The following is a 141536-nucleotide window of genomic DNA, read 5'->3' as shown; positions in this document are numbered from 1 at the left end:
CTTTCCAAGCCACCCTCTCACCCACCTCTGAATGACCACTGCCTTTTGCTCAAACATCAACTGTGAAAGAAATATAAAAGGTTACATGGTGATGACAAGGTTCTTTTAAAAGTTGACAATGTGATCATTTCTAAACAACGTGTTAATTTTTCATTTTGGGTTTCTGTAAATTACCCATCACACCTCAGCAACATCTCTATCAGAACCAGGAACATCTGGGCTTTCTTTGAACAGAAACATTTCCATGTTATGTAATAGAGGCATCTATTCTTCCATTAAACCGCCATCTTTTATGGACATATCAGTATTCGACAATAAAATGACCTGTTGAGCTCCTGAATTCAAACTCAAAAGTTAACATATTGAGGGCTGCTGGAATTATTTTAATATAAACTAATTGTATTAATCCAACCAAATTGTAAAGGAGACTTTAATGTGGAATAATGCTTTTTAATGAAGCTTGTCGTTACCTTGTAGTACTGCTTTCTTGCTTTGTAGGCCCTCCACATGCTTTGTATAGTGATAGCTGCAGAGCGCTGCTGCAGGTAGCGTCTCCTCCTCACCCACATTCGCACATTGCGCTGAATTACAACAGCGGCTCTGATTTGTCGAATAAACTTGACGAAACTAATTTTTAAAAAAAAATCATTTCAGAAAAATGCTTTTAATATTTTGAGTGCTTCTTAACACTGAATCTTGCCATCAGTTACCATGTCCACTCACCTGCGTGCCTGGTGACCTCGTACATGTTTCTGAATGGTGACGGCACACTGTCTCATCCTCAGATACTTTTTGCGGGCCAGCCAGCAGCGGATAGTCTTCTGGATGCAAACACACGCCATACGCAGTTTGTCTGAGCGAAGCTTCTCCAAGTAAGCCACTTGACCAGCCCTGAAGAAGATTTTGTTTTTCCCAAACTGATATTTCTCCTGGTCCTAGGAACAAAATATAAAACACAGTGGGATATGTAATATGTCATATTTAAACAAACACAGAATTGACTGACAATTGTTATTGACAGGAGAAGAATTTAATCATTTTATACCTTTATAAGTTTTCCCAGGAGATTTTTGCAAGCCTGTTTTTTATCCGGGAGTGCATCCTTTTGCTTCATGAGGACACAGTAACGACTGAAGAATTCCTGGTAGGTCCATCTGTAATGTTCATAACAATGTTATGAAGACAAATTGCACGCATAATGTCTATAAGCTTACGTATTACAAGAATTAAATTGTTTCTGCGACTGCACTCTATACCATAGGCTGATAGTTATATGCCTGGCGCTGATACGCTACCTAGATGGGAAACCTGCTGCTGAGATCCGGATTGTTTCCAGGATGCCACATGCCCGAAGCTGCTGCACAGCTCTCACAGGGTCTAAGCTTTACATAAGAAAAGATAGAGATGCTTATTAAAAACAAAAAAAAAAATAAAGACTACACAAGCTTTACATCTGCAGTTAAAGATGATTTTATGAAAAAGAAAATTAACTAAATCCTCACGTGAATGGAGCTTTATGGTCATTTGGTTTGATGCAGCGTACATAGTGAGGGGTTGTAGCATTCAGTGTGTCCATCAGGAAATGTAGAGATTGTCGAAACTGAATGAAAAACAGAAATATAACGAAAAGCAGAACTTCTTGGTAAGTAAACATTTAAAAATGTGTGCACTAAAAAATAAACTTAGACATCTAATTTCCAAATGCTTTGCTCAAGGAGCATTGTTATAGTTTCTTTAAAAAAAAAGCTACTAACACTGACTTACTCTAAAACCTTTAGTTTGAAAATCATTTTTCAAACCTTCTCCACTAGGATACAAGGAAAACAGATAAGTCTGTGACCAAATGTAATTTTGCTTCTCTGTCATTTATTTATTTATTTTATTATTATTTATATTTATTACTTTTGTGTTATTATTTTATTATTTTTTTATTATGTCATGCTCTCACCTGTAGTCCAACAGTCTTTCTGTTTTCCTTCTGGGTTGGCCCAGCTCTTCCACTGGTTAGCTTTTTAAAGGACCCTGTTCCCTTGTCATCATCCTCAAACAGCTTCAGCAGTAAATCAAACTGAAACAGTTTCAATGGCAGCAACAAAACACAATTTTGTAAATCAACAGCAGATGGCAGTGTTTTCTATCCAAAATTCAAATGTGACTCTGTTTCCTCCAATAGTTCTGTCTGAACAATTCAAGGGTGTGTGCCCACAAACTTGCCACATAAAAATTACTAGCAGTTATTTGGTTCTGGCTTCTTGGCTGGCAGGAGAGGTGTAAACACTGATTTCCAATGTCTTACTTTGGCCTTCACATGACAGACTTACTGGGATAATGCTAAGGAAAAAGTTTTACGAAGTTGAGGGCATTTTATTTCACCTTGCTCTTTTTCAGCACATTTATCTGCTCCTCATTGACTGTATCCTTATTTTTCTCCAGGAAGCCGACACACTGGTATTCCACCTAGACACAAAGGATCTGGTCACACAGTGTTCTTTGACTGCAAGAGCAAAGGTAGTGCAGAGACTGAGAAATACCAATTAGTACAGTTTCAATAAACAAATCTTCAGCTGTGGTAAACTATAACCCAAATTAAAAGTCTGTTGTAAACTACACAGGAGTAATTATCAGTCTGTGAAAGGGGGAACACGTGTGCATGTATTTGAACCCCTGAGCAGTCTCATCTTTTCCAAATGAAAAGTGATGAGACACCTGAAGACCTGGAAAAAAACCCAGATACAAACACAAAATATAAAAGTCTTCTTTTGTGGGGAGTGTAAACCACTAGTTCAACACAACCTCTGCACGAGCCACAGCATTGTGTTTCACCTTGTCAGCAAAGTGGTGGATGATGAAGGCTTTATTTGATAACCTGGGTTTATCAAAGTGAGTATTCTGCTTCAGAAGGGTGTTGTACAGCTTCTGAGCCCATGTGTCGTCACAACCTTTGGGCATCTGTGGAAAGAGGAAATGCTGACGCATCAGTTAGTCATGGCATTACTCATAACCTCCACACTTGGTGTGGTGGAGAGTCTAGAGAGTTGTGGGCAGATTTTCAGTAAGAAAAAAAAGAGCAGGATGCCTTTTTACCCTGCACTCCTCATCCAGAAGGTCCAGGACACCGAGCTTGGCCTCAATGAGATTAATGCAGGGTTGGTTATCGTAGAAGTCAATCAATGTCCAAGGAATCTCCTCTTTCATGTATTCATCTTGCTCCAGTTTGAAAACATGCTGGAAGAAGTAGCAGAGAATTTTTTTTTTACATGTACAGCATGTTCTGACAAAAAAGGGGAAAAAAACCACCTGAGCAGAAACAGAATCATACCAGGTTGAACTGTTGCTGCAGCTTCTCGTTGGCATAGTTAATGCAAAACTGTTCAAAGCTGTTGACATCAAACGTTTCAAACCTGAAGAAAAATGTACGTTTGAATAAAAACACCACAGATGGTTAATCTGTTGAGTATAAATAGAAAAACAATTAACTAACTTAACAAAACATACCCATAAATGTCAAGCACACCAATGAATGAGTATTGTTTCACTGCAGATTTTAAGGCATCGTTTATACAGTTTACGATCCAGTTGAAAAGCCTGGCATAGATGTGTTTGGCTAGGGCATCTCGGCTATGGACAGCATTCATCTTGGAAACAAGCTTAACAAAGGTTTCTGTGGTCGTCTTTAATTTCCTGTGACATAACCAATGGGACATTTCTGCACAAGGCACCCCCATCAGCTCACAGAAAGTTATCAAGTGGGCATCATCTGGCTGGAAATACATGAAATATAATCAATAATCATTATTCCAGACACATTGGTCCATATCAGTAATTAATAATAAAAGAAAAAAAACACATTCATATACAGACACATAGCCTATATATACACACATAATAATTATAAAAATGGCCGTAGAGAAAAATATTCATTCCAGTGCTTCCAAAGACAGGAGAAATACCTTGTGTCACTTAATTTTGGCTCAGTCATAACCATTACAATTACATTTTTTGACTCCCTTAATCGACACATAAATCTATACATGAAATTCCTCAGCACAGCATGAAAGGTAGGAACCTTATTTAGACAAGCATCTGACTTGCACTCGTCCATCTTGGAAGTAACAACAATATTCTAAAAGCATCATGAAAGGCCACCTGAAGCTTTTTCATTTTATCTTTGCTAGTATTACACCATAAATGAGCAGCATAAAATGGAGTACAATGCGCTCTAAAAAGGGCTATTTTCACATCCTCTGTACAAATATTAAACTTAAATATTAAACTTAAATAAAAAAAAAAACTAAAATAATGATCTCACTAGGCTCCATATCTATATAGCCTTGATACAACTTTCAGACAAAAAATGTTGACATGTAACAATTGTGAAGGACATTAGATCCAGGGTTTACAATCCAGTTGATAAGTGTTTACCAAGATGCTGCATCTGTCTGATGACTGATCTTTCACTTCCACATTACTGAGATGGAGTATTGCTGACAGAACTTGATAAATTTCCATTTGATCACTTTCACTGACTCCTATAATATTAACAACACAATAATATATTATATGATGTGTCATGCTGGGTAAATAAAAAAACAAATCATTCATATATTTTTGTAATATGTATATACTCTTACCTAAGAGTGTGAAAGCTCTCCTGGTGCTGCACAACTCTTTGGCATCATCCACTCCACTGATGGCAGGACTCTGACCCTGTTTAGTGCAGTGGAAGTCATCTGCACAGCCTTGAAGCAATAACAATACAGAATTATTATTATTATTATTATTATTATTATTATTATTATTATTATTATTATTATTATTATTAATAGCCTGTTACAACCACTCTGTAAATAATTTAAATAAGGTGAACCTACAAGTAAAAACAGACCTAGCTTGAAGGCTTTAAACTCTGGTAAATATGAAGAGGCACACAGCTGGTAGAATATATGGTAGTTTCTTTCTCCATGAGCCTTGAAAAAAACAAATGTATAACCAGAAAAACTCATGACAGCTTTACTCATATTGATAAATTAAGTTTTGAATGAAATGATTTAAAAAAATGCCTTAAAAAGAGGTGAAGATTTGTAAAAAGAAAAAAAAAAAGACAAGATATGTTCAATTTGGACAAACGTAATGTGATTTAAAACCAGTCAAGGTGTGAATGTAAAGATCTGCGCAGAAATTTACCTGAAACACAACTCTAGATTTTTCCAGTAGGTATGTTCTCATGTGAGCACCAATAATACAGTGTTCCTTGTCAAATCCAATCTCAATGTACTTTCCAAAGCGACTGCTGTTGTCATTCCTTGTTGTCTTAGCATTTCCAAAGGCCTAAATCAAATACATATGTAAGTTGTTGCAATAAATTTAATAATCTTTTCATAGCATTTCAAAACATTATCAAATATTACCTCCATGATGGGACTAGATGCAAGAACTCGCTCCTCCACATTGGCTTCTCCTGAGGAGCAGCTGACTGTGGCAAAGTAACGCATGGCATACTTAGCAGAAACTGTTTTGCCAGCTCCAGACTCACCACTTACGATGATAGATTGATTTCTTTGGTCTCTGTTTGTAAATGGGAGAACATACATGAGGTATTTGAGTGTCAGTGTAAATGGAAACAAATGGACAACTTGAAATTTGTTATGATGGACAAAACCTGGCCATCTGTTTGTATGCTTCTTCAGCCACTGCAAAGATATGGGGGTCCATATCCCCCATGTTTTGCCCACTGTAGGCATGGATGATGTCAGGCTCATAGATATGAAGGCTCTCATAAGGATTGATGGCAACCAGGACAATTCCTAAAATCCACAAAGAAGAAATTACTAAGTTGGACTTTTTGGTTATCTACCTCTGATCAGACCATATTCAAGTATCCTGAATGTTGGCTTTTATGGAGCATTATTGTCTCAAATTCACCTATTGACCTCTGGCTTAAACAAACACACAACTCTTATCTTGGCTTGTTAAGAAATAATAATTCAAATCTTTCTACACTAATGGTTTTACTTGTTTAGTTAATGGATATTATGAGAAACCGATTTTATTTACCCCCCACCTAAGCATTGCTTACTCCTCAAGTAAGTCAATAAATGTATTGAAAATTTTTACCATTGCGCAGTGCGAGGATGCTGAAAGAAAGCAAAACTAAAATGTTCTCACATCTGTACAATGTCATGTCTGAACTAGCTGCTGGACCACTCAAAGTCAGCATAAGTGGAAAAAATGCAGCCAAGTAAACTATCATTATCTACTTGGCTGGGTCTGTCTGCAGCAACAGTACCAACTTACAGGAACCCCTAAGGATCAACCCCAAACAGGTCAGATGCTTTGACTAACATCTGTCAGAATCAGCAAAATACAATACAAAGAAAAATAGACACATTTGCATTTAGACAGACACATAGATAGATAGATAGATAGATAGATAGATAGATAGATAGATAGATAGATAGATAGATAGATAGATAGATAGATAGATAGATAGATAGATAGATAGATAGATAGATAGACAGACAGATGATTGGTTTTTATCCTTCTTTGCTTATAATGTAAAGCACTTTGCACTACATTTTCATTGTGTGAAAAGTGCTTTATAAATAAAGATTGATTAATTGATAGTGTGTGTGTCTGTATGTGTGTGTGTGTGTGTGTGTGCGCATGCATGTATGTGTATACAGACAACACATTTGTATAGTGTTCTTTAAAAGGCAGTGCGTGCAATCCATCACAGCTATAATCTGCTTAACATACTGCGGATTATGTCAGCACATACAGTGAGCCAGGCTCCAAAGTCTACAGTGATAGCGATAGTGGGAGTCAAAGGAGATGAAGCTCATTACCACAATAGGTGTAAATCAACTTAGAGTCGATAAAGCGCACTTTAAGGTTGTGTAGTACTGCAGGCTCATGAAGGTAGCTGAGAGCTGTGAGGTCATTTTCCCCAACAAGGATATTAGGGTTTCTTAGAGGTGGCAGGTTGTTGGTTTTGGGGTCTATTTTGTATTCCACTGTCTGGGGGGGGAAAAAAAGCTTTAAGTATGTACAGTCAAAAGCTTTTGGAACAACATATGGATTTTAATAATATAAACAACAATAAGCTATATGAAAATAAATAGTCAAATACAAACATCTGTGTCAGTTTTACCTGAAATAAAGCTAAGATGTCCCTGGCCTGTGCAAGCTCACTCAAGATAAAACTTTGGCCTTATTTCCATAACTGACTTGCATGCCCAAACTCGACATAATAGCTGCAAGTAGCAGTAGTGTTCAAGCAAAAATGTTCAACTCTGGTGCTTTATTCGGAAATTAGAAAGGTTACTATTAGTTTTTCTAATTTGAAACCAACACATAAACCTTTAGTATTCAGTTTTGCAAAGTTGCAAATAAGAGCAAAGGGTGTTTCACTTACATGATGATGTATGCATTTCCAACAGCACAGTTGCCATCAACATTATTATGATAAGGAATTTTATGAGTCTGTTCACAGCGTTCTTGTTGGGAAACGAGTGCCTGGCTCTCTGTCAGAACATCTCACACCCATTTCCACCTCACTGCCTCCATCTCCCTGGGTGTGACTATGTGTTTATGTGCAGTATGTGGCATTTGGCTGCCTCACCGTGCCATCCTCCAGCTGCAAAGACAGCGTCAGGGCGCCTGCAGTGTAATCCTTGATGAGCTCTGCTGACTTCCACACCTCTGCTGCATCTGGAAGCCATACACGGGCATGCTGGAAGGAGGGAAAACAGGGTCATAGCTTTTCGACCAGTCTTTAAGAAAAGGGCAGCATGGATAACCTGTAGTCAGCAGAAGGCAGTGATGCGTGTAATGTAGATGGATATGGGTTAGATTATGAGGCAAGATTACAGAAAAGTCATTATTCAAAGTTATGAGGCCCAAACGTTGTTCAACAAACATGTGAAGCTCGCAAATAATCACTAGTATGAAGACATAGCGGCAGAGTTGCCTACTAATAAAATGAACTGACTATCACTGGCTAGGTAGAGAAACCCCGATGAGAAGAGGCTAATTTAATGCAGCACACTTACCTTGGAGTAAAGTTCAGAGGTTGCCATGTCTTTCCACCTGTTCAGTGAACCTTCTCTGCCATCAGGTGACACATTTTACTGACAGCCACCGAGGAAAGTCGACAACTTTTTCTGGTCTACCCTTCTTAGTTGCTGCGCTGACCGACTGGAGGACTGAGCTGCTTCCACAGTTGCCAGTCAGCTGCGCGTGCCACGACACGTTGCGCTCATGCGGGTCAAGTGTGCCCCCTAGCGGTCAAAAAGCTCCAAACAGCGTTATGGAGAATGAAAAGCTAGTTATTTAGTTATTTCGCCCACACTTTCACATAGATTTAAGATCCAGTTGTAAGGGGGCATATAGGCTATTTTGTTTCCATTGTGGTGAAATCTGAAATATCTCTGACTTGTGTCTGTCAGGAGCAAATTATCAGGATATACATGATGTATTGTTGATACTGGAGAAGAAAACCTTATCACTGTTTTCAAACAAAGCTGCATTTAAGTTCCGCAGGCCCGTGGGCAACATCTAATTTCTAAGACTGTTTTATTTATGAATTATTGACTTATCCTATCTAATCAAACATCTACACATCACTGGCATACTGCATTGCATCAACTAAAGCACCAAAACAGCTTCTACTTAAAATATTAACAACATAATTATATTTATTTTAAAAATGTATGTGGATATGCTTAGACACAGGCACTCACAATCCTGGACAGAAAATAATTCAGGTTACAGCATAATAACTGTACCTATGTTGAAGTCTCATAAACAGCCAAAACAAATGTGTGCTGCAAGGAATACCATGCTGCTTCTACAAAAATATAAAAGAAATATTGCTTCTGAAATACATCACAGCTACATCACTGTTGACAATTTGTGGTGTGGAAGTGTGGAAGACTGGCCTGATTATACATTTAACATTAGAATTTATCAATGCAATTATTAGTTGCAATTATGGGAAATAATGTTATCTTTCCATCTTATCAACCAGCATCCAGTTATTGTATACAATTTATATAATATTTTTCACATCCGATATGGCAGATTCCCTCAGAAGGACAGCAACAGATTGAGAAAAAAACGGCTCAGAAATAAAATGAATGAAATTAAATGAAATGAAAAATACTTTATTAATCCCCAAGTGGAAATTCAATATTGGAGTAGATAATTAACTTGAAGATGTCTTGTTTTGGAGGCTGATGGCTGCTGCAAGGAATGATCTTCTGCATCTTTCAGTCTTGCATCGGACCTGAAGAAGCCTCTCACTGAACACACTTTATTGTTTCTTCACTGTGTTGTGGAGAGGATGTGAAGAATCCTCCGTCATCTTCATCAGCTTGTGCAGCATTCTTCTTTGGACAATCAGCTCCAGCGGCTCCAGAGTTACTCCAAGCACAGAACCAGCTTTCTTGATCAGTTCGTTGATTCTCTTCAAGTCTCTGGTTCTGATGCTACTACCCCAGCAGATGGCTGCAAAGCTGACTGCACTCTCCACAACAGACTTATAGAAGATATGCAACATCTTGGTGCAGACGTTAAAAGACCTCACCTTCCTTAAGAAGTACAGTCTGCTCTGACCTTTCTTATAGATGTTTTCAGTGTTGCATTTCCAGTCCAGTTTGTTGTCCAGCTGAACTCCAAGATACTTGTATTTCTCCACCACCTCTCCCAAGATGGAAACAGTGTTTTGTTAGAAAATCAGATAGTAGACAGTCACTTTGACCCCCACTGGTTACCTGGCTGTTATTGCTAAAACATTTTCTATTTTCCTGTAACTTTCTTCAGCTGTACCCATTTTTTTTGTTTTATGTGTGTTTATAAATTTTATTGTGCAGAATTTAAAATCAGTTGAAGTCACCATGAGTTACCTTTGCCAGGCAACTGGAACATGAGGAAGTCCAGTATCAATGTTTTAGACCTAGCAGTTACTTAAACTTGTTTCTACTCACCTCTGGTTTTTGTTCAAGCCCCCAGTACATGTCTATTCTGGCACAACCAGGTTCTTCTCCTTGTACTTTATCAGAACTGGCATAATTGGGCTGATTTGGGGGATATGCAGTGGTGTAGTGGTCTCTCAAAAAGTGGGTATACAGTTCATTTTTCAGCTTTTTTGTTTAAGAGCAAAAAAAAAAAAAGTTGGCCAGAAAAATGCTGTTTCAGAAAAAGTGACATGTAAAACTACTCTATATAGTTTACCCCAAAATCCATCTGTATATTTGAACATTTGAACTTGAGAGGAAGCATTATGAAATTACTAAACCAATACTGGCACACAGACTACTGAGAGACAGGCTCATAGACATATATACATATCTTTATGTCTATCTTCAGGTTAAAGTTATTACAGCTGATAGTTAACTGCACCAATGTAGCACAGATAACCTTAGCTGAGCTGCTGGTATATATAACATATATACATAACATGTGTAGGGATATTTGTAAAAGCATTATCACAGAGGTTTCGAATAGGGTATATTCAATGCTGACTGAAAAACAAGTGTACCCGTATATACCCCGGACCACACCACTGAGGATATGGTACCTCACACAGAGCTGTCAACGCATTTTGCGCAAGACAAAAAGTTGTGATTATACAGTAAAAACTGATGGTACGACTAAAAGTTACTGAAGGAGAGCTTTAGAGTCTAATTACATTGTGCAAGTATGTACACAATGCAGGTAAGTATGCAATTCAATAAAGCATGACATTCAAAACTTGTTAAATCAGGCTTGTGTCACAACCTACTTTTCCCCCTAATCCTGTTCTCATAATTGCACATTTCTTCTGCAAAGACTTAAAATAGCAAATTACAGGTGCTAACTTTCCCTCAAAACTGTAACAAGTGCATTAGTAATAGTAACATTTATATTCTAACATACTCTGTAACATACATAACAGTGGTTGCACTTCGTATAAAGTAATTGTAAATAACACAACTAGTTTACATAGAATATAATCAATGTTTAAGCTTACACAGAATACGATGTGTGTTGCAGATGTTTAAACTCTTCCTCCATTCCAGCATTTTCAACCAAATAGAATAATTCGGGTTAAGCACAAATAAATATAAATCTAAAATTTTAAATCAAAACTAGGCCGTTAAATGCACAAACACAAGAACACATTCACTGGTAAGTTATTATGCAAAATCCATTTTATTTACAAAACAAATGGCACAGTGTGTTTGCACAGTAAATGCACATGCACACTTTAGACATGTTGTGGGAGTTTCTTCCCATAAAATCCTAGGAGATTCCAGTCAGAGAAAGACATTTCAGGCAAAACAAACAACCAAGATTCTCACTGAGGGAGCAAATATTGCTCAAGAGGAACAGCGGTTCATTACTTTAAGGCCATTTTAGAGGTCAGAATGAGGTGGAGACCAGCAGCAAGTCATTGCAAACCAATGTTACTAGTTTGAATTTAACACATGTGGCTACAAAGCATGTCTCATCTAGTCTTTAGTACTTTGAAAGCAAATAATTATATAGAATTACACAGAAGGTACACGATGTTGAGCAAAACAAAAGAAAAATTAAGATGACTGACATTACTTCAAAACACATACCTCCTTCATCTATAGTCATATATTTTCCCTCATTTAGCAATAACACAGATCAAGATTCCAATGCATTGATGAAAACAGGACCTTTGCACCAACTGTTTAACAATTTGTATGGGGGCATGTGCTTAAAAGGGGAAAACATGTGAAAACAAGATAGAACTAATGACTGCTAAATCCAGTTCAGAAACCATCAAGTATTATAAGTATTAACTTTTTATTATTTTTTAATTGAAAAATGTGTAGTCACTACTTTTTGGATTAATCTGAAAGTTTAGCTCCTGACAATTGCCAAGTGTTCTCAAATATTTGGCTTTATGCATGACTTGTTCTTTGAGAATACTTATAAAGATGAGGAAAAACAGCAGGTTGATATATAAAGTGGGCAATGGAATGGTAGCAAAAACAGGAAACATAAAACCATCAACCAGCCAGCTTGCTGGCAACAATGGAAGTCTTTCTCTGAGGCAGGTCCTGAGGTGTAGGAATGTGATCACCTGTGATCTCAGTCTTCTCTGTTGGGGCTGATGGCAACTGTTTATTCTTCATTTTTGCCTTGGCCATGTTGTAGTCTCCAGAATCAAAATACTTTTGCTGAATAAAGAAGAAGACATCCAGAGAAAATATGGTAAAAGTGGCGTTACTTAATTTATTAACTAGGGACTAGGCTACTGTTGTTTTGACCCATACGCACCCCCTTCTGAAGTCTTTTCCTGAGAAAGTCTGAGCCCACTGGCTTGGCTCCAAGGTTTGGATACCTGGACTTCAATTTGGCCTCCTCTGCTTTTTCAGGACTGACTACTTTGTCCTCCATTTCCTGTTAAGAAATCAGTAAAGATGCCAGCATGTTCAAACATGTAACCCGCTGGATAAATATTATATTTCTCATAGCATATATTTAACAGCTATCTTACAAGTTAATGTTCTAGCAGTGTGTATACCAATTATTTTCTTGACATGAAGGCGCGGCCATGAGGTAAACTAACCGTTTGCAGCAGTGATCTCGTCGTTAAAGTTAGCACGGCTAGCTACGGTAATCATGCTTAATCAATGTCAGTCTCGAAGTACTTAAAACATTCCAACTACCTTCAAAATTGTCACAACTCTATTCACAATCACTACAGAAAGTAAATTAGTTTAACAAATGTCCGTGAGGAAAAAATAAACATTAAGATGAGCTACTGGCTAACTAGCTCGCTGCTTGCCGCCTGCTAATTTTCATCGTTTGATGCGCGAGCTTCCCCGCGTTACAGTCAGTTAAACTGCAGTTGTAAACTGTCGTCTCTCTTTACCTGCCGCTCATCCGAGGACTTCGTTCCTTCCAGTTCCTCCGACATTATTTCTCGAAAGCCTGTTCCTTGAATCGATGGTGTCTATAGCAGCAGCTCGGTCCGGTTCAGAGATGAAATGTAGTAGTGGCAGCAATGAAGCGGGTGGAGGCAGCAACAAGCTTGTCCGCCCAGGCCGCAGAGTCGATGTCAGAGGCCAGGGCCGGTTCAAAAGTGCACTGGCCCCTTGCCCCAGAGTGTTCCAGGGGGCCCCTTCCCCACCATAACATTTTGAAAATTGTGAATGATACACTGTTAAACATTTCTAACATCTCTCACCCAATGGTACCAATAGCAAGACACTAGATACTGTGGTGTAACTATCTGGCTTTTATGTAAAATTTGTTTTATGTCCAAACTGCTGGTGTTTGCCCCCCATGGGTCCCAAGTGGGAGTGGGCCCCTGGGCCTGTGCCCATAATGTCCATTGGATAATCCAGCATTGCCAGAGGCCACACCATGTACATAATGTCTATGGGCTAAATAACTGTGATACATGCCAAACTGTGCTACAAATTTATGGTTTTAAAAGTGCACAAATAAAACGCATTTTAAGGCTTAAAACCTACATAAAATATACTTGGCGCACTGTAATTTAAAGTACAAAAACAAGACTCTAATCAAAACTGATGCATCAAGAGGAGTCCAATAAGATGATGTTCAAGTTTTGCATCCAGCCGGGCCAGGAGGGTTGCCGTTCTGCAGGCTTTGGATGTTTTCTGCTGCAGCACACCTTAATCAGACTAAGCACGTCACAAGATGTTCAGGGAAGGCATTTAATTTGAAACAGATGTGTTGGAGAAGAGGAACAACAAAAATTGCTTGACAGCACACATGGTATATGGCCATGTAAACTGTTTATGCAACATTTTTATTGTACAATACATCCAGGAGTCTCCTGTTTTTGTCATAAGAAAAATTTTTATGTTTCCTTACTACTACACACCTCACTTAGTTATATGGTCCACACAAACCTGTCCATAATCCACTGATTGAAGTCATGCATGCTGCATAAAAAAAAAATCTAAAATCTGCTCGATATATAATTTACACCTGTGCACAATGGAAAGGCAACAAACTTCCTTTCTTCAATGCTGTTTTAGCTTCCAACATGGTATTCACTGAAGTTCAGATAATTAACAAGTAAAAATCCATCTTTAAACGCAAAGGTGAAAAAGCAGCAAACTGTTTCCCATCCTTAAAATACAAACAGTCAAGACAAGCACATGGCAAAAATGTCCAAAATTGGAAATTTATTATTGGCAACCTTTAATATTTTTTTCTTTAATACATTTCACTTGGGAAGAAGATAAATGGGGGTATGGGATATTGTTAGGTTAATATGTACTGTCTTTTCACATAGTTGCAATATTTGTAATTTGGAAACGCTCAACTCCAAATGAAACCGCTATATAATATAAAGTAAACAAACAAAACATCTGGGTTTTAGTCATCCTCATCCCCCATTTCCACATCCTCTTGCAACCTCTGCATCATTTTGTCTTCCATCTGTTTGGCTTTTCCTGTGAAAAAAAAGAAACAATGTGTTGTGAATTAAAGTGTTGATGGTCGTTTTTTTTGTTTTTTTTTTTTTTTATCAGTTTAAAATGGAATTAACTTTTATTCAGAATTAAAGAGGAAATAAAACTCCCATGTAAACGCACGGAATGTGATGTATCAAATATAACCAAAGACTAGGGGTGGGAAAATCAAATCGAAAAATTGAAAATCAGGAATTTTTGCTTCACAATTTTAAATCTTTTATTTTTTTTCAAATAGATAACTTGTCTTCTTGGGCATTATAGCAGAAGAATAATGATCTGGCTACTGTGGGTTTTTTTTTCCAAATTGAAATCAAGAAAAATTATGAGCAAAAAAAAAAAAGTTTGACACATTTTTTTGGTTTTAATCTACATAAACTAGCAATATCGCAGAATTATGAGAATCGCAATTTAAATCGAAACGGCACTCAAAAAAACTGGAATCAAAAAGAATCAGGACAAAAGTTTATCGTCACAGCCCTACCAAAGACCCTCTGAAAGAATTGTCCTATTAGTGTGTAACCAGTTTCATAACGTGGGTTCTACTGGAAAAGGCCTTTTGTCAAAAACTGCCACCTGGGAATAATAAGCATGGATCTGTGGATCTCATAGGTAAAAAAAAAAATTTTTTTTTAAAGTATTAGTATTAGAAAATTACCCATAGAATCCTAGCAGCCTAGGCGATATCAGGTGAGGTATCACACAGGTTAAATGATAAACTGAAAAGTCTGACAATGCTTCACCTGCATGCGGTGCTTTGATAAGATGAATATTTTTCTTCACTTCGTTGATGGCTTCTTCTTTCTCCAACTCTTTTCCCTTCTTTAATCTATATAAAGGAGACAGAAAAGCAACACATTTTAAGCCTTAAAACCTTTTCCCCAACCTGTAAAATCAATGTACTTATCAATCAATTAAATTCAAAGGCAACAGCTGTAAGCCATAGAAGAGAATACAGACTAAAAATTGTTTAACTTTTTACCTGTTCATGATATATCTTGCCTGTCGTTTCTGTTTTATTTCCTCCACTCTTTTCATTGCTTCCACTGTAGAAACAGAAAACAGGAAAAAATGACTATGCTGAAAAAATATTACCTCATGTGTTTGAAAGGCATGAATGTACACATTTACCTGTCTTGTCCCACAGCTCCCGCTTATATTTAACAGGAATATTTCTGCGTTTCTCAAACTCTAAGGAGTTGTCCTGAAAGAGATGGCATTTGTAAATTAACAGCAACTGATTTTATTGATTCAGAAAAGAAATCAACCACAGAAAAGCAGCATACCACAGTCAACTCTTTTCCTGATGCCTTTCTAAAAGCTTTGGTCCATCTTGTCTTTCTTGGGTTTCGCTTCTTTTTGAAGTTCTTGTGGCATTTTGATCTGCAGAATCTGAATGCCTGAAGTTGTAATAAAAAAATTACAATTACAATTATGGATCACAGATCAGCATTTACAGAACTTGGTGTACCAACATGAATTTGCAACAGCGTGCCAGGCCAAGTGTCACCTTTAAGCACCCTTAAGATAGCTTCCTCCACCTTTACCTGTCATCGCACTTCCTCCACTTGCTTATTCCCTGACTTTGACAATATGCAGTGTCTCCCACTATTACTTGAGTACCCACAAACACACACTATCGTTTATGAAATACACACACAACAAAAAAAAAATTATATATATATATATATATATATATATATATATACATACACATACATGAAGAAGTGAATCTCTGTTTATACAAATTCTACACAAGTACTACAGAGGAAAAAAACTGCATGAAATTCAGAGACAAATAGCTGTTTAACTATTATAAATCGTCCGTACAGAATAAACATGCTGAATTCGCTCTTTTTTAAACTACTGTCACTACTGTTCAGAAATCTGAACATCGTAATTCTTCTCAGATTGAAATAACATTTTTAAGGAGAGGAGACAACACTGGATTTGGTAATATATTTGTATTAACCATAAATAAATATATCAAATAAATAAACAATCAAATTTTAACCTTTCAAAATGTAGAGTTCTGTTACTGCAAAGTGCACATCAGTCACAAAGATAAATGTCGAACATATAAAAGGATATAACGACTGACAATACAATTTTATTGAATTGTACCAGATAAAGTTCAATTTGGAACAAGTCTAATGATAATATTAAGCGTGTTTCCACCTCAAAATCCATTCCACATTTATAGACAACATATTAAACTAAAGTTCCAGAAGTAAAGTACATTTCAGGCAACAGAGGACGCACTTGCTCCACAGTGATAACAAGCGAGGCCGACTTCTCGGGACCTAATTTTAAAAGATTTTATCATATATTCTATTTAAAAATCACTCCAACGTTATTTTACAAGGCCCCATAATAGTACAAATCCGTTTTTCATATACTGTTGTTTAGCTCCTCGCTGTCTGAGTCCCACGTGAGCTACCAAGCACGTTTCACCACCAAGCTAACATTAACCAACCTGCTAACTGGTGACAATGGACAGGCTAAACACGAGTTTTAACAACATTTTTTAAAATATTAATGGACAGAAACAGTACTTCACCTTACAGTCGTTCCGTACAAACATCACCCCATGTCCGGGGTAGACCGGTCCCGAGCAGAAATAGCATTTTTCAATGCGCATTTTTGCAGCTGACACGCTGCGTGTTACTGCTAACGAAAACAAGACCGTACCGTCGCTTCCGCTCCCTTCTTCTTCGCTGAAAGCGAAATGTTGGAGGTCTGCTGCCCTCTGCTGGATTATCTGTGGCACATGTCGAGAGCCTGAGGAGTCTGTAAACGGCGGAGCGAAATCAGAAGATGTCATCTTTAATCCTACATTTCCACCGAAAGAAACAGAATGTCAGATACTATTTTCCATTTCATAATAGTTGTTTGACTTTTGGAAATTGTTTGACTTTTGGTATCTATAATTTTAATGCCAAAAACAATATTTTCCAGAAAGTACAAGTACAGATGACAAGAGCCCTGTCAAGGAAATCCCATATAATTGCACAGGGAATCCCACCAGATTTTCTAATATTTAATTTGTAACACATATTACACACAACATACACTATTCATAAAAAGTTAGGGATATTCAGCTTTTGGGTGAAATTTCACAACAAGCCTGAAATGCATTCAAACCTGTACAGGTGAACTTAATGTGATCTTCTCTAAGCTTTTAAATGCACATGTCCAACTGTTAAATGTTTCAATAAATTTTGCACAAGTTGCTGTTCTCTAACAAGGAGCTTAACGGCAAAAATCACAGCAGGTGTGTGATCCTTGAATTGACCAATAAATGTCCTGGTTCAATTAGAGCTGGTGTTTAAACAGTTGTCCTCATCATGCTGTTCACATTTTGACATCATGAGACCAAGACGACACCTAACAATGGAACAACAGTCCCTTGCCATTGCGATGCTTCAAACAGGACGTTCTCAGACAGAAGTGGCCACTGAGCTTGGAGTGTCACAGAGTGTCATCAGCAGGTTACAACAGAGATATGGAGAGACTGGAAGAGTCACAGAAAGGCCTAGAAGTGGACGTCCTTTGGCCACATCCCGTGCTGATGACCGCTACATTGTGAACACTGCCCTGAGAAACCGGATGATGAATGCCACTCAACTCCAGGCACGTTTAAGAGAGGTGAGAGGCACCCAAGTGTCACGTCAGACCATTCGAAACCGTTTACATCAGCGTGGTCTGCGTGCTAGACGACCTGCACGGGTACCTGACCACACCACCAGGCACAGGCATCATCGTCTTGCATGGGCCAGGGAGCATTTACGCTGGACCAGGAACCAGTGGGCCTCAGTGCTGTTCTCTGATGAAAGTCGATTCACACTGAGCAGAAATGATGGCCGGCAACGATGTTGGAGACGTCAGGGAGAGCGCTATGCATCAGCCACTGTTGTCACCAGGCGAGCTTTTGGTGGTGGCGGTGTTACAGTGTGGGCAGGGGTGTCCACTTGGTACAGAACTGCCCTACACTTTGTGAATGGTACAGTGACAAGCCCATACTACCTGAATAACATCATTAATCCAGTGATTGTGCCCCTACATGAACAGCACAGGCCTAATTTCATCTTCATGGACGACAATGCTCCTGCTCATCGAGGCCGCATCATCAGGGAACGGCTGTTGGAGACTGGTGTACCTCAAATGGCCTGCACTCTCTCCAGACCTGAATCCCATTGAAAACCTGTGGGATCAGCTGAGCCGTCGTGTAGAGGCTCGAAACCCTGCACCCCAGAACCTCAATGACCTGAGGGCTGCCCTTCAAGAAGAGTGGGATGCCATGCCTCAGCAGGCAATAAGTTGCCTTGTGAACAGCATGAGACGTCGTTGTCAAGCTGTAATTGATGCTCAAGGGCACATGACGAGATATTGAGACGTTCATTTTTTTTGTTGTGGTGTAACTACCATTGTTGTTACCTTTTGTGTTGAATGAATTTTTGAGATGAGGAAATCAGTAGTGTATCCTTCTACTTAAATGTCTTACTTTTATGATATTATATCACTGTAGCATGAACATATTGCATTTTCCATACATTTCACCTGAAAGCCAAATATCCCTAACTTTTTGTGAGTAGTGTATGTTTTGTTAACATGACCTGAAAACTTCTTGGGAATATAAACGTCTTGGGCAAAACGACTAATTGTTCTGTGACTCTGTCAGTTTGTTAGGACAAAACTGTTCTTTTCAAGTCTGGACAATAAATTCCTGGACTGCTTGAGCAACCCAAGAGAGAGTGGGAGACTCTGCCTGACTCACTAAAATGTATAAAAGCAGCTAAGAATGATAAATTGAAATTCTTTCTGTTTTCCATGATATCTTGGTATACAAATCTGAAGAATCTTAATAAATAGTTGTGCATGAAATTTTTTTTCTTTTAGCTATGAAGGCCATTTAAATACACATGTAGGACTGAGTACTTTCTTTATTGTCCTGATTAGCTGAGTTATTTGGTTTCCTTTTGTTTGTGATCAGTGCTTTAAATAAACTGATCTTTACTGATGTTTGACATTTTCTGTAAAAGACACAGTAACCATGAGTTGACTGTTTTGTTTATACTGAGAGGTCACGCATCTGCTTGAACCAGCAGCAAACGCTATGTTTGCTAAACCTTCCAATTGTAATCCTCAGTTAACAAACATTTACCAGGTAAATACTTATGGGAAACTATAGTGCCCTGCAGTCAACACATAAAAGATGCCATTGTAACTAAAATTACTCCTCTTACAGGTTGGGATATTACCACAGATAGTAAACCTTTTTTATGAGGGTTGTGTGTCTTAAAGTGAAGTACTTTAAGCAATTGTTGAGAATTGTAAAAGAAGGATAAACATCCATAATATTGAGGCGGAGTACTTGCTTCTCATAGATTTAGTATAGTGCCTAATGATATTTCTCAATGCTGCAGTTTATTGTCCATGTTAATTTAACTTCATATTTGTAAGTACATCTTCTCAGCAAGTACATGCCAGCTAACATCAGCTTATGGCAGATATACAAACACTGCTTTATAGATAAACCTTCATCAAGTTCTTTGTAGTTTGTCTTTACTTTTCAAGTGTATGAAGTGTAGTTAAACACAGTGCATCACAACATGAGTTATATTTTTCCCAGAAACAATTTTATTTAGTATTTTGTGATCATTTTGAGAGTATCAAAAAAAGTCAGTTGCAACATTTCATCACATAAAATATTTTGTTGCACACTTTGGATTAAAAGATGAATTCTGACATTAAAAAGCTGAAATATCAAAACTTAAATAACAGTTAAGTCTACTTTCTAAATCTAAATCTGAAACCTGAGTCAGCAAACTTACTTGTGGCTTTCATCTATTATAATCATCATTGCACTGACAACTGAAAACCTGACACATTTTGGTAAAATGCCACATTACAATTAAAAGAAATGTTTTTGTTTACGACAGTGCGTTAAAAATGAGCATCTAAACCAGAATTTCATGTGTTCACTCAGGTGAAAATTTAAAATGGTAAAAAATAAAAATAAAAACAGCAAAACAATTTCTGACATCTCAGGCTTAAAATATAACAACTATGTAACAATGCCTTTCTAGTAACCAAACGCTCAGAAAATCAAATCAATTTGAAATGCAAATAGTGTATATCGTGTAAATGAAAACCAAAGAAAATTGCTAAATAACATAGACTTCAAGTTTCTTTGGTTAGGATAATTTGTCTAACAAAGGCATAAAAGTTGATTATGTTGCTCTTCACACAGAGGGTTTTGATGATGATCGTCAAAGTCCTTCACTGTCACTCCTGGACAGTAAATATGACGGAGAGAAGAGGATTCTTTATCCTTACATCAATATACATGAATGTGACCGATGACACCCTCAGTAAAGAATAAATATTATCATCTGTCACTAGCAAGATACAATGGATATTTGGTTTTGTGTGAATACTTTCCATTGCATCATTCCAAGTTTTTACACAACAAAAACAAGTCATACCCATCTGAGGAAGCAAACAACTCTTTGGATAATAGCATCGGTGTTACCTCTGCATTTAGCAATGGTCTAGAAGGCAAATGAAGCACAAGGCTTGTGCTAAAGCTTTCACCAGAATAAAGCACTAATACCTTTTACACTGCGAAAACAAGCATTATAAGAGAAATTTACATCTTGGGCAAGAACATTTGTCAAAAAGACCCTCAATGCACATCCACTATATTTTTGGTTGGCTTAAATTTTCTATGGTATTATCAAAGCTCTTTGGGTGCAGATTTTTTTTTTCTGTCTTTGGATCTAATCATCTATGGTATGCAAAGCCCTTTCTACATTAAGGCCATCTTAAAGCTTTGAGTTCAGTGCACTGAAAATGCCAAACAGCACTGTTTGATAAAGCTAAAAACAGTTTGACATGTAATGCACTAGTAATCTTCACATCAGTGACAAACAATGGCAAACAAAAGCTCTTTCAACCATGAAAATAAAAACTACGACATAATTCCCTAAAAGAGGAAACGAAACATGGCAATGAAGCATTTTCACTCTGTCCCCTGAGTCTGAGATAATACTGCAAAACTTGGTAAACATTGTAAAAAAAAAAATAAAGGAGGAGGTAGTAATGTATATAAAGAGCAGAATACTGAGGTAGATATTCCGTTAAAAAAAAAAAGAGTTCCCGTAGACCCTCCACTCCAGTGGAAAAGTAATTAAATATAATGAAAATATATCACAGTACATTTCTGACATTCTTTGTTAACATTCATCATGGGTGAGCTTTGGTAAGAACATACACCAAACACACAAAAAGGTAGAAAGTTGTTAAAAAATGGAAACAAACTGTTATAATGGACATTCATACAGAATCCTGAGGTAAGGTCGAAGCAATGCACATTTCCTCCACTACAGCAGCTGGCCTCCTGATCCCTCGTCTGTTAGAAAATACTTAGGAGACTCTTCTCAGGAAGCGAATGAGGCAGAAGTGGCAGAGCGTCGGCTGCTGAAGAGCAGATACAGGCCAGGTGATGTCAACAACTGGCTGCTTGGGAAGGAACCAAGGCAGGCTGAGAGGGTTTGGAGGTTTTGCAGGGCCAGGAAGCATCAGGGGCAGAGTGATGGAAGGTATGGCTCAGCAGCTCATCATTTTCTACCTTAAAAAGCTGCTTCGGCTTGGAGGCAGTGGTACTCTTTTCTGACCCCAAAGATTCTGTTGTGGAGCTACGGGTGGATGATGGATTGCTCACCTCTTCATTGCTTTCTTCGTTGGAGTAGTGTCCAGAGTCTCCAGTCTCTTGACTACCTTCACTGGTGTGAGAGCTCTCCGCGTGATATGGTCCATAGATGATCTCCCGGGATGAAGGGGACAGAGGAGCAGAGCCGAGATGCTCGTCATATCTCAGAACAGTTTTGCCAGTTTCATACAAGCGTGCTGATGCCTCGGCCTAAAGAGACAGAAGATAAAAATAAGTACAAAAAGTTTCTTTTAAAAAAAGGAACGTTTTTGAAAAAATGTACTTTGAAAAAAGAGCTGAATCATTGGAATGATGTCACATCACTTACATCATTTTCAGGTGGATTTCTGATCTCTCTCCTGAAAAGCAGCCACCTCTTGTTTTGAATCTTGCTGCTGACTGGTCCAGTGCTATTTATGACTATACCAGATCCATCCTGGAACAAATATATACAAAGGTGTTTCATGGTCGGCGTAATATAAAACTTGCAACTCTGTGACCTGCAGTGATCAGAAGCTTGTTCACCTTGTCTTGTTTGTCTCACCTTAGGATCGATGAAGCGGTGATTTATCATAGGTATAAGAGCCTCCACATTCTCTGAGTGACATTCACGGGGCAGTGCTAAACCAGCTTGTGGACCTTCAGATGTTCCAACAGCAATGACTTTGGGACTGGAAGATTTTCTATTTGTCATGCAAAGATTGAAAAAAGGAAGAAAAAAGTGAATATTTTGTAATATGATTATACCATTATTTTACCACTGTATAAAATAATTATCATCACTACCTTGGTCTGCCCTTGCTGATCAAGATCAAGGCACACATGGCGATACAGGTCAAGGCAATGCTCACACCAACCATGATCCCTGTCATAGACTTCTGGTCTATGTGGTACAGACCATCAGAGAACGCTGGAAATGTTTCAAGTGAGAAATTAAACTTGAGGTGCAATGTAAGGTAATGAGAAGCGACAGAACTAAAATAGGGATGTTTAAAAAAAGCTCAGCACCTAAAAAATTGTCATAGATACTGAGTACTTTGCAATAATTCTCAGAACTACACCATATTATACAGTGCAAGATGACAATTAACCTGCCAATACAAGTAACCTTATCACTGAGGACAGTCATAAGAAATATATTATACAAATTTAGCCCATTTAATGTAGCATATAAGTTGGCAGTATCAATGAGTTAACAAAACTGTCATACGCAAGTTTTTGTTTGTTTGTTTTTACTGTCAGTTCTGTGAGGGTTTGATGAAGTATTTGGAATCTCTGAAAATCATTACTGTCAATACCTAACTAAGCTGAACACAATAAAAAAACAATTATGAACTAAAATGAATGCAAGAGAAGAGGATATTTAAAGGTTAACTAAACCTTAAGAGTCACATTCCAATAGCAGTTTATAGCCTGATATGTAGCACAATGAATCAAACTTTTTTATTTAAGGCTAACAACTAAACGATCCACAACTATAAAGTTGGGGGGAAAAAACCCCGCTAAGAACGTTAAGTGAAAAAAAGCATGATCATCAACAAGTTCCAGTGTTTTATATTGCAAACCTGTTCTATCAGGGATGTAGTCAGAGTGTCTGGGGTTCTTGCTGCGATGAATGTGCCCACGCTTCAGTACCAGCTCCACAATGTCAGAGAAAGGTCCATCACCTATCCTGTTGGAAGCGCATAGCTTCACCAGATAGACATTCCCAGGCTCCAGCTTCTCTAATAAAGCCATTGTATGACTTCCTAGAATCACACAGTATGGAAAAGCAGTTAAGAAATGTTAATGTTACACTTACTGTTCTGTATATAAGTGCATACAGTCTGTGTATTAACTTAAGAGGCAAGCAGCAGAGTTCAAGTGATGCAAACTATATAATAATTAGTTGTGATGATCTCTTTATGACTGGTTTAGAGATTAGTAATTGGCACTAATCAATGTGAAACAATTTAAGAGATTATTAAGTGTTCGTAGAGAATGCAATACTCCTTTACCTGAAACAGCATCTAAATAATCTTACCAGTACTTTTGAGAAAAAAAGTAACTATGTGGAATATTTTGGAAACCTCACAATTGTCATGAATTTATGTTTCTCCTTTGAAGACAATAAAATCACTAATTTATCACATAATGTGAATAAATACACTACTCACCCTCCCTCTGTATTTTTTGCCAGTGTCCAGCCATCCAAGCTTTCTGTGAAGTATAAAGGATGGTATAGTGTGTAACCACCACATTGGGCTCAGTGGGCTCTCTCCAGGACACCAGAGCAGTGTCCTCCTCAATCAAAGTGACTCGAACTCCTGCAGGTGGTTGGCGGGGTGCTGTACACAGAGCATTCATGGTTAAAATGAACAATCCTTACCGAAAGGTTGAATGAAAAACACAAATATCCGAGTCTACACACTACAGGAAATAGTAGGATGCAAGGATGACAGCACCATCATGGCAATATGATGCTGCATTTACATCCAATTTATGTATTACCTGCTGGGAGTGTCTGATGGTAAACAAAAGTACTCCATGGACTCGACATCTGGTCCACATGGAGACGCACCACAAATTCATAACGAGTGTTTGGAACCAAATTCTGAACCAGAACACTCTGTTTGGTACTGTGAAGACAAAAACATTGATGTCTTACGGGAATTAGGAAGGCAAATACTGTAAAAACATTTACAATATTAATATAAAGTGATGTAAGACCATGAGGGAAGTGCATATCTAACCAATCAAAAGGGATTTTTTAATTTTATTTTTTCAACCAGAGTAAAAGTACGAGCTTTGAGAGAAGTTCTTACGTTTGTAGGTAGCGTATTGCAGAAACATTATGAGTGCCCACGGGTGTACAGCGGACCGTAAAACTAACAGCCTTTCCAGGTGGGAAAGCTGGATGACTCCAACGCAGGGACACTGCAGACGAATTGGCGCTCAAGACAGCTACTTGATGTGGAGGTGGAGGGGCTGCTGCCAGCTGGTCTCGTGCCGCTGAATGAAGCAAACAGAACTCAGTTTTAAAAAAGTATTTAGAGTCAACAGCTGTATTACATGTTAAGCTGTGAAGATGACCAAAATCAACTCAAATAAAATTAATGTACTCACAAACACATCCTGGGGTGCTTATTGTTTGGTCCGTTTGATAGCCATCTCCAACTTTACTGACAGCCAGAATCTTGACATGGTATTTTCTTCTTGGATCTGGAATACAAATAACTAGTTTTAATTTGTCCGCCTGTTTTGCTTAAAAAGAAACTTAAGATTGCTAAGCTACCATTTCAGTGACTGAATAAACCAAATATTGTCCAATGAGGGCAACCTAAAAATACATAATGGTGGTTAACAGAGCAAAAATAAAAGATGTGAGAACAACTGGCTACATGTGGGAGAGTCTGTAGGTCATAAGTGGCCATCCCCCATGCAAGGACAATGCATGACCCCTTCTGTTACCTCAACCTCTCATTTATCATGTGGTTTTCTATGGAAGGAGCATGAGAAATATCAATTGGTCCTAAGCCCAAGTGAATATAGTGACATAATCAATAAGAACTATGAAGTCTTTTCTCCCTATCATCATCATAGACACCAATCAAAATAATATTACTTTCAAATGCAACATAAACATATAGTGCATATTTTCAGATAAATAACAGAAGTGAATAAGGAAATAACAATGTGCATATATAAATAAGACCCACAAGACTGCATGAAGTACTACCATGTAAAATTAGCAACTGGATAGATCAGTGAAGTCTGGAGCTGGGAACATTTCATTTGAAAATGTGTTTCAACTTGAAAAAGTACCATTGCCTCAGGCCCTAAATCATGATGCTTTAAGAAGGCTGAAAGGTCAGCCTTTGGGTATTGACCAATGACGGCAGAGTGTCCAGGTCTGTTTGGGGGCTGGGCAAGGGGCAGTGTTCAGCTGCTGGGATCCTAGGCCCATGGGACTTGAGGGGGGGTTGGCTGGGGTCACCAAGGCCAGGCCAACATAGAACAGAAGGAATCTTGGTGCAGGGCTGTGGGATAGGAGGTGGGCCCCTTTTGTTCCTCCTTTCACATTTTTTTCCACTGCGACTGTCCTTGTGTTAAAGCTTTAAACTTGGTGCAACAACGCAGAGGAACAAGATCGGTGATATTGTGAAATAAGATGAAAAAGACAGTACGCTGTGTGACTGTTAACAGAACAAAAGCTTACCATTTACATGCATTTATAACTAGAGATGCATCTACATTATAAAACAGTTACTGAGCACCTTCTCAACAAACTAAATAGAATGTTGTTATAGCAGAACTCATACTGTGTTTCAGGACGAAATTATTTTATACAACACAGTTTTTCTTAGTGTGGATTTTGTTGATATTGCATATGGATAGCTGTAGGTAATTTACATGGAAATCACAGATGACCAGTGGGGGCAGGGTCCTAAATCCAAGACTGCTGTCTCACGGGTAGAGGTCAATGGCATGGTCCAACTCTGGCCCATCCCAGGGGTTTTTGTTTGTGTGCACCAGTGTCCAGCTGAAGGGGGTGTTGTCTAAGGTCTTACAGGGCAGGTCTGGTCCAGAACAAAACACAATGACCATGCATAATTAAGCAGGCGTGAGGATGGGAAACGGTGGTGGGAGGGACATCTGGTGACTGACCTCTAAACCTGGGAGTCTGATCTCACACAATACCGCAGCAAGACTAGAGAAGATTGCTGGTTAGACAAGAGGGGTCAGCCCATATTGATCAGGACAGAGGGTGGAAATGCAAATGCAGCATCCAACTGCCCACTGAATTAAATTAGGTAATGCAGAAAAGATCCATCTGAGTGAGAACATCGGTCATTCTCTGTCATTAAGGTCTAAATGATATAAATCCACTAATAATCTATACATATCCCAATGCATTTTTCTCACAACTGTTTGTCATTACTCACCAAGGCCACTAATCGTGTAGGTATAGGTTTGAGTCTGCAGCAGGATGCTAGGCTGCTCTGGTTGACCTTCCTCATGGTAACACAGCCGGAAACCCTGAGCAGCCACAGAATCAGGGATGGTTTGCCAGCGTGCCATAATGGAGGTGCAGTTGAGAGGTTCAAGTTGAAGAATTGGTGCTAAAGGCACTAAAGGAGAAGAGAGAGCAGGCAACGAATTTATACATGATCAAGCATCGGGTGAGTACTGCTTAACAGAAACATGACACTAAATGGGACAAAAGGATGGAAAGATAAACTGAAATTTATTCAGTATGACAGGTTTTAAATAAAAAACCAAATTGTAATAATCAGCTATCTATATCTTTTTTTTTAATGGAAGATGCATAGTCCTCTTATTGGGGTGTTTTTGCAGCTAGACCTAAATATATAAATAATAAATATGACTTTTAGGACATAACATTCCGTTTTGGGGGACAAAAACTTTCCCGGACACAGCAGGCCATTAAAATAGGCTATTCTTTCCCCCACATAGAAGCCTGAGGCCCTCTCTTTATGATCCGTGACTGAGGCCACTCTAACATCACTGACAGCGAGGGGCAAAGGTTTCTGGGTAACCAACACAAAGACTGTGGGACAATGCTGGAAGAGCAAACTCTTGTCATACGCCAGCCACACCACATGAACTCTCCTTGTATTCCAAAAGCAGAAAAGCAGCAATATCACAAAAGTAATAGAAAACCAGTTTTAGCACCAGCTTAGAATTTCATCTGAAAGTGGAAAGCTGCTTTTAAGCACAAGCATTAACTTCACCACTTATTCAGGTGAACAAAACTGCTCTATAATATCATTTAATGAGACTGCATAGAAAATAATATGAAATGACCAGTTTTCCAAATTCATGGCAACATTTCTTTCCCACTCTGGCAGGTTTACCTTTGTTGCTGGAGATTTTAGGTGTACGGTGAGAGCTCCACGCTGATGGCTCACACCAACCAACACGTGTGGCTGCAGCCATGCGGAGCAGGTAGATGGTGTCAGGCTGCAGACCTTCAAGGAGATATTCAGTACCGTTGTGTGGTATCTCCACAGATATGACAGTGTTGTCCACAGCTGTGCGATAGGAGAGCCTGTAGGCTGACAGCCGTCCACGGCTAATTTTAGCTGGCAGTGGCTGCCAGCTTACCTGGATGTCTGTTGCACTATGGCTGGTGAGACTTAACTCTGGGGTACGCAGAGGCACTGCAGAAAAATACAGAAACTGTTTATTGAACGAAATAGTGGCAAATCACTTTACAATGCAAATATTGCTAATAAATTAGCTTTTTTGTTAACAAAAACATTTCCATGGACCAGCATATTGCTTGAACACACGTGCCTTGCCTAAAAGCCAGACTTGTTCATCAAGAATGTTGGAATATGCTTACCATCTTCCAGGGTATGTTGACTAACTTGGTCTGACATACGGCTTGCTCCCATTGGCATATAAGCCACAACATAGAAGCTGTAGTTTCGAGCAGGCTCGAGGTCATCAATGATATAGCTGGTTGTGTCATTGCCAATAACAACTTGGTATTCTTCATTATTTAGACCTGACATGTAACAAATCATAAAGCCGGTTAGCAAAACAGTTCAGATTGTCCAATAAAGAAGCGAACCTCATAAAAGGGGTTCAGCATACATAACAAAAACAGTCAGTGTTTTGAAAGAATGTTTGCAGACTCAATATTTCTGTCAAATGGTGACATGCAAGGCACAAACTCATCAAATGCATAAAATCCAGATAATTGAAAGAAATCCCATTAAACATGAAAATAAATTAGAATAGACTTTAAAGAGTTGTTGTGAAACAACTTTAAAGAGTTGTTTCACAATAAATCTAACGGTTTAGATTAAATATCTACAAATAAAACGGGTTTGCAAGATATCGTCCTTTTAAATGCAAGCAGAATGAGCTGGGGAAAGGACAATGGCCTGACTAAGCCTGTTGTTATTCAAGTGACGTTGCCATTCTGAATCCTACTTGACCTCTGCAACAACAGATGGCGTTCAACTAAGTAAAGTCGATCACACGTACATAGAGATGTGAATTATTAAAAACGAAGGTAATCTTGCTTCTTTTTGCACCTTGCCAGTTCGGAGATTGACCTATGTTCAAACTCAAAGATCCAAGTTGAAAACATCTGTATCTTAAACTTACCTTCAGCCTTCATATAATGGATGGAATAGGCAATGACTTTGTCTGCATTGAAGAGAGGTCTCTCCCAGGCTAGTAAGATGGCTGAGCTTGAGATGGTCTCTGCATGGATATTCCTCGGTGCACTGGGCCTGTCCTCTGACATGACCACTATAAGACGAGCCAAGGAAAGTACAGAACCCTGTTCATTCTCTGCCATGCACTGATAAATGGCATCGTCTTCGGGGATAATCTGAGTGATCACCAGTTTACTAGGAAACAAAAGAAAAAAACAGAAAAAACAAACAAAGGAGCTATGAGATGTTGTCTCATTTCATATTTTGCCATTATATATAGGTATGCTTAATTTTCACCACCACTTGTGTACCTGTTGTACATCTTAACCCTTCCATTTAGGTGAACCTCTTCTCCGTTCTTCAGCCAGCGGATGCGTGGCGGAGGCACCCCTTCTGCTTGGCACATAAATCGGGCTGTGCCTGCTCTCGGACGTGTCTGGCTCTCTGGCCTTTCAACAATGTTTGGAGGCACTGCAAACAGTTGTTTATGAGCAAAGTAATGAAAACTGTCCAACCTACCAAGTATGTAACACATCTACTACAAATACATATAAACTAGTTCTGCTCTCAGGGTTAAACAAAACAGGGATAAGATATGATCTGAAGAACCATGTAGTGTTTCTACTAAAAGGTTTACTATACCTAGAACTGTCAGGTTGGCTGAAGCAGTAGTGTGGTTGCGAGTTCCAGGTGTGGTAGCCCTGCAGAGGTAGACTCCACTGTGCTTGGAGCTGACATCAGTAATAACTAGGTTACCATTACCTAGCACTTTGGCATTATAAACATCAATGGGTTTACTGTCAGCACGGCTCCAGGAGATGATGGGTGAGGGATTGCCTGTGGCCACACACTCCAGTACCACAGTTTGGTGACTTGAAACGGTTGTGTTCTGAGGTCCAGCAATGATTCTGGGTCTCTGACGCGGTTTAGGGCCTGCAACTTAACAAGACACCAGAAATGTCAAGGATAAATGTGGTGTTTTAGGAGGAAGCTGGAATTTGGGATCATTCCTAAATTCAAGCACAATTACTTTACCTCTGTTAACAGCAAGTGTTGCCTCATTACTCTTTAAACGGCTGCCGATGTTGGTTGCCACACATCGATAGTGTCCAGCGTCTTCCAGTTGTACATTGTGAATCTGAAGCACTCCATTGGGCAAAACCGTTATTCTAGGCCCATAAAAAGGTCTAATTAGTTGTGAAATAGCAAATTTCTTTAAGTGCCTTCAGAATTGCAAATTACAACATGTTACCAGTAGAAGTGGATCACAAGGGGATTATTATGTCTATAATAACTCTTCAGTGCCTGCAGTTACCTGTCTGTCTGTAGTGGCAATGTGCTTTGGTTGAACTCCCAGGTGATGGTGGCTGGAGGGCTGGAAGTGACTGAACATGAGAATCGAGCCACGGACCCTTCAGACACCACCACAGGTAAAGGATGCAAGACAAACTCTGAGATCGCTGTGAAAAGAATAAACAGATGTGTCAACAGCAAATAGTTGATAGAAAAACAATTAACTTAAACACTCATAATGAAAGTGTGTAATGTTTACTTTATGTATGCAAAAGCCTGACTTTGATCAATTTAACTGATCATATAAAAGAATTGATCTCAGTAAGACACCAGCTGCTTTTGCAGATGAGCAATCACGTCTCATTCTGGCCAGCTGGGCCAATCAATGGATCAATGGAAGAATGACAGTGAATGATGCATTATTATAGATAAAACCTAATCAATGTACTTTGAATAAAAAGAACTGCTAGCAACATAATGTACAATGTTTAAAGACAAGGAAATAAAATCAATTGAGAATAACTTCTCATTTACAATGATGACCTGGCAAGAGGCTCCATATTAGAAAGTTACTAAAGTATACATTTAGTCAGATTAAAATGACTGAAACAAACTGTGCTCTATATGACAGTCATACTTTATATGTTCAAAAGTATTTTAATAATCAGCTAAACTAAGCAACCCCAGACTGCATGTAAGCAGACCACACTTAATATGATATGATCAATGGCTTTCATTCATTAAGGTGATAAGTCCCCCTTGCCCCCCTCACAGTCAATACCATGTTAAAGAAAATCAATGCTGTTCATCTCCCACTGAAACTCTACATTTAAACACAGAGCCACAGGAGAGAAAACTTAACAGATCAGGTCTTTAATTTAAGATCTGATGTTGTTGTTATTGTAAAAATAATATAGTGATCCTGGTTTTGAGGTGAACCAAAGTCAAAAATTTGAACCCTGTATGGATGTATTTGTGAATTACTGTTCATTTGATGCATGATTAGCTTTAAACTTTGAATTTAACACCAATATTTTGGGTCAAAAAGTGATTATTTATTTGTATTTTTGTTTTGTCAATAAGTCTGACAACAGTATCCTATTCTGTCTCAGCACAGCATAGCTGACCTGTGCCCACAATGAAAAAAAATCATAATAACTGGTAGTATGTTAAACATCAGTTTGTTGCTGAGTGGCTTGGATCGGAAATGCAGGTGGTGGGTGTGGCCTTTCTGTTAATATGGTCCCGTCTGTTGTAAAGAACAAATCAATGTCTAGGTCAAGCAGCACAAAGGTTTCTCTAGAAAGGTCATAGTTCATTTCAACCTAGTGTCCAGTCCATTTTATCCCAAACTGGAACCAAATTGAAGAGTTCGTCAATAACCCAGAAAAGAGAATTTGGTCCTTTCTTTTTGCTGATGTTATTAACATTCTACATTAAATAGGATAGTGGTGACAGATCATATTTGTAAGACATACAGCTAGACACATTTGAGCAATGTAAAATATATATGATAGTTATCACAGAGATGTTCAAATCTTGGAAGTGCAGAATAATGTAGTGTAGAGGTAACCATGCACCCACGAAAACTCTTCCTAAATGTTAAAAGTTTTTTTCAAAAGCACCAACACTCTTCATTATGGAGAGTCAGACCTGTTCATTCACATGAAAAACTAGCCCTTCTTTAACAAAAGCTCTCTGCTTGACAGGGCAACAGAGGGCCTGATCTAGTGAAAGGGACTGTGGGTTGGGAGAAAGAACAGCAGGGCTCCCCAGCCAGTGCAGGCCTGTGACATCACAAAGCCTTTCTCCTGTTGACCCCCGACCCCAGAGACCTCTGGACAGAAGGGGAACATAGAAGAGTCCCATCCTCCACTCCCTGCCTACAGCTGACCAAAAAAACCTTTAACCCTTTCCCTGCCTAAGAGTGAATATCAGAATTAAATTTAGATGTATTTATATGGTCAACATCCAGAAAAATGTTCAGTTTTTGGTTGCTATTAAGGAATAATAAACACTGAGGACAAGAACACTTTCACATTTATACAATTTTAGTTTTTCTGTATGCATATCTATATTCACACTTTCTTTTCTTGTATAAAGGTAGCGTAGTTGTGAAATATTGTATATTTGGTTGTTTTTATTGACATTCCACTCTTATGAGTCAATGTCAAAATCAGTGCACTGCAGTGGGTTGTGAATGGCCACACTGGTTTCCATGACACCAGCCATGGGATATCCCCCCTAAGACTTTTGAAAAGTGTCCATGGTAGACCAGGCTCATTGAATAGACACAGCTGTCTTGTCCACTGATATGTGGACAAACAAATGCCCTGAAATGAAGCCTTTTCTTCTGGGGCAGTCAGGGGCACTCCAAACAAAGGCTAAAAGGCAAATGGCCTTTTAGAGTTTCCTCTGTGTAGCAGACCATTCAGCTGTAGTCTGCAACAAAAATGCAGTTCCAGAAACATTTCTGAGAGACGGAGGGCTCATTTCTAACTTTATGCCAATATTTACAGATTGTCTTCGTAAGTGTTCAGGTGGAGGCTTTCCTCAAAACAGAGAGAGCCTAATGTCCACAAGCTTGGAACTGCCTATTTATGGAGTATTTATGAGCTTTTGGATAGACTCCCCATCTATCTTTACTATCTCTTAAAATGATCCTATAACTGGCTTGACATCTTTAAACTCAAGTATGAACAACTTACAATGACTAGCGAAGGTTTCAGGAGTTTTTCCAGTTAAAAAAAAAGGGAAAAAATATGTGGAGTACATCTGCTTCGCATCTCCAGGTTTATTATCCATGAACTGATGTACTGTTGCTTTAACATCAACAACACCACAAAGTCAATATCACCAGCAATTGTTACCAATCTTAGCTCAAACTGTGTGGAAAAGAAGCTTGTATTAGTATCAGACAATTTATTTTATGTGGCGCTCCAAACTTACTTGCGATAGTCAGACGTGATCTTTGGCTTAGGATAGCCCCATATCTGTTTTGGGACAGGCACTGGTAGAACCCTTCATCTGAATCTTCCTTGGTATGCTTGGTCTTTGGTATGTACAGGGAGCCATTGGGCAGAAGTTGCAAGTGTTCACTTTCTGCCAACTTAACTCCATTTTTTAGCCACGTAATTGTGACTGGAGGCTGCCCATGTGCCTGACAGTCCAACACTGTAGGATCCTTTGGTAGAAGAGTAACATCACTGGGCTCTGTGATGAAGGACAACTCACTGAAGCAGAAAACATCTGCACAGAAAGAATTGGAAACATCAGTAAAAGGTTTCATATCTTTCTGTGTGCTCTACTAGGTACTACAGGTGAAAAAAGATGGAATCCTGTCTTCACGTGGATATTGCAAGATGTGTATTAAAATATGAGACTATGTAATGTTTTTTTTTTTGTCAGAAATGAATAGTAACTGTAAAATTAAAAAATAAGATAAATATAAAACAACAACAACAACAAAACCCCGACATATGTACTAAATCCTTGTGCTAAAAAAAGAACTGATTTTAATAAAGGTATAAGATGTTGCACATCACAAATATCGTATACAAGTTGATGGTGAGTATCCCAGCAGACGGAAACTGGAGCATATGATGAAGTTTTAGCAAAACATCTTTAGAGATTTAAAGATTACAGCTGACTAAAAGTTAAAAACGGGCTTGATGCAGGGAGGTAGCGCGAGCGTTATTCCCAACATCGCGGCAGTCGCTTCAAGGACCGACAATAAACTCAGCAAAATTAACAGCAGCTCACTGACAACTATAATGCCAACAATAAAATGTGTTACTTACTTGATAAAGGAAGAAATAAAACAAAGAGAAGCCAACGTTGGCAAAACTTCATCTTGAAATTTGCCATTTATCCAGATTTTTGGGTCATTTTCTCCATCCGCAAGCTGCCACTCTCCACCGTGGCGTCCAGTTAATCCCAGTATCACGTCTGCCAAGGCAGGAGCACCGGCGGCTCTACTGGTGTGTCGGGGGGGTGTTTCCTCCGCCTTCTCACGCATGCGCAAACGCCTTAGCAAGAATGGCAAAAAGTGAGATTGGCCTTTTTAGTTTTTTAACCTTTTGGTTTACAAATAACATATTCAAGATGTACTTGTGATTGATCAGATACACCCAGTTCTGTTAAATCCACGCTTGTGGAAGCGATGGAAAGTTTGCACAGGTGAAAACAGAATAACCCCACAGTGTCTGTGATGCTTAGAATATGCATGCGCACATTTGTTTTTGTTTGTTTGTTTTGTATAGTTTTTTCACTTTTAAAACAGTTCACAGAAAAACTCTTTATACACTTTTTGGTGAATTGTAATGCAGCCCACAGTTTGTGAAACAAACCCTTAAATTTGTTTTCTCATTTAATTCTAATCAACAACTGAGTTTAAGCTGATTTTGTTTGTTGTTTTGCATTTTTTCATTATTTACCTTAATAAACTTTAATTAACGTTTTCATTCTACTTTTTAGTGGAGCAAGCTTATTTCCTATATAGACGTCTTTGCACTTTACCTTGAAGGTGTCTGTCCATTGTAAACATTTGCCCATTCTGACTACAGAGATGTCGTTCTGTAGTCAACTTTCTCTTCTTTTCAAGCACTTTCTGTGGATCCAAGCTTGATGTGAACATTTAAAGAGAGAGTGTGTTGTATAGAGCATAGCAAAAATATATTGAGTTGAACTGAATCTCCAGATTAAACATTCTGTTTACATGAAGCTCTTATTGGGCGTGTTATACATGTAACCTACTAAGTAATTACCCTCTGGATGGAACATGGCTTGGTTAAAATGTTTTTTTCTCTGTAGCCTGTTTCACATGTTTTGCACAACAGAATTAGATGAGCATAGTGAATTATCAGTTTTATCAGTGTCCAGGAAGGTCACTCTGACCAGCATCTGCTTCTACCACAGAAGCTGGTAATTATGACAAGATATTGATGGCTGCATGTCAGCTGCTTAATGAATTCAGATATTGATCCAGCGACCGTGCCTTTTGACAATGACCCTCTCGTCTCCAAGCTCCCATTCAATAGTACTACAATGGACTCCAGCTGTGGGATCAGCCATTGCTGGATCAGCAAAACACTGATGCACTGGAGTGGTAAATAAAGTTCTCATGTTCAAATTTCACAAAACATCTTCCACTTTTGCTTTTAACTTTATCTGTAAATATTGCAAAATGATTTTAAGGGATTACTGCTACAAGCATGCACCTCTGCACTTCAATATCCAATCAAATGAAGAGACCGGAGAGTAATTATGTATTGATTAGAGCTAACTATTGATTTAATCATCTAAAGCCTCATAGTTATAATTTAGGGCTTAAACCAGTTGTCAGGTTTATAGCATCTGGTAATGTGTTTACTCAGTAGTTAAGATTTGACATTGCTCTATGTAAAATTTTAGACATATTAGAAAAATGATATAATGACGTGTTCACAATATATTGTCTTTAATTGCAAACCATTGTAGGTCATTTTTATTGATGGTTGTTTACCTGTTGACTAAGATATGTATGTTTTGCACAGAAAATATTTTTTTGGAATATATGCATGGATCATAATTATAATTTACTTCTTTGGACACCAAAATATTTTCTTCACTTAAAAAAACTATTTTGATGATCTCAGTTGTAAAAAAAAAAAAAAAAAAACAGCCACAAAGAAACAAAAAAACGGTTCCCATTTGTTTATGCTAGTATCTAAAATGCAATGTGTTGTGGTAACAGATACATTATTTACATGCACATACAAACACAGTTACATACACACTGTGATGATTTACCTAGGTGAAACACAATCATATATTCCTAATTAAATCTACTGGTCATGTTGCCAAATGTTGTATTGTGGAGGCTGAGGTAACCACTGGGCTCCACATGGCTAAAGGTCCGGCTGTTTGGCCACAATCAATAGGGTTAAGGTCATCAACATGTTATGAATGCCACGAGGCCCTGGGAAAGCAAAGCAGAGGACTTCTGATCTGGGCTCTGATTGGCCACAGCTTGTCTCTAGGACAGACCACCCCCCCAGTGACTTTGGATGTCATCTGAAGAGCTGGTGACCTCTAACCTTATGCTAAGAGGGTGATGGAAAGGGTCTTGGTTTGCATAAACTTGACAGTACAAATATTAAAAATGTGTGGTGTCTGGCAAAAAATATACCATCAGTTGTATTACCATATTAGAAAAAGAAAAGTCAATAAAGGGTGCAATATAATGAAATGAAGAGGCTACAAACAATTTGCTGTTAAAAAAATCTAGACAACTCATGTTGTGAATCTCTTAAGCTTACTATAATGAAGTTCTAAATAATCACCTCAAGGCCACCATTTTCTTTAAAAAAAGTTTATTGGCTTTTAAAACCACTTTAAAAATCTCACCAGTGAGTACTTTCCATTGAAAAAAGAAACAACGCATTTGCAATATTAACAAGCTACTGTACATTAAGCAGAACACCAGACAACACCACAGAGGAGGGTTTTTTCTCTTTTTTTCTACTGGTAGAAATGGACAAGATAGTCAAACAGTTGGGTCAGTAAAAGGTAAAGAATCAGAGTCACTGATTGATGGAGCTTCTGTAATCATAAAGAGGTGCATTTCCTTCATTCAAATTCAAATATCAGTGCCATACTGTTAAAGAAAAAAAATGAAGAGAAAATGTTAAAAAAAATTCACAAATGCATTGAGCAAAATAAGAATATGTAACATCAGAAAACAGTCGTCAACATAAACATACAGAACAACATTAACTTAGTAAACAGCACACAACCAAAGTAATGTAACTCATGAAACTAGCACTGCCAGTCTTGTTAACAGAACCTGCCCAAATCACAGAAGACAGTGGTTACCAAGGATACAAAGTACAACAGAAGTCATCACACATGCGTGCGTACAATCATTTTATCAACATAATGAGCATGTAGGTTTCAAAAGGTTATTCAACTTTTTTCCCTCAATGCTTTGTATTCTCATGTATGAGAATGAGTAAGAAACGTGTATCTCACTGAGATTAATGCACATTTTGCTACAAGACAATTAGTCATTTTCTGACAATCCATTTAATTTCCTTACTCAGCTTGTCATAAAAAATATCTTTTTTTCTCTTTTGCGGGCATCCATCATTACATTTGTCCATAAGGATGTGTCATAAAAATTTAGTGCAATAAAGTGAAACCTCCAAAGTTTGTTGAAACATGAGTAATTGTTGTTTTTTTTTTGTCTTTGTATTTTTTTTCCAGTGTCTGCTGAAGGACTTTGAGCACAATTTCTGTCACAGAGCTGTCTGCAACCAGCTAACAGTATCACAACTTTTTTTCCCCTCAACATACCATGCTATTGATCCTGCTCAAAGCACACATCACTTCTGCAACTGCAGAGACCTATTATCTTCGAATAAAAAAACAAACAAAAGTAAAATCAGCAAGCGAGACCAGACAGCATTACTGTTACAACACATTGAGCCAGAAATGTAACACACAACATACAGTATCTTGCCGACTATAAATCTGTTAAGCTTTTTTTTTCTTTTAAGATGGCACATACTTAGCTAGAATAATGGCCATAATATAGTGTCTTGATACATCAAATCTCTATGTATCTATCCTATTTACAAATGGAGCTTAAACATGACTTATACAACATTGACGATAGCCAAAAACTCAAGCAAGCATCCTACTGTATCACATAGCCTACCTGGCTTTGCAGTGATGGTTTCAACATGCTTTCAGGTCCATGGTTACCTATAGAACATAGGACAGTGACCATTTCACAAATTTACAAATTGTACATAAGGTTTACGCAACTTAATCCTTTTCCTCAAATGCAATAGAACTCTTTTAATATCTCTGAGGCTGCCCACTTCCCACTGTTGTTAACATTTACTGGGAGTGTTTCTAAGTGTAATAATCTCTTATGATTCTCAAACAGGCCATCTTTGGCATGGACGTAAGGCCGGGTCTCCAAAAAACAGCATTATTTCCTTGTGATTTTAAGATGGCATTTAAACATACATTGCCAGCCCTTGGGCCGTCCTTGCAGCGTCTTCTCCACACCACTGATATTCTGATCCAAGCTGGGAGTGTAATATGGCCAAAATAATTTAAAATATCAAGACTGAAGAGTGCCTGCCATGGTTTTTTTTTTTTAATGAACTGACAGCATAGCAAATTCCTCTAAATCCATAAATGACAAGGGCACGCACAGTGTAGTCGTTAGCCTATACAATGCGCAACGATACTGTAACACTGCGAAACAAGAGCAGAATAAGAAATAGTACTGAAAATATCAGAGGAACAGCTGCCTTGATAGGATGAAGTTCTGGATGGTTCTGAAGATATCTTAACATTATACTATATACAGTCTTTCTAAAGATGGCATAAGGCCTTGGACTTTGGGAATAAGGCAGCCAGTTGTTGATTCCTTTCATTGTGTAGTCCACAAAGTGGCCTGAATCCCCATCCTCTCCTTACTGACTCATCAATCCCTTAATAAGATATTAAACAGTACAAGAAGTATAGGCTTTAAGAAAATTTCACTCTTGGACAATGCTCAGATGTGAATCAGTTTTCCACTGATTTGGTATATGATAAAGTATAAAGATTATGTCATAAATTCAGCACCTGGCAGCTTAAGATGCCACCCTTTTTAATATTTAGATATGGCAGGCAAACGTACTACAACTATTATGTGCATATACTACAATACCAATATTGTCTCCATTTGGTTGAACTTGAACTGCACACATTGAAAATAGTATACAACAGTTTTTGGTGAAGTCTTTTGTGCCAGATTTCCTAACAATCTCACTTGCCTTAATTGTTCATGAAGTACAAATATTGCATTATTGAAGATTATCCATAGCATACAAATCTGCTCTTTGTTAAGTGCATGCTGCCACCGAGTGCTCACGCTCTCCACTTGAAATGCTTACGCTTCTGATTTCAGATCAGGGAGAAAAGTGGCTAAATACTGAAAGTTTGGGTGACAAAATGATAGAGGGGGGAGTAGTAAAACATCAGCAGGAGAGATTTTCTGGTAAGCCTGGCACTTTTAACAGAACAAATGGCAAAGTCCAGACAAATCCCAACAAACCATGGTTTAAAAACAGATAATACATATGCACCAAACCAAACAACAAAGAACAGAAATTATACACAATAAAAGATAAGGTTAACCCAGCATCTCTACTGTAGTAGGCTGGTCTTTGCTTTCCAGCCAGTCAAAACCAGAGTTCACAGTATCACTGCATATCTGCTGAAAAAGTGGGTCGTTCTTCAGTTCTTCCAGTGTTGAGTCTTCATATTGTTCCTGCTGTTGGTTTGGATCAAACAGCAAGTTGGTGTCCAAAGTATTAAGGTCAGTGATGCTACTGGACAGATCTGAGGTCAGTCTGATGTCATTTGAGAAGTCAGATGCCACAGCGTTGAGCTCTGAAGCTACCTGACCAACCAGCTGGGAACTGGGGTTGAGACCATCCTCTCCCAGCAAGTCCTTGACAGTGTTGTTGAAATCAAGTTGCTGTTGTTCTTCCTCCGCCTCCTGCTGCTGTGTGCTCTGGAGGAGGAGCTGTGGTTGTGTCTGCACTGGATCTTCCTGGAGCTGCTGCTGCTGGTCTTGCTCGCTGGGACCTGCTTGTGCTTGGCTGTCCCCAGCTGAGAAACTCACCTGCTCTCCACTGCCAGTGGTGAGGTAGCCATGCTGCTGGAGCTCAAATGCAGCAGGGCTGGAGCTAACAGGGAGCTGAGTCTGGTGAGCAGTTCCTCCTGCAAAGCTCGGAGTGGTCTCCAGGATCTGGGTGAGGTTCATACGGGCCGTGTAGTTAGAGGGAAGGTTGTTAATGCCCAGACCACGGACAGAATCATCACCATCAGCTTCCATCTTGCTGAGAAGAACATTGGTGATCTTGGTGGTGTTATTCTGCCCCTGCACAGGCAGCATCTCACTCTGCATCATGATGTTTAGAGGTACAGACTGGCTACGCTGGACAATGCTGTGGACAGAGCTGACTGACTGACTATTAGACAAGATGCTGAGCACCTCGGAGGTGATGGGGGAGTTAAAGGGTGAGACCACAGCTCGGGTAGTTGTTGTTGTACTTGTGGTCGTGGTCGGAGGAGCGGTGTTGCCACTAGAGTTCCTCTGCCGCACGGCAGGGCTAACACTGCGACAGCGGAAAGTACTGCTTGTAGATGAGGTGGAGGCCTTGTTGTCTAATGGCGCAGGCACAGCAAAACTCTCCTGTTTGGTAGGGGTAGTTACGACTGTTACCAGCTGTTGCTGCTGCTGTTGCTGTTGTGGCTGCTGCTGCAGCTGTTGCTGAACAGGTGAAATGGGTGTCAAGCGGCCAAGGTGAGCAGCATCCTGTCTCGACTGGGACTGAAACGACTGGCCAGGAATTGCAAATGCATGAGGCTTACGAAACTGATCATCTACCAGGTCTTGGTAGCTGGGCAGAATACCAATGCTATGGTTGGACAGAGGACCTGCAGAGTTGTTGTTGTAGCGGTTGTTGATCCACTCCAGCTTGGCCTTGTCCGGGTGCGTTGCCATGGGCCGTTGCATGGGCTTGACAGGGCTGCTGGAGACAATACTTGCATCATGGTAACCTGTGATGCTCGAGTTAATAGGAGTGAAAGCAAAAGGATTCCTGCACTCCACTGGACTCGGTGGTACGCTGCTGCTGCAGTTGGACAATGGTGTGCTGATGGGGGTGTGGCGACCCATGGCGCCATCCACAGGTGTGATGGGAGCCATACGGGAGCATGGGCTCTCTCTTGTCAGGCTGTGCGCAAGCGTCATTTCAGAGGTGGGGGTTGGTGTCGGGGTTGGGGTTGGTGTTGGAGTGGGAGTTTGGACAGGAGTGGTACTGCTATGGGCAGAGTGGTAGAAGGTAGTACTGGCTTGGTGGGGATTAAGGATTGAGCTTTGACCGCTGGCTGACTGACCCTGTAGGGACACATCGACACAGTTTCCAAACAGACCCTTCAGCTTCATCTGCTCCTCCATTTGGACGAGCTCTTCTACTATGCTGTCCTGTGTCATGTCGTCATCATTAAACGGGAAATAGTCCATGTTGGACTGAGAACCTGCAAAGTCAACCATTTCCTGTGTGAGGTTGAGCTGACCCGAGGCCTCGGAAGGTTGCGTTATCATGGAAAGTTGGTCAGAGGGTGGGTGTTTGTGTTCTGCTGGTATCTGCTGTGTCTCCCATATTGTGCTCTTTAAATCACTCACCACAGAGGCTTCATGTGGTCCTGAGTTGGCTGGTATGGCACAAGGGTCCCCAGTGATCTGCTGCAACAATGTCTGATCAGACGTGCTGTTTCCAGCAGCTCCAGCATTGGTACCAATGCTGATAGTATGGCCTTCATGCTTCACCACTAAATTTTGCTGTTTGACAACAGTCTGGGTTCCCTCTGTGTGAGTGATGGGTGCGTCACTGAGTGCAAGGATCTGTGGGGGCCCAACAGGTGTGTGTTTCACAGTCCCTTTGCAGGGGGCACTCTCTGGTCTTGCAGGTGTTCCTGGTCTGGGAATCCTCTTCACTGCAGCACTGACCCCAGGTTTGGGATTGTCGATTACAGGAAGAGGCTGCTGGGAGATAAACACCCTCTTAACTGGAATAACATGTGACTCCGCAGCTGTGCGCTTCCTTGGGCTCTTGGCATCTGGACAGGGATCCTTCGATGTTGGGGTAACAGCAGACGAGCCATTTGATGATGTGTTGCCGTTGGAGCTCTGATTATCAACAGTCAAGTACAAAGTACTGTCATGGCAGTTACTGTTATTGCTGTCCTGAGTCCCAGCTACAGCTACAGAGTTGGGAGGGGATGTGGAATCACTTTTTACCCTTAACCCTTTGTCTGGTAATGGAGAACACTTAACTAGGAAGCTTGGCTCACTGGCAGCCCTGAATTTAGCCACTTTCTCCTCTTTGGCTACAACAGCATGTTTCTCTGTACCAGATGTGGACTCATTTCCTGCTTCAGAAACCCCTTTGGTGTCAGTAGACAGGATTTGAGTTGATGCTTGGACACTGGGTATGACTGCAAGAGATGGAGGGGCAACTGAACTCCCACCCTGTGACTGCTGGGAATCATCCAAAGCAGCTGTGGTGTTCACACCGGCCGAAGCGGGCCGCACAGTTGTGCTGCCGTTGTTACTACTGCTGCTGCTGGGCGCCAGAGCGATGGCCGTCATCTTCACCACGTTGACTGAGCTGACATGGGGAGTGGGCATCACAGTTTTTATGGGGCTGTTGGTGATGAGCAATGTGGGCGGAGAGCGCAGTGTGATGGTACTGGTGACGGAGGGCTTGGGCAGGATTTGAGCATACCGTGTACTGTGTCTTGCCAGCCGGTCACCCACGGGGCTAGCTGGGATATTCTGGGGAGTTTTGGGGGATTGTTTAAGAGACTGAGTGACCACTTGAAAGTTCATAGGCACCACTTTTCCGTCTGCTGTCCCCACAGGACTGGGTGAGGTCATCAACTGTCTGCTTCTTTGTACCTGGAACAGAGATAACACATTCGTATACTCAAACACATGCATAAAAACCATGATTAGGGGCAAATATCAACTGCATACCGTAACTGGGCTAGGGACTGCTGCTACTACAATTCCTATAGTGGGCTGAGGGGATAGCAGAGCAGGGCTTCCACAAGGAATGGTGGGCCCAGGAGTACTGGCCTCTGTTCGCTTGACTTGGGTCTCACTGGGCAGGGGTGAGTGGAGCTTCTGCTCTTGCTGCTTTTTCTGGATCTTGCGTTGCAATTGCTGCTTTGCATCAACAGAGGGAGAGGGCAGGGTCTTCACCTGGGGCTGGAAGGAGTTTGCTTCAGCAGTGGGCACAAAGGCAGAAGCTGGAGTTGGGGTCTTCATTCCTGTTATGACATAAAAAATACAGTGAAAAACTGTTTAAGGTCTACAGTGAGTGAACAACATTCAGTTCTACAAAGTGTTAAAATCACTAAAAAAACTAGTCCAACGCTACTGTAATACTGGTTAGTTGAAGTCAAATTAGTTGATGCTTCAATTTTCAGCACCATGGACAGTGCATCAAACTGCCATTTTGAGAGATGAGTCGATTAAAAACATTTTCCTATAACCTCCAAAATAAGATCAATTTCTCTCTTTTCCTTTGTGCAACTTGTACTTCATGACTTCTGATGGAAAATGAGCATGTCCGTTAACAGCATAAAACTTGTGATTTATTTCAATTTTGTAGCTGATAATTAGTTGTGAAAGAGGATGTTAAAATAATTGCAACGTATGTCAGTAACGTCCACAAGTAACTAATGAGACATGTCTCAGGTGTCGGTATGTAAGAACATCTTAGAACATCTAAGATCATCGGGTCACAAATGTGTAGGCTGACCATGATTTGATCATGATAAAACGATTTAATCTAATTTAACTGTGAACCATGCATTTCAATACAACAAAACATACCTCTACTCAAATACATGCTGAGCATGATCCATAATAAACAGAGAATGTTTAACAACAGGAACAAAATGAGCTCAGGAGGGATCTTTACCAGTGGGTGTTCCAGTCATAACAGTGAGTGCCGCCATGGACTTGGTTCCAATGTAGTGGCTATTAAGCAGGAAGCGAGCCAGGTCCTCCACACTGTCAAACTGACGACTAAGGACCTTTTGAGCCCACTCACAGACCAGTCCACAGGCTGCAGATCTCATTTCATCCTCAGCGTTTGGAGATTGGCCCGTCGGCTCCATAAGTTCACACTAATCACATAGAGCAAAAGAGCGGGTGGTTTTAGAGCATCAAACTATCTAGACGTCTGTTTCAGATCAAATGTGTTGAAATATAGTGCAATTTACCCCATCACCAGACTTCTGTAGATCCAGGTTGGGTAAGGATGGCATGTGGACAAAAGCTTTCTTCCTCAAGCCGCTGTAACAGTATGTGCAAAGAAGTTAAGGCTGAAATATCACGGCTCTTTTGAAGCTGGGAAAATCCTATTTACAGTTCTGATGCTGATCATTCAATCATTCATTTTCTATACCGCTTTTGGAAGAACAGCATATTTAGAAGATGGTCAAAACTGGCAAATCTAAAAAAAATTAGAACAAAATAACACGAAAATCCTGACTCCTTATATATTATGTCAAAAACAAAAGCTATGATTGGCCTGGCTGTCTATTTGCAGGATAAGTCAAAAACATATGGACTGGTTTGGTGGAAATATTTTATTTCCAGCAAACTTGACTTGTTAGAATAAACCACATTGCTCACAGATAAATAAAACCACGTTTGGACCTTATAGTCACTAATTAAAAGGATATTTGGATTTGCCCCTCATTCCCAGTCGACGTGCCTTCATATTAGGAAAAACATTCTTCATAATCTTCCCAAAGTCCGCTGCACTCAGTGGATTGTAGCCGAGATTGTCACAATAACTCCTTAAAAAAAACAAAACAAAAAAGGAATCAGTGTGAGACAGTAATACAATATATCCGTGTCTTGCTGCATTTTTATTGTCCTCGTAGCTTCCCTAAACACGCTTACTTGTATTCATCATAAACTTCTTGCTTTGGGAGGGACGTCTCTGGGTGCTCTTCTAGGTGATTGCGTATCCAGTTGAATGCATACATCTGTTGGGTACGGCTTGATGACATGGAACTCTGATCACTGAAACCGATGTAGAAAATAAATATAATTCTGGTGAGGCAGTGCATTTACCTGCGGCGCATCATTTCTTGTTAAGACAGAAACTTTTAATACCATAATCCAGGAGTGGACGACCCCCTCTCATTCTCAGTCCAAATGGGCAGAATTTGGGGGTTGGGGTGATGAATAGATATGGGGAAACAAATGAAACACAGACAGCTAGGTATAGCAAATCTCTACATATTTCAGTGGTTTGGTTCATTATTATAATCAATCATATAGCTCAAAAATGACTACTATTTTGCACTGGGAGTAAAAAATAAAGTTAACAATGACTAACAACCTCTATAAAATATTCCAAAAGGGGGTATCAGCCTAACCTGTGTCTGTGTTTTAGCCAGTGGATAGAGATTTGGATTTTTGACAACCAATGACACAGTGCTGGTAATGTAATGAGAGTCGCAACAAAAAGTGTGTTTGTGTGACAGAGACAAAAAAACAAACAAAACAAAAGGCCCAACAGCAAAGCAATGAACCCAAGTTCAGTGTGTATCTGTGACATACCTTTTATCATTGCCACTGCTGGGACCAGAAGGCAACTTAAGGTAGAGGTAGAGTTTTTCGATGTCTGTAAACTTCTCAACATCTTGCTGTAAAGACGAATATATCACAAAAAAGAAACAGTCTAAACAAAGTCAAATTAGAGTTGAAGCACCTTAAAAATAAAAAGTTATGCACCCAGTTTGAAAAAAATGCAGGCCTGCATCAGGATTAAGCTCTTGAGTAAGACGATTTTGGGACAACCATGTCACCTTTACCATTTTTCTACAAACAGATTGATACAGACTGATTGACAACAGATTGATTAAAAACTATTTTTCTGTCAATTACTTCGAAAAACTCTGCTTATACTGAGGAATACTGATGATATTTAGCCTTGTTTAGTTTATGTATAAAGTTTTGTTCTCCACATTATATTTTCATAACCAACATCTCACACAACTCCATATTTGAGCATCTTGGACAATTAACTGTTGTCTGCACTAATACTCTGCTATACAGTTTATCACATTATAATCACAGAAGATTGTGACATAGAAGCTGGGTCCTAATTCTACGATTTCAAATCTTTCAGAAAAGAAACTTTAGGAAATTTTACGTGCCAAAATCCCCATTACAAGGTCCAAGTTTAACCTTTGTTAAGACGTGAATTAGTTTGTTTAAGGTGGGTTTTATGCCGCATGTATTTATACAGTTTATGCATTATGGCACATGCTGGTCAGCATATTCTCTGTCTGTAGAAGCAGACGGGACAGCTTGCAATAAAACTAAGCCATACTATACGGAATCCTCATTTCCTTTCATTGCATGAACAGAACGACATTAAGTGCTGAAGGAGTTTCTGTGTATAATCTCATATACTGTTTATGCCAAGACAAAATCTCTTGTTGTAGCCGACACAATACATTATAACACTGGATTTATAGGATTTTTGCATCCATGTGATGAAAATCTTGGTATGTAGGTCACAGGATAAAACAAACCACCACATTTTTCTCACATACATGAAACAGTAAAGGAGCACAATCCATAGTCCACTCTATCTTACTATTATTAGCATTAATAGTATGATCATTTACGAAATACATGTCAAACATTTTAGCCCAGCGAATGAAGGCAAATGTGACACACCTAATGTGTTTGGTGGGGTCCTTTTAAATCTTTTCTTTTAAATCCTGTCTAATGCAACATGCAAAATGATGATGTGTGAGTTTCAGATGTGCCAAATGGTGGATATTTTATCACGACAAAATAGACTAAAAGGCTGCCAAATGCAAAACACATAAGTGGAAATCAAAATAGTGTCTGTTTTTATTCATTTTTTTTTTTTAATGACCAAAAAATAGACCAGGCTTTTTCGTGCCGTTTTGATGTTGCTGACGTGACTTTGTAGCTTAATACAGCTGTGATGAACTTCATTTCAGACTAAACTGAGGCACAGTGTCCATAAATAGATGCCAAGAAAAGGACATAAAATGGAGAAATGTGCTGTTATATCTATCCATCCATTAGTCCAATTCAGGGTCATGGGAAGCTGGAGTCTGAGAGGCAGGGTGCACCCTGGGCAGGTTTCCAGTCTATCACAGGGTGCTATTATATCTAATACACAGCAATGTCAGAAACATGCGTACATTGTCATTATACTCAAATCCAAACCAGACACTTTTAAGTGGTCAGATTAGAATACTTCCATATTTGTACGTTTTGGTTATGGCCAAAGGTTTGTTTTAGAGGGGATTTTTTAATATAGAGAATAATGCATGACAGCTATTATAGCACTAGTAGTGAAATAATGTATGTTGCATAGTAACATCAAAAGATCATTTAAATGTTTTTCAATCATGTAAACATGACAAGTGCACACAAATACTCACCAATATGCTGTCCACTTTTGATTGTACAGATTTGCTACAATGAGAAAAAGAGCAAAATGCCAGGAAAGTAAATGAATAAAACCTTTATTATAGAAACACATGGGCATCCAACAGTGTATTGGTTCTTTCTGTTATCAGTTACAAAAACTGGCCCCGTTATTTACTGCTAACCTCACAACAAAGAACAAAACACTTACACAGGCAAAGGTGGTTAAAGTTTTTTTTTTTTTATATCATGGCTGTATGCATATAGACTTCTGCAAGGCTGAGAGCTTCCCATGTAATTAAACATGATTAAAATTAAGATGAGATTACATTTATCTTTATTTATCTACATACTGCCATATCAGTAAAAAAATAATTCATATATTTTTTACTGATTATATTTCACTTTTTTAATTTTGCTGATCTAAGCCAGAATTGTTGCATTAACTTTGTTGTTAACCTACACTACAACAAAGTAAATTGATAAGATATTCAAGGGGGGTTACGGGGAGAAAACTCTAGCTTTTTTTCTTCACAAAAGCTGTAAGATTAAAGTCAATGTTGTTTTGGTTGTATGTCCCATGAGCATTCAGAATTACCTGAAAGCTGTTGTGCCACTGTTGTGTTCTTTACATCTTGCTTCTAGTCACTGTGGTGCTGCAGCACCAATTTACTGACTGTTCATATCCTTCACTCTTCTCCCTGACTAGAGTACAATTCAGTGCCAAACGAAAGCAACACCCCAGTAACACACTGCCACTACCCTGCTTTATTGCAGTGGTTCACAAACTTGGCATCATCTCAAGGGCCACCAAACAACTAAAAAAATATATATATATATGACAGACATTTGTCAAATAAATTGGGGATTTTCACTAGAGCTGTCAAAATTAAACCATTATTAAAGAAAAAAAACCTGATAAATAACATCTTTTTTTTTTTCAAACACAATAACACATTAGTAACAAGGTTAGTAAACATGCCTAACTTAAACCTGAATTTGAGCATTTGGCCACTTATTTTATGAAGGTTCTGACAGTTTTTAAGTCTTACATTTAGAGGGTGGCAGTAAAATCATCCATTTTATATATCACACTATTAATCATTTAGTTGTCGAGTGGGGGTCGCAAATACCAACATATGTTATCTTTGGGGTCTTGTCTTTAAAGTTTATAAACTACCGCTTTGTTATATTGCTGCCATTGCACAAGTGGGGTACCAGAACATGAATCTCCACTGATTTGTTCATTTGAAAAAAATGCTTTATATGAATATAAAGAATATATAGAGAAGAGATATACAATTACTGGACCTGAAAGTTTCCTGGCATCTCTCTTCAGTTTAATATCAAGATGCAAGTGCACTGACCTAAATGCTTTGACAATACCGTCATATATTATGTCATGGAAATCCCCCCCCCCCCCCTTTTTTTTTTTAAATAACTTTTTATTTTATTTATTTATTTATTTTTAGGTTTGTGGTAATTTATATGCAGAATGACTCAGGTTCAAATAATACAGATGCTTGGCAGCTCCCCAAAACTCTGAAACACTGACCACTGCCTCCCATAGGCAGTGTTTTAAGCAATTGGGTGTGTTGAATTCTTGCAGAATATGCAGACTTAAAACTGACACAGATAAATGAAATCCAGCATTTACTAACTGCATTACATAAATATAATTTTCCTACTAACATAATAAGATGTAAACAGCAAAACATTTATTATGGGATGTTTTAGGGCAAATTTAGGTTGCACTTTGTAATCTCACTAATCAGACACAATTTGAACAGCACTTTGACAATAAGAAGCAATTTCAGACACAATACTATGGATATCCAAAGATAATCCAAGCAAGAGTATGATGAATGAGAAGAAAAGCTTATTAACTATTTATACAAGGTAATTTAGTAAACTAAGGGGGAAAACGCAAAGCTTGTTTTTACTTGTGTTGTGGGTACATTCACTCAAATTATTTAAATGATTAAATTTACTTTAATAAAGTATTCTCAAGGTGATTTGATCTGATACATGTCCATAAATAAACATGCAATTTTATATTATAAATACTGCAAAGACGAAGTAATACCGCCCATAATAATTTAACGCAATACATTCAAAACTACGGAAGAAAAAAAAAAAAATCACGTGAATGTTCAAAGTAAATCTTTATGAGAAGCAGGTTGTCTTTTATCAAAAAACCACAAAGCTGCAGCCTTTTTACCAACAGCAGGAGATCAGAGTGAGGCTTTATTTGTGGCGTTGTCTGCTTTGACACCTGTCATCCTGAGCATCAGCACCACCGGTGTGTTTGGTGTCAACTATTATAACATGGCCTCGTATGGCTCCATGCTAATGATCAGAGCTGCTGCCGCTGCAAGTAATCCTACGTTACCGTGTTATGACTGCACCGACGGGACCCGGACAGCATCACAAGGCTTTATGCAGTTATATTTCAGTGAAACATGTGCGGTTAACTCGGGAGCACTCGTGTTATTTTCGGCCGCTTTGTGCAGCACAGTGCCCCCCCTACCACTCCAGAGTTAGATACGCTAATTATGAGGCTACGGCTAGCGAAAAGGACGGTGTGGATGCTTTTGGGATCAATCCCATCCTTACCAAATTGAATTCTTTATTTTGAACTGTAACGCGTTAGCCTCGGGCCCCTGGAGTCCTGGCACCAGCGCTGGAAGAGAGCCTAATCCCGAGGCAGGCTTCTGACCAGGTTGTTGTTGATCATCAGCCATCGCGATGGAGGGGTGGTGGGGGAGCTTTAACAAGTAGGCCTCATCCCCGGCTGTGCGCTGCACCGGACCCACCGCTGCTGGAGCGGCTCAGTCAGCTAGGACAGCCCGCTGAATCCACCACAGAGCATGGCTACAAACACTGTGATCAGACCCTCACGAAACAAAACCAAAAAACTCACCCGGGCATACAAAAGGCATTTCGCAGAGGTATCTCCGCTGCCGCAAATAGCACGCCTGCAGCAGCCAGCAGCAGCTACAGACGAGCTGCCTGCGTCAAGCTGCACGCAGGAAGCGCTGAAAATACCGGAAGTACAGCGGCACGTCCAGTGGAAATAAAATCCCCCAAACTGGAGCTTTGAGAAGACGACTCATCATTTCAAACCACTCAGTGGCATCAAAACCTAAATGAAAAATAATCCAAACTCTTGTCTTTGTGATGTGCACCTTGTTAAAATCAAAACCAGTGAGTTCATCCGTACCGATAGTGACAAAGTAAGGCAAGGCGAGTTTATTTGAATGGCACAGTTTAATGACATGGTGATTCAAAGTGCCTTATTGACACGTTAAAACATAATAGAATAAGAAGCATAATTCAAATTTTAAAACAAAAGACAAACTAAAAAGAAACATAAAAAAACAGTATTAAGACATTATCAAGTTTTAAAGTACAGGCTCAAAATACAAACTATCTAAATAAAAACTGGCTGAGAACAGGTCTTCTCTATGTTTGGTTCTGGGAACTGATAAAAGCACTGGATCCAGATGACCTGAGGGGTCTGGTAGGTTCACACTGGATCAAGAGGTAATTTATGCAAACATTCAGAGCTTTTTAGACCAGCAACAGAAAGTTAAAGTCAGCCCTCTGAAGGACAGGTAGCTGTTGTAAAGACCTCAGAGTTGGACAAATCCTACAGGTTTTCCATGTATCCCTGCTCCAACACACCTGACTCAAACTAATCATTATTTGCACAGAACTTGATTGGCTGTTTGATCCTTTTAATGGAAACCAGGTATGTTGGAACAGGGATACGTGGAAGCCCTTGAGGACGACTTTGGACACCCCTGGTCTAAACTTTTGACATATTCTAAAAGGCATATAAAAGTAGCAAAATCTGCAGATATGACAACAGTGCAAAGTTAAATTGCAAGGAATGGTGAAGAAACACGGATAAAATTTGCCATCTGGCTCAAAGCAAGTTTTTTCTCATTATTGATAACATATAAGTTATGTGCAGCAGTGATCAGAGTCATACAATGAAGGATCATTCAAAGTAAGCAGCGAATTATTTTCACTATTACGCTTGTAATGTAAATTGAGCTGAATTTTCATTTAAACGTCCTTGTCCGGAAGCTATTGTTTGGTTGTGTTTAACTTGACGCTGAGTACTCGCTGCATGTCCACTCACCGCCTCCAGGGGCGCTGCTGCAGGAAGCTGGTTGATCAGATAGTGACAATGACGGGTAAACAGCTAGGATGATATCACTGTACCTTGTAAAGGGGCAGCTATCTGCACGTATATTGATCCCAATACTTGCCAATATGCTTCCTTAAAACGATTGACTGATAAGACAGAAGATGCTGAAGCAGGTTTCTCCAGACAAATTATTCCCAAACTGTCTTTGCTCATTAAACAGCTTACTGTTTTTTTCTCCTTCAGCTGAAATCTGAACCCCAGCTGCTCGGAAAAAATAACCAGACACTATGAACTGAATTGAGACTATTTGTGCTTGATAAAAATAAAACATTTATTACACATTATTAATTAATCTATTATAAACACAATCCCACGTGTCAGTTTAATAACATTCGACGCCCCATTTTTCATCCAGTTAATGAGTGTGACCTCCTTAATGAAAATAAAGGTGTGAAAATTTAGGAGAATGAAGTCAGCAGGTCATGAAAAACAAGACCTAAAAAAACACACCCCGCTTTCATCATGACTTATTTTATGCTGCCATCTATTGATGGTAACAGGTAATGTTACTGCGCTGCTCCACTGCCGCTGCTGGCACGAAACGTAACGCAATATAGCATCACAGGGAAGGTATGTGCAACATATAGTGAGTGATGTCAAGATAAAAATAACTGCAAGAGAAGGAAATGATATAAATCACTGCTATGTCTTTTGTCTCCAGCAATGTTTGGTCGTGTGTTTTAAGTTTTCTGTTTCTAATGTATCATGAAGACACCATGGTTCTCTTGAAATAAGGTTAGTCCCAGAAAAGAAAGAAGGGAAAATGACATATGGAGCATCCAACTAAAAAGTAACAAAGAAACAAAAATATTTCTCCAAATTGAAAGGTTATAAAACAGAGAAAAAAAAAAGACAACCCCTGTTACAACGGGGGTCCACATGTGTTTGTTTAAATGCAAGAAACAAAGTAATATAAGAATAGTATTTGTACTAAAGAGACACTCCGCAGCAGGATATGTTAGGTTGGTTTGGAAGTCAAAGTTGTAATTTCAGCATTTCATCTTGATACTGACAGAAGACAAGGTACACTTGTTTATGAGCGTCTTATATATATATATTTTTTTTTTTATTTAATTCTTTTGGGCTGCACAGTGGCATGGGGGCCTCCCCCTCCCACCATCCAAAGAGATCAGGTTACTCTACATTGTCCCTAGGAGTTAGTGTGAGTGGGAATGGTTGTTTGTCTCTCTGTGTTGGTCCTATGATGGACTGGCAACCTGTCCAGGGTGTCCCTTACTTCTCACCCAATGATTGCTGGGATAGGCTCCAGCTTCTCCAAAACCATCAAATAAAAATGACTCACTGACTACATATTTTTATTTAATTATCTTCATTCCACACACCGGTCCATATCAGCAATTGAAAAACAAACAAAATAAGTCATTCAGTAGTGTCTCTTCATCTGACAACTTTTGCAAAGAACTTCATAGCCTGGATCATGACAATTAAATCTTTTAACCTTTTTTTCTTAGGCCTGTTTTATCTTGTGCGAAGTCTTGAGCCTTTCCCCCGAACTGTCACAGGGCAAGTATGAGAGAACACACTGGGCCAGAATATTTAGCTCTTTAATGTTTGTACAAAGAAAAAAAGTCATGCAAAAAAATTCTTTGAAAAAATAAAATGAAAATAAATGTTTTTAAACATATGGTTTTGATTACAGTAAAAAAAAACAACAACAACAAAAAAAAACATAGTAACAATAATTATGTGGACAATGATGGGATTAAAAACAAGTATTTGGTATTACATAACAAGAAGTAGAAATGAATCAGGTGTGTTCACTTCCACAAATCCTATAAAAAGTATTTTTTAGTCACTGAAATATTTGCTCTACCAATGGCAGAGCTGGCAGTTAAAGGGTTTGGCACCTTTTGGTAATGTATTTTCATGTTTGCGTCTGTGTGGTGTTTCCTTCATGTCAGTAACTGAAAACTATGAGCCTTTCATACATTCCAGATCCTACAGGTTTAGGGATGTTTGAAGATTTCTAAAGCATTTTCCAGACCCAGTGGTTCAGATATAGGGACATCTAGTGGTCATTTTCACCACAACAACCAGCTTAACACCAATGCTTCACAGGATCCTCACTATGTGGTGAAATCCAAGGCAAGAACGTTCCACTATACTATACTATGCTATACTATACTATGCTATGCTATGCTATACTATGCTATACTTTGTACTTGAGTAACACTACACTGCAGAGGGTACAGAAAGTGTTCAGACCTCATTAAATTTTTCACTATTTTTTAATTTTTAGGCATTTGTTAAAATCAATAATCTGTTTTTTTCCTTAGTAACACACACACACACACACACACACACACACACACACACACACACACACACACACACACACACACACACACACACACACACAACCACATGTAAACAGAAAAACAAAGAAATGTAGATAGTTTTTTGTAACTTTATTGAAGACCAAAAACTGAAATGTCACATGACCATAAGTATTCAGACACTCATTTATTTAGGTCAGGTACTGTTTTTTTCGTCTTCCTTTAGATGGTTCTGCATCCTAATTAAAGTCAAACTTTAGTCAAACTGATTGGACTTGATTAGGAAAGACACACACCTGTCTATATAGGACCTTACAGCTCAGTGTGTGTGTCAGAACAAATGAAAATCATGAGGTCTCATGAAGGAATTATGTGAGACTGCCTGAAGAGCTCAGAGACAGAATTGTAGCAAGACACAGATCAAGACAAGGTGACAAAATAGTTTTTGCTGCACTTAAGGCTCCTAAGAGCACAGTGGCCTCCATCTACAAGAAGTTTGGGATGGCCAGAACTCTTACTCGAGTTAGAGATCCCGCCAAACAGAACAATGGGCAATGGGAGCTTTGCTGAGAGATGTAAAGATGAACCCAAAGATCTCTGTGGCTAAGATAAAAGATTTGGGAGAAAGTTGGGATCAGACCGAGTATGTAGATATCCTGGAAGAAAACTTTCTCCGTAGTGCTTAGGACTTCAGACAGGGCCCAAGGTTCACCTTCTAACAAGCCAATAACCCTAATCACACAGCTAAAAACGCAAAGTATGGCCCGGGAACAACTCTGTGACTGTTCTTGAATGGTGCAGTTGGATCCCTGACCTATAGGGATACTGTGTAACTTTTGGCCACTATTTGATCATTTTGATCAGATATTTTAATGTCATGTGACATCGCCGCGTCCTGTATCAAAACACTGGATGTGAAGAAGAAATCTATTATTTAACAGAAGCAGTTATAACAACAGAAATGTTTATGATCTCATCACCACACCTAATTTGTCTGATCCTTCTTGCTATTGACATTTTTACCAGTTTGTTATTATTCTGTAATGTGTCCCACACATTCATCAGACACTGTTGTTGCTGACCTCTTAACAACACCAGAGTTGTGAAAGGGTGGCACTATGTGAAAATCACAAGAAAATGTTGCTTCCTTGTTAGTCATTGTTTTCTTGCTCTATTTTTGACTTTTGGTTGCTGGCTATTGTAGACTGATTTGTTTTACTGTCAATCTCCTGTCACTTCTGATGAATTGGAAGGTCTCATCTCTGCTTTCTGTGTCCTTGCTCATTCCTCCAAATGTTAAGATATACACAACATTCCTCCCCAAGAAGCTGCTACTGTTGGGCCTTTATTACCACAATAACATTTTACTCATCTTTAAGATCACTTCTTCTTGGAACATATATTTCATATTTCCTGAATATATTTGTGTCCAGCATTTTGAAGAAAAATTCTGCAGCCTGATCTAAGAATAAACAAACATGTAGAATCTATGCTGACTAGACAATCCATTTTGAATGAAAGCAAAATGTAATAATGATGATGCACTCCAGGCAAAAACATTTATAAGAATTAAGATTGGTTTACTTCCATGCCTTCTTCCAGAGAAGTGAAAACAAGATGTACAGTGATTAGAGTATTTTGAACTTATTCACAGTGTACTGTACTGGACATGTGAAATATAAACAAAAAATAAAGACATTTGTATTTGGGAAATTACTTATATGTTGTAATAATGTTTCTAAGTATTAAATCATATTCTCTTTATTTTCTTTTTAGACAATGCCTCATTTGTAAGGAAAATGCATTTGTGGGAGCAGCAGAGTTGAGAATGTGGGTTTCACCCATAACAAACTTGCCAAATCATCTCTGTCAATGACTATTTGCTTATCATACTACTGACTCTTGTTTTTAAGCTTCTGGTACCTTAGGTGCTGACAATCAGTGCCTGATTAAGATAAAAACTGGAATATGAGGAATGTTATATTGAGCAATGAGTCCAGGTTCTACGTATAGTGGATGGATTGTAGAGTCAAAGTGTGGGGAAGATGGAGAGAATGCTATGCTGAATGTTGGTGCTGAGGTTCTCCTTTGTTAATTTACTATACTGGTGATATACCTTGTGTATTTAGATTTTAGTAATCCAGTTCAATAAATAATATAAAACATGAGTCAAGGGTACAATGCACATACTCACCTCTGCTGCTCATCACACAAATGCATTTTCATTACATGTGGCTTCTCTTTGAACAGGACTCCAAGGATGTGTCCTCTGGATGTCTGAACTTCTCTGTCATGTTTCATGTATGTTATCCCACATGACCTGTTTTTACTATGTATAAATGAAAAGTTGAGTATCATCACATTTAAATGGGAAATACAAACAGGACACACTTGATTGTGGCAGAGACCTTAAGTCACACATCTACTGGTGCTGATGAATGTGGGACGGCGGGGTCACTGTGGTGTGCAGGTCGTTCAGTCTGGCTCTCACGTGCACGACAACCAGTCCAATCCTCTTACTACCCCCTACTTCCTCCTGCGCTCAGGCCAGACTATGAGATCAAGTCGCCATGTTCAGGTCTTATCCCTGAAGATACAGTAGATCCTCAGCCCAGAGTCACGCCAGCAGGTATCAAATGCCACAGCCAACTAGTTAACCTCTGAGCACACGCCGAAGGCCTGTTTGTTGTTACAAAGTATTTAACAACATAATAGAATCAGGTATTTATTTCCTTCTTCATATTAACTCAGGCATCTCCAACTGCGCCACAGCAACAGACGAAAACATTCATGAGGCAACGTCATTTTAATTAAACAGTTACAGCAGTCAGGTGGTTTATCATTCAGAAATAGATCAGCACAATATTTAAGGACAAAAGTATTTGATGATTGCAATTTTTAAAAAAAGAAATAGACTAATTTGATCAATTCTGAGAATACGCTTCTGTGCAGAGGGAAAAAAGAAAGTGTGCCTGTACAGTTAACCTCTTTGTGCTTCAAAACTGTTATCACCACCCAAAATAATGCTGGCCAGGCTAACATGTATAAATATATACTTAGGTGCATTTCTTTTATCAGCTCTTATTTAGTACCAGGATGAAAAATGGGAGTCCCTTGCTTTGACGTCATTTATACAGCCTTTCCCAAGCCAAGCTGTTATTGCAGATTTTATACCGTGCTTTTTTTCCCTCCCTTTTCTTGGCATCCTGTGGAAGAGCGGATGGGAAATTCTGATGTCATCAACCTTGGCGCAGCAGGACAGAGGAGCATGCAGACCCTCAGGGTGCCATGATTGGTGCCCATGTGTTTGTGCCCCGTAGATGGTGAAATAGATGGTGTGGTGCTGCCCGCCTGTGCTGCACCTGCGTCCCAGCATGCTGATTGATCAGTTTGGTCATGTGGAATGTCACCATCTGCTCCCCAGTCCCACTCACCCCTTCTTGTGTGAATGCCAATCACTGGCAGGAAGATAGTTATTTAAGCCATGTCAAATCAGGCGCATGACGACAAGCAATATGCCAACAACACTTGAAGTGTGTGTTGCAGTCATAGGATGCACAACAGCAAGTCTAACAAAAAAAGACGTTTCAAACGGCAAAGAGGTACATGGTTTTTTTTGTTTGTTTGTTTTCAGCACAGAAATGAACATTAATTTCCACTAACTGAGGATTGTGAAAACATCTTTTTTTATGTATTTGCATTTTCAATCCTTCCTTCTATTTTAAGCATGCTCCTTGTTTCCCCTCCATCCCCTTCAGTTGCTCTTTTTTAGCTTCCTAATGACCAACAGCGTATCAGGGGGCCATCAGTAGTGACATCTTTCATTGTACAGCTTCAGAACCAATGACATTTCAACCATGGGAAAATAAAGATATGCAAATTTGATCTCATTAACATTTGCATTACCTGTTTGAATAATCACACTTCTGACAAGACTGCAATTAAGCAAGATTGATGCAAAGTTCAGGGTTAGGAGACCATATATATTGGGTCTTGGATCAGATTTATATGTGTCTTATGAATGCTTAGTGTGCCAGATAAGAGGACTGATCTCTGTCAATGGAGAAGGTCATTCAGGAGCTACAAATATCTTTGGATAATTTGTTTAAAATAATTTTTTTTAAAAAAGAAAGAAAGAAAACTAGTTATTTTAAACAGTTAGTAATTATTTCTTTTAAATAGTTATTTGTTATTTGGTACATGACTAATTTTTATAAAGTATATTTGAATTAGATTTAAAGAAAAGTCCTTTAAGCAGACAGACCTTAAGGTCAACAATTAGGTCAACTGTTAAAGATAAATTGACTGACCTCCTGACCCAGTTAACAGTTGCATAGGTAGTCAGGATTAGACTCTGTCTTCAAGGAAGCTGAGTGGACTGAAGCTCACCTTGAGACAGCCTGACAGAAGACAATCACATGCTTTTCACAGTTTACAGTTTCTAAATATATCATCCCACTGCTAATAAGACGGCTGACTGCAGTTTGTTATTGTTTTTAATTCTTACTTGTTTTTTACTCAAATAGTAAAATTTACTGTATACATTAATAATCATATGGACAGTCTGAATGCTTGCATGTACCAAAATATTTATCTTCAATAAACAGTTTATATTAAATTAACATAACAAATGCATCTTAGATGCAAATTTAATACAGAGCCTTAAAATGGGTAAATGCTGATGTGTTAACAACTCTTGCTGTTAAAAGTGTCACTCAGGGAAGTATTAAATCAAAACATTTTCCATAAATCATTCTGGTGTGATCTACTGGATTTATGCCATCTGGTCAGTATGACATTGTTAATTTAATTTTACCCCTAACAGACATGCATGTATTTCCAATCAGATTTTAGGCAAGCGTCACTCTGAGTCTAGTGAAGGAAGTCAGTTTCAAGAACTCAAAACACAGTTCCCAATCCAAATGAGGGCTACTGTAGTGGCCACATCCACACACAGTGTATGCTTCTATCTTATCAAGAAGGAAAACATTTTGATTAATGTAGCATAAATGCTTCTTAAAATAACATCAACATTTCATAGTGACATTTTGCAATAAAAACAGAGATGTGAAAAGAAAATTACAAAATTATTCCAAGAAAGATTTTTTTGTGTATGATGTGTGCAAGTTTTTTGTCAGCACCTGGACATTGCTGATTGATGTGTGTCCATTGTGAATTAAAGGAAAGTTTAACAGGTTTTTCCACACCAAACCATAATTCTCTTCCAATGCAAAATAAATAGTTTTGGTAACTAAATCTAACCAAACAGTCAACTGGTAGGAAATTTTACCCCAAAACGTGTTGTATCTGGTTGATGATAATTATATTAATATGAAAAATATTATACTTAAAAGTTGTAACTCATATCATATGTATTTGTCAGTCATAGAAATATGAAAAGTAGAAATTATGGTTGTATGTTGGAAAAAATATGGGACAAATTAGCTTGTATTATTACAGACTTTTTGTTTTTATCTTTTATCTGTTTATTTGTATTCAGCCAGTTCTAATAAAGTCTGTAGGGCAGCAGACATTGGATTTGACCTCAAATAGGAAGATGGACTCATGTTATATGTTAGACGATCACCCAGATAGACTGTGTAACCTCTGAACTCAGGCGCTGGAGAAGCTTGCCAGACCACACGTGCCTACAAAATTAAGACTTGATTCTATTTGTAAATGTAGGTCAGACAAGGGTGTGGTATTTACTGTTTACTGGAAACCTCTACCTGTCTAACAGGAGATTATCTTTGTGTCGTCATCTTTGCTCACTGGCACTGAGGAGGGATGTCTGGCCTAACTGGCATATGATTTTACACCAAACATGGGATGGCAGCACAATGGCACAACCCTTTAACAACAACAAAACAAGTACAACTAAACTGATGTCCAATGTTTTCTTTGCTTTAATGGGTTCAAGAGTTTACTTTGCTCATGCTTGGGTAGGGAAATCCCAGAATATATTACACGTTATTTATTCTCATTATGCTGTTTAAAAAAAACAATAACCATCAAACAGCAAGAAATACAGCTGGATTGTTTATTTAATAAAAGAGAGAGAGAGAAAAAGACAAATTTACCCCCAAAGTCCCCAGACTGGTGATGTTAATGTTCGGGCTTGGGCATCAGTAACAGTGTCATCTCTTGGCCACCCCCCTCTCTGTCATGAAATGGTCCAGCCCTGATTTGCATAAGTTGTCTGCGGGTAGCTTCATGACCAGCAGGGGTAGGTTAGGAGAAAGGAGTGCATGTGGAGTATACACACATGAGACACGGTAAGAGGAGCAGTGTGTGGACTGTATAGTAAGCTTGGAGTCTTGCACTGAACCAGACAGAGTTATGTACTGTGCTCATCCTGTCTCAGGCACAGGGAACAACTCATTGATGTACTGCTACAACATGAAACCAGTAAGTACATTTGTTTTTTTAATTTATTTATTTTTTTATTTTGCTTTTTTTCCTGCTTATTCTCCACAGGTTTGGCAACATGACACTGTCAGTGTGTTTAGAGATAAATCAGTTGCACTCGTATGGTGTTTTCTTGTTTGCTGTGTGTGTGTGTGTGTGTGTGTGTGTGTGTGTGTGTGTGTGTGTGTGTGTGTGTGTGTGTGCGCGCGCGTGTGTGTGTGTGTGTGTGTGTGCTTTAATAGATGAACAAATTTACCTCAGAAAGAAACACATTTACTCTTGAAACTTATATCAAAGTTGAAGCTTTTTATTTGCATCATTTTGTCAAATCAATATCCATTTTTGTAAGACCCTGAGGTGGTTGTGAGAATGTTTCCTAAATTGCACAGAAAATTTGCTCCAACGCCATGCTGTTTTATGTGTGTGTGTGTGTGTGTGTAAAAGTAAGAACAGCAGAAAGATCTGTGTTTTTAAAATTGTGTCAAGGTTGCAGCGCAGAAGAGTTACTGCAGAAGTTGTGGTCTGGATTTATTTTCTTCAAAACAATAAATAAGCAATATGAATCAAAACACTTCATAAACACCCAAATAAACATGCTAATTAATATTTTAACATATCTGACATCTGGAGGATATTTTAGGCTGGAAAATAACAAACAAACAAACAAACAAACAAATAAAAAAAAACAACTCATGTTAAAATTGCCATGATGAGACTTCCTGTTTGCTCAGTATCATATAAGCCTGGCAGCAGAAAACATCTTGACATGAAGCAGATCTCTTCTATTTCTATTTGATTTAACCCTGCTATGTTGGAGCAGTCCCTCCACCACTGCAGCCATTATCAAAGGCAGCTTTGATCTCTGAGAGACTAACCATATCCAGACATCGTGGATCACAGAGGCAGAAAATTGGTTGCATGTGGCTGGAGTTGCCCATGGTGGAGCAAAGCGTGGGCCTGGAATAGCAAGTTGATATTTCACTTATCATGCATCTTGATCATGTATACATACAAAGAGAAGGGTGATGCAGCTGCTTGTCTTTTTTTTTTTTGTTGTTTTAAAAAATAAAATGTGCTTAGTTTTGGGTTTAAAAAGCTCTGCGCTTACAGATAATGTCATAAAAAATGGCTGTACAGAATGATCATCTCAAGATCCTATTGATTTATTGTATTTCCATTTCTTCTTATTTGCAGGTTGAACTGCAGAAAAAAGTCTATTATCATTTGTGATTTCATGATTGATGGGTCCTAAATCAATGATATGTTAAAAGAGGATACCATGGTGACGGCCCCTCTCCAGTGGGGGCCAGAGAGGGCGTACTGGGGCGGGGGTGTGACCATTATTAACGGGTCGCCTGCTATGCTGATGGTAAGGAGGACAATTGGCTTTATCCTCTGCCATATGCTGCCCATAGCGGCTCAGACGGGCCCGGTGTCGACAGGAGCTCCTCTGTTTGGCCAAGCCCACAATCACCATGGGACTCATGCCAGCCAGGGTCACGGCTGTGTGTGTATGTGTGTGTATACGTGCTTAAATGTGTGAGCCATGCACACGCATACTCAAGAGAGTCTTTAATAGCCTGCTTTACAGAACTTGTCGTCCGGGTAACTGACACCCCATTGATGCTGCGCAGGGAGGTTTATTTTCATTTCCTGGGGCACATCAAAGTAATTGAGAGAGGTGCAGGTGCAGCCCAGACCTCTTGGTGTGTTTGATTGAGCAAGCATGTGTTGGTGTGTTGCGTGAGTACATATGTACAGTTTATAGATATTGGCAGCAGTACATCGATTTAAAAGAATGAGAAGGGGGGGGAAAAAGTTTAAGTTTATTTCTTTGACCTGTTTGCTTTTAAGAATATTTAGTTCCTTACAGAGAAGGCTCTTGGGAGGAAACTTAGTTCTCTGTTTGGTGTCTTCCTGTGGACAAATCACAGGAAGGCTTGGAATTCAATTTTATTTTGGGGTGAACTGTATCCCAGTCGTCTGAAGCCAGCCGAACCTGATTGTGATTAGCGCAGGGATTTCTCATGGTGAATGGTTCCTAAATCCGGATGAGGAGGTGCATGGATCTGCAGCTTATGGATTATTGCAATAGCTCTAAGTGTGCATCAGCTCTCTGCTTTGTTTCTATAATGCTGTTGCTTCGACTCGCGATCACAGTATTCACACATGTCAGCCAGATAGGTTTGAGAAATTTTTTCTGTTTTTTGCTGTAGAGAATCTTCACTGTTTTATATCTTTTTAGGTTTATGGGCAGTCTTCCAGTACTGACACCATCAACCAGAACTCATCTTCACCTGCATCAAACAAGACCCCCAACAATGTGTTTGCAAGCACATTTTTTGGTGAGTTCAGTTCCTCCAAAACAATGATGTTTATTCATCCATGTAACATTTAACATTTCCATTCTGACCTATCATGCTTCTTGTAAGCCAGACTTTATAACTACCACACATACATACTCAGCATCATGTTTTATGAAACAGCCACATGACTGTGCCAGTGACCTGTTTTGTCTGCTCAGGGTTATAAAGGTGTAGCAGGGAATTATTTAAACCTTAGTGCAATTCTGCTACCCTCCTTTTAATCTGTGTTCCACGATTTGTTTTAAAAAATGTAAGCTGAAAACATGCATAAAAAACACAAAAAGACTGCACCCATGTGAGGCTTTTCTGTGGTAAAGTAAAAAAATAAATGCTATACTAACAATGCTATAATGTATTGTAATAACAATACAAATGCTGATGATCAGGAAGTATAGTGATTACTGTGTATTTAATATTTGTCATTTGAACATCTACCGGTAAGTACTAAATACATTAGAAAAGTCTGACTTGCTCAAAAGCAAGGTGTTCAACAAACTGAAGATCTGACCTGTTAAAATGTCACAAAGGGACCACATGTCGATAAATTTGAAGGTTGACCAGTTGGTCCATTTTCTGATCACTTTCCCTGCTTCATGCATTAGATATTGGTCCTGCAGCATGACTGAATAGAATTAGAATTAACTAAAGAAGAACTCTGATACTTGACTAATTATGTCTCCATAATATTTTCATACACATTTTAAAGCTGCGCCTTAGAGAATCACATTGGAAACTGCAATAGCTGCTAAAACTTGAGATGGTTTTATTCATGAATTCATTTATTCATTTTCTGCACCACTTAGTTCCATCTGAGGTCGCAGGGAAGCTTGAGCCTATCCACCCTGAATAGGTTGCCAGTCCACTGCAAGAGATGGTTTAGCCTTTAAAAAATACACGACTCAGATTTGTGATCCCAGAAAATTAATACCAAAACTCTCTGAACAGGAAGATTAATTATAATGTACCTCACCCCTTAGTTGTTGCTCAGGAAATTATTCCTGTTTTAATGTCCCCAAAATTAAGTTTCTAGTCAGCAGCCACTTCTGTTTATTAGAGCTATGAACGGTGTGGGATATATCGCCACCTGCTGACAACACATAACAAACTAGTTGATTTGCTCCAATGTGAGAATTGGATGCAAAATTACCACGAAGATTTTAAAAAATGACCGCAAAGAGATACAGAAGATACCCACAATGTGATGCGGTCTCACAGCAGAATGTAAAACAACTTCACTCGTCAGGGCTGTAAATTCCTCACACCTTTACTTTGCAAAATGTGACACTACCAACCACACTGAAAATGCCGAGAAAAAAAAAAAAAAATCTATAAATTTTCAATGTTTACAAAATGTTACTGCCAACTGGTTATTTTGTAAACTGTAACAGGCTTAAGTTTTCTTCTTTGTAAATCTTTTTAAAAGGAAATGCATAAATTTATGCATAAATTTGATTAGGAGATGAAGGGATGGTTGGTGGTTTTACATCACAGAATGCAATTAAAAGTCCCATTTCCTTAAATAATATACTGCAAATTAGTGCAAATTTCCAAAACAAACGTGGCTTTTAAATATTTCCGAGTGACTCTGAATTACAAATTTGATGTAAGATTAATTTAATGATACAATATGGAAAAAATATTTTTTAAAAAAACATATAACTGTGACAGAACATGTAACACCTAAAAAATAATCACAAAGATAAAGAAAACCTACTGATATGTGACAGATGAAAACATCCAAAATTATCACAGGGAGATGCATTGGTAGCAGTTAGGATGTAAAGTAATAAAAAATACAAGAATAAGCAACACAAAAGAAAAAAAAACTTTTGGCTTACAGTCTTCCATCAAACATGCTTTGTAAAATTAATTTCAGTCTGTGAAACTTAGTGATAGGACTCCGTTGGTTTCAGGAGCCCACTCTGCTTCACAACACCATGGCTGGCTGTTTAAGATGCAGTGCCAGTGCAAGCTATAACACTGTTCTTCATTTCAGAGGGGATGTGCAATTCGGCTGACATCTGGAATGCCGTAAATGGGTTGAACCAGCAGGGCTATGAAGGTGCGCTGGGAGCAACCTCGACCCACCAAACACAGCTGGGAAGCTACAGCAGCCTGCAGCCAACACACAATCACCTGGTGAGCTTACCTTCACCACCCTGGATGTTGACATTAAGGAGATTTTTTTTTTTTTTTTACCCTTGTGGTTTTAACTTTGTGTATGGCAACTGTTTAGGACTTCTCTCCACATTCAGCTGTGAGCACTGACATGAACAGGAGTCTTCCACCTATGTCCACTTTCCATCGAAACAATACAGTACCTCGCACTCCTTCAGTCAACACCACAGAGAATTCGACAGGTGAGGACATTAACTTTTATAAAAGGATTCTGTCCCCCTTTCATTCTGTAAACTACATTTAAAAAAAATAATTATTAAGTAAATGTCTTTGTTCGGTCTCAGGTAGCCATGGAAATGTGTCAGGAGCATCACAGACAGGTGACACCCTGGGAAAAGCTCTGGCATCTGTGAGTATGAGCCAACACAATCCCATTAGACCAGCTCATCTATGCCCTGTTATGTTCAAACAGTTAGGTCAGAGCATAAAACCATAAAACCCCAAAGGTATAATGCTAAACTTCCCTGCCAGTAACAGGGCAGTGCATATTAAAGAACAAGTACTCTCATGCCGCACTTTCGGCAAGACTTTTTTATTGGCTGCAGACTTGTAAAATGACCAGAATTGATGAGTTTAGTTTGGGTTACGAGAGCGCGGCGGGTGAGCTCTGAGGGTTTGTGGCTGCAGCTGTAAAAAGCCAACACAGAAATGACAAGTTGTGCTTTTAAAATGATCCATGCCCTGGTCCCACTTCTCCCGCTCCTTCTCTCTGTCAGATTTATTCGCCCGATCACACCAGCAGCAGCTTCCCCTCCAGCTCTTCCACACCAGTGAGGTCTCCGTCCCCACTGCCAAACGTAGCCGAGGCTGCAGGTAAACTGGAGGAAAACCTTTGTGCTGCAAAGCTTCAATAATATGTCGAATCATTTGTTCATTCCTCTGCTTTGATTTGGCTGCTTTCTTCCCCTCAGGAACCAACATGTGGACCCGCGGTTCAGTTCAGGCACCAGTCTCACCACACTATGAGTCCTCGCTCATATCAATGGTAAGGAGCAGCTCTACATCACTTTACAACTGGAGATTATCTTTGAAATCTATTATCTATTAAATGATTATTTTAAGTCAAGAGAATTGTAACAGATCTTGTCATATTAAAATATATAAGTAACTGAGGTTCTGTAGATCTTTTCATACCATTACAATAATTTAACATCAATGATATCATGATTAAGTAATGTCATTTTTGCAATGTGTATAATTTGTGTAACTTTAAGTTTTCCTAGAAGTATCAAACTAAGGAAAATTGACATATTTTGGGGATGTTGCTGGTTTTACTGTAGTTTTAGGAAAAACTATGTTTAGTTTGTAGCTAGACTGAACTTCAGTCAGTTTAAAGGGGATTGTTTTCCACCAAATTTCAGTGACATGTATTGAAACACTGTTAATGGTTTTTCAGATCCTATTGGATCACACTGAGAAGTAGAAATAGTTTTTCCTCTGCTTTGTGTTTGTTTAATATTATGTAGGTTTTGTTTAAGGTTTAAGTGTGAGACTGTGAGAATGTTTGAATGTATAATTGGACCCTGAAAACACACATATGGACCCTCCAGTGAACTGCAGGTTAGCTTAACATAACAGAGGGTAAGACCAGTTTTGGCTTTCCTGTAACAAACCACATTAATTTCTCTCTGAGTCTCACTAATTTGATTATTCATTCCAAATTCCAAAACTAAAAGGCAAAAGAAATGTTCTTATCATACCAAGCGACTTGTACACAACTAATTTTCCTCCAGAACAGAGGAAGACTAGTTGTCTCTTGTCAGAAATCGGCGATCCTCTCATCTAGTGAAGACATTTAATAACATTTTCACCCAAAATATGAAACCTTTCCCTTCAAGGTTTCTTTGGAGAAAACTAGATTGTAAACTTGCTTAAACAGAAGTTGTATTTATATGTAATTGAGCAGATGCCGAAACTCATATTTTTAAAAATTGTCTCCTTGAATTTTCAGTCCCAGGTGGAGGACCGCCTGGACAGACTGGATGATGTAATCCATGTTCTGAGGAACCACGCAGTAGGACCCACAGCCGGTCTACTCACTGACATCCACGACCTGCTGAACCAATCACATCACTGCCACCCCGGCTCTGCCAGCACTGCACCGCTCACCTGTCACACTCCAGCCATGGTTAACAAACATTACTTTGAAGTATTTAAAGCAGGGCTCGGCCCTGTGCATGGAAATTCCATGTTGAGTGCTGCTGGTATTTAGTTTTAAGAATTTTCCGTCAGCTATGTCTGCATGTTTTCCTCATGTAAAGGTTGTTGTCCTTGAAATAGGAAACTGGGCACAATGGGAGAGCACTGTAATGTGTCGCCCTTGTATGGAAAGTGTACAGTATGTGCAGACTCTGAATCCATTGTAGGGTGATGGGGATGGCAGGATTGTGAACTCTTGTTCCAACATGTTTCCTTTCCAGCAGACCAGGGGATTTTAGCCCAGCTGGAGTGGAAGTTCACAGTATTTTTCAGGGGAAAGGGGTCTTTATTTTAATCCTTTGGTAGAGGGGGTATTAAATTCTTCTACTTTTTTTTAAACCAAATGATGTGTCAGATAGAAATGGATCATTCCTGAAGAGAATTAGGGGTATGTTTAGGGAGCATGTAGTAGTTTTAAGAGAAGGATTAAGATTGTCTGAGATTAAATTAATTCTGCAGAGCCAGAGATCTACTCTGCGTTACTTTGGAAATGGGTGGGCAGATGGTGGTTTTGTGACTTATATGTCACTGGTTGGATATTGTAAGTGAATGGCCGTCTTAGAAAGATTTATGGAGTCACAAGATTGTTAACACTCAACATTTAGAGGATCTTCATAAGTGGAATATGCTGCCATACACACATTTATCTCATCTGGTTGTTTGTGTGTCATAAAGGTTGAAACTGTCACGATGAACAACAACCACTCGGCCCTCCAGAACCGCATACAGAATGGCCACCCATACCCACCCAGACAGAGGGCCACACTGCAGGCTCTTCAAGGAGGAGGAGGAGGAGGTAAATGCAAGTTATTCATCTCAAATATCAACCACTGATTTCATACATTTGACCTTGTTTGTCTGATTTTTTTTTTTTTTCCATTACTCAAAACATTCATTATTTTGTGTGACCTCTTGCAGGCGGTTTAGGACTTCAGAGTAATTTGGAGCTTAAGATGGAAGGCAGGGAAAGGGAAGAGATGATGCACACCAGTCATGGCCACAGCCCAGACAGCCTGAGATCAGATGAGGAGAGTGAGCTCAAAACACATGGAGAAAACAGCGCAAGAAACAGGTAAAACTGTGCTATCTCAAAGTATAAGACCGAATAGCATTCAGATGTTAAATCAACCTTTAAATGATGTGTCACAACCTGCAGTGAATTAAAAAAAAAAAAAAAAAAAAAAAAAGGCCAAACAATAGGCAGCATAACCCATTAATAAAAATGTTACACAAAGTCCCTTCAGTAAACACAAGGAGATCCATCTTCGGTCTGATTCATTTAAAATACTTTCCGACCTCCTGCTTTGAAGGACAGCTGGGGGAGCTGGATGGGCCCTGCCTCTCATTTTTCTTCATGTTGTATCAAGCTGCAGTTAATTGCATGTAAGAAAAAACCAATAAGAACAGCGGCCATAGTTTCCCTTTCATGCATAAGGCATCAATGATAGAAAGGTGTAATTTTGTTTACCTCCTTTAAAGTCCCAACCAAGAAAAAATTGTCAGAATTTTTTTTATTTGAAGAATTTGTTTGGTATTTTAGCAAAAAATATCTAACTAACTAACTTAGGTAATTATTTAATTAATACATATTAAAACTTCTTAGTGACATGTCAAATTTGTTGTAATGCAGAAGATAGCCACCAGACAAATATTAGATTGTATACGAGAGCGTTTTAAGTAAGATTTCGCCATAAAGTTATACCCTAGTTTAAAAAGAAAAAGAAAAACATAGAATAACATAGAACAAGTCTTCCCACAGAGTGATAACATCCATCAACAGTCATCAAGACCGAAACTGAGTCTGTTTCTGTTAATATTTTTTTTACATAATTCTTGATTTACCTACATCTGATATTTTCAATCTTTCATCTAGCTCTCAGAAAACAATATTATACCAATGTTATGTTACTGAAACCCCCTAAAGTATTACAAAAAAAGAAGGGTGTTTCAGGAGACGGAACTTCTGTGATTTATTGCAGTTTTATCATGTTCTGCTTCATTTATTTGCCAATTATTGTTCATAAATAAACATCAGCCTACAGATTGGACTAAAACAAAAACTTACCTGATTCAAGATGTAATGTCAGTATACTGAAAGTAAAAAGTTAAAACTTTCAGTATAAACATGGTTTGAAACAGTTTTTGATGAGAGTTGTAAAATTCAGCGCACATCCTGGTTTCTCGATTTTCAGAGGCCAGTTCAGGACAAACCTCTTTTATGATATCTGCCATGATATCTAAGTGCATGTTTTTAATTTATTTAAGTGATATCAGAAATGACATATTGACCTCCAGCAGCAATTTTCTATCGAGCATGTTTATTTAGTCTTTAAATGGTATTGATTGTTGAGCTGTGATCCACAGAACAAATCAGATTTTATTAGATGACCTCAGGAAATGAAACATACTGTTGTTTTGGCTCATTGACCAGCAGAGGGCAGAAAAATCCACAGTATAACTTAATAAAACTAAACACACCTTACTTTTTATTTTTAAATGCACATTGTTCAGCTTGAATATGAAGTTTGACTACGTTTATTCTCTACTCATATCTTGCTGTAGTATCCACGAGGATGAGGATCTGAGTCCAGAGCAGAAGGCCGAGCGTGAACGAGAGAGGAGGATGGCCAACAATGCTCGTGAGCGTCTGCGTGTGCGGGACATCAACGAGGCCTTCAAGGAACTGGGTCACATGTGTCAGCTGCACCTGAAGAGCGAGAAACCACAGACCAAACTGCTGGTGCTGCACCAGGCCGTGGCTGTGATCCTCAGCTTGGAGCAACAAGTCAGAGGTCAGTGGGCAGGTGGTGCTGTGTGTCCTGCTGTCATGTTCATTCTCATGTTTAAAATATCACATCTACTAATGCAACTCTTAGTCTCTTGCTGTTATTTCTGAATATATATGTATATATATATATAGTATATGTGTATTATATTATATTTTATATATATATGTGTATTATAATATACTCTATATATATATATATATATATATATATATATATGTGTATTATAATATACTCTATATATATATATATATATGTGTATTATAATATACTCTATATATATATATATATATGTGTATTATAATATACTCTATATATATATATATATATATATATATATATATATATATATATATATATATATATATATATATATATATATATATATATGTGTATTATAATATACTCTATATATATATATATATATGTGTATTATAATATACTCTATATATATATATATATATATATAGAGTATATTATAATACACATATATATATATATATATAGAGTATATTATAATACACATATATATATATATATATATATATATATATATATATATATATGTGTATTATAATATACTCTATATATATATATATATATATATAGAGTATATTATAATACACATATATATATATATATATAGAGTATATTATAATACACATATATATATATATATATATATATATATATATATATATATATATATATATATATATATATATATATATGTGTATTATAATATACTCTATATATATATATATATATGTGTATTATAATATACTCTATATATATATATATATATATATATATATATATATATATATATATATATATATATATATATATGTGTATTATAATATACTCTATATATATATATATATATATATATATATATATATATATATATATATATATATATATATATATATATATATATATATATATATATATATATATATATATATATATATATATATATATATATATATATATATATATAATATATATATATATATATGTGTATTATATTTTATATATATGTGTACCCTGCCTGTCGCCCAAAGCCAGCTGGGATAGGCTTCAGCTTCCCCGCAACCCTGAATTGGATGAAGCGGTTCAGAAAATGAATGAATGCTTTTAATTTATACAAGTACTGATTGTTTTTCTTTTGCATCCCATAGAGAGGAACCTGAATCCGAAGGCAGCGTGTTTGCGAAGAAGAGAAGAAGAAAAGGCGTCCGCTGTCATGACGGATCCACAGTCTGTGCATCTTGCTTTTCATCCAAGTCTGACAGACCCGGCAAACCCCATGGGCCACCTCTGAGCACCTGTTACCTGACAGATTATTCATCAGCAATTTAGCTCATACTGTTTTGTATCAGTTTATAAAATAAGTTTAAATAATGACCCAAACTAATTCATGCATTACAGTAAGATTTTGACTAACTTAAAATGCTGTCAAACTATGACTCCTAGTGGTTCCATTTCAAATATAGTCAAAGACTATATTTTGAGAAAAGTATTGTTTTTTTTAAATTCTTTTGTAATTTTAATAATGACATTGCACTGTCATTATTTCCTATATGCTGTTTTTTTTTTAATGTCCAGATGTTGAGTGAAGAACATCCATGGGCACCATCCAGCTGTGTTGGATGTCCAGTGTTCCCTGTGAAATGGTCTAGTACAGAGAGCCCATCAGCTCTGATAAGAAACATCATAAACATGCCATTGAACAATCATCTACTTGCTTCCCAAAACGGACTTTTTTTCTTTTTTTTTAACTTTGTGCCTGAATTTGACTTGTATCAGACAAATGCATTGTAAACTGCAGATGTTTTTGTACATATTTTGTATATTTATTGGTGATCTTTTTGCTCCAATATACCAGATTGGAAGAACTGTGGTGCGGCCTCAGTTTGGCAGAATCAGACGGGTTTGTTACCAACATGTCCAGCGCATCACTATTTACCACATACACTTTCCACTGAGCTCAGAGGACTGACCTTTTTGCATATATGTGTTTGCAGACAACATTTAGTTTGTCGCATGGTGTATGTGTGTGTGTGTGTGTGTGTGTGTGTGTGTGTGTGTGCATGTGAATCATTGTGTGTGAATGTTTCAGAGGTTTGAGCATTCTGTGAATGAACAGATCTCCAAGAATGATTTTTAACGTGTCCATCCTCTGTTGTATGTAAATCTGGTATATATAGTATATTTGTGTTATTGCACTGTTAACAGGACTATGTGTACAGAAACACTGATGGATGAAATCCCTCCACTTCTCAGTGTGTATTACTCTTTGGATGTAATCTATCTCTTTGCATGTTACAGTTTTTAATAGAGCTTTTTTTTTTTAAAGTTATAAGTTGTCTTTTATACAAATATTTTGAGCTAACTAATTTATTTAGTTGCTTTTGTTTATGAATTTACACAAGGACACTGTTTTGTGCAGTTTACTAGATGCAGCCTCATTTTATGCTGTGAACAGTACAGCATTGCAGAATATTCATGTTTGCATATCACACTGCTGAATATGATAACAATCTTATACTTAAATCATTACATGTACAGTATGTGTACAGTTTAAGGTAGTTTACAGGATGTGTCAATATAACATTGTAGCAATAAATGTTCTTTTTTTTCCAAATGATTTGAGTCTGTTTTCTGCAATGTAGGAGATTAAAACACTCATATCGAGAAGCTTTTTTGACAATACACTGTTAAGATGGTTAGGCATAAAAAGTACAACCTTCTCCAGCTGTAAAATTTTATATATCAAGACGATTAAAAAAACAAATGCTGGTCTTGTTACATCCAAAATTAGGTAAATGCAGCCTCAGATTACATTATTATTGTAAAAACTAAACAAAATGTAGATACATGGTATGAAGAACTAACTAGATCCCATTATTCAATAGTAGAACAATATTTCATTATGAGTTATATACTGTTTTTGCTAGATAAGTCACATAATAAGAAGTCATCTCCAATTGTAGTTCCGACTGAAGGAAATTGTCCCAGAACTCTTGTAGGTGGTTCAAATGCATCTTTGCAAACTTAAAGCCATGCTGTTGTGTTCTGTTCAGAGCAAAAAAAAACCCAACACTTTTTGTCTGTCAACCCCCCCAAACAGTACATTATTGTTCAGTCATTTTCTGATTGTTAAATCATAAATTCCAACACTTAACATGATAGGGCATAAGGAGTCCGAGATGTATCATTTTAAAATTTCTCTGAGGATTGTCTGACCTTAAGGCAAAGACTTGCTGCTCTCTTGGATAAATTGGGAATTTTTCTGAATCTGCATGTGGATAGTCTTCAAATAACCCTCCCCCAAATGTATGAACAGCAACAACTGCTTATAAGTTCATTTTTTTGTTGTTTTGTTTTCTTTCAAAACACAAGTGGCTGCATCACATTGGCAAAATTCTAAAACATTTGTTAATAAGATGCAATTGAGAAGTAAAATACGTCTTATTTTCACAACTTTTGTGGAGTAATGTGTCACTAGACCTTTTGCTTCTGATTTTGGTGTCGTTTTTGTTAAATACAATATCACATATTTTAACATATTGTATTGTCTTTCCTTAGACATGACCGAGCTGAAAGTCCTACTCAGAAACAGATGATCTTGTCTAATGTTCTGATACACGAGTATTTCTATACAAGATTTCTTTTTAGTGTCCCAATCCAACTTTAACATGAGATTTTCATTCTGTCAGAGTTTTCAAAGACAAATGTGAGGCAACAAATTGATGATGTTATAAAAAACCCCCAAACATCTAATTCGGCCATCTAAGGTTTGTGTCAGTTTTTCCACATAAGATGAGATGGAATATATATATATATATATATATATATATATATAATGATAATTTGAATATTAACAAAAAAAAAGATTATTTAAAAGGACACAATCTGAACACGAAGCCGAAGTATGCTTTCCTTAAAGTTAACTTTAATAAAGACATATTACAGAACTTGTTTTAAACTACTAAATGTTTTCTTGCTCTCAACAGCCTTCATTCTTCTCGAAGTCCAATTGTTCAGATTCCCAACCTGCACAAGATTTAAATGGATTACTATTGCATTTATTATGCTAATGATGTTATTATTCTTACTGGCTTCCTTTGAGTTGATATAGGCGCTTAGAAAGAGTCATATGATGACAGAGCGGGTAGTGAACGCCTCACTGCGCGAGGCAGGATGATCGTGTCCGGCAGGACAGTCTGATCGGACAGAGGAAGAAGACTCACCGATCATACTGGACCCCAACAGCGGGTAAGTTTCTGATCGATTAAAGTAAAGATCCGCTCAGAGTGGGTAAGTTTTAAGCGATTTATCATCCGATCAGCGGGGCGTTCAGGGACTTTTCTTCAACCTTTTCAGGGCTCTACTTCTGCCTTCCGTTTCCTCCCACATTCAACGCTACAACATCATTTTCGACAGCCTATGTTTTCCATTAGTTGGAGCATATTTTTTGGGGCGAGGCAAAGCTAATGTAATATTTGACAGACAATAAAAGGGAAAGAAAACTTGTTGACAGTGAATTTACAGCCCACACTCAATTTACCTTCACAGGAATAAAGTCTTCACAATACCACAAATGGGCAACATATTAAACAGTAAACAGTAAATTAAACGTTGAAAAGGCTTTATAATGTGTTTGCATCATCAGTCTGCTCAAAGCTGCTTGTAACAACTTTATTTTTCCAGGATATATTTTTTAAGTTACAGCTTATTCAGATGAACATTTTCCTTTGTGCAAGAAAACTAGTAGCAGCCTATGAACACCGGTCCAATATAAATAAGTTACAAGAACAAAACGGATTGTATAACCTGGCAGCTCAGTTAAATCAATGATGCTGACCTATAATAATTATGTTAATTGCACATGAAAAGTGACAACGAATTTGGAAGAAGAAGTATTTATCCAGTGTCACATCAAATATATTATGGTAACTTTCATATACAGAATAAAATGATGTTGCAAAATAGTCCCATTCTTTCAGGGAGGCGGACTTATTGTTGGAGTGAGGGACTGCAGGCTACCTTTCTTACAAAGATATGTTGTCTATTAACTGTTTCAGTCAAAGCCAGAGCTTTCTCAAAATCTAATAAGTTTAGTTGCTTTATCCTGATCAAAAAGTACTTGAAAACTACAGTTATTGATATTAAGTCTGAAAATAATTGGAGTTAAGTTAAAAAATAAAATGGTAAATAATGATACTATGCTCGAAAAGGAATTCTAAATTGTATTTAAGCTTCAGATATGGTTTGTGATGCTGTTCAAGACATTGCAAGCTTGCTGTCCAAATAGCTGGCTTGATATTTTGGAGAAATTGGTGAGGGAGGAGTCTGTGGGGAGGTCCAGCCAAGAGAGTGCAAGGCAAGGAATGAGAAGAGCTTAGGGTAGAAAACCCTCCTCGATAGGAATCCCAAAACAACAACAACAACAAAAACTCTACAAATGGTGTTTCTTTTTCACTTCTACATGTTTTCAGGTCACAGTTTATGGTATGGGATTTACACGACCAGTCAAAGGTTTGGACAAACTTTCCTATTGGATGGAATGCAAAATGTGTCTAAACTTTTGACTGGTAATCTAACAAAAAGCTTCAGCTTTATGACCATCTATTACCAATAAGTTGTATTATGAACACACACATTTTAAAACTGATCACAAGACAAGCAGGTGGTACAGTGTCCAGTTTAAAAATGATGGATTTGTTTATCTTGTTTCCCGAATTTGACTCTTTGGATCTTTTCTGTTTGCAAAGTTAACGTAACATAACAATCACATGATCTGAAATAAAACCAACAGAAATGCATGAGGTTAAAACATCATAATTTGACAAACTTTATAGTTTTATAATCAGATTTTTGCTATGAACTAAAGTAACTTGTGAGGAGGGATTTTAAATATCCTGGCAACACAGTGGTGTTACTAACAAAGGGCTTATAATGAATCATTTAAACATTAACCCATAGTTAGTTATGATGAAAAAAAAAGTTATCAAAAACTTTAACTCTAGCTTATTGTAAACCTGAACTCACCGTGATGTTCTTAATTACAGTGGCCTTGCACTGGATGGGATTTTTACCATGATACCATATTGTTTACTACACAACACCACTTGTGTTCGGGTATTTCTGTCTCACAATAGTGTATTTGTTGACAAACATTTTCCTCAAGTGTCACACCGTGAAGTGGGTGACGACACCTTGACGACCCCGACCAGTTGTAGTCGTCATGCAGTTGGTTCAGCTCGGGATGCACAATAGTGCCCTGTCATTGGCACACTGAAGGGGCTGTTTCATTGCACAGCAATATCAGGCTCTGCCCAGTGCCCGTTTATTCTTTATGTTGGCTGAGTGCAGCTGTGAGAGGAGCTCCCAGGATGTCTGTCACCATGCACACTGGAGTTCTGACCTGATCCACTGTTTTGTATACAGCGTATTTGGCTTTACCACCCTGATGCATCAGTTTTCAATTAACTTTCCCATGGAGAGTCAGTTTTCTTTTAACGTGCTTATCTGTGTTTTTCCTAGATTATATGTGAATACAGACCAAGCCGGATGGATTCTCACAGACTGAGCAGCTCTCCCGATGTACGGATACAGAAAAGCTACATGATGCAGCACAGTTCCAAAGGCAGCCAGGACAACCTGTTTGGAGTGAGGGTGCTGGTTCAGGGCATCAAAGGTCAACCTTATGTGGTTCTGAACAGTTCTGGTCAGGAGAGCCACAAGGATATTTCAGTCATAACTCACCAGGCTGGGTACAACCCGGGCATAGCTCGGAGGTCTGTGGAGTTGCCATCAGAGACACAGCAGACTGGGAACTCCTCTTTGTTTCATTATCAGAAACACCCAGAGATTCTGAGACCTTATGACCCTGAAGGTAATAACCTAAACCTCAACACTGCTGCTCAAACTGCCTTAACTTCTGAGCCTGGGCAGCTGCACACTGGCCTTCCATCTGAGAGAACCCATACTACTCATAAAGCCAGACCTAGGCTTCCTTTGCCAGCTGATGGCCTAGAAGTAGATCAAGCTGAGGTGATCCAAAACAAGACACCTCCTTCAGGTGGGTATATTCCTGCACAGTCCCCAAACTCAGTTGAAACAGATTCCATCATGTCTGTAGGGAAGCTGATTAGCCAGTTCAACAGCAGCTTGCAGAGGGGAAGGGGTCCAAGGAAACGACTGGACCCAGAGGCATGTCGGCGGCCACGCAGTGTGGACAGCAGTCAAACATCAGACTCCTCCTTGTCATCATCATCCAGCAGAGCATCATCTCTGAAGGCAAGCGGGTCCCAGTCCTCCGGTGGGTTATATCCTCCTGGTTCGGCCAGGGCTCGACTCCTGAGTGGAGAAACCCCTTTGACAAGAAAGGGAGAGGAGAGGCAACCAAGCACATTGTTTAAAGAACAACACAGGAAAGAAACAGCATCACAACAGGTTGCAAAACCATCTCACACAAGAGAACAAACTTCTATCTCTAAGCCAAGTGCCGGTCAATCTCCTGAATCTGAAGAGAGAGACACACAGGTAGAGAATTTTGTCTTGGGGCACAGCTGATTTCTTTTCTTAAATTTTAAGGCAATTCATTCATAAAGGGTACTAATTAGCTGTTTCTTAACCAGGTCACTCCTGATCTGCTAAAAGGACGGCAAGAGCTCTCGGCAAATCCAATGGAAGACACAACAAAGCAAATACTGTTCACTCTCCTGAAGGATGGGTAGGTGTCCTTCAGCTTTATGCACTTCAATCTCACTAAGACCTGGTGCAACACGAGTGTGTGTTTAGAGGGTGCCTCAGATCTTCTGTTATCGCTTTAGTTGAGTACCTTGGAAGAAGGTGGAAGGTTTTACTTGTTCAATAAATATAAAGCAAGACGAACTTAGCATAAAAACTTTATTTGCATTGCTTTTGAGCATAGAAGCTGCAAACAGGGAAGAACAAATATCCTGACATTGTGCAAATATGTAAAGAAAAAACACCTACGAGCCTATTTAAAGCTCTTAATATGACAAGTTCGAGAGCTTTTATTTAATATTTTTTGAAAAAACAGGTGCTTAGACATAGAACAGATGTTAAAGTGAATATTTAATAAAGAAAAAAAGTATCATTAACTTCCAAATTAAAAATAAAGTCTGTAAATCTCTTGGCTTCAGTGCTAATTTGAACATGAAATTAGAATAAGTGCTTTGCAGTAAATTGCATGACCATCAGGTGTGAGTTTGCAACAGGCTTTATTTAAAGAACACGACTCTGAAAGTCCATTCCATTTTCTCAACCGCTTAGTCCAATTCAGGGTCGTGAGGAAGCTGGAGCCTATTCCAGCAATCACTGGACGAGAGGCAGGGTACACCCTGGACAGGTCGCCAGTCCATCGCAGGGCCAGCTCAAAGTCTGATCTCAAAACATTTTATCATGCTAAAAGAAAAGCTGCCTTCCAGAGTGAAGATCAACGGGTCATTTCCCCACCCCACCATGCATCAAAGTGTCCTTTGTCAAGATATTTAACCTCTACTCCAAAGGTTTTTCAACATGTCATTTCATGTGCATAGAAAGGGTTGTAGGAATATTTGTGTGAATAAGAAATTGTTTATAGTGCTTGACAGAGCATGTACATATAAGGTTACAAAATACTGTGGACTATTTTAAAAAAATGTTAGTGACCGTTTTCGACATTCAAATGGCTGTGAAACTTTTAAAACATCCTTAAACAGTTTTGACTCAATCCACAGTCAGAAAATTTCCTCTATGGAAAAATGAAGGAAATCACTGGTGGTAGTGTCATGGTTTCGGCCTTTTTTGCTGCATCTGAAACAATAAAATTTGTCTTAAAACTGAATCTTAAAAAAGAATAAGACAACAGTCAGCACACAATTTATTCTGGCACAGAAGAATTAGTGAAATGTTTAGTTATATCCAAATCAAAGTAATAGCTTTAATCTTATTGTATTGTGGCAGTTCACCTAAAGATGGTAGTTGCTGTGAGGAAATTCACCCACATCTCAAAGTTTAAACTGTTTGTAAAGACTAACTGAATGACACACATCGTCATCTGTGTGCACAAAATAATCAACATTTGCTAGAAGAATTACTGCTCAAGTAGACGTCACCCTAGATAATGGTAAACAAAGTTTTAAGAACTTTTGCTTGTGTTCTGTGGTGTGGTAATGTAGAGCCGTCAAAGTCAGGTTGCTGTTCCAGCTGTGTGTACTCTATCACACAGTAGTCAGGTATGCAGAGCATGAACATGTTTTCAGAGATAAAATAGCTCCTTCACATGGAACAAACATCATCCCGCGCCTGTATTTATGACATGAAAAATATGCTGATACAGAGCTGTTATCTGCTGCACTAGTAAGACAAGCCAAACGAGAGCCTCTTTTCCAAATAACAAAACTAGAACATGTTCACAATGCTAAGAAATCTAACACTGCCTTGCATTTTTACTTGGCAGCTGCTGAAATTTAGTCTCATTGTTACACCCTCTCTCTTCACTAGTTTTCACAACAGTACCCTCAACATGACGGCAACCAATATTTCTTTTTGTTGTTCTTAGGACAACTGATGATGACTCTACTATCCAAAGAAAAGTCAGCTTGTTGATAACGAAGATCAGCAAGCTCAAATGGAGGACTGCTGAGAGTGTGGATGAAGAGGAGAAAGTGAGATGTCTGCCATTCGTTACCACTGCTCAGTTTATGATTTTGTCTTAACATCCTGATGATGCTGTGTTTTTCAATGTTTGTTATCTTTTCAAATATGCAGGTATATGCAACAGAGACAAAGCTACTGCAAGAGAAGCAAGTAGCTCTGGAAAAAGAAGTGTTCCACTTAAAACAAAAACTGGAAATTGAGATAAAGGTGTGGTGTAATTCCCCATCCTGCTGATTCAGCTTAGAAAAACTCACTTCCTGCTTCTGTGATGGATAATGTTGCTTTTTGTTATTCTTGTGTTGTGCAGAATGAAATGACTTTAGCCAAAGCGTTTGAAAAGGCAAGGACTGAGAAGAAGAAACTTCTGGTGGAATTGACCAAAAGTCAGTCAGAGATCAACAAACTCAGGGACAAGCTGAATGAAATTGAGGCAGACCTTCTGTCTACCAAACAAGAGTAAGGGTGTGAACTTCATTTTCAGCACATTTTAAAAGCAAAGCACAGCTTAGAGAAGATACAAACGGAAACAGGTGCAATTATACCTTGGAGGCACAGAGCTGATATAAATGACATAAATGACCAGCAACTTAAACTGCTGGACTTAAAAAATATACTTTTTTGTAAATTAATTGCAGATTAAAACAATCTGGTCACAGCAGCAGCATATTGCTTATTCTTTTCTAAGCCTGATAAGAAGGTTGTTGTTTTTACAGCTGTATTGTAAATATGAAAAAGGGCAGATTTCTGGTTGAATTGGCATAGAAGAAAGACTGGAGACAACATAAGATAGTTAGCCTCTGGTTATTTCTTCTTTTTTTAAAAAAAAAAAAGGACTTCTCCTGAATTTGACGCATATGCTTTGTGTGTATATCAAATAAATTTTATTTAGTGTGTAGCTTTAGAGGTGCTGACTTTTTATTATTTGGACAAAACCTTGTTAACTGTGTATCTAATGACAATAATAACATACTGTATATAATGCAATATAGCTAGCTAGCTAAGCTATGCTAAACTGAGCTAAGCTAGCATCTGACAGCTTCTCTGATGTGAACATTTTACTCGATAAAGCAAATTGGTTATATTCTCAAAATTGACAAAAATTTTCCTTTAAATAAAAACAATTACTGTTAATAACAACAACTATTTAACAACAACAATTATAACTCTGCGTTACATTGTAATTCTGCGTCCCTCTCCATTCACTTTGCACAATTCCTAGTTCATTATTATTTGGCCCCTTTGTTCAATAATTATTGTAAACAACCCAGTTTAAACAACTAACAATAGAAAAAGTTTTCAAAGCAGTATGAAGATTCCAATTTTGTCTCATCGGGGTTCAATCTGCATATATTAACCTAATTCTTTGAAAGTTTGGCTGCATTTTGTAGCTCAACAGTGAATTTGTGTATATGTATGACAGAAAGTAAGAAAAAAAAATTGACATCCTTTTTAAATAATTCCTGTGAAAATAAAGTAAGTCCGGTTGAATACATATATTTTTTTTATATAACGCAAACAAATATAAAATCCAAAACGTAACAGAGTATCATGCATGTTAACTCAGTGGTATGTTCCACTACTCTTAACTAAGCTCATACCACTTGGTCATTCAGGTGAATTGTGATCTGATTAATGTTGCTTTACTTACAGCAGATTAAGATGCAATAGATTTTTAAATCAAATGTGCAGCTATGTTTTTTTTCTCTATTTAGTCCTATTGAGCATCTTTTTTTAAAAATCTGTCAAGAAGGGTAAGCAATGTTCTCTCAAAAATCTTAAATGCTGCGCTAAAATATGTCTTTTGTGCCATATGGTTAGGCTGACTCAGATGAAGACTGAGAAAGAAAGATCTAAGGCAGAGATGAAAGACCTTAAGCAGCAGCTTTCTGAGATGCATGATGAGTTAGACCAAGCCAAGAAGGGAGAGGTGATAAATACAGAGAAAGAAGTCCTTCTTCGGGTAAATATAACCACATGAACCAGAAATATTCCTAAATCAGTAGCATATTGGGAATTTTTCATAACTGACTTGTGATGGTTTGTTGGATGGATGCTTTTCAGGATTTGGCACAGCTACGTATGGACTTTCAGGAGATGCTACAGGTGAAAGAGGAGCAAGAGGAGGTGTTGCACCACACAGAGAGGGAGCTCAGTGCCCTTAAGGGGGCATTTAAAGAGGAGATGGAGACCCATGATAAATACATGGCTGCTTTGAAGGAAGAATATGAACAGGAGCTTGAAAAACTGCTAAACGATTTAGAGCTTGCCAAAGAGGTAAACGAAAAAAGTCTGCTCTGGATTTGAGACTGTCATAATGCATTTTATTTTGTCTTTGATCATTTGCTTCATCATCCTGTCTCATAGAGCAGTGCTCTGCTGGGTCAGGAGAAGGTTGAAGCAGAGGAGGAGAGAGGTGCAGCTAAGATCCAGCTAAAGGAGCTGAGCCAGGAGAGAGATCAGCTGAGAGGAAGGGTACGAGAGCTCAACAGCAAGGTGGATCAACTGAGTCAGGCGATCCAGGAATCTAAAACCACAGAGAGACTGATGGAGCAGAAAGTGAAGCAGCTGGAGGTGGGGAAAAAGAAGTGGGCGGGTACAGATGGAGAAACAACAAGAGCAAAATATTTCATTCATTGTTTTGGGATGCTTTCAATCAGAATTTATCTCACAGATAAAACTGCTTTCTCAAATCCTTTGTCCCCCTCTGCTCTCAGAGGGAGAAGCAACAAGTGGAGGAGATGTTGAAAGATGTGAGGAGGAACGAAGAGGAGATTTCCCAGTCTAACCAGTCTTTGCTTTCACGTTTGGAAGATGTGCAGGTAACAAGACATAATTGTGCTGAACAAACAGCATAAAATGACTCGTAGTTACGGCATATGGTTTAGCTTTGGAGGCTCAAATGTTCTTTTATTTTTAGAGTAAGCTCTCCAAACTAAACCACGAGCACCGAGAGCTAAAAGAGAAGCTCAAGGATGAGAGGAAACAAATTGAGGAGCTGTGGAAAACAAAAACTGAGCTAGAGGATGAGAGGAGGCTGCAGGATAGGGCCATGGAGCAACTTCAGAGGAAGGTAACCTGTTGAAAATGTCTTTTTATTCATTTCGGAGACTTCTGCATATTTCTGGAACTAAAAGAGGCCTGAAAATCTGTTTTCTTTAACAGACATTCAGACATGAGATCAGAAGAAGCATCATTTGTATGCTTACATGGCTCCTTTAATCCCCCATGTATGTCCATGTATCCAGAGACATCTACTTATCTGAACCTTCTGCTTATCTCCTTGGTCAGATGAATAACATTTTGGAGGAGTGTGAGGCGTCTACAGACATACTTCAGAACCAGGTCGATGAGGCCAAAGAGAGGAGTCAGAGGGAGTTGGCTGAGCTGCGGAGACAGCTGCAGGAAAAGGGAGCAGAGCTGGAGAAATCCAGACAGGCAGCCAAAAAATTGCAGGAAGAGGTGTGGTGCTCGTCATCTCCACTTGATAGGCAAAAAGTTTGTGCTGTCTCAGACATTCATAACATAATAAGCCACCATAGTTTGAAAAATACTTATTTTTTATTGTTTATTAAAGGGGACCTCTAACCAAGGGCTTTTTTGAAAAGCTGTCAAAATTGTGGAAAGAAATTATTAAATATAACCAATAGAGAGCACAGAAATTAACTGGCTGATTCACCGATTCCTGATATCAATGTGTGCAACCTGATCTACTTGCTTCATTTCTGTTCTGTTGTCTGGTCAGCTGCTTCCTCTGGAGGAGGATCTGCAGCGGTGTCGCAGGGAGCAGCAGGAGGCCCAGATGAGGGGGCGGCAGCTGGAGCAGAGGGTGAAGGAGCTGGAAGAGAGGAACGAAGCTGTGATGGAGGAGCGAGAGCGGCAGGTCAAACTCATGGAGGTATTAATATATTAAATGAATATTATTAATGACATAAACATAAATATAGTGTCACAAAAATGAATTTTAAAAAAAATCAACACTATCGCTGTTTTTTTCTTGTTTGTTTTCTGAAAGGCTACCACAAAAAAAACTTATTTTAAACTACTTAATGCAATTTAAAAACATTTTATACATGGTTTAGACTGTAAATTTAAAATAGGTAAGAAAATGTATAAAAATTTATCTCCTACTATCTATCGATACACTGACCTCCTTATGGGTGCTCACAGAGTAAATTGTACACAGATTATCAAGATTAACTAAGGGTTCACTATGGTGTGACCTAATCATTAAACATGTATATTTTGACTATAATTTGGTGTTTATTAAGTTTTACACAGATTCATACAACATTCACTTGCAGGTGTAATTGTGATTTTTCTTATTATTATTGACCCCCTGCCATTATCCTGAAAACAGGAAAGATTTCTGATTTCTGAAGTGTGAACAGATAATTCCTAAAACCAAATGATAGATCACACATCTGATCCTTCAGTGGACTACTGAATATTAAAATTTGCCCACAGTGGCATTGTAAGTTGTATCGGGAATAGTATTAATATATTCACTCTTCTGATTAAACTGTACATTCGGACAATCTGTAGTTAATAAAACTAGTAAACAGCATTATTTTGATCATACTGAATACGTAAATGTGGAAAAAGTACAATCATATCTAGGGTACAATAATATATATATTTTTTTGTTTTAAATCTGTTTAGAGATTACCACGTTGTTAAGGTGTCTGTTTCTAGTGGTTTGAACTCCACATTTCTCATATGTCTTTAGGCAAAACCCTGAATCCAACATTTTCCCCAGTGTGTATATCACTGTGTGTATGAATGAGTACAAGCGTGTGCAGAACAATAAACAGTGTAATAGTGGAGAAATGAAGAAAAATGAAAAAGCTTTGCAGACCTATGCAAATCTATGAATAACAGCTATAAATACATATCTCAGTACTTAATATAAAGATTCGATACATTGATTTTTTATAGTGCATTATTAGGTTGACAATATTCTGACTGACTAAGTCTTATAGCATTGTGCTGAACCTTTCATTTTGAGCTGGTTTTATAAGCATTTGTCCATTTCATCACACAATACTGAGCACGATTGTTCACATGAAACTTTTTTTTACTTTATTTCCCACTTAGTTCCCACTAATCCCACTTAGGTATAAAAATTGTTATAAACTTTTTCAGGAGGAGTATAAAGCTGTTTAACCTGCAATTAAAACTAATTTGAGTTGTTCAGACACATTACAACACCATCAATACATAATAGTTCATCCAACGAACCTTCTGTCAGATTTAACATAATTCATTTGTTCTCCCGCTCTACCACCAACCATAGTCAGTAATACCTCAAATACAGCATCTTTCTTTGTTTTCTGTTCAGATGCTTGTACTGTTCCTGTGAACTGTAGCAGTGCTGGAAACGACGTCTCACAGCTCAGCAGTGTTTGTTCTGCTGATGACAAAACATTACACAACCGCATACTCATTGTTGATACTGCCTATCAGCTGAGGAAGCCCATGTTTACTGGAAAAAGTTATCAGACCTGTCTGGGTGTTCTCAGAGATCCTCTTTCTCCCCACCATCACTTTCCTGTCACTTACTGCAACACAAAGTAAAGGAATATATATGTATATGTATATGTATATGTATATGTATGTGTATATGTATATGTAAATGTATGTGTATATGTATACAATAACCCTAGTAATACTTCTCTCAGTAGTTTTCTATACACTGTTACCAACTTATTCTCTTTCTGTAATTAGACTTAGTTTGAAAACCACAACTTCATCATGTCCTCTGTATTGCTGAACATCAGAGTACAACGCCATGTGAAATTCGTCATGTGCCTCTCTTCTCAGGGGCGCATCGGTCATCTTGAAGAAGATCTCAATGATGAACGCAGCAGTGCTGACCGTCTGATGGAGCGCCTAGACAAAACCAAAGAACAGGTGGGTTCAGTCCTTCATGCCTTCTTGCCTTTGTTATTTGGTGTTTCCCTATATTAAAAAATGTCTCCTCTCAGTCATGTAACTAATGTTGTCCCCATTATGAAGGTTCGGCCCTACATCTGTTTTCATCATAAGCAGATGGAGAGCCAAGTTGTCAGACTTCCCTTCAGACAATGAAGGCTGCTGATTGGTGTTTCCAACCTGGCTGTGAACCTTTTTACTTTGTAGTACTTCCATTCACTTGGAATTAACCATGATAGAGTTTGTCAAGCTTTAGCTCCGACGTTATAAAGACAGACTCACATTTTCAGTGTCCATGTAAAATAGGCCACCATTCTTTGGAACAAAGCAGTCCAGACTAATTGACACAACAAGGTTTTGTGTGCAGTGGAGAGACAAAATAAAGCCATTCACACTCCCTTCACTGGGCCTCTGGATGTTATTAGCAATGAAAATCCTTAGATCTTATGTGACCATTCAAACCAGACATTATTTCCTGTGGAGTTAAGAGTTCAGCTGAACATGTCACCAGGTCTACTGCTCTTTTTAATAACATACAGTCATGTTTTCAGACAGTATAGAAGGGAAAACATATCAACAGCTTTCTTATAATTAAGCTACATGGTTAGAAGTTGGCACTAAGAAACTGAGAATTCGTTGTATCTCCTAAGGCTTGCTGATTGGGATTTTCTTCAAAATGCTTGTGTAATGTTTTAAGATGACCATCAACTTAACCATAAATAGTCAAACCTCATCCCAATCTTCATCCATATGCAGGTCTTTACCACCTATAATAAAAACAGAACTACCTGGGGAAAAAAAAGACAAAAATTTAACAGATTTGGCATCGTGTGTGAAGGACTGCTGATTTGGGATTAGCAAGTTTAGAACTAATCCATCTTTATCTTATATAAATAAAAAAAAAGATAAAAATACAACTTTTATCACTGAATTCAAATCAAATTCTTATTAGGAACTTTCACTATACAGATAAATTTATTTCTTCATTCAGTTTGTTTCTTCCTATTGGACTACTTAGAATGCTGGGATGGTTTTTCTTCTTTCTTTGTTTTCCTGCTGTACATCTTCTTGTTTAGCCGATGTAAGCAATAAAAGACCGGTCCATATTTGGTTCATCGCCTGTTTTTTGTTTGAAAACTGGACCCCTATTATAAGCTTCAAGTAGTCACATTGGGGGACTCATTGTGGTTTAAAGTCCAAATTCTATATTTTGTCAACTTACTAAATAATGTTACAAATTTATTAGAGGTGAAAACTAAAATCAGGTTTGTGTGTCAAAGGTGGACCAGATGAGGAATGAACTGTTGCAGGAGCGAGCAGTCAGGCAGGAACTGGAGTGTGACAAGCTGAGCCTGGAGAGACAGGTAATGATCCCTGACTGTAACACTGGACAAAAAGCAAAGGCCACTCTGGTCACAGTAGCTGGTGTTAGTTCAGCCATGCTCTGCTTCTCTGTCAAGCCTCGTACAATTCATCCAGGTTGGTTTTTATAGGGTCTGCCTGAAAAAGAGACAATAAAAAACAAAGTATATGTCTACCAAAGTCCAGCTTTGGCAAAGGAATCATTTTGAGGCAACAAAGAACTTCAATACTAGAGGCCACCATTAATCACAGATCTGGTTTATGATTTTTACACCATGTTTTCATACCTTTTCTCCTATGTTCACACTTTTTAAAAAAAAAAATAATTATGGCCTCATTTTATTGCCTTTATTCAGCACTTTTTCCACTGCTATTTTACTTAGAATGAGTTTGCTTTTATTGCTTGTATTTTTTTTTATTGTTTTTACTGGTTTTACTGTTTTATATTTTAGTGTTTTATAGTTTTCTGTTTTATTGTTTTATGTTTTAATATATTAATTATTTTATGTTCAGCACTATTTTCAGCAGTAGCTGTCGGAAAGTGGTCTATAAATTAAAGTTGGCTTGGCTTTTGACATTGTTTTTATTATATATTCATTGTTAATTGTAATAATAATATATTTATAACAATGAAGAGTGGTAGCCTAGAAATTGGACAGGTCTTGAGGATGCAGGTTCAAGTCCCTGGTGTGGGAACAGTGGTGAACTATAGTTGGCCCCTGAAAGGCCCTTAACCCTCAACTGCTCCCCAGACACCAACATATGGCAACCCAGCCCTCTGCTCTCTAGTATCGTCCAGAGATGGTAAAATGCTGAGCATAATTTTGCAATCGGGGTTAATGATTATATTAGTTTATCAAAACTTCATATCAGCCTCATACTTTTCCTCGTTGTCATTTATATCAGCTGTTACAGTTTGTTGACCTCTGAAAAATACTAACTAAAGCCAGTATGTCAGTAACTTAGGCAAAATTCATCCACACATCATGAATTGGCATTTTATGACCTGCTGGGTGGAAAAGTAATTGTCAGATGAAGCCTTCCCTGCCACTTGCAAGGTCGACCTTGCTTACCTTCAGAACAAGCAACACAAGCAGCGCAAGACAAAAAAACCCATAGTTCTGTTTGGTAGCCCACAAAACCCACCTCATCTCAGTGACCAAGAACTGTAAAGAAAGACACTTGAAACATGATTATGTGAATCCTGATTCATGGAGAAAGAAAGTAAGAAGGCGTGTTGGCATACATTTTGTGACCCCCTCTGATTATTTGCAGGTAGAAAAAAAATGTGTTTGTATCCAGTAGATTGGCAAAAATATTTCTTGATCATTTCATCTGCAATTGCTGCTCCAGTTTCCAGTCAAATCAACTTTTCTGTAGAGAACAAAAGTTAAAATTGCCAGCAAAGTTTCACAGAGTTTAGGACCCAATGTCCGTACAGCAGCCAGTGGAGGAATCAACATTTGCTGTTGTGTCCTTGCATGGCAGTAAGCAAACAGCTTGTGAAAAAAGCAAAGTTGCACAGTGCTATGAAAGATATAGTAGCTCAGATTTTGTGTTTTGTTTCCTCTGTCAGAATAAAGATCTGAAGAGCAGAGTGACTCATCTGGAAGGAACACAGAAGACCAACCAGGATTCAGTCGTCTCCAGACTGAGCAGCCGCATCCAGGAGCTGGAGGAGAGGCTGCAAGGAGAGGAGAGGTGAGCATTACACATTCATACATGATCCTATGAATCCTTCTTTTCTCACATAAAAGGTATTTGATTTGATTCTGTTTGTGTCAGTATGTGATATTATTTAGAAGGCAAAATAAGTAATAAATGAGATATTTCTTGATAATAATATAATATAATATAATATAATATAATATAATATAATATAATATAATATAATATAATATAATATAATATAATATAATATAATATAATATAATATAATATAATATAATATAATAATTATTATATACCTAGGAGTGAGTGTGAGCATGAGTGTAGTTGTTCGTCTCTCTGTGTGGCCCTGCGATGGACTGGCGAGCTGTCCAGGGTGTACCCTGCCTGTCGCCCAAAGCCGGCTGGGATAGGCTCCAGCTTCCCCGCGACCCTGAATTGGAATAAGCAGTTTGGAAAATGAATGAATGAATTATTATATATTATATAAGAATAGAATAGAATAGAATAGAATAGAATAGAATAGAATAGAATAGAATAGAATAGAATAGAATAGAATAGAATAATTATCAGAGCTTAACTCAGTTATCTGACTTTTACCCTGGTTGTAAAAGTGAGAATGTTGCTCATTCAAATAGACTTAGAGAGTTTGGTAAGAGGAAGCTGGAGCCATGATGCAACCTCTCTGTGCTTTTTCTCCTTAGGGATAACAACAACCTGCAACAAGTAAATCGAAAGCTGGAGCGAAAAGTGAAGGAGATGAAGATGCAAGCAGATGAGGAGCGCATCAACCTGCAGAGCCAGACAGACCAGGTACAAACTTACATCTAGAGAAAAAAACATCAAGAAGCTCAGTGCATGAAATGATCTGTCTCACTTTGACTTGGCAGTTGACTCAGAGGCTGAAGACGTCAAAAAGGCAAATGGATGAGGCAGAGGAGGAGATCGAGCGTCTGGAGCATGCTAAAAAGAAACTGCAGAGAGAAGTTGATGAGCAGATGGAGGCCAACGAGCAGCTTCATGGCCAACTAAGTGCTCTGCGGAATGAGATGAGGTGACTTTTTCCTTTTATTATATTGTTACAGTGGATGATAGTGTTGTGTAAGTCTTAAAAACATACATTGCATTTTCTTCTTTCATCAGGCGTAGGAAGAAATCCCCTCCTGTCATTAAAGTTGTGGAAGACAATATGGATGACATGGATGACTTTGGATCTGACTGAGTGACTGGACTGTGGTTAAATGAGATTAATTAAACATTTCTGGATTTAATAAAGCACTGTTGGACCTACTGTGAAGATGTAAAGCATGATTAAATTAATTTGGGTGTGACTTTTCTAGTTTGACCTATTTTACGCCTTGCCAAAGCTGACCTCTTGTGGCAATATATGTAACTACATTTGGAGCAGATTTATTTACTCACATTGATTTGTTTGGTAAATTATTAAGCAACTGTGTGAATTAAGTTGATATAAACATGTAATATTAGATAATAAACTGCATTAAAATGCTTTTTTGAAGCCCTTTTGAAAGAAACTGAAACTGAATTAAATCCCTATGTGTAATGTTGCTTCTGATTTGAGAGTTTCATTTTAACAACAAACATTCAATGTATAAAAAAACAGCAAGAAAAAACATAAAATATATTAACACTTATATCTAAAGGAAATATAATTAATATAAAGCTCATTTGTCACTATTTTTATTTGGCATCTGCTTAAAACTCTTCATGAAACGAGGCAGAAAGCGAACTGTTCCGATGGATCGATAGACTATGCTGAATGGCTGCAGCCATGCAGAGGTGGAGATCTGACTGATAAGCGCCAGAGGTTCTCACAGCTGGACGCCAGGCAGTTTTAACAGTTGCTGGCACAGCAATACATGGAAGTACAAAACAAGAGAAGCATGAGGCAACACTGTGCTCTGAAACATGGAATATTCAAGGAATTCCTGGCAGAATTCCTTGGAACTTTTGTCTTGGTTGTAAGTAGCCTTTTCTCATTTCTTTTTATAAATGTTGCAGCATGTACAGAATTTGAAGTTGTTTATAGTTACAGATGAATCTCGGTAATGTTCTTTAAGACTTTTTTAAAGTTATCCAAGAGCTTCTTTTATAGAGATGTATTTTAAAAATATACGTTCTATGTTTTTGTTAGTTATTTGGATGTGGCTCGGTTGCACAGACCGTCCTGAGTCGAAACACCCTGGGTGAACCTCTCACCGTCCACATCGGCTTCTCTGTGGGCCTCATGATGGCTGTGTATGTTGCTGGTGGAGTGTCAGGTAAGTGTGATTTCTCGTTGCTCCTCTGCAGGCCATTCCAGGCAATTAAAAAATGCAGAACCTGTGTTAAATGTGAACTAATCCTCACTGCCTGTGTCTGATACCTTCATGATTTACATTCAGCACATGTAGAGCAGGCCAGTAAACTTTGAAGAATAAATTAACTGGATAGTATTCTGTCAAATTAGTCGAACAAAAGTTTAAATTATGTAGTTATAAACTTTTTGTAGTTTGCATATTGGGCCGCTTTGCTACCATGTAATCTACTATTTAACACTACAGACACTTTTATGTATTGATAATAATTCAGTTAATAGAAAAAAAATGCTCCACCAGAGCATATAAAACAAATTGACACACCTCTCTTGTATGTGCTGTAATGAAACATTTGTTTCTTGCTGCTTGGATAATAAAATTTTATGGTTTTCTGTATACTCGTGTGCTACCTCCACACAGCTCCAGTGTCAGCAGGAACGTGCCAGTTCTCTGCCCAGATTCAATGAATATGCACTAAGCATTGATTTATTAACTCCAGTGCACAGCCTCTCTGGGGTCGTACATAACCCTGGGCAATAAATGTCCTGCAAACTGCATTGATCAGAGGCTTCTGTCTATGACAGAGACCAGACTCGGTCAGACAGAGAGTGCTTGCCCTATCTACAGTCTGATGCCAAACCAAAGGACTGGTTGGCATTTCGTGAAATCAGATTTCTAATGCAAGTTTTACAACTTACAAGATATGAGCAAAGTCAAATAATAAAATCTTGTTTTTGAAAAAGATTTGGTTAAAACATTCAACTTTTTATATGTATGTATATATATATATATATATATATATATATATATATATATATATATATATATATATATATATATATATATATATATATATATATATATATATATATATATATATATATATATATATATATATATATATATATGTATACATATATATATATATTTATATATACAAACATCCATCATGCAATGGACAGAATATTTTGTATTTTTATTTGTACTTCCAGTGTCCCACAATTCAGAAGCAAATGGATAAGAACCCACATGTAAAGCAGCTTGCAAAGAAAATCTTACCAAACACAGAGCAAATAAAAACCTCTCAGCCTCACACTCAGGCTTTTTGGATAAATATAGGCCTTCATTGTCCACCTTGCAGTGTTGTTTGTCCACAAAGGTTTCACAGGTGCTTTGAAATATTTGACTTCTAATCTTAACACAGTCTGGATCAAATGCAGCTAACATCTTCGAATTCTAATATATTACAGCTTAAGACACAAGACAAGCAACACTGATATGACGTTAACAGTGTAAAAGTGGATCTTCATGAGTCATCCCAGTGGAATTAGGAGTGCATCCGCATCATCAAATCAACCTAATCCCAACTACATTAAGTCATTTCCACCAAACCATGTTGTAGAATTTGATCAATGACTGAAGTACATATGTTCAGTATAAATATTAGAATATTCTGTTACACTGATTTCTTAAATGATTATTTGTGTTTCTTAAGGGAAATTTCCAATCAGTGGCTTTTGCACTTTACACTGCCTCTTTGCTCTTAGACATAATAAGACCCTGAAACGCCCTGAGGGCTGCTCCCCTTCTGCTGCCCCTCGTAAATGAGACCGCCTCACTAATGATGGAGAACTTATTATGCCAGCCACCCCACACCCACAGCACCCCTCTGTCTGTCTCTGTGCTTTGTGCTCTGTCCCAGGGGGCCATGTGAACCCTGCTGTATCTCTGGCCATGGTGATTCTGGGCAAACTGAAAATCTGGAAGTTTCCCTTCTACGTCATCGCTCAGTTTCTTGGTGCTTTTGCAGGAGCGGCTGCAGTGTTCGGGCTATACTATGGTGAACTATCTCTTATTTATGTTTTTAAGTAAGTGTAAATGATGGACAGTAGCGACAGAAGTGTTAATGTGTTTGGTGTATCTAAAGCTTGGAGGAACTCAACTCTCAGCTGTATCAGTTAAAACACTTTAGCTACATGCTTATCATTATAAGGTACAAAACTGCACCCTTGCTTTCTTTCATATGTGTGTTTGTCCTCATCATAGATGCATTCATGGATTTCACCAGTGGAATTCTGTCCGTGACAGGAATCAATGCAACAGGTCACATTTTTGCCTCATACCCTGCAAGACACCTGTCAGTCCTCGGTGGCTTCATTGATCAGGTGAGTTCTGGTTGCTGTGACCCAATGACCTTCCTTCTTTTGTGAACGGCTGCTACTATTCAGCCTCTAAATAGCACAAAATCTGGCAAACTCGGCTAATGCAGCATTGATTGCCCCATTTAGTCTGAGAACACCCCATCATTTGCTTGGTTTGGGTCTAATGACCCATTTCCTGGCATTCAAGGGAAGGTCAGACACATTTAACACCATTTTCAGTCTGTTTAGTTGGTGCAGGACTCTAAAAATAACCTGCCTGTCTTTGAAAAACAAAATTATGTCAGGCTTACTGTGATAGTTATAAACAGTCAAGCCCATTATTGCATTTTCAAATTAATTAAAACTATTATAACTAGTTACATTTGTTGAGTTTGTTCATTTCAGAATCATCATCAGTCCAGAAATCCACTTCATTGATGTCAGAGCATCATCAAATATAATGTGGCAAAAAGAAATCCTTAACAATTAGAAGGTGACCATCATACAACAAGGAAAATTTCATTGAAGCAGAGCATATATAGCATTTTTGTTAAAATTTATGATTCCACAAAAAAAACAAAAACTGCAGGCTGCAGCAGACAGACATGTTGATGTTTTCTCAATTCATTATTCAGCTCTTTAATATATTTCTTTTTAGTTAACCTTTATTTTTACCAGGGAAAACAATACAGTCACATTGTAATTTACAATGCTGGCCTGGCCAGTGCCAGAAACACATGTGAAGCAGGGTGATATCGGGGAAAATGACAACAACAACAAAAACTGTAACAGAAGTAATGCTCAGGTTTATTTATATTCCTTATGTTCAATTTAAGTTTATTTCTTTTACACATGTAATACCTGTGAGTATTTAAAAGTGCCTGCAGACTGCAGTTGGAGGGCTCAGTTTGTAGAAGTTTAATGCAGAATAAAGCTGAGAAAGCAGGTATTATAAGAAGAGGGAAATTTTCTCCACGTGGAACAACTCAGCCCTCAGAAAATTTTTGCACTTTGGGCCCAGTTGACATAGCTTATTATTAAAATGTGTGAAAAGTGCCCAGATTCGCAACTTTTACTCAAATAGCAATGAAGTCTTAAAAAACGAGCTCTTACTCGTAAAGGCAACATAAGGTGAAATCAATATTAATAAATAAATATTATAATATAAATATTAATAAATTTACTCAGGCATAGTCATAAAAACAAAGGTTTTGACAATGGGAATAAAATCTCAGATGTACAAAATGTCCCAATGAGAACATGTATATGAACCCTGTTATAGTTGAGTAGTACATGTTGTCTCTTTTTAGGTGTTCTCTGAAAATATGGCCAGATTCTTTAGGGATTAAAGGTTTGTCATGATCTCAACAGGTCCCTACAGTCTACCACTGATCTGTCAAGAACTGGTGTCTTCTTGTAGGTGGTGGGGACAGGCATGCTGGTTCTTTGTATTCTTGCTATCATTGATGGTGGAAACATTGGAGCTCCTAAAGGTATGGAGCCTCTGGCCATCGGCCTGATCATCATGGCCATCGGAGTGTCCATGGGACTCAACTGTGGCTACCCTCTGAACCCTGCCAGAGATCTGGGACCACGACTTTTCACAGCAGTGGCAGGATGGGGGATGGAAGTGTTCAGGTAACTGGAGATCAGGAATTGAAATATAGTTAAATGTGAAATATATGAGTTTAGTTTAGTTTATTAAGGATCCACATTAGCTGTAGCAAGCTTCAGCTATTCTTCCTGGGGTCCGGCACAATTATATCAAAACAAAAACTTGCAAAAAGTTACACCGCACATCAATATTTCAGTACAATCCTGAAATACAAGGTATTTACATCTTCAAAATCATCTCTTTACATCCATTTTACATAAGTAAATGCATACATGTAATGTCAGTTCATATTACATCCTAACTATTCACTTACAAAAAAATACAAAAAATATGCTTACTTATAATTGGATAAGTAAGCATATTTTTTTGAGCTAATGAAGTCAAAGTAAAAGTAACAATGACAAAACTTAACATTCATTCATTCATTCATTTTCTAAACCGCTTAATCCAATTCAGGGTCGCGGGGAAGCTGGAGCCTATCCCAGCTGGCTTTGGGCGACAGGCAGGGTACACCCTGGACAGCTTGCCAGTCCATCACAGGGCCAAAAGTTAACATGTAATTTAATAAGCTTTAGGTTGCATTCATGGATGTCTCAGTAACAGGATGCTAATCTTGTTTTTCATTTTTGATAATTGTTAATAAAAAGCATTTTTTTCTCAGATAAACCAGACAAAGACTAAAAGTGTCATTGTTTAAATATGCATGTTTTTTCTATAATCCTTCATATGTACAACCGTGTTTATATTTAGATTCTTACTAAAGTAAACATGTTGTTATATAATGTCACATGCACCAACCAGATGTGGTCAATGTTTGTAAATGATTGCAAGTGACTTGAGTGACTCCCCGTGATGTATTTAACTTACAGCACTGCTGACAACTGGTGGTGGATTCCAGTGGCAGGGCCTATGGTGGGGGGCGTGGTTGCAGCTGTCATTTACTTCCTGCTCATTGAGCTGCACCATCCCCATGATGAGACTGAGAAGCCCACTGAGGAGGATGAAGAGGAGGAGGAGGAAGAAGATGATGAGGACAGCAGTCTGAAGGACAAATATGAGATGATTGCCATGAGTTAGAAAGACTCTGACCCACACTATTGACTGGCTTTGACTGTCAACCAGATGGAGAACAGCCAGCACAGTTCCCATGTGTGAGGACAGGCTCCCATTGTCAGTGTACTCTCATTACTAGCAAGATAAGCAGTAGTTACATTTCTGGTTGACTTCCTGTTCCGCAGAGACAATCTTTCCAGCCTCGTGCTGATGCCACCAAAACATCCACAGGTCCGAAAGAAGTGAAATGAATTAGAAAATGTCAGATAATTTGCAGCAGAGGAACAGCATAGATATTATTTTGGTCAGGACTGTAAGTGAAGTGGGAATATGTCCTACATACTGAACTCTCACCTAAGTTTCAATCTTTGATTTTTCTTTTTGCTCTCCATAAATCCATGAAGTTCTCACACCTCCTTATTTCACATTTTAACTTGTTACTTTGAACGTCATATATGTTGTACATATTGTTCTGTATATATAGAAGGAGGGCTTTCTGAATATGAATTAATAGTTGTGCATGAAAATGTCCTCGTAGTTTTAGTCGCATTTTCCTCAGTGATTATGAAAACATTTTGTTTATATTAACTATTTAAAAAAATGTTGATTTTTTTTTTCTTTTAATCTTACCTTTTTTCACATCTCAAGGAACTTTCCCAGATCTTAATCTTTTTTTTATTTATTTTACTCATCATTGTTCATCTGCATTAAAGTTTATATAAATAAGTTCTTAAGCAATATCCTACTTATTTCAGTTCTGCATGTATGGCTGAAAACATGGATGCTCTTGCGCTAAAATGCAACTGGATGGGTGAATGGGTTTGCTGATATCTTTATTTGATCATGGGCTGCTCAGACTTTAATGTTCAACTACAGGGAATATTAAACATTCGCAGCAAGAGTGCTCTGTACTGAAGGGTTTTTCCCGTACAGCTTTAAGTTTTGAGATATTCAAAAGATTTTGAGGGACGCCAGTTTCCACTTTAATGAAACTTTTGAAATAGGAATGTTGTTACACATAAAATATTAAGATTATCCAAGACTTAAACCAGGAACATTCATCCAGTGGGGGAATGTCATAACACAATGCTACCCATTTTAAGAAATATTGGTAAAAGTGTTGTAATTTCTTGAAAACAAAGAATTATTTCAAAGAAGATGGTTTGATGGGAAAAAAAAATCTTCCCATCAGATTATGGACACCATGTTCTTTTAAAATGTCCATCTGTTTAAAATCAAATGTTCTGCTAATGCAGACAATTGTTTGTTGTACGATGATACTTCCTACTAGTGGAATAACTAGTGGAATGGAAGTAAAAATCTATTAACGTTTGTGTTAATTTTCACATGATTCTTACCACTTGTCTCTACTATAGTCCAGTCTCTGAATGAGACATAATGGTGCACTGATTAGCCAAGTTATGAAGAAGCATTGGCTGCAAAATCGAAGAGAAAAAGCAAAATCACACAAGCACACCAAATAAACCTAATGTGAACAAGATGCTTTTCAAAGCAGAGCTAACTTTTAAGTCCATTGATTTGCTTTAGGATTGTGTTCAGTAGTTTAGGAATGCTGCTTATTGTAAACAATTAGCATGACACCAGTCATCTGCATTAGAAAAAATAGAAATTGAGCATTTTTATTTTATTAGATGCACTATTCTAATAAGTCCAAACTTGACCCTGAGAGTTACTTTTATGCTTCCAGAGTTCAGAGTTTGTTTTGCTGTTTCCAATGGTAGACAGGGGCAAGTTGTATCTCAGTTCAGTCAGGGTGACATTCTGCATGCTGTCACTTTTACAATTACCCTTTGTCATAAGGAGAAGAAACCAAAAGTCCTGCTCAAACACCCAACATCACCTCACAGAGAAAGAAGCCAGCATACACTATTGATTCTCTGTGTTAAGGATGCTGTTCTACAGACAGAGCAGCATGCAAGTGGAGAGAACCACAAGCGCAAATTCAGAAAATAATGGACTTAACCTGTTGTGTGAGTGACTAAACTCAATCGTGTCACAACAGCAACAGCAGAAGAGCATGTGCATTGAAAATCAATCTCAGGCCACATTTCATTGCATGTGCAAATGCATGCTTTCAGAATCTGATGTATTGTGCTTATATGGCCGTTATATCATCAAACACATCAATGAAGCAGAGTCAATGATTATGAGGGAAACAACATGTGGAGGATGTTACAGCTTGGAGTCATGTGGCTAAAAACAGATAAAAATCTATCTCTTTCTCCAAACCTTATTCAACTAAATTTCAACATTTCAAAGGCAACAAATGATTCAGAGTTAGGTCACTGATGTGTGTGGTCGACTAGAAACAAAGCTGAAGGGATGCTTTCTGATCTAAAACAAGCTGCTCAGCATTTTTATTAAGCAGCTGCTCCCTCTGCTGGCAAAGTCTCTGAACTGCATTAGCGAGACTGATGACGATTCAGTAACAATACGGATGTTTAAAACACTAAATAATCTATTTAAGTGGAAAAGAAAAGGAGATCAAAATCCCCTTTTCCAGATTTTTTATGACAACATATGCACTTAAACTTAATGAAATACATGAAAGATACATACACGAAAGCAAGCACAATATGAAACAAATATAACGACACCATGGATAATAGCTCTACCTTCCTGTATAGTGATGTATCATAGTATCCAGGCCTCCTCTTCGTAAGCAGAGTGGCGCAGCGGAAGCGTGCTGGGCCCATAACCCAGAGGTCGATGGATCGAAACCATCCTCTGCTATTTTGCTAAATTTACCATTACATGATTGATGATTATTTTAGCTGAGACAGAAATTAATCCTTCTTACAAGTTTCTGTGTCGGAATTTTATTGAGCTCTCTAACTAGGGAGAGGTTCATTTATGTGACAGTGGACATCCCTGCTTATGCAATTTTATGCTTATGCAAATGTTTGTACTAGCCTGAGTAGGCACTGTTATGTTTTCTATCAGGTTCAACAAGCTTTGATCTTTCTGTATCACATTGGATACAGAAAAAGTGCCATTAAGGTGGCTGCGCCATATCATATATATTAGGATGCTCTTCCTACAACAATCATAATGAAATATTTCCAATTTAACCAAACATATTGATTTTCATCTTATGAATCATATCAGAAGCCCTTCCAATACCACAAAGCTCTGCATACGTTGCCATGTCTCCATATGATGGTGGAATGACCTCTCAAACTCTGTCCTTGTCTACTTTAAAGAGAAAGCTGAAGACTCAGCACTTCTGCACTTAAGTTTAACAATATTTGTCAGAGAAGTTGGAAAATTTTGTCCAGTTCTTTGCAAAAAATATTGTGGTATTCATTTTTTGTATTTTGACAAAGACTATTGTGGGGTGGGAAAGAAAAAAAAATAAAATAAATAAAAAAAAGGCCTGTAGCACTTCATGTCAACACCTTCAACCAGACCTGCAGCAGTCCACTGGCACCTTTCTATGATGTCCTCTAATGTTTGATTCATGCTTGTGTTATTCTCACTCTGGTATGTAAGGTGCTTTGGATAAAAGCATCTGCTAAATGACTGTAGAATAGAATAGAATAGAATAGAAACATGAAGCCAAAAAGTGAACACAATGTAGACAGTAAACAGGGGTCTATTTTATTTTGAACGAGTCTTTTAATTAATGCATTTCAAGTACTCCAAAAATTACATCTCTTTGCACAATACAATTTGAAGTTTTTTTGTTTTTTTTAGTAAAAATGTTCAAAGTGAACAAAAATTTTGGATACTGTATAAAACACAGTGAACATTAAAATCAGACAGTAGTATTACTCTTTAATCTTGTGTTCTTTCGGCCTACATCACCTACAACATTTCAACTTAATTTGGACATTTTTCAGTGCACATTTATCTAAAAAGTTTTATCAAGACTACGAAATTAAAAAGAAAATTAAATTTACAGGCATTTTCATCTGCTCTTCTACCCAAACCATGCCACAGGATTAGAAAGACAAAAATGAGAATGTAACATTAACTCCATCACACTGAATTGTTTTTTTTTTCCCCATTGATGACGGTGGTGAAAATCATCATAAGCAAACTGCAGTTCAACTAGCACATATAAGAACATAAATAACTTAGAGGAAAGTTTGTCACATTTGAACATTTTGAACAAGTTACTCTGGAATTCAAATACAAAAAAAGAGAAAAGAAATGAAAAATTAAAAGTATCAAAATGTAATTTTCATTTTTCAAATGAAATGCAAATTTTCCAAGTTCTGTACAATTTTACAAGTAAATTTTTCAGGCCTACCAGATGTGATTTGGCCCGGGAGACAAAACTTTAAAAATAGCTCCATTTTGTACAGACATGAGAAGTTACAGCAACTGCCAACCTGCCCGATTCATCTGCTGCGTGAAAGAAAGCGAGGCATGTTATTTTCCATGTCGCGCTCCGGAGCACGTGTGATTATGACAACCATCCGGACACTGTTGTGAGATATTAGTTGTGATTAGTGTTGCATGCATTTAAAAAGAACAGTGCCAGGATTAAATGAAGTAAGAACCCCCCCCAAAAAAACTGTCCTTACACAACACATAATGCATAATCTGTTGTGCTTCATCTCTCCCCCATTCAGAGGTATTCTGTAGGCAAACTGTCAGCATTTTGCACCACATTGTCACAATTGCTTCACAATTTCAGGTTAGGTAGTTGTTCTCTAAAACACCCCTTTGCTGCAGTGAGGGAAGAAAGCACCCGAGGTCACACAATCCCACGAAAACAATCACATCTCTTCATTCATTCCCTTCCAGGTGCTTCCTGCATTTCAGAAAACCTGTGCACAAAGATTCACTCTATAAAGATTTATGGCACTCTGATGTAAACATCCTGCACTCACAAGCCTTCAGTCCTCGATAAGAAGCAACCAGGAGATAGCTGCAGAGTTTTTAAAAGGTGTGGAAAACATACAGATCAAACAGCTTCCTGTGGTTGAAATGAACACAGAGGGAATAGGTTAGTGAAAAATGTGACAATAGTGCTGAATTATGCTTCTCTTTCCAGTTGCTTTAAGACAAACATTAATAGCTGTCAAAGTAAATCGTGTTGCATGACATACAAATATTACAGACCTTGGTCAATTAATCGTCACATTTAATAAATGTGTCTGCATGCCCACATTGAAAAGTTCTTAGCTTTGCTATCTGAAGAATAATAGAATGACTTAATCTTACTTTTTTTTTTTTTTAGTCATTTTAAAAATTTATTTTCCACGCTCATGTAAACTAACTCTGTAACATGACACACTCATTTCTACACTAATTCACAGCAGCCTTCACCTCCCCTTCTCTTCATATCTGGACATCGTCAGCTTCAGTGGTTTTCATTCATTATCAAAAACAAAACATTAAAGACAGTAAATGTTGTGCCAAACTAGGTGATCCTCCCTTTCTGTTTACATAATGCTAGACATCCTTTTGCTTGTTGCGCAACATGGGTAAAATGTTATTGTAGCAGACAAAAAAAAGAAAAAAAAGAGACTTTAAGCAGAAAAGTAAAAAAAAAAGAAAAATAAAAGTGGGATGTGACCACCTTGTTGTTCAAAATGAAAACGTAGGTATCTAACAGGAGTGAAAGTGATCCACCTGAATGGATTGTAAGGAGAACTCAACAGCAACGTCCAGGTACTCATGACAACCATCGCTCCTTCATTTATGTGTTAAAAATCCTGAGAGCACTAACCAAAGAAATAAAAAGAAAAAAGTGAAGAATTACACATTTACAGTAGAAGAAATAGTTTGTTTTCACTTATGATACACTAAATATTTACAGTCACATGCAGAAGACTGTCTGCACGGGAGACCAGAGCCTGTGTCTTTTGCCGTTTGACATGTGTAAATCACAAAAGTGCCGCAAAATCCCCACGGAGTGTCTCTCATTCCAGGCTAGAATGGCGAAAGAAAGCACAGAACAATTCACCAGCAGCCATGGGCTTGTCACTCAAAAAAAGACGTTGCAATACAACGAAAAATCACATCACAGAATGTAGAAGCTACACATGATTCTTTAACTCCTTGGCACTCCTTAGAAAAAAAAAAGGAAAGAAAAAAAGAAAGAATGGAAACAATGCTGGATTGCACTGCATTGGAAATGGCTGATGGTCAAGTCCACTCCACAAAGAGCCAACTGAGTTGTGAAATGTTTTGTTTTCATCGTGTGGTCTGTCTGTAGATGTTGGATATGATGAGTATTAACCATGTCAGGCTTTTCTTTGGGTGGAGTGACGCTTTTGTTTCCCTCTGTAGGCACAAGGAGGAGCCAAGGCATTGGGGGGTGGGGGGGTGGGTGCGGGGTCTCAGCGTCTCATCTGGCCCATCTGATAGTTCTCTCTGGGCTGACGGTGGTGCCTCTGGGGTTGTGCCTGCCGCTGGGGCTGGCTCCTGGATTGCCGCTGGCCACCATGACCACCATGTCCGCTGTGGCCATGCTGATGAGGGTGCTGGGACTGGTGCTGCACCTGGGAGCTAGCATGCTGCTGCGCTCGTCGTCTCTTCAATGTGCCTATCAGAAATGAGAGACGTTAAGACCGAGAATTTCTACAGCCAGTTACTGCAGTTTGTGGCAATTAGTCTAAAACAGTGATGAAAATGGTTTTTATAGGAAATCGAATGTCAAATAAATGCTCCGTGGTTGGCAAAATCTGCTGCAGCAGGTAGAAAAGGAGAGACTGAAAAAAAGAATGTCTTCTTGTGTTCAATAGGTTGGTTTAGGGACGCTTCAGAAAGTAGCTTTGCTTTGTTGGGTTTTTACTCAGACAAAACTAAGCAGTACAGGACAGAAATGCATCACATCCATAAACTACATCAACCTAAATGCTATCATTATGTTTTCTATCAGTTTGGGGTGGGGGTGGGGGTGGGGGGGGGTAATTTGTTTATATAAAATAATTTTTAAAAAATGCCCTTTATGACAACTGTATAAACATTGCAGTAAAACACAGATTTAAGCTTTAAGTAGTATACATACTGATGTCTGGAAATGCAGACAGCGCTTGTTCTGTGAGCAGTGCATAAGCCTGCAGTTTACAATGAGGTTTTAAAGTACCTATTGGCCAAAAATTACACATATAAAACAACGTGGAGAAGAGACGGGCCATTTCCTGCAACTGTGGACCAGGACACAGTTTCAGAAAAAGGAAAATCAGTTCTTACAATAATTATAGGTTGCACCAACTCTTCACTGGCATTATTTCTGAAGTAGCTGATTCCTGTATTTTAAAAGGCATTTTAAACAAGGTACACAGTGGAATACATTTAGACTCAGCTTGACTCATCCATGCTGTTTTCCACTGCATATGAAATCTCTTTACAGTGGGCAGCATTAGCTGATAATCATGGCAGAAAATGCATTGATTTACAACTACACAATTTATATGTGTGCATTACATTCATTTAGCATATGCTTTTATCCTAAATGACTTGCAAGAGTATAGAGTACAGAGTTGTTATATCACTGCATACATTTCTGAAAGGCTTTTAGCTAAGGGAATCTGAATAGCTTCACAGAGTAAATACAACTACTGAGCACAACAACACACTGCCCTGGTCAGCAGAAAAACAAAGACTGATCTGTGAACTCATAATTGTGGATAATAAACATGCCCATGTATTCATTAGTAATGAATAAGACATATAAAGATCATATATCTGTGTGCACAAATGAGATGTGTGTGATCTTAAACTGTATCTCAGTGTGATCAGAAACTGCTAAGTACATTTAAATAGCTTCACTAACACACATCTTTCCTTGGGGACACCCAGATCTCAGGTGCTGTTATCTACCATCTACTATCCACATTTGCTAATTATTTTACCAAGAACTAAGTTAAAGCAAAACAAAAGTTAAATATTTTGAGTTGGGCTGCACAACATTAGAAAAAACTGACACAGCAATTTTTTCCAACACTGCAATATATATTGTGATATGAAAAAAATACAGGATATTTCAGCAACTCGAATAGCCATTTAAGTTACGCTGCATTCCTGTCATTATGACAATTACCCTGCACTGATCTTACCTCTTTTGTGAATGTTACAAGTTTTGATTTAGTCTGTATTTGACAGTAATTCTTTTATTGCTTACTTTTATTGTGCTCAGTCTTGAGTAAATGTTTTTTTAAACCATAAAAGTTTTGATTTCTGTCATTGGCAATAAACAAACCTACATTGCAGGACGTGCGATGCGACTATTGCGCACACGTACATTACAATGTCAATGCTCAAATTCTCAGGCAAATTTCTCTGTAGATGACTGGACTCACCTGGAAGTGGTTTGGGAGGGGGAAGCTTAGGGTTGCTGCTTGGTGTATGCACACTACAGATTTTAATAAAACCAGCCATGAGCATGATGAGGGCAATGCCCATCAGCAGCACTGCCCACCAATGAGCCTAGGAGGAGAAAAGAGCACAAATCAAAGGTGAACCAACTCACCCTGCATAGCAACTAACTGTTCAATTTCCATCAAAACATCCGACACATACCACAATCCACTCTGCGATGTTCTCATAGAGCTCTGGGTTGAAGATGGCCTTCTTTAGCCTGGCAAGTGGTCCATCTGCATCCACCAGTCGGCACTTCATGAACACATCGCAGTAGCCCTTGAAATCGTTGCAAGGTGAACCGGCTGGCAGCGTGGTTACTTTTTTAGTGAAGAAACGAGCCAGGCGCTCTGATCCTGTGCTGCTGCACGTGTTGGGATTCACTGTGGAGATAGATTGCTGGAAGTCAACACATAGCAAATAACAAAAGACACAATTTCATGCAGATTTCATATATAATCAAAAAATGTAAGGAAAGCTAAGAAAGAAGAAAGATGACTCACTCTTTTCCATGCAGCAAACATGACAAAGCTCCGTCTCATCCTTGCCATCTTTGCTGGCACAGGTGCACGCCTCAAGCCCATACTTCTCGCAGATGGAGCCGGAGCAGCCCTGTGGGGGAGGAGCGACAGGACAGATGAGATCAGACAGTGACTGGTATGAATATAATGTTGCTATAACAACCAGTTCATCCAGGTGTTAAATGTTCTGCCACTTACCCCGTTGAGGCAAACTTGAGTTTCTCCGTGGCAGGCGGTGAAGTTGGCCTTGGGCTCAGATGTGGGGCACATGGAGCTGACCCCATTACACATGCCCTGGTGAGCACACTCAGACTCCTCTCTGCATTTCTCATTTCGACCCTTGTAAATACACTCCCGAGTACAACATGGACCCTGGCTGGGGCTGATGGGATAGACAAGTGTCAAGGCTTGTCACACATGAGTTGGCAGATCACACTTCGCCAGGCACACAGAGACATGCACACCTACCTGCAGACTTTGTTGGGCTTTAATTTACATTTCTTGTCGTCAGGCTGGTCGGCATCATAGCAGCATTCGTCCCTGCACTGATCACCGTAGCCGCAGTCACATTCTTCTCCCGGTTCGACCAGGCCGTTTCCACAGATGGGCTGCCCAGACTCTGTATGAGAGGAAGCAAGTTAATAAATATGTGATGTTAGAGATTGATGAGAAATCAGATGTTGACTATGAAAATCACTTTAAAACACCAAACTGTTTCAAGAATGCTGCTTCAGAAAACCAAATATAAAAAAGAGTTTTCTGAAGACCAATGTGAGAAGTTCTGTGGAGCAGTTTGTTAGTGGAGAAATATCTGGCAGCAGAAGATGTGGTAGGACAGGCTTTAGGCCCCTAAAAAGGTTTCCAGTTGCATCAGCCAAGATAAAATGTTAAAGACTTAAAACAGCAGCAAATGTAGATGGTTTTCAGCAAATTAATCCAGTACTTGATAATCTATTCTCTTTATCATGTTTAATGAGTGACTTTTAAGAATGTTTTTATGCTGCTTGTGATTTGACATATTTGACAAGTGTGTAATCTATCTGGACAAGGAAAAAAGTTGGGGAACAAACTTAATACATAATAAAGCATAAACCTGCGCACTTTACCAGAAAATGTAATTTAAAAAAGAATTAGATAAATAATAATAATAATAATTTAATCCATCCACCACGCCAGAAAGATAGCCATTCGAAAGATATCCTGGCTGCCATCAAAGAGATTATCAAAAAAAAGGAAAAGACAAACTTAACCAGGCATTAGCTCAAAAGACGGCAAAACAGTGGAAATAAAGCATTTATACTTGCACTGCAAAATATTGACTTGATGTAACATTATTTCTACAATAAATAAGGGGCAGCCTTTACTAAGACTGGGTCATTTAAAAAGAAAAATAATTCCCCACAATCATGTTTCCCACAAAAAGAGGTTGACTGGAGCAAACACAATATTAAGATACATTATTTAGGTTTTATCTGTTCTTTTTTTTTTTTTTTTTTTTTTTAATCTATTCTTAAAATAAAGAATGATGAATAAAAACAAGACAGTGTAGAATAGAGCCTGAAGACTAAGGAGTACATGCTGCCAATGTATAATCTATTTTATTGTAATAATATTACTGTTACATTTGTGTGGAATTTACCATCCACTTAAATTTGTACTATAGTCAAAATGTATGAATTCATAGTCATAATAAAAGATGTTCTTTGAAAACCTGTGTTTCAAAGTTACTACCAGCGAGTATAGCTGCCTGAATTTGGAATAACTCCACTCTACATGCAGGGACGGCAGAGTCAGAATATTCTCCGAAGGAAAAGTTCATGTGAAGGTCAGTGGAAAGCAATAAAACGTACCAACAAAGCAGTTGCCTCTCTTCTTGTCCAGCACCTGGCTGATGTTGCGAATACTGCAGGAGGAGAACTTATTGTTGTTGAGTTTGTCTCCTGATGTGGCTCTTGCATACATGATATAATTGCCCTTTTCCTTCATGTCTTGGCTTTTGGATTCTCCTGGGGTACACTCAGATCCAGAGTCATGCTTATGGCAAAGAGGGGGGGGGGAAAAAAATCAAAAGGTTAGAAGAAGAAGGGATTGAACTGCTGGAATTATTATTTCTTTTTAACCACATGTAAATGTGGCACATGTAAAATAACTTACCGGAGAGCCAAAGTTGTGTCCTACTTCATGTGCGAATGTGATATGAGAGACTTTTGGAGGTACGTGGGAGGCGTAGTTCTGTACAGTGATAATACCAGTGTTAAGAGACTTCTTTTTTCCATCAGAGTACAGCTTGCTTTTTTCACAGATGCCTCCAGAGCTCCCTAGGATGGAAAAACACAACTTGGTGAAAATCTTTCCTTAAAAGGACAGTGACAAATCATCAAGACTTTTGCAGAAATAAGAGTAATAGTAAAAGTAATTTTATATAATAAGACCCAGCTGAAAACAGCATTAATTGAAATGTTTATATATATATTATATATGTTAAATTCTGTTAAATTCTGTTAGCATAGACGTGACCTCTCACTGAAAACTATCTTTAAGTACCTGAGGGCGCTCCCACCCAGGCCAATCCCAACACCCCATCATCAAAATCTCTGTCGGTAAAAACGTAGGCCAAGCAGTACTCATCGTGGTTCTGTTCAGAGTTCAGCTCGAGGAACTTTTCCACACCGATGTTGGCAAAGCGGAATGGGTTGGACTTGTCTCTCTCATCACTGGTTGTATTGATCTATGCACAAGGACAAGGAGGAGGAGTTCAGAGAAAGAGCAGAGACCAAAAACTGCAACAGAAACCAAAAAGCAGGCGACTGGCACAAGACTTACCCTGATCCTTCTCACCATGAAGCTAATATTCCGAATCCCAATAAAGTCTGTGCCCTGATATATAGCATCAATGGCCTTGACATGACTGGAGATCTGAAAGTTGAAGACGTATATTCACACACACAAAAAAACCCAAAAACAAAATAAAAAACAGGCAAATGGCAGAAGAGTTCAGGTCACAGACTAACCAGCCTATCAACTACACAAATGAATACTGTGTTAAACTATAATGAAGTGAATTCTAAAACATGACTTTCTCAATTAAGCAATTTCTAAAAATAGAAATCCATCTAGGATTTTTTTTTTTAGAGCTTGTAGATCATCATAGTGAATGACTTTTCCAGTTAGTGCAACTGTATAACTTACACCTGGCTTAAAAATGTAAATAGGAAGGAGCTTCCCACTGGAAGACTGCTGCAGTGATTAAAACATTTCAGCAGGCAAAAAGACATTTAACCCCAACTAATGTGTTGTTCCAGCTATGTTGGAAGATCCTGTGGTCATGGAAATTAAGTTCCTCTGTTTAAGAAGGATCATGTTGCTGGTTTGAAGCAAAGAACAAAGAAGAACATAATCTTTGGAGGGGGAAAAAAATGTGGCTTAAAAATGTGTTCATGGTCAGATATCACTTGAACATTTGGTGAAATCGAACAGAAGGAATGCAACAGTCACAGCGACATGTGAAGAAAAGGCATTTTCACATTCGCAAGGAAGAGAGAAATGGAGGTTTGGACCTACAAAGTTGTGTAGCTATAAGAAAAGAAAAATTGTAGAGAATATAAAGACTGGACTCTGGAGAATAAGAAACAGGTCACGTACTATGGTGAGTCCAGATTTACCCTAATCCAGAGTGATGGGAGCAGCTGAATGTTACAGCACTGCACATTATTGAACTGATCTCACATAAATTTAAGATAAAGGTGATCCAGTTTGACTTTTCTTATTTTAATTAAGGCAATGTATGCTGTACTAATAATTACAGTTATTCTTCGTGGTTAAAGTAATGGCTTGTGTGAAATACAGTGTACTGTATGTGTGTGTACCTGAGCTATGACAGCTTCTCGGGTTTTGTAGTACTTGAAGAAGAGGTGGTCAGTCTGGATGAAAAGCTGGCAGGTGTTTTTCTCAGCCTGGGCCATCCTCTTTCTCCTCAGCAGTACAGGGTCGTCTGAGTCAGGCTCAGTGTGAAGCTCCTGATATAAGCAGCACATGTGAGGGAGGGTAGCACATACTTTGTTAACTAAAACATATATAAAGCCCAATAGTGAGTAAATAAATAATGTGAGGTATTTTTAGGTATAACTGGATTTCTGCAGAGACCATGAACTTTCTCTGTCAGTTTCAGAAAACTGGTGGGGCATGAATAAAAAGTAAAAAAGTAACAACAGCTAATGTCCTACTCCGTTTTCTTTTGGCATTATTTTTTTATTTTGTTTTTTTTTTTTCAGTTTAATACTTTGAGACAAGTAAACATTACCAGAATATAAAATCAACTCATGCAAATTACAAATTTATACTGTATAAAACACACAAGAAAGAAGCATTTTACTAAACCTTATTGGGGTTTTTGTTAAAGATTTTTTTGTGTGTTGTGAATTCACCTTGGTTGGATCGTCTACAGCTGAGGCTTGGTACTTTGTCATCCTTTCAAACACAGAGCTATCAGCACAGCCCCCATCTGGGCCATACTTGTGTGGATAGTCTGAGTGACAGAGGCAGACAACACTGTTTGGATTATGAAGACAATGACAGCTACTTAACCCACTGAGTCACTCTATTCCTGGTGCTATTCATGATCAGCTAATGGAAGTACTTACACACCACTTGAGCCTAGCTTTGCTGTGTGTGTTGTTGCTTTCCTGTCGCTCTCATTAGTAATTCCACTCACAATCCTGTTTAATTTGCCTCTCAGCCACATGCAATGTATACACAGATGATTTGAAATTAAAGGTTACTGGTCTAGTGTAAGTGTACTTGGTGCTCACAATTGCTATCAAAATTGTGTAGACTGCCTAAATAAGCCAGTAGCCTGAGAGAGTGTTAGTCAGCTAATGAGCACCCCGGGTATTATTGCTCCCTAGGGGGGCAATCACACCAATCTGCCTTCATCAGCTCAGCTGCTCTAACCTTGCACTTTCCCTGTCACATGTTTTCATGTACATGTATCAAATCACACATACTTAATAGAAGCAAATTAGTTTGTCCAAGTATTTGTGTAGGTGATGTTGCTAGGGACTCACGTATATCGTCTTCGTGGTAGATGACAGAGTGGAATGGCACGTCTTTGCCCTCCAAGTATCGCTCAGCTGGTTCCACATAGTAAGTGCCATGGTAGCTCTGTATAAAACCCTCAAACTTACCATCTACAATGGAGCCATGAGTCAGGGTACCTTTCTCACCTGAGAATAAAACACACAAGTTTGTTTCAGAGTAACCAAACGGGGTCAGGGTTCTTTACTCTGTACTCTCCAAGTGATCTGGCTTAACTTATCTTAATAGAGATCTCTTTAAGTGGTACTACAATGCTGTTTGTCATCTTGGTCAGTCAACCCAAGTTTTCTGACTTGAGCTACATGTGTATTAATGTGGAGTTGACAGAGGGTGACTGATAATATACCATATATTCATGACAGGCTGAAAAGAATTGCAGCTTCTGCACTCAAAGCAGGAAGGTCAGATAAAAAAATGCAGACAATGAAAATATCTTGATTAGTCAATAAATATTGCTGTTAACTTATAAAACATGATTATATCTAACTATTTCTGAGTGTGTGTCAGATGAGGTACATGAGCAAGTTTCATCAAGCTTGATACTATCAGGTGCAACACAGGCTGTGTTAAATGATCTTTGCAATAACAAAAAAAAGTGAATCACCTCTATGGCTACACTGTAAATGTCTCAGTTCAGATTGTTTTACCCAAGGTCAGAAAATGTAAGGAAACAAGACTGAAATTAATATATCAGATAGGTGTATGTGGGTGTGAATGTGAGCATATACATATAATTTAATGCAGCTGGACGAATCTGAAACCGCGAACACATGCAATGTAGAAAAGGCTACAATAAGCATTCCCTTTTTGATGACATATTTCTCACAAACAGTGAAGCAAGCACTGAAGAGTTGCTTAGAGACTCACTTCCTGTCCACGCACCAAAGCTTTTTAAAATTTTTTTCATTATCTAAAATTTGTTGAAAAGTATTACTTTTCAATGTTGATCTCTGCATTTGGGATGTAACCTGCTCTGAAAGAAGTTAGCTTTACAGTATAAGTGGCCAGGGTAACATGGTCTGGTAAGAAGTAAACTGGATTCGTGTTACTTAAAATCCAGAGATGAACCTGAAGTTACCTCCATAAGCCACTCATCCTGCCTCACTGGAGAGGCTCCAGATATTCTCATCGTGCCATCACAAACACAAAGAGCTACTTGAAAAATGTCCATGAGTGCACCACGGTAGTGACAGATCAAAGCAATTATACCGAAGTGATAATCTTACCATAAATTTCTCCAGTGTAGATATGAGAGATATCATATGGAATCTCTTCTCCTGAAACTTCCACTTTCAAATCTGGGGCAAACAAGGTGGTGTCCCTCTTCATTCGTAAATTAAAATGCCTGAAATGGCACAGAGTCACAATGTGGGTCACAAAACTGCCAAGATTTATTCTGTCAAAGTGCAAGCCTGCAGATGTAGATGCATATCCTGAATTTGCCTAATTTGTCATAAGTAAAATTGAACACATCTTTGTCAAAAAGCAACATTCAAATAAGAATGAACAAAAAGGGCTGAAAGCGCGAGCACAGACAGCTTTGTGTTGTTGCACAGAAGAAACAACAGATTTAATCTTGTTAAATGATAAACTGGGAGGTAGCGCGTCCTGCAACAATAAGGTTTTTTAATTTTGATTATTTTCCACTCACATTTTAATACTTAATTTCCACACACTCCAACACATGCATCAGCTTGTCTTTTCAGATGGATGAAAAATTCCCAAGCTCGTAGTTTGTTATCCTGTTTACAAAGTCTCTAATTGAGACGGTCTCTAATTAAAAAACCTCTGCACAAAGAAGAGTCTTTTTTTTTCCAAAATCCACTGCAAATTTCATATTGTGGAGGGTTAAGGTTCTGCCTCCTGTGCCCCCAATCGAGATACTACTTTTGAGTTTTCCCAGTAGAAACTCTTCTGTAGTAAATCATGGAGAAAGTATTGGGCCAATTCTCCACAATTTTCTTATGTTCATGTATAATTAACTTCTTTTGATACGTCACCCATGTGTTTTAGCTCTTTAAGACACAGTGTTGTGTTTTTAAGACACTACATGTTCTAATTTTCTTTCACTGCCTCATGAAGACAGATTTTGGCCCCCAAACTGTATGGTACTGAGACAAAAATATACAAGAATCACAGAGGACAAACAGGGAGTCCTACAACAGATGGCATGGCCACCAAAGTGCCTTGATCTCAGCATCATGGAGTCAGTTTGGGATTGTGAGAAAAAAAGAGGCAACAGACTCAGACGAATGTGGTAACTATTCAAGATGTGTGAAAAAAAACTTTCCTGTCAAGCAGTGTTAAGTGTAATTTAGATCACTGTTTTGTACCAACTGGTAATGTAGAGTATTTCGACATGAGTAGCGCAGCAGCAAAACTAATTACTGTTTGAAAAGTATTGTTACCCTACACTACTACCAAGTAACTTTATAAACTAGTTTTTATTTTAAATGTTTGGACCATTTACACACAAAGGTGTTTTTAGCCATTCAGAATTTTAGTTAAAATCAAGAAAAGGTGGATGGTGTGTAACAAATCCAATGTGTCTTGTGTCTGTTGTTTGTCAGAATTTCCAAAGGAAAAGAAGCTGACAGTTTCCTGCTTTTCAGAGGAAGAGACATCTTCCTTCCGTGCGTTTGTTTGGACAGCTCTTATCCCACATTTTGCTATTAGGCAGAATTAGAACAGCAGGAACTGTTGGGAGCAGGATGATAAACAGCCTTTTCCTAGTTTTAACCTAGATGGTTGCGAGTTTTTCATGAGCAGTACACAGTTTCAAACACCACAACCTCTCTGAAATACAAGGATTTGACGCATTTATTCGTTCATCAATGCTCTCCAACTCAGGTTTACCGTGTACAGAAATACTCTAATCATATATAAACATCTATATTTTCTGCTTTGTTTGATCTGCATTTATTTACATTGCAGTAAATCAGAACAACTCACATGTATTTAGAGTATAAATTTATCTGTCAGCACAGTCATTGGAGCCATACCTCATGTATTTACATAGCTTGTTTTGTCTCAACATTAATCTTCAGTCCTCAGATTACGCAGATATTATCACTTAAGAAAAATGGAAGCAAGAAATCTGTACGATTCAGAACACATAAAAAGTGAATGCCTTTTTAATTTTTCCCTGGCATTTAACCAACTGATGAATCATTTGGCTCCAACTCAGACCATGGAAACGACAGAAAAAAACTAAAGCACACAAGTAAAAAACACATTCACGTAGGCATTGATAAGGAAATGTCCACTGCTACTTTCATAATTTCTTTGAATGGAATTAAATATAAAACAAATAAAAATCACACTAAGGATGACAGCTAACAGGACACATTACTCTGAAATAATATAGGTATATAGGATTAGTTTGGATTTTTAAACAAATAAATGCAGAGACAAAAACACTGACATTTTCAGATCAAGATAGTATCAGTACAAATAGTTTAAAAAAAAAAAAAAAAAAAAAAAGAGCAAACAAACCTTCCATGGGCATGGAAATCTAAATGAAGGAACTTGTCTTCGTGAGAGAGGGCCCTCTTGGCTCTCTGATGTTTGCTGTGAACAAGCTCTGTGTTGTAGGACAGGCCTTCATAGTGACGGATGTACTTATTCAGAGGATTCCTGTACTGTCCTATAATGAAAAAACACAGAAACATCTGTTAAAGAGAACAATAGCACTGTCACCTTTGCTGCATACATACAAACTCAGTCTAAGTTGTATGAACAGGTTACAATGGAACAATACAAAAAGTAGTCACATCACTTATTCTTAGCAGAAACTGACAATTTGGTAACATACCACAAGCTATGAATACTCAAACCTGAACTGAGCCTGTAAAATGGAAGCGGTACAAAAATATCTGAATGAATAAATGAGTCACTGCATATGTTAATAACAGATATTTAACATGGAGGACGATTTTTTATTTGGAAAAAGACAGCAAATCCAAATATTGTGTATCTTAACATTAAACTCCAACTATTCTAATCAAATAAATGCCAGTAATGGAGCTGTGGTTAACAACAGCCCCCAACACCACAGCATAATTAATTCACCAACAAAGGAGTAGGTGGTGGGTTTGAGGGGAAAGGATTCTTAAGCATCTCAACAGTCTCACCACTCAGACAAACTCCTTTGTAAGAAAACACAAGATTTTTGTTGTAGAAAAATATCTGCTGTGAAGATAACTTAGCTTGCTATACAACTGAATAGATCAGAGTATCAGAGATAGAGACGACAGTTGGTGCAAAACATCTATAACCTGTAAGACAGTATTTTCTGTGAAAAGGGAGCATGTATTAAGGACTCCCTGGGCGGTAACAACCACTGAGCCATAAAGGACTGCGATACAGTAACGCTATGTAGAAAGTATGGATAAGTACACCAGCCTTCAGCGACACATCGTTCTTAAGTAGTATGAAATATTTAGGTGGTAACATTAAATTTTTCATTAAGGTTACTGAGAAGTGAGGGCCATGACTATAGGTCTGAAATGACTATATTTCTCAACCTTATAGGAAGCCTAAAGAAATTAATCCTAAATTTCTTTTGAGGGGGTGTGGGTCAGAAAATTCAAAATAATGCTAAAGACTTTTCATATGTGAACTTACAGTAGTAACAAAAGTCATATGGACACACAGTAGTAAAGACTCCTTTTGACAATTTGATAAAGGACTTTAAAGCTGCCCTAGATCTTCAAAAAGTTAGACATACACTGCAAAATAGTTTTAGGGATGTAATTATTTAAAAGCCAACTATTAGCAAGCAGCACTTAGGTGACTGGTGCTATAAGTATGCTTCTCTTTATCATTAATACCATTTTACTGAGTGATTTTATTTATTTTAAAAAAATAAACAAACAATTATGACTAAAAAATATTTAATATAATTGACTTTTAATCGTATAATAAAACAGTTACAAAAGTAAGTAAAATTGGCAGAAAAAGATCGAAATGAAAAAAATTAATATGTTCAGAGCTTCAAACTTGCCCCGTACAAATTGTCTACACAGGCCTTATGCGGGACCATTTCAGTATCTGGACTGAGATTTGACTTCAGTGTGAACGCTAGCAGCTAAGGCGTAGTTAGCACGCAGCTAACAGTCCGTTTAGCCGGTCTGCATCTCCATATTCTCATAACAATGGCTGTCGGCGCTATCCGTACGGGAACAACAAAACCACACCAAACCTGAACACAAAATTATGACAACACACAAACGTAAACCAGCAATGTTGGCGTATACACATGAAGTACATAAATTCCAGTCAGCTTTTACGCTTCGTTTCTTTCTTCGGCTTGAAGTAATACGGCGAAAAGGGTGCAGTCCTCATCATAACAAGCAGGCCCTGCTGATCCCTTCCGTTAGCTAGCGGGCTATCGGGATTTCTGCTCCTCTCTCAGACGCTGCTTCTTGGAATCGTCACAGACCCGTGAGGTTTTTTTTTCTTAAAATGTTTGACTCACCTTGGGTGCAATTTAGCAAGTACGCGAAGAGGAAAACTTTAAGAAGAACCATGTGTGACAAATCCATTGTTAAAGCATTGATGCCGTTTTCACTTTATTGTCCTATTTAGATAGGCGCAGACGCCCTGTGTGTTTATTGCAGCTTCCTCTCATCGCCTCCTCTATTGCCAACGTCGTGACGTCAGACGCAGGGAAGCTGAAATCCCTTCCCCCAAAAGCATTCACGATCCAGGCCTGAAAACATGCCTGCACGCCCAGGCACAGCACTCCGTGTACAACGCAATGTGTGCAAAGTATACATCACAGAGACAATCTATTACAGATACAATTGGACACAGACGTTGAAATAAAAATGATCGTTTAATATTTAGATTACCACATATTTATTACAAAATAGTAAAATGTAAATGATCCAGTCCAAGAGCTTTGCTATAAAATGTTTATGGTGAAAAACCATAAATCAACATTAAATTGTCCTGTAACCTGATGATAAATTCACAGTCAGTCATATTTTTGCAAAATGTATTCACCATTTACAGTTATCTCAACAGGCTACTTTTGATGGTGTGTAGTGTTACTTGTAGGAAAATCAGTTTAAAAAATCAAATTTGTTGATTTTAGGTCTAATCATATCTTTCCCATTCTCACAAACACACAAAATGAGCTTATCGTAGTAATAAACTGTTTTTGAGTTGGAGGTAAAGTACAGTACTCTTTAACCTGAGAAATTTTGTTATAAGGTTTAAAGTTGTCTGGTTCAGGACCTGCTTTCTTTCTCTTTTATTCTGTAATAATCCAATTAAAATTTTATTGGTACCAACTGTTTTAAATACATTAATGGATAGTTAAACAACTGTATATTTATAAGCTCATTATAACACAAATTAGTTGCATAACAGACTCTTAGAACTGTAATGCAAGTAAAGTACACATTCAAGTAAATGTGAGCTTCTGTTGCTTGGTAACCAAAAATCCTGTTCATTTTGTGTTACCAAGGAAAAAGGAAATGCCAATAAAGTTTGTTTGGTGGTTGGATTCATCATAGTTCATGCATTTATTTCTACTGTCGGTAAGCAAACTCTGATCTTTATCTCATATTGTACTTCTTTTTGTGTCTAAAGGCACCAGGTATTTGAGATCAAGATATTAACAATTTTTTTAAACTACTGTATAAATAATCCTCACAGCTGTGGTCCGAACTAAACTTATCTGATTGAGATTCTTTTCTCCAGGAAGCTTTCTCTTTAGTTTTATGGTACTTCAGTTCTGGCTGACTGATGAGTCTTTGCTGATAATCAGACATTTCTTGCTCCTATTACTCCAGGCGAGCTCCTCTGGCTCCAACAGCTGTCACATGACACACCTCCACATCAGCCCCCAGTTTTTGCAGTTCATCCAGCCAAATTTGCTGTTTGTGGGACAGTCGGTCATTGGGCCCCTTCACTTCCACCAGCTACAATGAAAGGACAGTTTATTCAGTATTTAACATTTCAAATAGTGATCAGAAACCAAAGTAAACAGAATTTACAGAAAGAAATAAAGATCTCTACTCTCTCTGGGTTCAGATTCTCACCTTGTAGGTGTTGTTCAAGGTGTTCCACACCACGAGATCTGGCAAGCCTCCACGGCAGTGTCTGTAGTCTTTTGCCATTCGGTCTACTATTCCAGCTAAGAAAGTTCCACCCAGGCATACAACAAGAGACTGCAAATATCAGAATATAAACACGGTTGTCAGCAGTACATGTTATTGCCAAAAAATAGAAAGTAACTAATACGGTGATTTATTGTAACATAACTAATGTTATCTTTAATCACATCTATACAATATGAAAACATCACATCTTTTAATTCTAAATGTCCATATTTAAGAATGACAGTAGAAACCTGCGCCTGTTGAAGGGATGAGAAGCGTTCCCAGCTGACCAGTGAGCACACTTTATCCTCCTGGGAGTTCCAGACATTTTCCAACATGTCACACAGAGTTTGTGTAGATGCTTCCCTAAGTAACTGAATGCGTGTTGCAATCGCTTCTTTTCTATTCTCGTAGAAACAGTCTGTGTAGAGATCCAGTGGGCACATCTGTGTGTGTGTGGCAGGGACAAAAGGAGTTGCATTTTTAGCAGTCACACACAAATATGTATGTATGCATATATATATATATATATATATATATATATATATATATATATATATATATATATATATATATATATATATACACACATATATACACGCTGCTCAAAAAAATAAATGGGAACACTAAAGTAACAACTTTTAGATCTGAATGAATGAAATATTTTTATTCAATACTTTGTTCTTTCCATAGTTGAATGTGATAACAAAATCACACAAAAATTATCAATGAAAATCAAATTTATCAACCCATGGAGGACTGGATTTGGAGTTATACTCAAATTGAAAGTGGAAAAACACACTACAGGATGATCCAACTTTGATGTAATGTCCTTGAAACAAGTCAAAATGAGGCTAAGTAGTATGTGTGGCCTCCGCGTGCCTGTATGACCTCCCTACAATGCCTGGGCATGCTCCTGATGAGGTGGTGGATGCTCTCCTGAGGGATCTCCTCCAAGACCTGGACTAAAACATCCCCCAACTCCTGGACAGTCTGTGGTGAAACTTGGCATTGGTGGATGGAGCGAGACATGATGTCCCAGATGTGCTCAACTGGATTCAGGTCTGGGGAACGGGCGGACCAGTCCATAACATCAATGCCTTCGTGTTGCAGGAACTGCTGACACACTCCAGCCACATGAGGTCTAGCATTGTCTTTCATTAGGAGGAACCCAGGACCAACCGCACCAGCATATGGTCCCAGAAGGGGTCTGAGGATCTCATCTCGGTACCTAATGGCAGTCAGGCTACCTCTGGCGAGCACATGGAGGGCTGTGCGGCCCTCCAAAGAAATGCCACCCCGCATCATTACTGACCCACTGCTGATCATGCTGGAGGATGCTGCTCTCCAGACTCTGTCACATGTGCTCAGTGTGAACCTGCTTTCATCTGTGAAGAGCACAGGGCACCAGTGGTGAATTTGCCAATCTTGGTGTTCTCTGGCAAATGCCAAACATCCTGCACGGTGTTGGCTGTAAATACAACCTCCACCTGTGGATGTCGGGCCCTCATACCACCCTCATGGAGTCTGTTTCTGACTTAGAGAAGACACATTCACATTTGTGGCCTGCTGGAGCTCATTTTGCAGGGCTCTGGCAGTGCTCCTCCTGTTCCTTCTTGCACAAAGAAGGAGGTAGCGGTCCTGCTGCTGGGTTGTTGCCCTCCCACGGCCTCCTCCATGTCTCCTGATGTACTGGCATGTCTCCTGGTAGCGCCTCCATGCTCTGGACACTACGCTGACAGACACAGCAACCCTTCTCGCCACAGCTGGCATTGACGTGCCATCCTGGATGAGCTGCACTACCTGAGCCACTTGTGTGGGTTGTAGACTCCATCTCATGCTACCACTAGAGTGAAAGCACCGCCAGCGTTCAAAAGTGACCAAAACATCAGGCTGAAAGCATCGGAACTGAGAAGTGGTCTGTGGTCACCACCTGCAGAACCACTCCTTTATTGGGTGTGTCTTGCTAATTGCCAGTAATTTCCACCTGTTGTCTATTCCATTTGCACAACAGCATGTGAAATTGATTGTCAATCAGTGTTGCTTCCTAAGTGGACAGTTCCATTTCACAGAAGTGTTGTTGACTTGGAGTTACATTGTGTTGTTTAAGCGTTCCCTTTTATTTTTTTGAGCACTGTATATATATATATATATATATATATATATATATATATATATATATATATATATATATATATATATATATATATATATATATGTGTGTGTGTGTGTGTGTTTGTGTGTGTTTGTAAATAACAAAACTTAGGATTTAGCTTTTACCTGGTATGGATTTCGGAAGACATCTGAAATACCCTCCATGAAAATGATATCCCACATCAAAAGACCAAACAAGGTTGAGAATGTTGAGCCTTCTCCATGAATCCCTGATACATACATGCAAACAAATTGTTTCTGCGATAAGTGGGTAGACTTTTTTAATAGTAGAAGAAAAGAAATTTACCTTGGTCAAAGCCTTGTTGCCGGTAATGTGCTAAAGAGAGTTCCTCCACGGAGCATATTACGGTTTCATGAGCAGACTCTTCCCCATCTTCATGTTTTTGTAAAAGAAACCTTGATTTTCCCATGCCACCCTCGTGAGGAAATAGCTGCCCTCGAATGGTCACCTGCCAGGGGAATTATGAGCATAGATTAATAAATACTCTTATTCTGTATGCACCTGAGTTATTTTTCCCACCTTGCAAAACTCACATGGTTAACATCTTGTACTTGGACAGTGGGCAGTTCTCTAAGTTGTAGGCGGTACTTCTTGCAGCTGGCAGACTCTTTCATCCTAACAGCTCTCTGATGGAGGGAAAGTTTATGTCCTGTGCGTACCTGTGGGTCTGTCATCCCATCTTTGATAGCACAGATGGCCTGTATGTAAAAAAAAACACAGATTAAAAACAAATATTACTAAAAGTACAGAAAAACAATCTGTAGTCAATCAGAGATCCTCAGCAGTGAGGAAATAGCTTCAACAGCTACATCGATCACCTTTAACTTGAAGGCAGCATCATATGCATTTCATTGTGTGTTTGCCATGATGAGGGTGTGTGTGAATGAAGTGCAAAATGACTCATTAGCCAATAAAATTCCATACATTCACTGCATTATCGTTTAAACCGCAGTATTCAAATCGTGTGAAAACAGCACCTGCTTACAGTCCATTAACTACGGTGTAAAATAGAAGCAGCTGCTTTAGAGCATATGTTGCCCATTTTTTTCAGGAATCTCTTAAAATGCAGCTTATGACTAATTGGACAAAATTGCAGGATCTAACATGTAAATGCAAATACTGACTTGTTCAGGTTTTTTGAGGTGCTGGTGAAGGTTCAGTGCCAGTCTGTCCCACCATCGACCACGGCTGTCAGGACAGTAAATAGACTGCTGCAGTAAGGACTGCAGCTCTTCGACTGCCTCCTGCAATATAAAAGTAAATAAAATGGCATCTTTATCATTGTGAAATTCACAAACCCTTAAATTCGTGTGGCTGAGTGAGGATATTTCATTAGACCTCATAGCAACGTAGCCTTTGCAAAATCTCCACTCCTCTGGATAAAATGCGGGTGTATGCCCATCCTGTCGAGAAGCTGCGCAGGAAGACAGGCAGCTCTTCCTGGTGCCTACAAAACAAATGACAATGTCAATCTTAAACAGCTACGATAGACTGATGATATCCATTGCAGCAGTACAGAAGCAAATAAGTAGATTTATGTGGTCCTGACCTGAGGTCATGGTTTTTCCTCAGCTCCTGCCAAGTGCTTTTGGCAGCACTGTAAAGGTCTAGGGCCAGTTCCCACTGACCAGTCTGCATAGCTGAGGTAACCTCCAGAAGGGCTCTCATGGAAGCTTCATATCTAGTGTGATGCAAGTTGTCATGAGGATTTAACCTTGCTTACTCTATCTGAATAAAATACGAAAGCTATTTTTTTTAAAAATGCCAAAACTTAACCTGATAAGATCTTCTCTATCCCGAAACACCTTGGCCACTCGCTGGACTGTGTAATCTGGGAAGGCAAGACGTCCTGAGTTTACTAGCAGGATGGTAAAAAGCTGGTTCTGTCCACCAGATGCCATCTCCTCCTCATCCATAGTATCCGTCAAAGAGAAGAGAAGAAGGATGCGGGAAAACACAGCCCGTGGGCCACGAGACAGGCGCACACAGGAACCTGCAAACTGCTTTGCTCTTTAAAGAAAGAAAAAGAATGAGCTCATCACCGACATCTAAGCAATTATGTGGAAGTTAGTGCAAATGATAACCTCACCGTTTGAGGATAACATTCCCAATGTTGTTTTGAGCAGAAGACAGAGTGAAGAAAGACTTTTGCTTGCTCAGTTGGAGAAGCCCATCCACCAAATGCTGTTTTTGAGTCCCAGAACTGCCCAGATGGAAAGTCTTTGCAAGAGCCTTTAGTTCTGGGGCAGGTAGGAGATCCAGAGCCTCCCCAAGATCCTCAAGATCCTTTTCTTTAAGATGCACAAACACCACATGATAGAAGTAATGACAAAAATTAAAATCAGACTTTTGACTCCCCCACCCCATTTAATCACATTTGCCTTAGCTAGAATAAGGGTTGGAAGAAACACATTTAATGAATGTGAAGATTAACAGGGTAATTATCAACAGTAATACAAAAGTCACACTCAAGAAGCTGTATTGTTATGAATGACTTACCTGTCTGCAGAAAACCACTTTGAACTAGTTCCTGTGCAACAGGTCCTAGATCTTTGCAGATCTCTTCATAGTCCAGTTTATTTACTTGGAGCCATTTCAGTTTTCTCTGAAAAAGCCTGACATACAGCTTCTGCCCCTTTACTTTAACAGAAAAAAAAGTATTAACAATAAGGTGTTGGATTACTGTTAACATTTCCAAGTTACTTTCATGGCATCACTGAGAAAAGATTTTAACATACTTGATAGCTTTTCAAATGCATGTACAAGCGACATATCTTCCTGGTTGAACAATTCCTTGTCGTCCTCATTCTCCAGCACAGCGTGCAGTACAGTTTGGAAGTTACGAAGGTAGTAGGGAAGCGATGAGGGTTGAGTGCTCTCAGTATAAGACTCCGGGACTGAGTCAGCACCAATACCTGCAATTCTTTGTGCTTGGGACTCCTGTGAACTCAAAGACGAGCTACAATTTGAAGATGATGCCTCACTTTTATGCCAGTCAGTTTGAGCCATCTCAGAAGACATCTCCCCCAGTTTCCTATCGCCCACCTCATACTTTGCTTTCTTGTAAATGCCAGACGAGCCAACACTGGAAGTCATTTCATTTTTTCTTTTGGAGGGAGAAGATTGTAACTTTGGAAAATCCACTGTTTGGGTTGTACTTTCTTTAGGTTTTTTGAGTTCAGGATTATGTCCCTGTTCGGAGCTCAGTGGATACACTGATGCTGGAATGTCCACACTGGCCTTTATCATTTTAACACACTCATTTTTTCCCCCCATTATCTGATTGAGAACATTTTCCTTCTGGGAGCTACAGAATATCTCAGAAGGATCTGTCTTCTTGGGTGCATTTGTATCTTCTATGGGTTTCGACTGAGGTGATTTCTGATATCTTCTGGATAACTTGGAGGCCAGACTTCCAAGGTCAATGGTCCTGACCACACTCTTGCTGCTTATCTCTCGTGGTATCTGTTCAGAGTTATTCTTCTTAAAATATGGACTTGTCTTGGACTCTTTCCCCTCCTCTTGAACTTTTTGATCCAGCTCTGGGGACTTAGGGAGGTTGTTTTTCGGTGACATGTGGGTGTTTGGCATAACACTACTTCCTGAGGCGACAATGCTGTCTCTCCTCTCAAAGTTCTGGCATTGCAAATCAATGTGCTCATTGATACTGAATCTTGGTACTAACTGGCCACACAAGGGACACGCCAGTTTAGGTGGAGGCTGGCTGCTGAAGAACGACGTGATTGGAGTTTTGGTGACAGCAGATGTCCCAGCTTTGACATGGGCTTTCTTCTTCTTTTTTGGCAATGATAACCTTTGCTTGAGTTTGCCTTCGTCATTTCTTTCTGTCATGTTGCCAGCGTTAGTGGTGCTACTCAATAAGAGCTACGTTTCACAAAGCTTCGTCTTTGTTACATACTAGATAGTGTGGAAATGGCTGCAAATGCCGACCGTGGTTAGCTTAATGAATACTAACATGGCTAAAATAAATACAAAATAAAGTACTTTGACAACAACGCGCAGCTTTTAGCACTTTACACATTCACGAAATAACACAAGCAGGTAGAAGAATGAAAATATACAAACTGTCAAACGTGCTAAAACTAGCAAACACCCGGTTTCAATGCTCCACAACAATCCCGCTGCTCAGACATAACCAACAGAGCGCCGTGTTCAATATTCTAGCCCAATCGATCCCAGATACATCGATAATTACAAAACGTTAAACTTTTACACTTGAAGTAAAACCGTCATAAATCTAGTTATAAATAAATAGTTTGGGATTAAATAAAAATAAATAAATACATACATAAATAATAATTTAAAAAAAACTAAATAACAAGGTCAGTACCATAAAATATGCTTACTGTTAATGTACATCTTTCATTATTTCTTGATAATTATATTAAAATAAAGAAATCATTTCTTTATATTCAAACAGATTTATTTTAAGCAAGATAAACTTTATACATATCTTTTTTTATGCATAGTGTCATATGCTGGAAGAGACCACATGATGAAGGTTTTTTTTTACACAGGTTCCTGGGCTGCTGTGCGGCTTTTTTTCAACAAAAACCCCCATTCCGGGTAGGAATCTGATCTGTTCAACACGGCATCTTCTAAAGAGCCCCCCAATAAGACTGATGTCGGTAAGTGGCACGCAGAAGTATCTATGCATAGAAAGTAAAATGTAAAATGTTGCTGCAAGTAGGCCTATTCAGTTTGCGGTAACAGAGCTGAAAACGAAGCTGGTGGTGCTTCTGTGGTACGCCAGCCCAGTAGCTGGATGTCAGCATGGTGCAGTCTCGAAGCTTCAAATCAAGGTCGATGTGAATTGCAGCAGCAGTAGAATAATATACTCGGTTTATATGGAAAAACCAAGAAGTGGTTTCAGTGTGCCGGGAGTCCATCACTGCGAGCACAACAAACCATATGCCCGATTATCCTATCGTCAGGCAGATGGAAATGCGGCGTCCACTTGTGGGGAACCACCACAACAACCACCCCTGCAGCTGCGGCAAATGTTAGGCGTAATGTCTTAATAAAGATAGTATCCAAAACAACGGAAGGGCAGGGCAGATGCAAGAAAATGGCATTACAGAACCTCAATTCAAGTCCTTAATGAGCCACATTGTTTTAATTGCCTGTTCAGCACCATGGAGAGGTCATGATTAAAGCTGTACTCATGGATTACAGGTTTTTACACGGAGGATGCCATAATTTCAGCTGCATTATCTGATCAATACTGATTCGACACATTTAATACTTTAAAGAGGATTTAACCTTTACCCAAAAGGCGAGGCTCAAACCGCAGTTTGTTTTTAGCCAAAAACACAGATGCTGCTTTTCAGATGTGGGTGTGACGTGCTTTGCCTGGGTTAATAGGAAGCCACTCCTCGCTGTGTTAGCTTCAGCACACCCAGTACTAAACTAATTATAAACCCTTTATTACTGGAATGCCAGCGTTAGAAATAATCGCACAGATGAGAATGGATTTGATGAAGCTGAAAATCAGAAGTTCTTATTAAAATCCAGCTAAAAATAATAAAAGTAGATTTTATCTAATTAGAAAATTTTATTAATATTCTTTGTTAGGATTAGTTACTGTTTTTCTTTGATGTTTGTGGGGTAATTGCAGGGACAGAGATAACTTAAATTTTTATAATCAATCAGCTGACTATTGTCAAGAATACCTGGTTTGTTAGTTATGATTTAATTATAAGTAACCCAGCCTTAATTTTCCATGCAGTGACAATCTCAAGCATTTACCATTGTTTGAAAAGTGATAATATAGTCCTACAATGCATATTAACACAATGCTTTATGTATCACAATAATTAGTTTAAATGACTAAAATTTAGTGATCTGTTCTTTTTGTGTGTGTGTGTGTGTGTGTGTGTGTGTGTGTTTGTTTGTTTGTTCTTTTTACTACAAGAGTTTTTCTCAGTGTTGCTTAACTTCTTAAACTAGTCAAGCATTATAAAATAATTAAAGTGCAAAAGACATTTCACAGGACTGTTGTGCATTAGTCCTGGAATAATATCCTTTTGAACATTATATTCAAATATCAAATAATGATGAATAACCCGGGTTTCTGGAGAGGACAGGTTTTCTGGGTTATGAAAATGACCACCCCACTAACTTCAGGGTCAAAGAAAAGGCATCACACTGATACGATACTGGTCTTACTTAATGCCGTTTTACTTCAGGTTTCCTGTTCTGTAGGATATCAGAACAAAAATAGAGCAAACTCAACAAGCAAGATGAAGGATAACAAACAGCCATGTTTATTTCTGTCTCCCTTGTTATGAGGAATTCTGTTATCAAGTATTTTATTAAACTGCAGATTGGGAATCTTCGATTGCAACTTATTAGAGTCCTGCTATGTGTTCAATCATTTCTGTATCGATGGAAGAGAGTGCAATGATTGATGGTTATTTTATTCAGTATTTTAGGTCTTGTGATAAAAAATAATTAAATATTAAACATAACTTTTTATGTGAAATATTTTTGCCACATGAAAGATGTTTTGTTGAAAATATAAAGTGAACATTTACTGATTTTGTAATGCAAAACTGTAAATATCTATGAATCTTCACAGGGTTTAGGGTAGTGATCTCAAGGAGCCAGTTATGGCTCATGGACAAAGGCCAGGAACAATTTCCAAAGTATTGGAAGAGCAGCAAGGCTTGGTAAGGGAAGCAACTCAGCAACCATCCTGTTCTTTAAAGGATGACCACAATGACCAGCTGATTACTTCAGTTTCTGCAAAGTACCATTACAGGAGTTGTGACCCAAGTCCAGAAGACATGGAGGACACCTGCTCTGAGTATGACAATGTGGGCTCTGATGTCGAGCAGGACTATGATGAGGTGCTACATTTGAACAAAGAAGCTGATGACACGAGATATTATAAACACTGTTGTCCTGAAGATGTGAAGCGGGCCGTGAGTGGTAATAGTAATGAAAACAGTGTTGCTGCTGACCAGATTGCCTTCAAACCTCAACTTAGCACACAAATAAGGGAAGAATCACAGTTAGACAATAAACCGTATAAGAAGCGTCATCATTTTAGGTCACATTGTGCCCAAATAGCTGGGGATGAAGGAGAGGAGGTAGGGAAACGGGGCCAGGGAGACAGGTTTTTCTTTAGAGATGGAGATGAGTTTGAAGAGGTGCTGGATGGAGCCAGATTTGTAGAGAATTTAGAGGAGACAGAGAATAATGGTCAAATGCCGCCCAGTCTCAATCAGGGCAATAAGACTGACAAAATTAGAAAGAGAGACGGTGACAGAAACAGAGAAGATGACACTCATATTACAAGAAGCCACAATATTCCAGTAGCTGGTAAGAAGTGTGAGTCATCCCACATGAGTTCAAAGGAAAAGGAGAGGCAGGGTAAAGGACGAGGAAGAAGGGGAGCAAGAGAAGACACTGAACATGTTGTTTCTGAGATCAAAGGATCTGTGACCAACAGCGCCGAGCTGCGTCCAAAGCCTTTGTCCAAGGACAGCAAAAAGTCTGCAGTGAGGGCAAAGACTAGGCCTGGTCCCAGTAGGCAGCATCCTCCTCCACCACCCCGTCACACTCATGCTCAGCCACCTGCCGACATACAGGAGGCTCCACCTCCTCCTGTTTCCAGAGCCAGTCCTTCCACTGCTGTTAGTCGGGAAAATGAACCCAGGATGGTGAAACCACCCCATGCTCCTCATCCCGCAGCAGAACCACAGGAGGAGTCTGTGGAGGACAAACAGAGAAGGCTAGAGAAACTTGAGCAGGTAGGAAACGCAAACGTGACAAGTCTCTGTCATCTCTCACAATCTAGTTTGTAATCGTGACTACTGGTACCATCCACAATGAAAAATTTATCTTTGTGCACAGTTGGATGAGAAACCAAGCACAGCCATAATGCCTGAGGAGGTCCCAGAGCAGCCGAGGAGGCATCAGTGTCCAGAGCTCACCTCACCAGAGGAAAGCAACTCTCCCAAGGTTGGGATTTGTTTCATTTTTAAACATGATGGATATGATATTCAACAGCCTTCAACTGTGAATGTTTCAGTTGTGTTTTTTTCCATTGAATCTATATTGAAAGGCTACCATGTTTACCTTTTGTCACCAATATTAATTAGCTTATCTTATTATTTGTATAAATTTTCTTCAATGAATATTTTCCCTTAAAGGCTGAATTTATCTAATCTCATGAACTTATTCTAAAGAAAACACAGGAAGCTGCCTCTTTTCCCAGCTTTGAGGATGGTAAATATTTCACAATATTCTTGGACTTGACAGCTTTTATAAATTATTGCAGCACATGACAAAGTGTTTTGTTGTATAGTCCCAGGTCCCTGTGAGCCAGAGGATCTGATTGATGGGATTATCTTTGCCGCTAACTACCTTGGCTGCACTCAGGTGTTGTCTGACAAAAATCCATCCAAGTCTGTCCGCATGTCTCAGGCACATGAAGCTGTCAGTCACATCAAGGTAATTGTTTGCACATATTTATTTGGATTGTTAGGTTTTTAAAGAGGTAACACCCTCCTGTTTTCATCATTTTATCTCAAAATGAAGGAGCAAAATTAGAAGTAATTGGGGCTTGAAGTCAGTATTCAGGACCACATGTATTGGTTTTAGTGATTTTGCTCGCAGGAGTTTTTAAATTGTAATGCCAGATGTTTGTTGGTAGGTTTAAAGAATTGAAATTGTTGTATTTCTGAAGATTTTTTTTTTGCTATGGGCAGGGTATAAACATAAAAGTGCCTTTTTATTGCATGATTAAAACATTTTACAGGATTTCCATAAACATATATGCATGTATATCAGCTGGGTTGTTGGTGAAGGTTTGCTGTGCAGTGAATTCATTCATTTACCACATAGTGGAGCTGTTGCTTGCTTTTTTATCATCTTCCTCCTTTTAGTGAGCTGAATGTTTGTTTTCTGCTAATAAATATCACACAAACTAGGGATGTGCTTTTTAGGAGTTCCGATCTGATACTGATATCTGAAACTTGAATTTCTGCCGATACCGATATTTGTCGATACCAAATCTGTTTATGTGAACATTATTGTGACGATGGTTATTATTGCTGTTTTAACTGTGTAAGATTTTATTAGGTTGTAATAAATAACCCATTCTTTCTGAAGTTACCTCACAAATACAAAGATAATAACATTACAGATCTAACAATTTCAACAAGTTTTATTTTGATTTGGCACATTTGACATAAATACAACTATAAATGTGTGGTTTTGAAACAAAGCTTCTAGCTTTGTTTCTAGCTAACACACACAACTTCTAGCTTTTAGTGTAAAAAAATGTCACTTTTTAACATTCAAGACATTTATTTCTTTTAAAACATGTCCAAAGCATGTCATCAAACACGTCTGCGCTAGCTTGACTAGTGTGGTATCGGTACACTTTTATTAATACCAAGTACAAGTACACATGCTTGGTACTGAGCCGATACTGATATGAAAAACATTGAAAAGTCTGATTCTAATCATATTTATTTTAAAGAGCCAGGATGAAGACTCTCAAATGATGACAGAGGTGGACCTGTTCATTTCCACTAAAGCTGTCAAAGTACTGAACGCAGACACACAGGTTAGTAACTCAGTGATTCTGCCTCCTCTCCTAAGTGTGTGTTTTTCAACATTATGGTTGCTACTGTTTATGGTGTGTTTAGGAAACCATGATGGACAGTGCCTTGCGGACCATCTCCTACATTGCTGACATTGGCAGCATCGTGGTTCTGATGGCACGTAGGCGCATGTCTCAAGCTTCATCAGAGGACTTCTCTGAATCATCTGACTCTACCAGTGATGGGAAGAGTCAGTACAGGATGATCTGCTATGTCTTTGAGTCTGAGGATGTAAGTGTCTAACTTGCCCTGCATGACACATTACTGTAGTTTTGTTTACGATTTATTACACTGTGATCTTTCTCACTTCCTTGCTGTTGTCGACTGGGAACCTTTCTGAAGTGTTGATTTCCCCAACCCCCCCATAGGCACAGCTGATTGCACAGTCCATTGGTCAGGCTTTCAGCGTGGCCTACAGAGAGTTCCTTCGAGCTAATGGCATCAACCCAACTGACTTGAGCCACAAACAATACAGTGACATCATCAACTCCCAGGAAATGTACCACGATGACCTTGTCCATTTTTCAAACTCAGACAACTGTAAAGAGGTGAGACTTTTTTTTTTTTTACAGGTGGGTTTCCCCCTAATTCAAATAACTGTGCCATAATTTTCCAAGTCCTTTAGACTGGACGGTGGGAAGTTCATAACAGTGTTTCATTTTAACTGTGTTCCAGCTAGTTGTGGAGAAGCAGAAAGGAGAAATTCTCGGTGTGGTGATAGTGGAGTCTGGCTGGGGCTCCATTCTACCCACTGTCATCTTGGCCAGTATGCTGAATAGTGGCCCTGCAGCTCGATCTGGAAAACTTAGCGTTGGTGACCAGATTATGTCCATTAATGACACAAGCCTGGTGGGCCTGCCACTGGCCACATGTCAGGGCATTATCAAGGTAAACTACATATCAGGGTCTACTTAGAGTTCGTCCAAAAAAATCTTTTTTCTTATATTACATCAAATTATGATGAGTGCAAGTCATTAGCATTCACATCAGTCGCACAGGAAAATTTGAATTTGCCAAAAAGTATTGATTACAATCACATCCTTCTTATGCGTATATTTGTATATACTTTTTATGCAGCCTCTGAGCTCTAAGTCATGTGGTTCCCACTGAAAATGTAATTGTCCATTTTTTTTATAAAAGATTTTATAAAAGTTTTTTTCTCGTCTTTTTGTGAGATTCGTTGACTTAGATTCTTTGTATGTTGGAGTAGATTCTCAGTCTTCCAGGTCGTGGTAATCCTAGCAGCTTGAATAAAAGGCAACTGGACCTTTTTTGTCTCTGGAAAACATTTTACTTGCCATTTGAAAGGTGTCTTATGTTCTAATCTGACTGGTAAATTGGTCAAGTAGGTAAACTTTCAGGTCACAAAGATCTTAACAAACCACAGGCTGGTTGGGCGGATCAATAATCTTTGTGCAACTCCAACAACTATCTAGTGTTAATGGCATAACTACAGTTTATAACCAGTCCTTTTAGAACTGAAGAAGCCTTTTGGTTAAGAGGTGAAATGTTTTAAAGTGACAAAAAGTCCAGTTACCTTTGACTCAAGTTCTTTGGAGATTTTTTATAATTATCTGAACAAGAAAGTCATTTTGCAATTGTTTCAGGGTCTGAAGAATCAGGTGAAGGTAAAGCTAAGTATTGTGAGCTGCCCTCCTGTCACCACTGTCCTTATCAAGAGACCTGACCTCAAATTTCAGCTTGGATTCAGTGTTCAGAATGGAATTGTGAGTATCCTCAAGCCAAGGTTCAAATTGGCTGCGAGCATGTGAAGATGGCACTTGTTACATATTGTCCTACATTTTTGCCATGTTTTGTGCATTCTCAGATCTGCAGTCTGATGCGAGGTGGCATTGCTGAGAGAGGTGGCGTTCGTGTGGGACACAGAATCATTGAAATAAATGGTCAGAGTGTTGTTGCCATGCCACATGAGAAGATTGTTCTAACTCTGTCTGTCTCAGTCGGGGAGGTAAGAACACTAAATATCTTAGTCCTTATTGTCCCACACAAACACTGTGCTATGTATGCTACAGTATGCATTTAATCAAAAGATAAATTCTATTATAGTCAATAACAAAAATAGGTTACAGTTAAATGTGTAAATTATTATTCAAAAACTGATTAGCCATGTGTAGCAGTGCAGCAGAGGATGATTGAGAAAAAAAATCCAAATATGAGCTAATTATAATTCCAGTTACAGCAAATTGTTAGTTTGTATTCCTTTGGGTGTAAAACTATTATTTAAAGCTCATTTACTTATCTGCATTAATCAGTAAATAAGCAGTAATGCAGAAACACAAACACCGGGACAACAATGTAGCTAAACTGTAAAAAAAAAAAAAAAAAGAAAGAGAGAAAAGCTCTGAATTATGTGCATAACCCAGCACTGTGCAAGTCTCGGTCTTTTTTTTTAATTTTTTTTTTTTAATCATGGTTAAAGTTTGTAGGAAATGTATTTGGTTTCTTGCTTTTGGGATAATAGGCTATAATGCAAATCTCTTGTCAAAGCCCAACACAATTTAGTTCTCCACCTAGGGTTGCCAAGTGGTATTGGGTGCCACTGCAACAAAGAATATTGTTGTACATTTTCTTCAAAGCTTAGCTGCCTCCAGCCACAGGAATGATCAATAACAACTGGATAGAAAGAAGATAGGCATATATAACGAGAAACTATTTAATTTTATATGAAATAGAAATTATATTATAATACTTAAATGTGCAAATAAGTAGCCACAGCAGGGCATGCTTTGATGTGGATGTGAAGAAAATAGGACTTATTATTTTACTGAAAGCAGATATACAATGCTTAGTGTATATTGAGGCAGTTTCATGTGTTGGCATCATGTTCTCATATGGTTTTAGATGGTAAAAGAAGCTGCACAACAGCAGTGTACATAATTGTTCATTTGAAAATAGGCAGGCAGAATATGTTTGTAGAGCAGCAGATGCACCTCTTGTTAGCTGTATAACCCTTTCACATTAGACAGAAACACCCATGGGCCAGCAGGTGCCTTTGGCAAAGATTGGTTTTGCCTCTCCATCCCACACAGCAAAATATTTACCAAAACTGAAGCTACATAGCTCTCTGCTTACAGAACACATATGAAGGAAGAAGACAAACATGCCCAAAGCAGAGGTTTTACCCAGTTAATTAACATTAATGCAGCATGTGTTAACTTTTTACTTTAATATAGTCAGTGGTCTAATACTAGCTGAAATGCTATTGTACCATAACAACAATATCTGTACATTACTATTTAAATCCACCTTTACCGTGCAATAAAAAGCATGCACGACATCATGTCAAAATGACCAAATGTAAAGGTTTAATATGAAGTGATAATTTTCTAATAAAAGTATTTATACAACTTTTAGTCTGTTTATTGTAAGGTTAGGCTTCTGCTATGTAATCATACTGTTAAAGTAATGTATGAGGTTTGTGTTTGTCCAGATGAACTGAGACCATTTTGCAGCCACAATAGGCATCTGTATAAGCTACTAGAGAGGCCTTCGCCTCACTGTCTTTACAAGAGGCTGGAAGTGAAGACTGGAAGTTAATTCAACAAAATATGACAGCAGTAATATTACTTTTTATGATGTATTTATATAACAGTTATTAAAAAATAATTTGGCTCCATAGCAAGCGGATCTGAATGCAGAACCCTGAATGCATAGCAGCAATGTCTTAAAGATAAATGCATACAGACAGACTGGTTTAAAGGCAAACTGGTTTAGAGACAGGCTAGTATGCAGACAGAATGGTTTACAGACAAGCTGGTTTACAGACAGACTGGTTTACGATGTTTTAGGATGTGCACTTTTGACTTTTTTAACCCTGGCCTTTTGTACAAAACTTAAAAGTGTTAATTATTTTGTTTGTTTTATTCTTATTGTAGCTGTTTCGAGTGTTGATTTCACAGTTTTTTTAATAGGATTTACCCTTGTGCCATTACTTACCCTGGACTTTTGCACTAGAAGTGTAATTTATTTTGTTCTATTTATAATTTTTGTTAAATTTAGAGTGTTTCAGTGTGACTTTGATTTGTTTGTCAATAAAGAGACAAGAATTTGTACATTGTTACTAACTGTGTGCGACTGAGCAATGTAGCTTCAGTTTTGGTAAACATTTTGTCGTGTGGGGCAGGGGGCAAAACTACTCTTTTCCTAAGGCACCTGTCAGCCCTGGGCTTGATGATTATCTTGTTGTCAACACATTAACAGGGGACACCCACATCTTCCATCAGTATTATCATTACAAACCTGGATGTGCCCCCCCAGCTCCACCCTGCTCCTCTCTGTCACTTTGCCAGCCCACCACAACAAGGTCAGCCAAGGCAAGGCAATCTTTTATGGCAATTCGGACCCCTTCCGGCAGTTGGCGTCCTAGGCAACTGCCCAGCTTGCCTATGCCCAGACTTCGCTCTTCCCAGCCACATTTGCCAAGGCATTTCCTGGCCAGCTGAGAGACATAATCCCTCCAACGTGTCCTGGGTCTTCCCCGGGGTCTCCTCCCAGAGGGACGTGCCCGGAACACCTCACCAGGGAGGCATCCAGGAAGCATCCTGAACAGATGTCTGAGCCACCTCAACTGGCTCCTCTGGATGCGGAGGAACAGGAGCTCTGCTCTGAGCCCCTTCCGGATGACCGAGCTCTTCACCCTATCTCTAAGGGAGAGCACGGCCACCCTGTGGAGGAGAGGGCAATCCACCCTATTCTGGCTGAGGACCATGGTCTCAAATTTGGAAGTGTTGGTTCTCATCCCATCCGTTTCACACTCGGCTGCGAATTGCTCGAGCAAGAGCTGGAGATCACGGCCAGATGAAGCAAACAGGACCATGTCATCCACAGAAAGCAGAAACCCAATCCCCTCAACACCTCGGCTGCGCTATTTGCAACATTAGAGGGAAAGTAGGAGCTGTAACAATGAGTTTATTACATAATTTGGAAAAAGAGAGGAGTTGGTCAGCATGTTGTAGCAAGCATACACACAAAAATGCGAATATTTCTGGTCATCTTCTAACAGGCAGCATTGTGTGTAAAAGTGATGGCAACATTAAGCTTTACAACATCCAGTCCAATACAATAAATTGCAGAAAAAAGGAAATTGGCCGTTTTAGTCCTCATAAAGCTACCATCCTTTTTTTTCTCTGCATTTTTTGCCAGGTAGTGTTACATTGATGTGGATTTTATTACCTGCTCAAGAGAATCAGTCTTTGCAAACCTAAGCAAGCTTACTGCCCACCGCTGCTTCATTTTTGCCACGCAGATATGAGAGCAGAATTAATTTAGCAAACTCTCAACAGGTCAGCAATCTTCATCAGTAACCCACAGCTGCCAACATACTCAGAACACTTATTTTTCATTATTGAGGCTCCACTTCAACTTAAAAAAGGTCCCAATTTGTTAGTAAAGCCCCCAAGGTCTCTTATAACTCTGAAACCATAAACGGGAGCAAATTAGTCCTGAATTCAAGTGGCGTGATTACACCAGTGCATCTACAACTGGATTCATAAGTTGCCTGCAGAATGATTCCTCTTCTCTGTTTCTTTGCCAGATCAACATGAAGACGATGCCTGCAGTGATGTTCAGACTGCTAACCGGACAGGAGACGCCGATCTACATATAGAAAGCCTTCCACATATTGGCCTGCTGCGGCTCTGCTCCTCTGGTTGTGCGATGAGAAGAATTTATTTTTCTATCATTTTAGTTTTGGCCTCTTGTTGCGATGCTGTAAAGAACATCCGGTTCTCATTTTCAGGTTTTATCTTGAATTATGTTGTCATAATGGCCTTATAATGTGAATACCGTCCGTAGTACTGTATGTGAGTTTATGGTGTCAAAGAGATGTAGCTTTATGGTCATGATTATTTTCTTATAAAGAGATAAATTAGGACATTTATTTTTTATTTAGTCATTTTTATAATGTGTATGGAGTTTAAAAATTGTACTTATACTGTAAATAGTTTGGATTACTCAAGGACTTTGTTGGAAAGGCCATATTACTCCTGCAGAAAACAGTATGCATGTGATTATGAAAATAACTGACCAGGGTTTCATTCTCCAATCTGACATGATAATCTACTACAGTAAGTATTAAAAGACTATAAAAATGTTGTTCAAAGGCACTAAACTCTGTGTATTATGGTGATGCTGAAGGCCAAAGACACACATACCATTCAAAGACGTACAGATTAAGTGATCATTACCTTTACCAGAACATGCAAGAATGTATTGATATACACATTACAGGACAATTGTAATGATGCAACACACTTAAAATACAATTTCACTGCTGAACTCATGTTTGTTTTTTATCTTTATTAAGGTATTGCTGACAAAAAAAAATGCATAAAACTTAGACAAAATAAATACATTTGGCTGTATTAAAGAAATTTTACACAAGGAATTTAATATTTATCCACCCTAATATTTTTCACATTTACTTGGAACTCAGAAAGTTCAACCATTCAGGCTGTTCAGAAATACAGCAGAGATTTCAGCATGTTTACCAGAATAATCTAAAATGTTATACACATAAATCCTGATGATACAATATGATATAAATGCAAGCTCAATGCAAAGTTTTCTTCATATTTAATTTCAAATTGAATCAAACAAAGACACACCAGTCATCCATGATCAATGTATAGATACATATATAGTATGGATCCCATACAAATTTCTATTTTTTTGTTTACAGCTACTGCACACCAACAATAATCTTTACAAGTTCAAACATATGTAAATTTAAAACATAAAACACTTACAGGCTCATGTAGATAATTTTAAAATGCGTGAAATCAAACACACAATGTGTCTACAATGTGTTGAGTAAAATTATCTTCAAGTATAAACTGTGAACTCCCTAAGGGGAATCTGGGTCACCTCATATATGCTCCTGTAACATAAAGAAAATGGTCACAGTCAGTTTGCTGCTTGTTGTAATTACTTCATTTTAATGTTTGCAAAAAACAAATAAATGCAGCACTCAGGATGTTCAGGGTGATTTGTACATGATGTGATGACCACAACAGTAACATCATTAATTCCATTTAAATATGTCTTGCTGTAATAATACTGACTCAGTCACACTTGGTAAGAATACTGACTTTATTATTTATAGCAGTACAAATGTATTTATTTATTTATTTATACATTTTATGTTTGAACGAATGATTAATTTAATTAGATGTTGCAAAATGTTAATGATTATGATGCCAAGAAGAAATCAACTTACTGCTGCCTTAGATGTCAGTGGTGAAATCATTGGTCCATCAAGAAAAACGGAATTCAAGTAGCCTTCCCCATAAGAAGTATTCTCATCCTCACAGCTGTCAACACCAACAATGAAAGCTGCTTTTATCTTCTCTGGCATCAAGAAGTTTAAAATCACCAAAAGACTTCCAATGATGGCGCACAGCAAACCTGGAAATCACCTTAGTTAGTAAAAATCATAGCCCTCTATGTTACAGTTTCAGGGACAACAAAAAGCAGTTTACCTGTTGCCAAAGCCAGCCAGAATGAATGGCTGTATTCTGTTACAAAAGAGTCAGTTCCTATGGAGAAAACACACTGAGGCACAATCATGATGGTGGAGAAGGAGGCCATGGAGAAGAAAATGAAGGCAGCAGTCGCCATCATCATGTACCCAGCATACAAGATGACTGGCATGGAGAAGAGGATGTTGGCGAGCATCCAGCAACAAAATGATGTCCTGCAGAACAAGTAAAGCTGTTAAAGTTTCTGCCTTTACAATAAACAACTGCAGGAACACACAACACAATTTGATAGAATCAAAAGAAAGGTTGTTAATAATCACCACAGGGTTGCAGAGGCGTATCGTCCAGAGTATCTGTACTGAAAAATGAGACCACATGGGTTTCTCTGGGTGAATTTTTCAGCTATGTATAGGATAGGGTTGGGTAAACCCTTCTCTAGAGCTTCCTCATACTCGTCTTCAATTGTGCCATGCCAGCTGAACATCTCATTGTAGTTTATGGTCTCATTGAACTGCACGATGGGATTCCCTGAGAGAAAAAAAGGTGTTTTAGGGTTTTATATGGTAAATGCACTTCAAATGAACTTGGAAAACACAAAAATCTCTGGAATATTAAGAGAGGTTTTGTGTGGAAATTGTAACCAAGCATACTAATTACTCATTGTTTAAAGGTGTCAACATAATAGAGACATAAGCTGAAGCAGTGACTTACCTCTTAATGTCACATTAATGCCATACAGCCCAACATGTAGGCCAACCTCAGCATTAATCACCGCATTGCTGAAAGACTTGTAGGTGGCATTTGTGGTAATTCTGGCCTCAGCCCAGTTGTTAGTGAAGTTGAGAACTGCACAAAAAGTATATAAAGACAGATAATGGTGATGAGAAGAGGAAAGTCTGTGAGCTATTCCACAGCTGTGGTACAAATACAAAACTCACCTACTATCACTACACCTATGAACAAACTGGTAATTATCCTGAACATCCAAAAGAGCCGCTGAGAAGAAGGAAAGGAGCAGAAACAAGTTATTGCAGGTCATTTCAATCTAAATCAAATCAAAACAGTGCAATATAATGTTTTCATTAGTTTACTATCTCAATAATCCTTCTAAAAAGCATAATGGAGAGGAAAAATGTAAAGGTTGTTTGTATTGAGTCATAGGTTATCTGATAGGATGTACTCACTGTCTTCCCTCGTATTCCTGGCAGAATAAGAAGAAGACTGACTGCTAACACAAGGAAGACCAGAATAATGGCGAGCAAGCGGCCACTAAAGATGAAGGAAGTCCTTTGTTGAGGGTAGAATGGGTAAATGTCATTGTAGAAAGTCATCTTAGCTTCTGATCTAAGGATACAGCTGAGACCAGGCACTGTAACAGAGAAGGCAGTGTTACTGGCTGGCTTCTCAGTTTCCTACAGATGCAGATAGCAGCTTTTGCTGCTTACAGTTGATAAGGGATAGTAGTACTACCATGTAACATGGCACATGATTAAAGATGAGCGTGTGTAACTTATGTAATATTGACTAACACTGTGTGTCTTTACTGTTAAGAGAGAAGTGTATCTGTAAAAATGCATAAGTGCATTCTGCTCATGACATCTATGTGACTCCCTCAGACACTACATGAACACACTAGACGTGTTAGTTTCAGATTTTATCATACTGTTTAAACACTAAATGCAAAGTTATAGAAATGCCAAAGAAGCTTTGTGAAAAATGTAAAACACAAATTATATCACTTACCTTAAAGTTACAGGACAAGGGCTGAGGAAAAGGAGTGTGAAGTGTGACTGTTGTGGAACATACACTTTTATAACCTGCAGTCTATGTCACAGAGGAGGGGGAGGAGGATGCATCTGCCGAAATGCTGTGGAAAAGAGGTGTGATCCACACATGATGGTCATTCCCATTTGGGAAATAGGTCACACACACTTTGCGATGAGCTGAGTAACACATGTTGGCTTTAGTATTGCAGCATTTGTCAGCTACACCTGTACTCGAACCTGCAATACATCTGCTTCATATTTCTGCCTCTGGAGTGGGTGAGACTCAATTTTCTTCTTAAAATCAAATACGTTGAGAAAAACCTTCAGTCAACCACAGAAAATGCCTTACCTGTAGAGATCATTTCTTTTTTTTTTAATATATGAGTAACTAGTTAAGTATATTACATAAAATAAGATTAAAAGGGAAAAAAACAGCCAATGTTACCTGTCCTGTCTTCACTTTGTTTGAAGTCCTTCACTCTCCTTGGCGGAGGACTGAGCTGTGGAGCATCTCTCGCATCAATGGATTTACGTAGACGGCTTTGGAGTGCGCTTGCAGTGTTTGGCTTGGTGCTCATTATGAGTGAGTGTTAGTAAACTGCAGCTATATTTTCACTACCAGTGTCATTTGAAATGTTGAGAAAAAAAGGTTTTAATTTCACCCTGTACTGAGCAGACTCGCGGTGTGAAATAACGTGGGAAGTTCCTCGCTTCGACGGCTGGTACAACAGTCTGGGTTATCCCAAACGCGGAGCTGTCGGTAGGTCGCAAAGTTGGAGAGAAAAAGTACTCAACAGCAGCAGCACACCTGCTCACCACGCTCGTCATGCTCGCTCTGCGCAGGTTCACGTCTCGTGCGCCTCGTGCCCGCGCGCTACTGGGACGGAGTCTACCAACCTGTTCAGGAGCCGCTGCAACCAAACCCCCGCAGTCTGAGTCGGCTACTGACTGAAGGGCCCTCCGGTTTCCCCTCCAAACGCAACCAGACCGTGCTGTCTCTGTTCTTTGGTAATTATAACGCACGTTGTCGCGCTAAACTGTACCTTTTAAATGAATTTACATTGAAAGTATAGATGTAACTTCACTAAAACCTTTCATGACTTGGCCAAGACTCACATATTTTCCACATATATTCATGAAATTAAAGTGCTACACAGGTGTATTCTCTTTTTAGGTAATTATATGACATAAAATAGCTTATTTGATGGTTAAACAGCTGGTTTAAGTTGCTTTTGATGATAAATAAATGTGTCAATTGGCCATTTTATGTCCTAACATACATTAGGTTAAAGTTTATTGTAATTTTAGTCAAAGAAAACAACACTTTATAATATGTATAATAATGCTCAATTTGAAATAACAGTTTTTGGTTTTGTTGTATTAAAAAAAAAAATCATAATAACACTGCAGGAAGGTCAGAAGATTGATACTTTAGGATCTCTTCCCAAAGATTTGTTTTCTCTCCCCTCTGTACTCCTGCCTTACATTTATTTTACTGACATCTTCAGGTTATCATGTTGCTTTTGAAATTTTTGACTCAAGAGAGAGTGGTTGTCCACCTGAGTTCATGAACATCCAAGTCCCAAAAGGTGACCCTGTTTTTGATCCAACCAACACTGGAAAGGTTCTGCTGCCCTTCCAGCGAGGATTATGGGACAAAGAGTCTGGACAGAGTCCTGGCAACCCTCGCACACAGGTGCTGATTAGAGATTTTTGTCAATTTATGATCAGTCTTGCATTTGTAAGTCAACCTTCAGAACGAACTGAGCAATTTTTCTTTTCCTAGAGGTTAAGTATTTTGAGAGAAACTGTGCATTTCATGCAGGTCAATTCAGTGACGGCATGGATAGATGGAAGCTCTATTTACGGCCCCTCTGCTTCTTGGTCTGACTCCCTGAGAAGTTTCTCTGGAGGACTTTTGACTTCAGGATCAGAAAAGAACATGCCAAATCAGGGAGGAGTTCGCAATTCCATGTGGAGTGCGGCCAATCCCTCTACTGGAGAACATGGACCGCAAAATCTTTATGGTGAGATCTTTCACACTTTAAACTGTCTGATAGGCATCAAAGGAGATTTAGGATCGCAAAGACCAAAAAGAAAAAAAAAGAAAAAAACACCCTCAATAAACATTTTTTTAAAAATGATTAAAGGGTTACTTCACTAAAAACTTAATCTCTCCTCAGACAAAACTCAAATCAATTAAACTGACAATTCATTTTTTAATCCTAATGTAATTACAGCTCAATTTATTATTGATATTTTTTTCAAAGTGGGTGTGCCTTTCAACTTGATGTTGTCAGAACTGTAGTCTTACATTGCATGTAGCAACATCCCCTAAATCAATACTGTAAGCTGCTGGAAGCAATCAAGAAAAAAATTGTTTGGAAATGTTCTTTCACACTGGGATTGCAGCCCTGCAACCGGAGGCTGAGTCAAGAGGGACCCTGCTTGACTCGGGATGTGACTCTTTAATTATTGTGTAAATGGCATTTAAAACTTACCGCAGTAAATCCCTCTTTCTATGGATGACACGATAACATGCATGTGTCACTAAACCTATGTTTTGTTGTTTGTGTTGTGAAAAGTGCATGGTTATTATCTGGGGGATTGAGGATCTTCTCTCATTGTTCCTGCTCTGCTGTCAATGTTTTGGAAACAAACAAATTATCTTTCAATTAGTGGTTAAGATGTTTATGAATGGATCAAATGCACTCTGACATGACACTAATAATTAACAAGATATTTAAGAGGCAGATTTATAAGGCAAATTTCTAATAAGAAAAAAAAAGACTCAGATATTTGACCTCCTTTTGTGTATTATGATTTTGCCATAGTAACATTAATTCACCTGATGAAATAGCAAAACATCCTTGTTTGTGCCATCCTCTGCATCTAGAATTGGGAAATGCTTGGGCCAATGAGAACATGTTCACGGCAGCAGAGGGGATTATCTGGTTTCGCTACCACAATTGTGTCGCCTCCAGGCTGCGTGAGGAACACCCAGAGTGGTCAGACGAGGAGCTGTTTCAGACTGCCAGAAAGACAGTTGTGGCTACATTCCAGGTAGAAGAAAAAGTCCCGGTGTAATCCTCTCGTTGCACAGATGCTGATTTAATTTGCACTCTGGAAAGACAGAGGTTGCATCAACGACAGGTGGTCATTAAGGACTAATGCGTCATCTCTTACATCTTACAGTCCTGTATCCTGCACGTACTATCTTGAACAACACTGCACTTAAAAACACTGATTTTTTTTATTAAGTCACTGGTCACCAAATTCTAAAAGTAAAGACTTCTGGTTTTAGTTAAAGCACATTTCATGAAAATTACTCATTTTGCTTTTTGCTCTATGAAATGAATCCAAAACAAAAGAAAAGAGTGAAGGAAAAACACAATATTAACATTTTTGGTGCCATTTAAAAAGAAAATAGAATTGCACTCACTTCTGCCCTTCCTGCTT

The 141536-nt window shown here is 38.4% G+C and overlaps 14 protein-coding genes across 15 annotated transcripts in view; 5 read left to right on the top strand and 9 right to left on the bottom strand.

Annotated features, from left to right (window-relative positions):
• LOC306762069 (unconventional myosin-Va-like) overlaps nt 1–8078 on the bottom strand; it is a gene marked incomplete at both ends in the record, with an annotated part of 15514 nt that extends 7436 nt beyond the window's left edge. Inside the window, 21 exons of the mRNA XM_079248444.1 lie at nt 1–60; nt 471–627; nt 724–935; nt 1046–1154; nt 1296–1382; nt 1503–1600; nt 1949–2068; nt 2374–2457; nt 2824–2949; nt 3085–3225; nt 3320–3401; nt 3496–3761; nt 4423–4529; nt 4632–4739; nt 4886–4967; nt 5185–5328; nt 5409–5565; nt 5660–5804; nt 6846–7017; nt 7622–7732; nt 8052–8078. The exon at nt 1–60 is cut by the window's left edge and continues 180 nt beyond it. Of these exons, the coding sequence (XP_079104570.1) occupies nt 1–60; nt 471–627; nt 724–935; nt 1046–1154; nt 1296–1382; nt 1503–1600; nt 1949–2068; nt 2374–2457; nt 2824–2949; nt 3085–3225; nt 3320–3401; nt 3496–3761; nt 4423–4529; nt 4632–4739; nt 4886–4967; nt 5185–5328; nt 5409–5565; nt 5660–5804; nt 6846–7017; nt 7622–7732; nt 8052–8078 (2595 nt within the window). The remainder of the gene's footprint in view (nt 61–470; nt 628–723; nt 936–1045; nt 1155–1295; nt 1383–1502; nt 1601–1948; nt 2069–2373; nt 2458–2823; nt 2950–3084; nt 3226–3319; nt 3402–3495; nt 3762–4422; nt 4530–4631; nt 4740–4885; nt 4968–5184; nt 5329–5408; nt 5566–5659; nt 5805–6845; nt 7018–7621; nt 7733–8051) is intronic.
• Nucleotides 8079–11249: 3171 nt separating this feature from the next.
• On the bottom strand, nt 11250–13030 carry arpp19b (cAMP-regulated phosphoprotein 19b). The gene is made up of 3 exons (XM_079248646.1): nt 12893–13030; nt 12295–12417; nt 11250–12194 (listed from the first exon to the last, which is right to left on the bottom strand). The coding sequence occupies exons 1-3, from the start codon at nt 12935–12937 to the stop codon at nt 12024–12026; spliced, it is 339 nt and encodes a 112-aa protein (XP_079104772.1). The 5' UTR covers nt 12938–13030; the 3' UTR covers nt 11250–12023.
• Nucleotides 13031–13779: 749 nt separating this feature from the next.
• On the bottom strand, nt 13780–17161 carry rsl24d1 (ribosomal L24 domain containing 1). Its single transcript, XM_079249560.1, has 6 exons — nt 17029–17161; nt 15755–15868; nt 15600–15672; nt 15451–15514; nt 15212–15297; nt 13780–14450 (listed from the first exon to the last, which is right to left on the bottom strand). The coding sequence occupies exons 1-6, from the start codon at nt 17107–17109 to the stop codon at nt 14374–14376; spliced, it is 495 nt and encodes a 164-aa protein (XP_079105686.1). The 5' UTR covers nt 17110–17161; the 3' UTR covers nt 13780–14373.
• Nucleotides 17162–21978: 4817 nt separating this feature from the next.
• On the bottom strand, nt 21979–34517 carry LOC306768828 (protogenin B-like; the record flags this gene model as incomplete). The annotated part of the gene is made up of 19 exons (XM_079257281.1): nt 21979–22392; nt 22511–22618; nt 22727–22865; nt 22969–23092; nt 23748–23930; nt 24339–24509; nt 24673–24800; nt 24987–25173; nt 25288–25383; nt 27108–27293; nt 28041–28346; nt 28532–28696; nt 29305–29552; nt 29669–29828; nt 30000–30296; nt 30393–30526; nt 30673–30817; nt 33600–33899; nt 34451–34517. 19 exons carry the CDS (start codon nt 34515–34517, stop codon nt 21979–21981), a joined length of 3558 nt encoding a protein of 1185 aa, XP_079113407.1.
• A 2703-nt stretch (nt 34518–37220) lies between these two features.
• rfx7b (regulatory factor X7b) lies at nt 37221–45473 on the bottom strand. Its single transcript, XM_079255042.1, has 7 exons — nt 45403–45473; nt 45187–45309; nt 44964–45080; nt 44499–44583; nt 44195–44402; nt 43243–43538; nt 37221–43164 (listed from the first exon to the last, which is right to left on the bottom strand). Exons 2-7 carry the CDS (start codon nt 45294–45296, stop codon nt 39826–39828), a joined length of 4155 nt encoding a protein of 1384 aa, XP_079111168.1. The 5' UTR covers nt 45297–45309; nt 45403–45473; the 3' UTR covers nt 37221–39825.
• Nucleotides 45474–45830: 357 nt separating this feature from the next.
• LOC306768819 (DNA-binding protein RFX7-like) lies at nt 45831–50644 on the bottom strand (the record flags this gene model as incomplete). Its single annotated transcript, XM_079257269.1, has 3 exons — nt 50326–50644; nt 47724–47757; nt 45831–45938 (listed from the first exon to the last, which is right to left on the bottom strand). Exons 1-3 carry the CDS (start codon nt 50451–50453, stop codon nt 45831–45833), a joined length of 270 nt encoding a protein of 89 aa, XP_079113395.1. The 5' UTR covers nt 50454–50644.
• A 9920-nt stretch (nt 50645–60564) lies between these two features.
• On the top strand, nt 60565–71489 carry LOC306761207 (transcription factor 12-like; the record flags this gene model as incomplete). The annotated part of the gene is made up of 12 exons (XM_079247310.1): nt 60565–60633; nt 62879–62978; nt 64996–65138; nt 65236–65359; nt 65462–65526; nt 65894–65990; nt 66089–66162; nt 67129–67305; nt 68052–68172; nt 68295–68448; nt 69939–70168; nt 71347–71489. The coding sequence occupies 12 exons, from the start codon at nt 60565–60567 to the stop codon at nt 71487–71489; spliced, it is 1497 nt and encodes a 498-aa protein (XP_079103436.1).
• Nucleotides 71490–74416: 2927 nt separating this feature from the next.
• Nucleotides 74417–90203, top strand: LOC306768810 (cingulin-like protein 1). Its single transcript, XM_079257258.1, has 19 exons — nt 74417–74446; nt 76718–77719; nt 77815–77909; nt 79746–79851; nt 79955–80050; nt 80151–80299; nt 81662–81803; nt 81905–82117; nt 82208–82414; nt 82558–82662; nt 82761–82913; nt 83132–83302; nt 83586–83738; nt 85664–85753; nt 87055–87138; nt 88713–88837; nt 89509–89617; nt 89695–89858; nt 89948–90203. Exons 2-19 carry the CDS (start codon nt 76745–76747, stop codon nt 90024–90026), a joined length of 3216 nt encoding a protein of 1071 aa, XP_079113384.1. The 5' UTR covers nt 74417–74446; nt 76718–76744; the 3' UTR covers nt 90027–90203.
• A 481-nt stretch (nt 90204–90684) lies between these two features.
• LOC306770325 (aquaporin-9-like) lies at nt 90685–95955 on the top strand (the record flags this gene model as incomplete). The annotated part of the gene is made up of 6 exons (XM_079259183.1): nt 90685–90786; nt 90960–91086; nt 92825–92962; nt 93169–93287; nt 94684–94901; nt 95748–95955. The coding sequence occupies 6 exons, from the start codon at nt 90685–90687 to the stop codon at nt 95953–95955; spliced, it is 912 nt and encodes a 303-aa protein (XP_079115309.1).
• A 3605-nt stretch (nt 95956–99560) lies between these two features.
• LOC306770648 (disintegrin and metalloproteinase domain-containing protein 10-like) lies at nt 99561–115516 on the bottom strand. The gene is made up of 16 exons (XM_079259539.1): nt 115366–115516; nt 113382–113532; nt 111113–111231; nt 109856–110014; nt 109217–109317; nt 108659–108808; nt 107616–107708; nt 107337–107520; nt 106947–107110; nt 106643–106826; nt 105261–105411; nt 104991–105174; nt 104775–104883; nt 104434–104654; nt 104214–104340; nt 99561–102454 (listed from the first exon to the last, which is right to left on the bottom strand). The coding sequence occupies exons 1-16, from the start codon at nt 115430–115432 to the stop codon at nt 102249–102251; spliced, it is 2370 nt and encodes a 789-aa protein (XP_079115665.1). The 5' UTR covers nt 115433–115516; the 3' UTR covers nt 99561–102248.
• A 278-nt stretch (nt 115517–115794) lies between these two features.
• fan1 (FANCD2 and FANCI associated nuclease 1) lies at nt 115795–123037 on the bottom strand. 2 transcript variants are annotated; one of them, XM_079247269.1, is made up of 13 exons: nt 121913–123037; nt 121674–121814; nt 121264–121465; nt 120951–121184; nt 120724–120855; nt 120513–120621; nt 120299–120418; nt 119708–119872; nt 119460–119622; nt 119279–119382; nt 117250–117444; nt 116939–117067; nt 115795–116818 (listed from the first exon to the last, which is right to left on the bottom strand). In XM_079247269.1, the coding sequence occupies exons 1-13, from the start codon at nt 123024–123026 to the stop codon at nt 116681–116683; spliced, it is 2946 nt and encodes a 981-aa protein (XP_079103395.1). In that variant the 5' UTR covers nt 123027–123037; the 3' UTR covers nt 115795–116680. The 2 variants fall into 2 exon arrangements, with proteins under 2 accessions (XP_079103395.1, XP_079103396.1); XM_079247270.1 differs by lacking the exons at nt 117250–117444; nt 119279–119382.
• A 2769-nt stretch (nt 123038–125806) lies between these two features.
• Nucleotides 125807–134438, top strand: apba2a (amyloid beta (A4) precursor protein-binding, family A, member 2a; the record flags this gene model as incomplete). The annotated part of the gene is made up of 11 exons (XM_079257246.1): nt 125807–126952; nt 127056–127163; nt 127391–127430; nt 127510–127655; nt 128689–128775; nt 128858–129043; nt 129181–129360; nt 129488–129700; nt 130420–130539; nt 130641–130781; nt 134367–134438. The coding sequence occupies 11 exons, from the start codon at nt 125807–125809 to the stop codon at nt 134436–134438; spliced, it is 2439 nt and encodes an 812-aa protein (XP_079113372.1).
• Nucleotides 134439–136040: 1602 nt separating this feature from the next.
• On the bottom strand, nt 136041–137651 carry duox2 (dual oxidase 2; the record flags this gene model as incomplete). Its single annotated transcript, XM_079257234.1, has 6 exons — nt 137496–137651; nt 137250–137307; nt 137023–137157; nt 136632–136839; nt 136312–136526; nt 136041–136237 (listed from the first exon to the last, which is right to left on the bottom strand). The coding sequence occupies exons 1-6, from the start codon at nt 137640–137642 to the stop codon at nt 136041–136043; spliced, it is 960 nt and encodes a 319-aa protein (XP_079113360.1). The 5' UTR covers nt 137643–137651.
• Nucleotides 137652–138599: 948 nt separating this feature from the next.
• Nucleotides 138600–141536, top strand: part of duox (dual oxidase) — a gene marked incomplete at both ends in the record, with an annotated part of 13329 nt that continues 10392 nt past the window's right edge. The window contains 6 exons of the mRNA XM_079254154.1: nt 138600–138666; nt 138754–138837; nt 138921–139085; nt 139586–139773; nt 139903–140104; nt 140974–141140. Of these exons, the coding sequence (XP_079110280.1) occupies nt 138600–138666; nt 138754–138837; nt 138921–139085; nt 139586–139773; nt 139903–140104; nt 140974–141140 (873 nt within the window). The remainder of the gene's footprint in view (nt 138667–138753; nt 138838–138920; nt 139086–139585; nt 139774–139902; nt 140105–140973; nt 141141–141536) is intronic.

Source organism: Telmatherina bonti (genome assembly GCF_933228915.1).
Source record: "Telmatherina bonti genome assembly, chromosome: 2".
NCBI lineage: Eukaryota > Metazoa > Chordata > Actinopteri > Atheriniformes > Telmatherinidae > Telmatherina > Telmatherina bonti.
This window is presented reverse-complemented; position numbering and strand designations above follow the sequence as displayed.

Excerpts from the sequence above, each read along its gene's own strand:
- arpp19b (XM_079248646.1), bottom strand. The coding sequence starts at position 12,937 with ATGTCGGAGGAACTGGAAGGAACGAAGTCCTCGGATGAGCGGCAG. Across the intron at positions 12,418-12,892 it reads AGTCCTCGGATGAGCGGCAG|GAAATGGAGGACAAAGTAGT; the intron begins GTAAAGAGAGAC and ends ATTTCTTAACAG. Across the intron at positions 12,195-12,294 it reads GGAAAAGACTTCAGAAGGGG|CAAAAGTATTTTGATTCTGG; the intron begins GTGCGTATGGGT and ends TTCTTTATTCAG.
- fan1 (XM_079247269.1), bottom strand. The coding sequence starts at position 123,026 with ATGACAGAAAGAAATGACGAAGGCAAACTCAAGCAAAGGTTATCATTG. Across the intron at positions 120,856-120,950 it reads GATAGAGAAGATCTTATCAG|ATATGAAGCTTCCATGAGAG; the intron begins GTTAAGTTTTGG and ends GCATCACACTAG. Across the intron at positions 117,068-117,249 it reads CATCCCTTCAACAGGCGCAG|TCTCTTGTTGTATGCCTGGG; the intron begins GTTTCTACTGTC and ends TGATATTTGCAG.
- rsl24d1 (XM_079249560.1), bottom strand. The coding sequence starts at position 17,109 with ATGCGCATTGAAAAATGCTATTTCTGCTCGGGACCGGTCTACCCCGGA. Across the intron at positions 15,869-17,028 it reads TTGTACGGAACGACTGTAAG|GCATTCAGATTCTGCAGATC; the intron begins GTGAAGTACTGT and ends TTACAACTTCAG. Across the intron at positions 15,515-15,599 it reads GGAGCTGTGGGACAAGACAG|TGGAAGCAATGAAAAGAGTG; the intron begins GTAAATGTGTAC and ends CTGTTTCTACAG.
- LOC306768810 (XM_079257258.1), top strand. The coding sequence starts at position 76,745 with ATGGATTCTCACAGACTGAGCAGCTCTCCCGATGTACGGATACAGAAA. Across the intron at positions 81,804-81,904 it reads AGAAAGAAGTCCTTCTTCGG|GATTTGGCACAGCTACGTAT; the intron begins GTAAATATAACC and ends GATGCTTTTCAG. Across the intron at positions 82,663-82,760 it reads CACGTTTGGAAGATGTGCAG|AGTAAGCTCTCCAAACTAAA; the intron begins GTAACAAGACAT and ends TTTTATTTTTAG.
- LOC306770648 (XM_079259539.1), bottom strand. The coding sequence starts at position 115,432 with ATGGATTTGTCACACATGGTTCTTCTTAAAGTTTTCCTCTTCGCGTAC. Across the intron at positions 110,015-111,112 it reads CTACACTGGAGAAATTTATG|GTGAGAAAGGTACCCTGACT; the intron begins GTAAGATTATCA and ends TTTTATTCTCAG. Across the intron at positions 106,827-106,946 it reads GACACAACTTTGGCTCTCCG|CATGACTCTGGATCTGAGTG; the intron begins GTAAGTTATTTT and ends CTTTGCCATAAG.
- rfx7b (XM_079255042.1), bottom strand. The coding sequence starts at position 45,296 with ATGTCATCAAGCCGTACCCAACAGATGTATGCATTCAACTGGATACGC. Across the intron at positions 45,081-45,186 it reads GAAGTTTATGATGAATACAA|GAGTTATTGTGACAATCTCG; the intron begins GTAAGCGTGTTT and ends GTTTTTTTTAAG. Across the intron at positions 44,403-44,498 it reads TACAGAAGTCTGGTGATGGG|TGTGAACTTATGGAGCCGAC; the intron begins GTAAATTGCACT and ends CTATGTGATTAG.